The sequence below is a fragment of the Abramis brama genome (genome assembly GCF_963993115.1).
Source record: "Abramis brama genome assembly, chromosome: 7".
In the NCBI taxonomy this organism is placed as follows: Eukaryota; Metazoa; Chordata; class Actinopteri; order Cypriniformes; family Leuciscidae; genus Abramis; species Abramis brama.
In genome coordinates this window covers 6,719,966-6,839,774 of record NC_139969.1, presented here as the reverse complement: position 1 = coordinate 6,839,774, position 119,809 = coordinate 6,719,966, and the positions used below count along the sequence as shown (strand labels likewise).

The 119,809-nt window shown below is 39.2% G+C and overlaps 5 protein-coding genes across 12 annotated transcripts; 4 read left to right on the top strand and 1 right to left on the bottom strand.

Annotated features, from left to right (window-relative positions):
- Positions 1-9,714: 9,714 nt before the first annotated feature.
- LOC311086762 (uncharacterized protein) lies at positions 9,715-20,998 on the top strand. Of its 2 annotated transcripts, none has more exons than XM_084119815.1 (3): positions 9,715-9,817; positions 15,669-15,725; positions 19,899-20,998. In XM_084119815.1, exons 2-3 carry the CDS (start codon positions 15,678-15,680, stop codon positions 20,523-20,525), a joined length of 675 nt encoding a protein of 224 aa, XP_083975941.1. In that variant the 5' UTR covers positions 9,715-9,817; positions 15,669-15,677; the 3' UTR covers positions 20,526-20,998. The 2 variants fall into 2 exon arrangements, with proteins under 2 accessions (XP_083975941.1, XP_083975940.1); XM_084119814.1 differs by lacking the exon at positions 9,715-9,817 and adding an exon at positions 12,389-12,650.
- Positions 20,999-21,056: 58 nt separating this feature from the next.
- On the bottom strand, positions 21,057-30,231 carry LOC311086748 (uncharacterized protein). 4 transcript variants are annotated; one of them, XM_084119795.1, is made up of 5 exons: positions 30,157-30,231; positions 23,921-24,092; positions 23,632-23,797; positions 22,156-22,274; positions 21,057-22,003 (listed from the first exon to the last, which is right to left on the bottom strand). In XM_084119795.1, the coding sequence occupies exons 2-5, from the start codon at positions 24,077-24,079 to the stop codon at positions 21,194-21,196; spliced, it is 1,254 nt and encodes a 417-aa protein (XP_083975921.1). In that variant the 5' UTR covers positions 24,080-24,092; positions 30,157-30,231; the 3' UTR covers positions 21,057-21,193. The 4 variants fall into 4 exon arrangements, with proteins under 4 accessions (XP_083975921.1, XP_083975923.1, XP_083975922.1 ...); XM_084119797.1 differs by having other exon boundaries at positions 22,174-22,274; XM_084119796.1 differs by having other exon boundaries at positions 23,921-24,095; positions 30,157-30,175.
- LOC311086759 (uncharacterized protein) lies at positions 28,841-49,703 on the top strand. 2 transcript variants are annotated; one of them, XR_014607112.1, is made up of 6 exons: positions 28,841-28,988; positions 43,476-43,784; positions 44,038-44,301; positions 44,467-44,584; positions 44,743-44,834; positions 46,981-49,703. XR_014607112.1 is itself a non-coding variant. In XM_084119811.1 (5 exons), the coding sequence occupies exons 1-4, from the start codon at positions 28,934-28,936 to the stop codon at positions 44,559-44,561; spliced, it is 723 nt and encodes a 240-aa protein (XP_083975937.1). In that variant the 5' UTR covers positions 28,842-28,933; the 3' UTR covers positions 44,562-44,584; positions 44,743-45,089. The 2 variants fall into 2 exon arrangements, 1 of the variants encoding a protein (XP_083975937.1); XM_084119811.1 differs by lacking the exon at positions 46,981-49,703 and having other exon boundaries at positions 28,842-28,988; positions 44,743-45,089.
- Positions 49,704-50,003: 300 nt separating this feature from the next.
- On the top strand, positions 50,004-88,566 carry LOC311086747 (CD48 antigen-like). Of its 3 annotated transcripts, XM_084119793.1 has the most exons (7): positions 50,004-50,130; positions 82,637-82,945; positions 83,205-83,462; positions 83,636-83,764; positions 84,461-84,501; positions 86,090-86,149; positions 86,324-88,566. In XM_084119793.1, exons 1-7 carry the CDS (start codon positions 50,076-50,078, stop codon positions 86,495-86,497), a joined length of 1,026 nt encoding a protein of 341 aa, XP_083975919.1. In that variant the 5' UTR covers positions 50,004-50,075; the 3' UTR covers positions 86,498-88,566. The 3 variants fall into 3 exon arrangements, with proteins under 3 accessions (XP_083975919.1, XP_083975920.1, XP_083975918.1); XM_084119794.1 differs by lacking the exons at positions 86,090-86,149; positions 86,324-88,566 and adding an exon at positions 85,912-86,082; XM_084119792.1 differs by lacking the exons at positions 83,205-83,462; positions 83,636-83,764; positions 84,461-84,501; positions 86,090-86,149; positions 86,324-88,566 and adding an exon at positions 73,776-75,681 and having other exon boundaries at positions 50,024-50,130; positions 82,637-82,774.
- Positions 88,567-100,565: 11,999 nt separating this feature from the next.
- Positions 100,566-108,541, top strand: LOC311086749 (uncharacterized protein). Its single transcript, XM_084119799.1, has 7 exons — positions 100,566-102,375; positions 102,817-103,125; positions 103,278-103,538; positions 104,126-104,245; positions 106,212-106,267; positions 106,385-106,531; positions 106,676-108,541. Exons 1-7 carry the CDS (start codon positions 102,327-102,329, stop codon positions 106,829-106,831), a joined length of 1,098 nt encoding a protein of 365 aa, XP_083975925.1. The 5' UTR covers positions 100,566-102,326; the 3' UTR covers positions 106,832-108,541.
- Positions 108,542-119,809: the final 11,268 nt, after the last annotated feature.

Sequence of the window (119,809 nt, the reverse complement as noted above, 5' to 3'; positions counted from 1 at the left end):
TCCTTTGTCAGCTAACACACTTTCGGAATCATCCACTATTCCACTGTACGTTACCGCTACCTGACAGAACCTCTCAGTATATTCACTCACAGTTTCTTCTTTCTCTTGTACACAGCTAGTAACTCTCGACCAATCGATTTTGGGTCCTAAGATATTCTTTAGGATTTTCAAAACACCTTCTCTCAAATCGCCTTTACTGACATGTTGCAGTTCGGAAGTAACAGCAGACTCAAAATTGTTGAATTCAGATTCAGTTAGAATTTGTGACATCAGCTGTGTGACTTCTGGCAACGACATGTCATAGAGATGCATTTTGCTGAACAATGCTCTTCTAAATTCAGAAAAATTTGTACGTGCTGAGGGTAAACTCTGGGAGAGTCTATCTATATCCTTAGGACCTAAAGATGTTTTGGCAACCGTTTGTATTTGGACAACAGAAGAGTTCGGAGTAACACTTTCAGTTCCCTGAGATCTTCTCCTAGCCCCACAAACCTGCACTGAATCTACAGGCTGATCAGTTGCTGATTGGATGGCTACATTTGTTTCAACGAAAGCTTTTAAGTCAGGATAATTGTTATCAGGCTGACTAACTTCTTCCACATCAGTTTTTTCTGCATCTTTGTTGCGGTTTACTTTCTTAGTCAACGAAGATATTCTAGCACGGAGCTCTTTGATCTGTTTCTCTAGCTCAGAGTTGCGCTTAGACTGTTCTGTAGCTAGGGTTAAAACGAATTCTCTGTGACAGAAGATAATGCCTTTGACACTGTTCTTGCGAATACTTTCTCCTAGTACCTTCTTACAATCTTCGATTGACCAAACTCTGCCTGGATCAATGCTAAATTTCTTTGTTAAATTCAATCTGACTTTCTCAGTCACGATTGAGTCCATGTGCTCTGATAACAAAGACTTGAATTCACTATCTGTCCAAAAAGGTGTAATCTGTCTAGTACTTTTCCTAAACATTTTGTGAATTTTTGTTACCACAAACAAACACTAAAAAAACTTCTCTCTACTGTCTTGCAAACAGAGGGTACAATCTTATTAGCACATGAGGCTAAATCTAATTCTAAAGCTAATTCTCTAGCTTACAGATAGGTCTTCTCTAGCAAGAGCATACACACAATATTAACATGTAACTGTTAATCTTCCCTGTCAACAACAGAGGGTAAATTTCATCTCTAAAAGAAAAACTTTTTAGAGGCTCATCTTTAGTTAACCAAACTCTACAGCTGTTTAACTACTTCTCTGAACGGCGCAGAGGAAAACATTTGTACTGGTCTGCATTGGTTCTTTGAATGGAGTGTAAACTCACCGAATCGTTGGTTGTACAGAAAAATTTCGTCTGGAACTCAGTCAGCTTTGTTGAGATCTTTGAGCTTGAAGTTTCAAGATTCAGTCTGGAACTCAGTCAGCTTTGTTGAAATCTTTGAGCTTGAAGTTTTCAATCTGGAGGAAGCTGGAAAGATTCAGTCTGGCAATCTTTGTCAAATCTTTTGTTGAGCTTGAAGTTTCAAGATTCAGTTCATTGAGCTTAAAATTCTTTGAGTTTCCTTCTCCATCCGGGTCACAAGGCACCATCTGTTGAAAACTTTTTCTTCGTCGAAGCAAGAGACCAGGAGACGTTGGGGATCACGTTCAAACAAAGTTATTCTTTATTGAGGACTTCGCGTTGACGCGGCTGCAGTTCTTCCCAAATCAGTCTAACTAATGTAACTTTACATGGTTTCTTTATAGGCATTTCAGTGGGCTGTCCCTTAAGGTTCTGAACTTACACACAGCCTTTAGGGATGACTACTGCTAAAGACAATAGAGGCAATTACCCCCAACTGTGCTCCCCAAATGGTATAAACACAAATGGTCACGAGAACTAAGACTAGTAACATTCACACACAGTTCAACTCTTAGTTGGAAGATCAAAGGCTAACAAAACCCCTGACTATTACAATGTTTAGACAGCTGACTTAAAGCTAACTTCTGATCAGTAAATTGATGCCATCATGTTCACCTTGAATGCCCAATACAGTGTAATTCACCTTAGTTTTTCATGTGATGTTATGTAAGGAAGTAAGATCAGCAGATCTTAAACATTCTTAAATTTGGATCCTTCAGAGGTTGGTTAATTCTCAGACGGGAAGCAGGCAGGTCTGCCATTTTAGGTACAATGGGCTTGCTACGCCATTTCCTACACTCAGCGCATTGTCTCTGGTACTTTTTTACCACCTGGCGGCCTCTGAGAACCCAATAGGTTCGTCTTAGCTCTGCGAAGACTCTTTCTGGACCTGCATGCATCAGGCGGTTATCAAAGTCTTGGATTAGCAGTTTCGTTATGGGGTGTTCTGGTGCCAACACAATAGGGTGAAGTGCATCCTCTGGCAGTGTTGCAGCTTTGCGTAATCTACCACGCACTCTAATCAGATTAAGGTGAGGATCAAAAGTTGGAGCAAGGGAGTGTAATCGACTGTTTGAATGCACAGACTTATTGGCTTTAAGGGCATGTACTTCCTTAGGGAAACTTTCAGTTTGTGCACGTCTGAGTACAGCAGTTTCAGTCTCTATGCGTTCTGTGGCAGACATAGGGGGTGCTGCCGCCCCATGCAGAGACTGATATGTGGTCATGATGAGGTCTTCCCATGATTTGCAGTTATCTACATCAGGTAAAGAGGCATCACTGATTGTGACATTACCACAGAATGTGGATTTACGGAGTTCTTCTGAATCTTCTACTGGCACTGATGGGTGGATTGGCCAGTGGTCTGGAGATTGATGCAGAAATTCTGGACCTTGCTTCCATCTGCAGGTGTGGGACAGATCTATGAGGGTTTTGCCCCGAGTTATATCGTCGGCAGGGTTGTTATTTGAGTCCACATATTTCCAGATCTCATATCCAATGAGGTCTTGAATCTCTGCGATTCGCGTACCAACAAACACTTTATAGTTGCATGACTCAGACTGTATCCAGTGTAATACGGTTGTTGAATCGGTCCACATGATTGTCTGTCTGAGGTTGAGTGTAAGTTCTGTGTTCAATGTTTTGGCTAGCTGAGCTCCAGACAATGCTGCACAGAATTCAAGGCGTGGGATGGAGAGTTGCTTTTTGGGTGCCACCCGTGACCTCGCCATGATGAATGCAATTTGGATGTCATCATCTATTTCTACCCGTAAATAGGCTACAGAGCCATATGCCTTCTCCGAGGCATCACAGAAGACATGCATATTGATAATGGAGGAGGTGTTGTTGCATGCTGGTGTGTAACACCTAGGCAAGTGTTATTCTCTGTAGGTTTGGAAGCTCTTCTTCCCAAGCGTGCCATTCTGAGAAGAGGTCAACTGGCAGAGGTTCATCCCAACCTCCAACCCTCTTACATAGTGATTGCACCATGATTTTGGCCCTTGTGGTGAACGGGATGATGTAACCTAGTGGGTCATACTGGCTTGCCAGGATGCGATAGACATCTCTCATTGACGTTTCCCCACTTGTTGACACAGGCCTGTGTTTATAACCTAAAGTGTCCTGTGAACAGTGCCACACTAGGCCGAGGGTCGACTCTTGTGGGTCAGTTTTGTTTGCAGAAAGCCACCGCTCGCAGCCTACCGATTTGGCTTCGGCGGGTAGATGTGCAATCACATTGGGAACATTGCTAGCCCACTGCCTTATGTCAAAACCACCAGCTGCTAATACTGCTCTCATTTTGTCAATGAGTTTCTTAGCCTGATGCTAAGACTGAAGAGATTGTAAGCAATTGTCCACATAGAAAGACTGCTGGACAGACTTAACCACATCTTCATTGCCCTCACTGTTGTCTCTGACATGTCTCTGGAGGGCATAAGTAGCGCAGCATGGACTACAGGTGGTCCCAAATGGTAACACTCGCCATTCATAGATGTCTGGGTTGCGATCTCTTTCCATGTCTCTCCAGAGAAAGCGGAGCAGTGGCTGGTCTTCAGGTAACAGTCTGATCTGGTGGAACATGGCTCGTATGTCTCCACTTATCGCAACGGCATACTCTCTGAACCTGAGCAGGACTCCCAGTAGTGGTGGACCGGGAGTGGGACCAGGGAGTAGATTGTCATTTAGGCTCATTTGATTGTAGGTGAAAGAGCAATTGAATACTACTCTGGCTTTGTCATTGTGGAGCACAATGTGGTGAGGAACGTACCATGAATCACCGGATTTGTCAGCTTCTGGGTTGGTTATTCGAACTGCATAACCTGTCTCCTCAAGCTTGTGTATCTCTTTGTCATACACATTTGCCAGATCAGGATTATTAACAAGGCGACGTTCTGTAGCTCTTAAAAGAGCCATGACAGCATTTGGTGGTGCTTGAAGTTTAGCTGCGTCTCGCTTATGAAGTAATGGGGTAGCATAGCGGGTTACACCATCAACTGTAACATGCACCGTTTTCTCCTCCAACATTGCCAGTTCAGCTTTATCTTGTCTGGAGCGGACTACTTCTTTCTCATTCCTTAGTGGCAGTAGGTCAAGCTGCCACAACCGCTCAACATGTTGACGTAACTCTTGCGTAGGAGGAAGGAATGTGGTATGGAGGCATGAGCTTACATTTGAGGGTCGCTGGAGAAAGGTTGTTGGCCCTTGAACTGTCCAGCCAAGAAGAGTGTGTACCGCTACAGGGCTACCAAGCGGCCCCATATGGATTGGGCAGTTTGGTGTGATCAGCTGTGGAAAATCTGATCCTATGAGTAGCAAAGGCTGCACTTTAGTGAAACCTTTCAAAGGAATGTCCCTTAAGTGACCATATCTTCTTTTCAGTGAATTCACAGGACAAGACTGTTCAGCCAGGTTGAGCTCTTCAGCTGTAAATGCTCTTTGGATTTGATGTTTCACATTTGGGTGTGATATCGCAGATACCTCAAAGGAGACTGTATTTCCTCTTAGCTGAACAAGGTCTTGTCTTATTGTTCTGAGAGTCAAAGTTTCTTCTGATCCTTTTAAGCCCAGATGCTTGACTGCTGCTGGCAGAATAATTTTTCTTTCCGAACCATCATCTAACACAGCATGTGTGTCCATGAACCTTTTACCACTGCGAAGTCTTACTGGGACAACTTTCAACATCACTCTGCCTGAATGACTGGCCTGATCCAAGTAAACTTGAGAAGTGGCTGTGCTCACTGTGAGTATGCTTTGTTTTTCCGCAGCAATGGCAACTTCATGCAGAACAGGCAGGTGGAGTCCTCCACAGGTAGAGCAAGTTTTCTTGAGCGTGCAGCTGTCCTGTTTGTGACCTCGTCCACACTTCCAGCATTTATTTTGCTCTTCAATCCAGCTTCCTCTTTGTGTGTGGTTCAACTTGCAAAAGGCTGCACAAGCGTTGAGATAATGCTCATGGTTGTTGCAGTAGGGACAAAAGGGTTTAAAGCGATCCCGCTTTTTAGCTGTAGCTGCCATTTTAGTGTCTGTGAGGGAGCTGGAGGGCAAATTGATGACTTTATGTTGTTCACTGCCTGTGAGAATTGTGGCTGCCTTGGCTTTGGGATATGAAAGAGGTTTCTGCTCTCGCCGAAAGGGCTCTGCATGCGCTGGCCCTGTTACACGCCTAGATATTTGAATAGCCTGAGCCTTCCTATCCAGCCACTTAGCAAATTCTGGTAGTGTGTAAGTCCTGGAACTGCCGCTCACAATGATGTGCTTGTTGAGACAGTACTCTATGAATGAATCTCTATGGCTGACAGGCAGTTTGGTCAGTAGAGTGTCAACGTGGGAGCCACACTGCAGTTCATATCTAGAGGGTCCATCCATCGTGTTCAACATGCCCACCATTGTGTTAACAGCTGCCGCAAAGTCTTCAAATCCCTGAGCATCACCTGATCGAATAGCTGGTGCATTGAGGATAGCTCTCAGCTCGCTCTGAATTAACTGTCTTGGTTGACCGTATCTCTGTTCAAGAGCCTGCATAGCACTGGTGTAGGGAAATGGACTATTGACATATCTCTTAGCTACCTGGTAAGCAGCGGGCAGATGTAGATGATCCAAAAGCACTTGATATTTATAGTCCTCTGTTAGATGTCTGTGTGGGCCAAGGATGCTGTCCAGTCCTTTCTTGAGCATAAGAAAATCACTCTCTTTCCCTGAGGAGAAGACTGCCAGTTTTGGTTTGGGTATGCCATAGGAGGATGCAATGGTCATTTCCATCAGCCCAGGTGTCACAGGATTGACAGGATAATAATACTGTGGTTGTGGTCCAGGCCAAGGAGGTGGAGGCAGAGGCAGAGGCAGTGATTGATAAGGACGTTGAGGATGCATCGCTGGTTGCGCTGGAACAGGCTGAACTGGAGCTGGAACAATATGCTGGTACTGTGGCTGCAGTGAGGCTGGCGCAGATGGTACAGCAACTGGAGGACGTTGGGGCTGCACATAAGAATGCGCAGGCTGTACAGCAGCTGATTGATGATGCGGCTGTATGCGGGCTGGTGCAGGCTGCACTGAAATTGGCTGATACTGTGGCTGTACCTGAGAATAGGCAGGCTGAACAGGCTGAGCAGCTGTGGGGGGCCATGAGTCTGATCGTCGGAGTTCGGCAAATGGTCTCTGCGGCTGTGGCCCAGGCAGGGAAGATATACGAGCTATATAAGGTGGACGTATGCTTGGTTGCGACTGCAACTGCATGGAGGGCTCGTGATAAATCGTTTCCTCATATTGTGGGGACGATGCTATAGTAACAGAGGGTTCTAATCCAGTGTTACTGAGTCCAATGTGAGGAAGACTCTCATAGTGTCCGTAAGCAGGAGATCTAGATGCAAAAGATGCCTGTCTCGCACTGTCCATTCTGATTTGAAGCTCTCTCATCTCACTGCTTAAATCTTTCCACCGGGCCTCTAAGTGATGCAGCTTTCCACTTTCAAAGTCTCTGTCCCTGGGAGCAGGAGTCATATAGCCCTGGCTTGTATGGGAGATTCCTGCAGCGACCTCGGCTGGTGAAGAATAAACATGACGTGGAAGTGGATAATCAAGCACATAATCCTCCAAGTAGGTGGGCACCCGCCGGGTACGACTTGGACGAGGATCTGGCACTTGTTCTCCCTCGTAGTAATCTCTGGATGTAGCCATAGCGCAGCTGATGTCCCTATCCGGCTCGAAGGACCAATTTGTGGGATATTCTGCACGCAGTGGGATGGTTGGAACTCAACTGGCCTAATTCTTCTGTTAGAAAGAACTGCAGCTACTCCAGAGTTAACTTGTCCATCTTCAACGTTTATTAGGTTTACAATTGCAGGTTTTGTGTGGTTATATGTATCAAAGTGGTTTCTGTGAGAGAACAAAATAAAGATGATAAATATAAATGATAATATGACATGACAGAATATACACAGATAAGTTAAAGTTATATGAAGTAACAGCAAACCAGAGCATATTGCAATATTGTAAATGCAGCTACATTAAACAGATCGGGCTGCCGCTGCAGCTAACAAGAGGTGTCAGATTACAAATGTGTGTGCGCTGCTCTAGCACTCCCGTGCGCTCGTTATCACATTACTAATATGCCGATAACGGATAAATATTTTAATCAACATATGACAAGCAACTCCCAAATGAATAAACATCATTGACAAAATACAACAGGATGACTCGTACACGCGCGAGCACTGTGCTCGATAGCTATGTATATTGACAATAATATTTCTGAGGTAAAATATACTGAATCACGCTCTGACACTCTATGAAAAACATCTACAATGACATTAAATATTTTTACTAACATAGTTATGAACGCACAGCAATACCACACAAGGAAAATACTTTTAGAAAGAAAATAAACAATGCCAGGAAACACTGTATAACTTTGGTACTGGATGCTGCCGAATGAAACTTTCTGCGCATGCGTCAGGCAAGTCTGAACAAGTTCGACTCGCGCATGTGTGAGGCGGGGAATTTTGTACAGTTGTACTATAAAAATATCCTGTAAGTTTCAGAACTGAAAACTTCCTTGTTAGTCCTGTAGTGATCAGCAGGCAAACATGAGGGCAGACTCCCCTCATCACAACATCAGTCCCATTTCATCTGCCATGATGAAAAGGACAGGACTCTAAACTCACATCTCCAAAAGAAGTTCCACAAACAAGGAACTAGGTGGGCTAGGAGATTAGCCTGCAAAGATAATTGCCAGGTACCATTTGTGGAAGGCATTTGTGGAAGGGAAGAATGATGACATTACCATGTCATTGGTCACAGTGACCACCGCAAAGCGGTTTTCTATTATCTATCATTTCACTGTTGTGGGGAATTGGGGAATTGGCAAATTTGCGCCCCCTGCAGCTGCAGGCGCCCCTGCTTGCTGAGAAGATGTCGTGCACAGAAGCTGTTTGTTTGAGAAGGGGAAAGGGGAGGGGGCGCAGAGGCGCGGGCGCGGATGACAGTTCACCTATGTTTTCTCTGTATGATTACGGTATCCATGTCATGAATGAAGGGGCAATATTAATTGGTGGGTAGGCTATAACTCTTATTTGTTAGCCTTTTTGCTATGATTCTTGTTATGCTTAACAATAATTCGGTTTTAACTCAAACACGAGATCTAATTTCACCATAATATTGTGCTTTGCAACAAAACTGTTACAAGTTCAGTTATTACACTGCAAAAAAATGCTTTTCTTACTTAGTATTTTTGTCTTGTTTCCAGTCCAAATATCAAACATTTCTTAAATAAAGATGCATAACGTTATTTTACTAAAGTAGTAAAATGACATAAGATATTAAGTCTTGTTTTCTGGGGAAATAAATAAAAATTGAGTTTTTATTTTATAAAAAACAAGCACAACATGATCTGCCAATGGGGTAAGAAAAGGGGGGGGGGGGGGGGCGCTCGAAGGGGGTCTCGCCCAGGGTGTAATTCAATGTAGAACCGCCACTGAGTTCAACGTTCACAAGTACTTCGTGTTCAAGGCTGTAAAATGTCAGATACTGCCTCAGTGTTCTACAGAGAGTCCTACAGAAGGTCCTTTATTCCTACTGCAGTTAGGTTTTTTAATGAAGTTGTGTAATTTGTATGTACTGATTGTTTTTGTTTTTAATGTTTAATTGTCTATTTGTGGTATTTGTAATGAGTTTCCCCTTACAGGGATTAATAAAGTTTTCTAAGTTTTCTTTTTTGTGATTCGATTACAAGTGGTCAGAGTTAAATACAGGGGGAAACAAAATTTTGCCAATTAATTGAGATCAACTGCTTTGAAGCATCAGCTACAGAATGAAAACAATGTAATCTGAAAATACATGAACATAATGAATGGGACCAAATTTAAAAAACAATGCACCTGAGCAGATTTTGTTCTTTTGTGTGGCTTAGTTATATCTTTACATACTGTAGTGTAGGCAATATGACCATTACATATTACACGTGTTAGTTTCTAGAGTGTTATTTCTGTTTTGGTTGTAATCTAAATACTGTAATGAGGATATTCCAGTTTCTCATCCTTCAACACTATAATGACTATAAAATCCCGTCATTTGAGGTCTAGCATGAAGCTTACATACAGTAATAAAATGTTGGTAACTGTCTGTCATTTATTTATTTGCCAAACGATTAAAGAACTGTATTTTTCGTGTCTTTAGATAGAAAAAAGGGGGGTGTTGGCTGGTTTATGGAGGACACTCAGAAAGAATACCTAGTTAAAGTCATCACTGATCACTGCCAGAAAGTTTTTTTTTTTTTTTTTTTTTTGATGATCATGTTTCCTCTACAGATAGAGCTGAGCTGTGAATAGACATCCGTTTCCAAGCAACTTAGCAGAGTTTCCCCTTTTTAGCATGCTGTGCATTCTTAAATATCTTCAGCAGAAGAAATGCATACAGGTTTGAAACAACTTGAGGGTGAGTAAATGATGACAGAATTTTCATTTAAAAGTGAACTTACAGAAATTAACTGTTGGCATATTTGTTTTACATCAATAATGTCCAGTTTTGTCTGTTGGACATGACACACAGCAATACTGTTAAGTGTCACTTGTGCCATTGTTCTGAGCCATGTTTTCAGTGTCCTAAGAGCACTGAAACTTCTTTCAGCCTCAGCTGATGAGACTGGGTTTCAACTTCATGAAACATTCCTCTCATTTCAACAAGACCAAGCAATGTTGTGTTTTTATGTTTTATGGGGACTTTTTACAGACATAATGATTTTATACTGTACAAACAGTATATTATATCCCCCTACACTAACCCTGCCTATCACAGAAAACTTGCTGCATTTTTTTTGCTGTTTTCCAAAAATAAATAAATCCCCACAAGGACAAGTATGTCGGATATTGCCATCTTTGTGGTTTTTGCCATCTTTGTGGTGACATTTAGGCCCTATAATGTAGTGTTACACACACACACTTAATATCTCTCTCTCTCTCTCTCTCTCTTTCTCTCTCTCTCTAAATATATTTTAAGTTTTGATCGGAATTATTGCTAGGGACATATCAGTGTCACTGGATATTGGTAGGGACACGTCCCTAGCGTCCCTACTAAATTCTACGCCCCTAACAAATATTATGTTTATGTTTGATTATACAAAAATCAGGGCTGTCAAAACTTTCATCCATTGGCTGCTGCTCTATAGTATTTATCATTCATTCAATTGCTAATAAACAATTCAATCGCGATAAAAACGCAAAAATAAGAACTTAAATCTGTACTGGCGGCGAGCTGTCTGTAAATCTCCTCTCTGTGTGATACACACAAATTGACACAACACAACACACACACACACACACACACACACACACACACACACACACAGGACTCAAGCGCACAGAATGCCGCTTCAGACAGCGCGCTTCATTGAGTTCTCTTTCACGCTTGAACGGACAAAAACACACAAAAGTATGCCAAAATGTCCACTTTGTCGAGTATCCTCGTAAGGACCGTATTAAATTAGTTAAAGTGTTAAATGAACGCAAAGAGTTGTAAACAGCAGCCTAATAAACCCGCTTCAAAGAAAAAAGTCAGAGAAAATTACAGTGAAGACTGAGAGGTGTTTGATAACTTTATTCAATTTAGGCCTATGTATATTTCCTACCTAATAGATCAAATATTTAAAATATACATTATGTTGTTTCTACATTAATTTAGAGATTAAATGTGAAATTATTACAATATAAAATTATATTAAAAACTTTAATGTTAAGTGTGATTAATCGCGAATAGGCTAGTTAATTGTTTTAATCGATTGACAGTACTAAATAAAATACAATCAGACATTAAAAAACATACGTGGTGTTTTTTTAATAGTTATTTTTAATGGTTTTCATTTAAAAGATTAACCCATTTAATCCCACACTGTAAAACCTAACACTGAAAGTTACTAAACTAAATGAGTACATTTAACTTATTTTAAAAAAAAAGTTAGTTTAACTTAATAAAATATGTGATATTAACTCATAAACTGCAATGTATTAAGCAGAACTTAAACCGAATAAGTTATGAATAACCTATTTGTTATTTTAGCTTTTAAATTTTATTTTTCAAGAAATTACTTTTGTATAAGGAAATGAAATAAACACTTAAATAAATACATTTAACGTTTTCAGCTTCATTCGAAGCCTACATTTAGGTCTCTACCAGAGCCCGTCTACGGAGAGCCTTGGCTCTTCCTATTAGCCCCATTGTATCGATCTTGGTTGCAGTTCCATTAGAATTCCACTGGAGGTGATCGCGGGCGAGTGCAGACTGAATGGGAGTCTATGGGGCTATACAGCTAAATGTGTCTCTTTCACCCGATTGCCGTTGAGAAATCTCAGATTTTATTGTAGGTTTTGCAAGTTCAACATGTGTTATAGGTCGAAAGTTGAATGAACGAGTACTTATTTCTTTTCGATTTCTTACAAGTTGAGTTGTTGTTGCCCATAACACGCTAGCATTCTGCTAATGACGTCAGCATTCTGACGTCATTGACATTTTAAAAGACTTTTTAAACCAAATAAGTGACTCTAAAAAATCTAACACCCAGCAATGTGTAATTTCTTTGCATCTCCTTTCGAATACAACATTCAAATTACTAGACAAAAAATTATATCCTGAGAAAAGTGGATTTCGAGGGTTTTTCGCCATAGACCTCCATTCATTCTGCACTCGCCTGCGAGCGCCCCCGCATGGACAGAGACGTGTTACTGCAGCCAGTCCAGAAACCGGAAGTAAGCAGAGAGTGCCAATCATAGATATCATATATAAACGCTAGATGTCTTATGGCGCAGTCACTTCCGGCATCACCGTTCGGCCATCTTATGTCAGTGCTCTGTGCATTAAGGTGAGTGATCAGCATGCACACAAATCCTCATATCTCGCTGAAATATTGACGGATTTATAAACGGTTTGGTTTCTTACAAACGTTATTAACGTGGCTATAATTCCGAATGCTTGAACATGTATGTTATAATTTTTCATATGTATGCAGTGTATGTATGTAGTGTCATAACTACATCTCTGACGTTTATAACAAACCAAACCGTTTGAAAATCGGTAGAAAATTGGGCAAGTTATGGTTATTTAAAAGTATTTGCACCATTAAACGAGTGAGCGTGCATTCTCTGTCTCTACGGCGTTCTCCCTCACGCACCGGAAAACCCCGCGTATTTATTTCAATCTGCCCATCCCATCCCCCACAGCTCACACACGAAGTAACTCGGAGTCGGAACAGAATGGCGGCCATGGAGAGATTTAACAGGTAAGCACGGCAAAATGCTTCGTCCTCTTTAGAGCACTTGTATACGTTTAACGTTGTATTGTCGTGACTCTTCATCTTAAGAAGACCGACTAGCTAAAGTAACGTACTAACTACTGTAGTAAGACTAAGTTATGCCATTTGTGTCACGTCACAGAAACGACAAGCCAACGCGACATTGCATTTAGCACTAACTTACTCAGAGATTTTTTTTAATCAGCGGCAGTAGTTGTACTGTGAGTACACGACAGTTTTGTCACTGGAACAGTAATTTATATGTGTGTGCGTTTTGTCACATTTTTACAGACAAGCGTGTCCCGCGCAATTTTGGATATTTATCAGTGAGGACGAAACTGACTGACTCCACTAGTGCTAACCGTTAGGGGTGTGACGAGATCTCGTGTTACGAGATCTCGCGAGATTAAAACGCGACGAGACTTCTCGTCGAGGTGAAACTTTGTCTCGTGAGTTGTTGTGATGTCAGCGTGATGGAGCGTGAGGGTGAAATTAGTATTGAAGATGCCCCTGCCACTTTTAAATCATTTGTGTGCCGGGCCAATCACACACACACTCCGCGCACACACACACAATCACTGTCCCTCGCTCACTCACTCACTCGCGCGCACACACGCACACTCACTGTTGCTCGCACTCTCACTCACTCGCGCACACTCACTCTCGCACACACTCAACCCGTCGTGGAGGACCGTTAAAATTAAACATGCTAGTCTTTCTGTCGTGATGTCCTGAAGCATCGCAGACGCGTAGGTTGTCGCCCACTATGACACACTATACGAAATGAAACGATCGAATCTTGCTGCCCGACGCCCGTTGTCCTTTACGAATCTCCACGAAACGGATCGTGCCAAAATCGCGCTAAAATAGTGTAATCCGAACCAGGCAGGTAATAAACATTTGACCTATCACGCAAAGAACCTATTAAAGCACTAAGACATGGGAACAGTATAGCTAACATTCATATATCACAAGTCATATCGACATCGCAATATTAAACAATGTTATCGCACATCGCATCTTTTCCTCATATCGTGCAGCCCTAGCCCAAAGGTCTCAACTGCTGCCAGAAATCGTTGACATGCTTAAATTCTTGAAAAAGAACATGACCATATCTTAGGTTGTTCTGTGTAGTTAATTTATCTCTTTTTCATGCTTGAAGAAATGCTTGTTTCTGTTTGAACTTGTAGTTTTGAGAGAGCAGTTCTTTGAGTATGGATACACACTTACTGTTTGCATTTAAAGTGTTATTTCAGTTATTTATATTTATTTTATTTATACTGTTTTATTTTTTTTATGTTCGATTTGTGGAAAGGAGTTAGATTTCTCATATGAAATAGTACAGGGGAGAAGCCAGACGGTAGAGTTTATAGCAAAACATTTTGCAGTGTTTGCATGTCCTTTACTGCATAAAATTAATTATAATAGAAGTAAAATAACATTCATTACAAGTTGATTTCAAAATGCACCTAAATTGTTTTGCATTTTGTGATTTTCAGTTGAATAAAAGACTATTTTCCATTCATATATTTCATCATTGAGGATTTCTTAAAAATTGTGTAAAAATCTCGTCTTGTCTCGTTCTCGTGAACCCAATCTCGTGTCTCGTCTCGTCTCGTGGAGTAAGCGTCTCGTCACACCCCTACAACATACCGAAATGTATATTCCTCATACATAATATCGACCAATCAATCAAACAAATGGGTCAATAAAACAGCTGGAGAACAATTATGTCACATAACATTTACCTCAGGAAAGCCATTTGATGAGCAATCATTAAAATCGCTAAGGAGCATTTTCTGGTGTGCGGACTCATTGTTTACCTTTGCAACTACTTGTCTGCCCAGCACCCAGTTTTATTGTTTTGGATGTGCGTGCTGTACCTTTGAACTCTTATCTTGTGTAGCCTACCTAATATTTATTTCAATATTAAATCAATCACAATAATTGAATTGAATTGAAAACCAGAAATTGTACCATGTAGCCTAAACATTGTAAGATGTTGTCACTAAGCCTAATAAAATTCAGTTTAGTTACTAAAATGTTTTGACAATCACAATACACTTATTGTGATGCAATAATTTTTTTACATCCCCCCCAATCCACACACACACACAAAAACACACACACACAAAAACACACTGCACACAGGTCAAATAGACCTATATTCAGTCTGTCCAATGGTTGATACAACACACACACACACACACACACACAGGTCAAATAGACCTATATTCAGTCTGTCCAATGGTTGATACAACACACACACACACACACACACACACAGGTCAAATAGACCTATATTCAGTCTGTCCAATGGTTGATACAACACACACACACACACAAAAACACACACACAAACACACACACACAAACACACTGCACACAGGTCAAATAGACCTATATTCAGTCTGTCCAATGGTTGATACAACACACACAAACACACACACACACACTGCACAGGTCAAATAGACCTATATTCAGTCTGTCCAATGGTTGATACAACACACACAAACAAACAAACACACGCACAGAAACACACTGCACAGGTCAAATAGACTTATATTCAGTCTGTCCAATGGTTGATACAACACACACAAACAAACAAACACACGCACAGAAACACGCGCACAGAAACACACGCACAGAAACACACTGCACAGGTCAAATAGACTTATATTCAGTCTGTCCAATGGTTGATACAACACAGTATCCCACCGGTCACAATTGTGACCGATCATAAAACACACTTTTTCACACACTTTTCCATGAAAATTTCTAAAAATTATGATTGATTGTTTCATTGATTGTTGCACCAGTGCAACCAGTGGAAAAGTTTGTCTGGAGCCCTGCAAACTGAACAAAATAGTCAATAAAACTCACTTTTGATAAATAAAGCAGATGTTTAATAATAATTTTTGATCATGATTGTTTTGAAGTTGTATGGTAACACTGATACTTTTAATAGAACATTATCAACAACATTTTTCATTTAAAAAATTTCAGGCTCAAGAAATGCAGAAAAACAACAGTGATGGTCATACATATGATGTTCCAGATCAGGTGAGAATAATTTAAAAAGTTAACAGGCTAAAGTTATGAAAAAGGTTTTTATGAAATGCTTGTTATATACTGTACTGTAGGTGTGAATGTTTTATTAAACTGTCTTTCTTTAGTAATTGTTAAGCTAAGCATGATTATTCAGGGGACATTTTAGAAATACAACTTTTTATGTATTTCATAAGATTCAAGACCAGAAACAAAAGGAAACGGGAGATAATCGACCCAACACAACCTACTGCACATTAAGACAACACCAAAATCCAGCAGGCCCTGTCGAAACAAACCTTACAATTTATTCAACAGTGTGCAAACAATCAACCAAGAAACCACCCACCATTTCATCTGAAGACGCATAACATGAAACTGTGTTTGTCACATGGGGAAGTTTCACAAGGGCTGATCTCAAAATGGCATTCAACTCTTACTATCTCTGTATGGTAGAAAAGATAAAAACAATATGCTAGTAGCCTAGGCTATTCGGAAATTTAGACAAGGCTTTTTGTCCAATTAAAACGTGTTTTCTCTTGGTTTTATAGTATTGGTTTCAAACATCCAGACCAGGGCTGCATTTCCCAAAAGCATCGTAAGCCCATCATAAGTTGATCGTAGAACAATTGCCACCAATAGTCTATACGTTCAACTTAGGTTTACAATACTTTTGGGAAACGCAGCCCTGAACTTCCAAAACTAGACGGTGATTCCTTTACATTCTACATGGTAGTGGTTTCACTGTGCGTTGAAATCATTCTGTGGACATGGTGTCCATTCACATCCAGCACATGAGCAATATCCAAAACCGATTGACCAGATTTAGCCATTTTAACAAAATCATCCTTGGTTGCAGATGACAGCTTCTTCCACCTGGTCATTTTCACTAAAACCCTCAAAATAACATTGAATAATATAGCTAATACCCGCCAGACAGTGATTTATTGAATTATAGGCTGGGGATAAAGAGTGCAAGCTTGGTATGACCACTATGGCCAAAAATGTAAGTGTAAGGACCACCCATCTGCCCAACAATGGAATCCGACGGCTTGGGCGAAGGTATAATACGTGTAGTACTTCATTTAGTAGAATTTAGTTTCAATTTTACTTCAGCTCTGTGCTTAATCTGACTCCATCTTCAAATGATTATTAATTTTAGACTTTTTCCAATTAGGAACTAATCACAAATATTGGTTATGTATTAATTTAGATATTTGATTATTCTGGGTATCCCATACTTTCAATTATTCGTTCGTTGGGGACCCTCACCTCGGCTGGTCATGTTCTCACGGACACAAAGGCCCTGTCCCAAATGGCACACTCCGGACTTGTGGACTTCCTCAGAGTCCACACTTTGGTGACGCCATGTAGTGCAGACCTATAGGGCCCTTGGCGCGAGTCCACGAGGGCGCATTGAGAGGTATTTTTGGGACAGACTCGATCGGCACGCCGGAAATAACGGCCTGGTTGTTGGAGAGGAGAAATCACATTTTTGCGCTCCGACGTCTTATCTGCATGTCAACTACACATCCTAATTTTACAGTTCTATATTTTGATATTGTGCATATCACCTGGGCATTAAACAATAGATACATCATGCTTATTTAAATGATACAGTTGTACATAATAATAGGCTACATAATGTTCCATTTGAACTAAGATTACAATTTTAAAACATAATTTAAACATATTTTTTTCAATTTACAGGTTCCAATATTCATACTATGTTTACATATGACTCAGTAAAGCCCTGACATTCGGTTCTATTTATTTAATGAATCATAATGCGATCGTATTATTAAACGCGCTATTATTATGTTTGAGACATCAACCACTGGTCGATGACCATAATGTTTGTATAAATTGTAGGTAACAACTGGTAAAATGTACATTTAGGTCATAAAAACCGTAATATTTTCTTCTCAGCCATGTCAACAATTATCCGTGAGTGAAATCTCCTCCCATCTGTTGTCTGATTGGCCTTTCGCAAGGATTCCTGGGTAGTTAAAGTGCGTGGAGCCTGCTTCTATGCGGGCTTCGCGGAAGACCGCTTCAAGGGTACAAAGGGGGCGCTGCTGAGCACACTTCAGAGCGGTAAAATGCTGAATGGGACGGCCTACGGACTCGTAGACTCAGAGAGCACGTGCAATTCAAGTCCACGAGACCGAAAGTCCGCATGAAGTGCGCCATTTGGGACAGGCCCAAACTCGCCAGTTCTGATCTTAGTCAGAGTGTGCAGGGTGAACTAACACATTTGAGTCAAATTGCTTATTAAGCGATTATTGTTAAATCATACTTATTCATACAAAAAATTTAGTTTATGAGTGTTCTGAGTGCAGGACTCAAGACACTCACACAGCACTGGGGGGGGGGGGGGGGGGTTACAGATTCTCCATGACTTTTCTGCCAGTTTCCCCTAAATACCCAGACCAGAACAAAAGAGTTGTAGCCTAAATATTAACTAAACAAATATTTTTGGATTTGTTGAACTTACTCTCCTGCCCCAAAGGGTCACACCTGGATTTGGGGATAAAAAGCAATAATTATCAAAGATTTTTATTATATACAAACAACGACACTCAAAACAATGCAACATTGCAGTAGGCTATCTTTAAATATATTAAAGACCATTTGGCCTTGTTTACATGGTATTAAGATTCATTTTTATCTATCAAACTGCAAGTGGTCAGTGCTACATACAGATGGAAACAGGGCCAAAACAAACAACATTTTGCAAATGAACTGAGATCATCTGTTTTGACGCATCAGCTACAGAATGAAAACAGTGTAATCTAAAAATACATAAACAATGTATCTGACCAAATGTTAAACAATGTATCTGAACACATGAGATGATCTATGCTTGATACACGTCAGCCTTACTTAAAGTAACTTTTAAGTGACACTTGATGTCACTGCATTAGATTTTAAATAAAAATAAAAAATCTAAACAAGGGACAGTTTTTTAAAAGAAAATGGAACTAACACACTTCAAGCAAAACATTTTACAAATGTTTCAATATTTATAAAATTGATACACAGCATTCCTATAGCTCAGACATACTCTACATGCAGGTCATAGGTTCGATTGGAATGCATAATCTTATAAAATGTACAGTATACCTTCAATACAATTTAAGTCATTTCGGACTTTCATTTCTGTATTCTATAGTAGATATGTATCTTTTCTTGTATTATGTACCCTCGAATATTCACTGTGAAACACTTGTTCATAATTTCAACACAGCATTTAAAATTATACCCTTTCAAGACATTTAGTTCAAACTATTGTTCTCATCATATAATGATATAGATTCATAACCCCCATATACAGTCATGTGAAAAAGTTTGGTCATCCCATTAAATAGTCAACTCTTTATTAAGAAATGTTCACATAAACAATGTCTAATTTGATTTTTTTCATTCCTGGAAAATAAAGTGATTTATTGTAATTAAACAATATAAATTAACATATTTTTACTCCTCAAACAAAAAATATGCATAAAAATGCCTATTTTAATGGAGGAAAAAATTAGGACCCCTAATAACTAGTGATACCCCCCTTTGTTGAAATTACTTCAGTGAGGTAAAATGGTGGAATGGCTGATGTCAAAGTCCTTTGATATCTTTTTAAATCCTTTTCCACACTCATAAGCAGTGTGGGGGAAATATATGGGGGGTGTCCTAATTTATTCCTCCTCAAAAATTGCATTCTTTTAAAATTACATTTCACAGTCTTAAAAAGGCCTTCCTTATTTTTAAATAGTTTAGTTAAATCACTGGGTCCTTCAGTATTGTTAAAATTGTTATTACATGTCCGTATGTTGAAAAATAGACAGGCTTTCATAGTGTCCCCAAATGTGTGAAGGAGAGATATCGCAGGTCCTTCCTTCCTGCTGCAGTCAGACTGTTTCACACTAGCACTGCTCCTTGTAGACCACACACACACCAAGGACTCAGTTTAATATTGTTCATATATTGTTTATTTATTGTTTATATTATTATTATAATTATTTATTCTTTTTTTAACTATCCACTGTGCTGCTGCAACACTGAGAATTTCCACATTGTGGGAATGTAAGGTCTATCTTATCTTATCTTATATACCACCACTGTAGGCCTACCTTCAGAAATATTTTGGATCATGCAACATAATGTGATACATGTTGATATCTTGCCCAACAGATTGACGACAATGACACAGACACACAGGGGACAGTGGCTGATGACGAAGTGTCCTCTCCTGGGGAAAATTCTTTGGAGATTGCGCCTAGGGCATCTACACCAGGACCATCAAGGTCCTCAAGCCCACCATCATCGGCGCCCAGAGGCCGCCGGCCATTAAACAAAAAGGCAAGACGTCCCAGTGACAGTGACATTGAGCTTGAGAAGCTTGAAGTCCTGAAAGAAATGTCCAACACTGTGAAATTTGGTTTAAACCCGGAAAAGCAAGATAGAATAGAAGATGAGTCTGGCTTTGGACGACAAGTTGCAGTCGAGGTCAGTCACATCAAAGACCCAATTTTGAAAACAAGAGCCAAAAAGAGAATTATGACAATACTGTATGAATTTCAAGAAGCAGATCAGGATTTGACAGGCAGGGCACAACAGTGGGCAAAATCTAATGATCAGTTTAACATTTGGTCACAGCAAACACCACCACAATACATACCCAGAGAGCTACAACATAATCAAATACAGCCTCACATTCAGCCTCAGACCTCACACCCAACATCTCACCATCACGCATACACTCTTCCCCACGGGCAACCAAGTTACGTGCAACTCCTTGAAGACAGTGAGGATAATTAAAATAGTTTGAGTGTCACATTGTTAGTATTGTTAACATTTAACATTGGGGCGGTAGGTCTATCACTTGATAATTTGTTAGTTCCGTGAATTACAGTGTACTGAAACATGTTTAAATGTTGCTGCTGTTCAAGCACTTTCATATTGAAACGAGTTTCCACGTGTTTTGTTTTATTTATTTATTTTACTTTTTGCACTTTTTCTCAGCTCTTGTGGCTGAATTAGCTGATATTTGCAGGTTAATATGCTTTTGTAAAAAATATGAGGATGTCATATTGTTTTGATTTTAAGGGGTGTTGCCTGTTAGCCCAAGCACTGCAAATTGAAACGCATTGAGTTTCCACTTCATTTTTTGTTTTTTATTTGCACTTTACCTCAGCTCTTGTGGCTGAATTAGCTAGTATTTACAGCTAATTAATGTGCTTTTGTAAAAAAATGTGGAAGTGTTTTTTCTACTTGGAATAAAAGAAGAGTACACACTGTTTTGAATGTATTTCTTTATTTATTCAATTGATTTAACCAGTACAGTGCAGCAGTACAGTTTTCGCCAGTAAAACAGAAATGTTCCTTGTTTAAATGAAAATGCAGACTTGAACAGGATTTACATTTTTATATATATATATTTATATATTATACACATCATACATGTGGTGTAAGGGAAAGTGCACACATTAAATGTGGTGCTCCTGCCATGGTACTTGGCCCTCCGGTGAGTTGAAGTACTTCTTCATCAGGTCCCTCAGGTCTTTAGCCCTTTGTGTAGGATTGCGTGCGTGGCTGGTTGGCAGATCATGGAATGCTCCCTGGCCTTCTTGTCTCCAGGATCCAGGGATCCATTCGTGGTCATCAGTCTCCTGGTCTGTCAAGGTTGGTGGCACATACTCTGATCTGCGTTCTCGCAAGAAATTGTGAATCAAACATGAGGCTAGTGTTATTTTCACAACCTTGTCAGGATGTAGACAGATGGTTGTTCTGAAGACCCGAAACCTGTTGGCGAGAATGCCAAAGGCATTCTCCACGACCCGTCTTGCTCTTGACAACCTGTAATTGTAGATTCTTTGGTCATGGTCTAGCTGTCGGTGGGGAAATGGCTTCTGCAGGTCCGTGCGAAGGGGGAATGCATCGTCAGCAACAAACATATATGGCATGACAGTGGTGGTGTTAGGCAGGGGTTCTGGTGGGGGTAAATTCAGGCGGCCTGTTTCCATTGCTCTGTGGAGGTCACTGTGGGCAAATAAACCACCATCTGACAGTCTGCCCTGGGCTCCTACATTTACATAAACAAATTTGTAATTGGCATCTACTACTGCCATTAAAACAACAGAGAAGTGGCCTTTATAGTTCCGGAATGTGCTGCCTGAGTGACCGGGGGGCTGAATGGAGATATGTTTTCCGTCAAGCGCACCCAGGCAATTTGGGTACTGCCACTTGTCCTTGAAGTCTGCGGAGACAGCTCTCCAGGCAGCCTCTGATGTTGGTGTCTACAATAAAATGGCAAACAAACACATCCAGATAACAATAAGTGATCATGTTTGACTTTAACTTGCTATGGGCACCACATAATGTAAGATTACAGATAGACCCCTATTCTGTTAAAATGTTAGTTTTTCCACCTTGAGGTGGAACTTCATACACAAGTTTGATTTTCCACCTTCATAACTTCATACAGAGCCTCACACGTTGAGATGACGATCTGTGAAACCGTTGTGCTCCCCATGCGGTATTGGAATCCCAGGGATTTAAAGGTCTCACCTTGAATGGAAGCAGTAAAGAAATAGAAGTATCACCATCTAACTGTAACAGAACAGGTGGAAACTTGCACAATTACAATTGTGTGTGACAGCTTGTACCCTTGTACCCTAAACAGCTACGGTCAACTTTTTATTGAAAAGACGAGTATGTCTCTTGCAGATAAAGAATAGTGTACAGTTACATTTAATTTATTAAATGGAACATACAAAAAAATGGAAAGATCATTTTGGCATTTGAAAAAGTTTATGCATCCTAAGATGAGATGAAATTGTTTTTTTTTTTTTTTTTTTTTAATTCATGAACAAGGTAACAGTAACTATGCATGTGTAATGGAGGTTAGCGTGTCCGCCTCTCACACCAGAGACACAAGTTCGAGACCCACTCGTGGGAGCTGTCTCAGGGAGCCGGCTGGATGTGATGGTGATTACACATTGTTTCCTGATATTGACTTTTTTCCTTACCAGAAAAAGTTTTTATATCTACTAGGGCTGGGCGATATGGAGAAAAAAATATAGCTCGATATATTTTGCAAAATCTCGATATACGATGTATATCTCGATATCTTTACAGGAAAAATAACCCCCCAAAAACTACTGCAAAAACAAATATGCCAAATACCACAAAGTCTTTTTTATTGAAGTGCAAATAGGTAGGCAGTTCATGTAGGAACAAAGTGCTTCTGCAACATTTAAAAAAAAAAAATGTCCTGTATACTAAAATAATAATTTAACTGTAAAATAAAGGAATAAATAATACATATTGCACTATTTTTAATAAACCAAATATCATTACCAGATCAAATATCATTACTAATTGTGTCTAGACCTATTTTTTTTACAGTCTATGGTCTAGACCTGGCGCGAGCTGCCAGGCCCGTTTCTACAGGGGAGCATGTTAAGTGTGAGTGTGTCAAGCGCCCTCAAACAAAAGCAATGCCGCGAGAGGCGACGCTACACAACAAATTGCCAACAACTGATCGCGCGCGCGCTGTTTCTGACGGACTTCAAGCACTCGCTGGGCGGGGGAAGATTGATGTGCCTGACCGGGGGGACTTGGTTGAATGAGACAACACGCGAGGAGGCGGAGGCGGGCGGGAGCGAGCACAGCAAAGAGAAGGCAAACAAGCAAAGTGAGAATTTCAGAATTTAATATAAACAATATCTCGATATGTCAAAATCCACATCGTGTTTAAAAAATATATCGATATATTTTAAATATCGAGATATCGCCCACCCCTAATATCTACCAAGTAAATTTCTATAATTTCATCACCAGGCCAACATGAGTTGTTTGGGAGGATGGGGTACAACTAGGAAGGTGTTTCTACAACAGCAGTGATAATGTCCCTCATACAAACCTGTGGCCAAAAATCTCAGTGTCACTGAGAGTCGATCTTTTGCACTGATGGCCATTCGAAACTTTGTGTTTGCTTTCCAGATGAGTGGCTCCACTTTTTGTAATATATATTCGAAGTCCTCAGAGGTCATCCGGAGTAACTCTCTGAATCCACGTCTGTCTTTTATCTGGTTAAAAAAGGGTGGTTTTACCTGGGTGGTCAAGCTAGCACAAGGTATTCTGCATAGCATTAGCATAGTTAGCAGTACATGATTGCAATAGTAGGCTATAGCAGTATTGACATAACTCACCTCCAGTTCCCTTTGAAGGACAGACAGACCTTGCTGTCCCCGTCCATGCAGCCAAGGCCGTGCCCATATCCTCTGACGCTTTCTCTTCTTCTTTCTTTCACTGCAAATGACTGCAATGGCAAAAGCCACAGTAGCTAACTGTAGCTGCTTCTCCTCCATTTTTGTTAAATCACTGCTGAGCATGATGGGAGGAATTTGGTGGGAATAAAAAGCTAAAATTATCTAGTTGTAGTCTTGTAAATAGTGTCACTACAAGATTCAGTGTTTGTAAAATCTTTAGTCTGAGACTAAAAACTGTGAACCCAAGTCTTTAGATGTGAGCTGATAATCTTATAAAGTCTTTTCTAAATCTTTTCAAAGTCTTTAGGTGTACAGAAAGCATTACTTAGAATAACTTCTTATGTCACACTTGCTGTCAACAGGGTTCGTACGTTTTGAAAAAACCTGGAAAAGTTATGGAATTTGAAAAATGCAAATTCCAGGCCTGGAAAGGTTTTGAAAAAATAAAAAGACCCAGAAAGTTTTGGAAAAGTCATGGAATTTTTTTTTTTTTTTTTTAACACAGCATAATATGTGATTAATACAAAAACTGTTTAATAACAAAAATATTTTGCGTTGTCTTAACGTCCTTATATTCGGGCGGCATAACGTTCAGTTCACTTCCGATTCACTCACTTGTTGCAATGTTGCCTGAGGCGAAGTCGGTGCTGACAGAAATTTAATTGAAATGCCAGGAAAGTGGCACGAGCATGCTAAAGTTTTGCATGCACCGGTGGGTCGAGAATGTAGCGGAAAGAGGATTGCAGCTCTGGCCACATGTGAAACGATACGCAGCATATTAGCCTACGTCTGTCTCCTGCACGCGAGAGGAGAGAAGAAAACGAGTAAATGTCAGTTCAATTGTAAGTTCATTCTTTATGTGCTTAGGAGTGTGCAATATTGTCTATGAACTATGATGATATTGTAATCATTGTTTTAACTATACGAGGCACTGCGAGTGCGAGCTGACATCGCGTTTCTCTCATGTTTGCTTTCACTGCGTGATGTGTCAGTTTATAGATGTCCCCAAATTAGTTTTTGTCTTATATTTATATCATATTATGTTGTCATATTAGAATATCACATGAGCAAGAGTGCCTTTTTCCTGTGCATAATTGCAAATGTGATATTTATTTTATACAACAGTTAAATTAACAATAAAGTTAACATTGTGAGTTACTTTTTGGACACAATATTGTAAATTTTCACTTTATATCGCCGACGAGAATTTCATAATGAAGTCGTAGTCCAACAGACATCGATGATTTTTTTATTTATTTAATGAAATCCGCGTTTTGAACGAATCATTTTAACGATTCAATGAACAATCACTTGTTTTTCTGAATGAATCAGCCGTCTGAACAAATCGGTTGAAATTACTCTAACAACTCGCTTATTAAGACAGTGACTTGCCGCCTCCTACTGGTGGTTTTAGTTTCATATTTAAAGTATCTTGTAATTAAAACGTTAAAATTATAAATCATTTCATTTAAATATTGAATAGCTTTATTTATGCAATTGTAAATGAAGTGTAAATATAGTAGTCTAATGCCAGTTTTGATGCCGCTTCTATGTCAGCTCATGTCGACTGACATTTTCAGGAATACATAGTCATGGAAATGTGCCGAAAAGTCATGGAAAGGTCATGGAAAAGTCATGGAAAAGTATTGGTTAAAATGTGTATGAACCCTGTGTCAATGCATTAGATAAAAAAAATAATAATAATAATCTAAACAAGGGACAGTTTTTTAAAAGAAAATGGAACTTACAAACTTAAAGCAAAACATTTTACAAATTTTTTTTTTTTAAATATTTATAAAATTGATACACAGCATTCCTATAGCTCAGACATACTCTACATGCAGGTCATAAGTTCGATTGGAATGCATAATCTTATAAAATGTACAGTATACCTTCAATACAATTTAAGTCATTTCGGATAAAAGCTTCTGCCAAATTCATAAATGTAAATATATTGTTCAAAATACAAGACAACATGTTTTGCCACTTTGTTGTGGTTATGAAATGTTATAACGTATAGTGGGAAGGACAACTGACTTCCACCCTCTAAAACCACTAAATTGTTTTTTTTATTTTCTGTTTCTGTTCACATCTAAATAAGGTTGCTGATATTACAATTTCTCATCCTTTATACATTCTGATCAAATTTTGTTTCATTAGTGTAATAGTGCACTTACACACACTGCTGAGTAGGAAGTGTTTTTTGCTGAAGCTTCAGCTGACTGAGCAGTGGAAAGTTTGCTTATTTTTTTAATGCTCATGTTTCTTGCACAGACCATGCTGTAGTTCTTTTGTGTTGCACATCTCACCATTTCCATGCATCTCACTATTTCCATGCATCTCACTATTTCCATGCATCTTGATGCAAGTAGCAGGATGTGCTGCTAAACGTGTAAAAATGTATCAGAAAGTATATTTGGCTGAATTCATAAGTGGTTTATTGCAACGCTGTATAGCATGAGAAAAGGAAGGAAGTGGTGTAACTTTTAAGGTTTTTTGTTAAAAACTATTAAAAACCCTTTGAACAACACACACTGTGTTTTCATGTTATATGGGGACTTTCCATTGACTTAAAGGGGACCTATTATGCCCATTTTCACAAGATGTAAAATAAGTCTCTGATGTCCCCAGAGTGTGTATGTGAAGTTTTAGTTCAAAATACCCAACAGAATTTTATTTACAGCACGTTTAAATCATCATTTTTTAGGTCTGTGAAAAACGCACTGTTTTAGTGCTTCCCCTTTAATGCTAATGAGCTGCTGGTTCACGGCACAGGGGGCGGAGCCTAAGCAGCCGCGATCAGAGCCAGAACATGGAGGATGATAATAATAAAACAGACAGTCACAGTAATGGTGTTCATTTCGACCATAAAAATGCCTACAGAGTCAGAGAATATATGCTGTATGGAGTTGGAACAGGTATAGTTTAGTTTAATTACGATTATAACCTATTTGGCATTGCTTGTATACACTATTAATTAGGGCTGGGTATTGACACAAATTTCACAATTCGATTCGATTTCGATTCACAAGCTTACAATTCGATTCGATTTCGATTACGATTCGATTCGATTCAATATCGATTATTTTGGATATCAGGTACAATACATTGCAAATTTTCTCAAGGAAAACAAATCTCTTAACTATTATTGTAAACTATGGGAGTCAGTTGTAGCCTATAGGCTTCATTAGCCTACTATAATATTGAAGGTAAAAATTAACTGATTTGTATACAAACACTTAAAATACACTTTTATTTATTTTTATAATAATAAAGTTATATGAAATTATATAAAAATTGAAATGGTGGCTGTCATAAAAAACTTTCCAGATTTATTCAAACATGCATTAAATATTGAAGAACATAAAAAATTATAATGAATATGTAATATGGTGCATATATTTAACAAAATGCTCCTCTCTAGAGTTAATTTTTCTTGCAGACTAACGAGTTTATGGTCACTGGATATTTTTTTCTGAGGTAAATGTTACATGACATTGTTTACTAACGTCTTTCCATGGTTGAAACACTGATTGAGCGATTCCATGTAACATGATACGGACTTCGATAAGTTGTACTCTATCTTTTAATACACTTTCAGACGCTCATTCATGTTTATTTCGCGCTGTAACTGGTGTTATTAAGGCGGAAGAGAAGGAATGTGCGCTCCGCGCTGCTGCTTCTCTTGAACTGAGCCAGAGCGATCTCACGCCACAGCGCCAAAACGGTAATTATGTTTTTGAATTTCGTAAGAAAATGGACGTAATTTGAAATCTGAGACTTCGTTTCATATCAATAATAACAAAGCACAAAGATTATTGTGATTTATTGGATGGGATGCGCGCAACAATATTCATCAACTGAAAACAGGATGACTAATCGATTCTTGGGATTTAAGAATCGATATCGTTTCGTAAAAATGAGAATCGATTAAAATCGAGAAATCGATATTTTTTACCCAGCCCTACTATTAATGCAAGCCTGCTGTAGGACTCCGTCTGACGATCTGAATGATGACACAAAATATACTGATGAGTTTAATAAAGTTTACTGTATGTCACACAAAAGATGAAGCATCAGTTTTTCTTCAGAAAATCACTGTTAGAGCTGAGTAAACAGTATAAGAAGTGCATAAGTAACTTACATAAATTTCTGTAGAGTTGAGGGAGCATTTTCTTTGAAAACAAAATGAATCCACCTCGTCTTCAGTGGCTGGCAGATTTCAAGAGTAAATAGAGAGAGCTATGTGAATGAATACATCCAGCTACAACACCTTCAACGCTTGGGAGATGCTTCGACGCTTCTCGTGAGTGCATTGCTGCAGCAATGGCGGATGTGTAAACTCGCAGTGAACTCGATCGGGGCGGGTCTAAGTTATAACGGCAGTGTCAGTCAACACTCGTGGGCGGGGCCTGTGGCTTTAGTGATGTCTCTAAAGCCACATTCTGAAAACAGGTCGTTTGGAGAGACTGCTTATGATTTATGGGGATTAAAAAAAAAGGAGTGAGTGGATTTTTATCACTGTAGAGTGGTTGTGTACACACACTGCCAACACATATTTATGTCCAAACACCATACAAAAGTGAATTTTGCATAATAGGTCCCCTTTAATGATTTTTATTATGTACAAACTATAAATTCTATCCCCTAACATTATAGCCTACACAGAAACCGTATGCATTTTCAAAAAAACAATTTAGAAGGACTAGGTTTTCACTATAATCATGAGGTTTTCCTCATGGGGACCAATGTTTTCCTCATGGGGGCATCACTAGGTTTTCTGGGCCCCTGTAGAACTCGGCCCCAATGCCCTGCACACAGCACCCTTTCATCTCAGCACCACGCCTGACTCTTGGGGCGGAAGAGAAACTTTCGTTCTACAGCTTCCGCTTTTACACATAGGAAGCCACAGCATTCTTTTCGAGTTTCATTTTATCTTTTTAGTTTGTTACAATGGGAGTAAATCATCTACTTGTATTATTTCTTTTTCTTCTGACCTTCAAAACAGGTAAAAAAGAGACATGTTTGTTATATAACTGTTGATTAATAATGATTATTGTGACAGTGATGATTGCACAGGGCAAGGCTCAGATCACCATATTTATTAACATCCTAGGCTACCTCTTTATATATTTGTTTTATAAAATTATAAAATTTACACTTATTTTGTTTAATCTGTGTTTTTTATTATTCATTTGTAAAACATAGTCTGAAAGAAACTTATCACACTTTAGTTCTTATTTTAGACCTCTATTAATCATTTTGTATTTTTTTAATCATAAATCATAGACGTGAAGAGTGTTGTGTAGGGGAGAGATTGTTAGTCGCAAAATGTTTTGCAGTTCTGATCAGCAGAGATGGGCACAAATACATCAAAAAGTTTTTAATTACAAATACTTACTCATCAAATGTATTTAAATAAAATACTACTGTGAAAAAAGTATTTAATTAAAATACAAGTAATTTGTAAAACAAAATTTACAGTCTTCTGTAGTGTGAGAGTAAGTGTGGCGTTAGATACATGTAAGAGTCTAGAATATTGCAATATCATTGTTTAGTGCAGAAGATGCGCTTTTAACGTACATGTTGCCACATACTGTCATAAAAGATAATTACGCATATAACACTATATTTGTATTATATTACACAAAAACTAATTAATGCTGCTGTGAGGGTGTTTCTAATAGCGTGGCTGTGACAAAGTTGACAACTTTCTCTCTTCCGACTGCAATTATCTATTTTTTTACTCTTTTTGAAAGTTGTGAAAATGCTGTTGTGGCGTTTTTCTTTTGCTATCTGAATAAATTGGAACACAAAAAATATATTTAATGTAGTCTTTCGTTCACTGCTATAGAAGTTTACCCAACTATGACGCCTTCCACTTCTGAGAAACCCAGAAATGTGAACGCAGCAAACATTCAGTGTAAAAGTAAAAAAAAAATGACATAACATTATTTAATATTTGAATCAAAGCTTATATAGTGTTTTGACATCGACAACCACAACCAAAAAGTGCATTTTACCTCAAACTTGCGACTAGTTAACTTTCTAAAAAAGGCGCAAACGCTTCTCGGGTTGACATTAACACACTGACAAAATTATATTCAGAATTTAAAATATTTTATACCACTTTTTAATGTGTGATTGTAAGGTGTTCACGAGATAGAGATACTAACCTTTAGCGAACTTGCTTTCAACGTCGAACGAACACTCGTTCTCATGGAGACGCGGTGTGCACGGAGGGGAGGGGCTGTCTGTGTGTGTGTGTGTGCGCGCACGCGCGCGCCATGTGAGAGACGCGTGAGTGACAGAGAGACAGAGGGAGAGCAGGGAAAGGAAATGCAGCTGAACGAATACGCTGCGTGTTTTAAACATAGACTGTAAAAAATATGTATTTGGGGGAATACATTGGGGTAAATTGTGCCAGTGATTTCTGAAGTAAAACAGAACATTTTAATGTTATGAACTGTAATGCTATATGAAAGCAAGACTAATTCAATACAAAATTACTCATTTAAGGTTTATTTAGAAATTGTCACCCTGGAATACCATAGCATGCGTTTTTCCTACTATGTATTGAACATAACTCTGGATCACAGTGTCATAGAGACAAGGGGGCGGGCTCATTTTACTCAGACGACCAATCAGTCTCTCAGGATCATTGTGAAGCTATCAAGCTACGCCCTAGCAACCATTTAGAGCACCATAGCAACACAATATATGATATTTGTGACTCATTTCAGGCAAAAAGGCTTTGGCAATAGATGTCTGTTGACATAGCGCTGTCTGTCAATTATGTAACATATAAGAATAAAGTGACTAGGCTAATTTCTAAACATACTATTGTGACATAGGCCACTTAAAAACGGAATAAAACTTCTCTTTAATAACATAGTGCAAACTCAAAACTGAAATCAGTGTTAGCTAAATTAAACAAATAGCTAAAACAAGTCAAACAATGATGAGGCATGCCCATCTCATCACTTCTCAAGATTATCCCCTGTGAGTATGTAGGTCTAGGTGGTCTGGATCTGGCACAACTTAACCCAGGCCCTTTGGCACAAATCACCCCAGACCCACAAGTTTGAAAAACTAGCATGATCCAGCAGTTAAGAGCTAACATCATGCTAACTGTATAGACTCATTGTGTAGCCTACTAAAGCACTAAAACATGTGTGAAATGTTTTCAAACTGGTCTATAATTGTTCAGACACTACAATCAAAAAACCTTAATCATAGAAATTTTACTTTGAAAGGGTAAAAACAGTTTTTTGCAGTAAAATGTGCTTAACTCTCATGCCATGTGTCTCTCTTCTTTGGAAGATGAGTAAAAGTGATTGCTTTTCAAAATTATGTGGTCACATGACCAATTTCTTCTATGGTTTTCTAGAAACAAGGGGTGGAACTACTTCCCCCCCCCCTGGCACAAATCACCCCACTCTCCCCATAGGGTAAATTTAGTATAGGGTGTGAAAATTGTACAGCTGTGGTATTTGTATAGGGTGTGAATTCTGTATAGAAGATGTGTAGATTTTTGGTACAGCGTGTGGATTTTGTAAGAGGTAAAGGAATTTCAATGGGGTGTGAATTTGTTTCTAAAATTGTATTATGTTTTTATTATTACACAATACTTTTTCTGACTTTTTTTAATCTTGCCCCTGACAAATAAACCCAAATTACAAAAAAAGACTAAAACTAAGTCAAGTCAAGTCAAGTCAACTTTATTTATATAGCGCTTTTCACAATACAGATTGCATCAAAGCAGCTTCACAGTATTAGATAAAATAGTACATCAGTTGCTGATCAATAGTATTGTTGATTGATTAATTAAATTAAGTATCCCCAACTGAGCAAGCCAAAGGCAACAGTGGCAAGGAACCGAAAAACTCCATCAGGTGACCTAATGGAGAAAAAAAAACCTTGGGAGAACCCAGGCTCAGTCGGGGGCCAGTTCTCCTCTGGCGTTTATGAAGTAGAGACCGGATTTAACTGTAAGATTAAAAATATTATATAAATGCCTGGCTGAAGAGATGCGTCTTTAATCTAGTTTTAAACTGGGAGAGCGAGTCTGAGCAACGAACAGTATCAGGAAGGCTATTCCAGAGTTTTGGAGCTAAATGTGAAAATGATCTCCCTCCTTTGGTTGATCTGGATATCCTAGGTATGACCAAAAGCCTTGAATTTAGTGATCTTAAAGAGCGCGATGGATTATAGGGCGAAAGAAGATCCGTTAAATAGACTGGAGCTAGGCCGTTTAGGGCTTTATAAGTCAGTAGCAATACCTTGTAATTAATACGGAACTTTATAGGTAACCAATGTAGTGATAAAATTGGTGTTATATGGTCAAATTTTCTTGATCTAGTAAGAACTCTAGCGGCGGCATTTTGGACTAACTGTAGCTTGTTTATTGAGGATGCAGGACAACCGGCTAATAAAGCATTACAGTAATCTAGTCTCGAGGTCATGAATGCATGAACTAACTTTTCTGCATCAGAAACTGATAGCATATTACGTAGCTTAGCAATGTTTCTAAGGTGGAAAAAGGCTGTTTTTGTAACATGAAATATGATTTTCAAAAGACAGGTTACAATCTAATATAACACCCAGGTCTTTTACTGTAGAGGATAAAGTAACAGGACACCCTACTATGTTAAAGTTGTATTGTAAGAGGTTTTGTGGGCGGTTTTTTGAACCGATAAGTATTACCTCTGTCTTGTCTGGATTTAATAAAAGAAAATTGCGCGTCATCCAATCTTTTATATCTTTAACACACTCTGTCAATTTGGATAATTTAGCGTTTTCATCCGGCCGTGATGAAATATATATTTGAGTGTCATCAGCATAACAATGGAAACTAATTCCATGTTTCCTTATAATATTTCCAAGTGGCAGCATATATATTGAGAATAATAGAGGGCCTAACACAGATCCCTGCTGCACTCCATAGTTTACTGGAGTTATGATCGATTTTTCTCCATTCAAATAGACAAAATGGTATCGGTCAGATAGGTATGATCTGAACCAGCTTAATGCTTGTCCTTGAACACCAGTATAATTTTGTAGTCGATCTAAGAGTATTGTGTGATCTATAGTATCGAACGCAGCACTAAGATCAAGTAAAACTAGTATTGAGATACAGCCTTGGTCAGAAGCTAAGAGTAAATCATTTGTGATTTTAACGAGCGCAGTTTCAGTGCTGTGATGCGGCCAGAATCCTGACTGAAACTTTTCATAGGTGTCATTTTCTTGTAAGAAAGAGCCTAGTTGGGCGGACACAACTTTTTCTAGTATTTTGGACATAAAAGGAAGATTTTGAAATGGGTCTATAATTTGCTAGATTATTTGGGTCTAATTGTGGTTTCTTAATGAGTGGTTTTATAACTGCCAGTTTAAATGTTCTTGGAACATGACCTAAAGATAAAGATGAGTTAATAATACTGAGGAGAGGCTCTTCCATTACAGGTAACACTTCCTTCAGTAGTTTAGTTGGTATAGGATCTAATAAACATGTTGTTGTTTTAGAGGAAGTGATAAGTTTATTTAACTCTATTTGTTCTATAGTTGTAAAGCACTGTAATTGTTCTTGCGGGGTAATCGAGGCTAAATTATAAGGCGCGATTGAGGATTGAACGTTTACAATTGTGGTTCTGATGTTTTCTATTTTCTCAGTGAAAAAATTCATGAAATCATTACTACTAAACTGTAACGGAATATTTTGTTCAGGTGACGCTTGTTTATTTGTTAGTCTAGCCACGGTGTTAAATAAAAACCTAGGATTGTTTTGGTTATTTTCTATTAGTTTGCGGAGGTGCTCAGCCCTGGCTACTTTTAGGGCCTTTTTATAACGTAATGTACTGTCTTTCCAAGCGATTCTAAAAACCTCTAAATTAGTTTGTTTCCATTTACGCTCTAAATTACGTGTTTCTCTCTTTAGAACACGCGTAGTATTGTTGTACCATGGTGCTTTAATTTTCTCTCTGACCTTTTTTAGTCTCATAGGTGCAACAATATCCAATTTCCCAGAGAGAATGGTGCTCATAGTGCTGGTTAGTTCCTCTAGTTCATCTGTTTGTTTAGGTTCAGGCAGCAGATGAGACAGATCCGACAAGCAATTTGAAAAATTATCTATGGTGGATGGAAGGATTGTTCTGCCTAATCGATAACGCGGCGCAGCATGATATATTACAGGGGTACGTAATATGCAAGTTACCATGTAATGGTCAGTTACATCATCACTTTGTGGAATGATATCTATATCGGTTGGATCGGTTCCATGTGATATAATTAAATCGAGTGTATGATTAAAACGATGAGTTGGTCCGGAAACGTTTTGCTTAACCCCAAAGGAGTTTAATAAATCTATAAACGCAGCCCCTAACGCATCATTTGGATTATCTACGTGTATGTTAAAATCTCCAACAATTAATGCTTTATCGACATTGACCAATAGGTCTGAGAGAAAATCTGCAAATTCTTTTAGGAAATCAGCGTAAGGCCCTGGCGGTCTATATACGGTAGCCAAGGCTAGAGATAATAGGGATGTTTTTCTAGCATCTAAGAGCTTAACATTTAGTACAAGTACTTCAAATGAAATAAACTTGTAACCCGTTTTCTGAGTAACACTAAGCGGTCCTGACACAATGATCGTTATATCAGGCGATGTGCTGCGTACCGTATCGATCAGATTCCTGAAGTCTTTCTTCAGAACCTCTGTCTGGCGCAGCCTGATGTCGGCCCCTCCCGCGTGTAAGCCTGGAACACACCAAGCCGACGCCGACGAACTAGCGCTGATGAAAGCCGACTGTGTTGTCGCCTCGCGTCGGGTTAAAAAGTGCACTTGAACACACCTTGAGAACTACAGCCGACTGTTAGCTAGAAAGCGCGTTCTGCGCCTGCGTGTAAATGAGACAACCGTCTATTTCTGCAGATATATCATCTATATTCGTCATTCAAAAAGGGAAACCGACGCTGCCGGCTGCAGATACACAAACCGTAAACAAAGCAGTGCGTGCTTACCGTTTTGAACATCAATCCTGCTAAACACTTTCTTTATTCCACTCCTCTTGTGTTAATATTGAAATATGCGCCAAGGAACACTCAGGTAAGATGACATATCATTAGAACAGCCTTCTATCTGTACCGTTTTGACTTTGCTCGCTGTTTTGCTATTATTCTCGTGCACTGCCTCCTTCACTAAGCTGAACAGCCAATCAGAGTTCCCTCTTTCACCGACGGCCCGACGCCGATTCAACATGTCGAATCGGCCGTTACAAAGCCGACGAGGACCAATTTCAGCCGACGGTGCGGAACACACTGAGAAGATTTAGTCGGCCGACGCACGGAAACTGCCCGACGGCCGACCGTCGGCTTGGTGTGTTCCAGGCTTTAATTCATTTAAGACCACAGTTCCGACGCGCTCGTTATCGTTCAGAATCTCGGGAACGTGAGCAGCGATTTCAGAGACACGAGCACCAGGAAAGCAGTGACTGTGCACCTTATTTTTACCTAATGTAGCGTGTACGTGCCGAACGATGGAATCACCGATGATCACAGCATCGCGTTCTGTTTCGCGAAGAGGGGAGAAGCGGTTTTGTGTGGATAACTCGAAAACCGGGAGGGTCGGAGAGGGTCTAGGTCTAGACCTGACTCGTGTGTCTTCCGCTGCGGAAATATCCAGGCTTCGTGGTGGCATGTTGGAGCTGGAGTGAACGAGACCGTGGCTGATCGCGACCTCGGCACTCGGGACCGATGCTGACTAACGCACGGAGTAGACGAGGTCGGAGTCAGCGGGTTAGTAACATTAATCTCTGATTTGAGAGCATCAGCGCGTGATGTTTCAAGAGCTAACCGCCGGTCTATTAGCTCGGCTTGTCTCACTAAAAGGTCGTGGATCTGTTTCTCAACAGCTTCCAGCTCAGACTGCACCGCGTGCAGCTCAAATGTGTCCTCACCTTCACCAAAAGGTAGACTACTTACATCTGATATATTCGCCATTTTAACAGATGGACAGTAAGTTAGCAACGACGCTACCAGTGATGCTATCAATACTAATTTCTGACTAACGTCTTAGATATAATCCGTCTTTTAGTGGTACGGGTGTAGAGTAGACGCACGATAGGCGAAGAAATGTTTGTAAAAAGTGAGAGAAGAACGCGTTCAGCCGTGATCCCCGGGAGTAATCTATAAGAGTATCCAGCGTTGGATCACTAAAACTAACACTAAAACTAATAAAAACTAAACTAAAACTAAGCATTTTCAAAAAATAAAAACTAAACTAAACTAGCAAACCCACTTTAAAAACTAATTAAAACTAAACTGAATTTGAAAACAAAAAGTCAAAACGAAATAAAAATTAAAACTAATGAAAAATGCAAAACTATAATAACCCTGGTCTATCCATCATAAAAGTGCATTTATCCGTCATAAAAGTGCATTTATCCGTCATAAAAGTGCCTCTATCCATCATAAAAGTGCATCTATCCGTCATAAAAGTGCGTCTATCCATCATAAAAGTGCATCTATCCATCATAAAAGTGTTCCACAGGCTCTGGGGGGTTAATAAAGGCCTTCTGAAGGGAAGCATAATTTTGTGGAATTCTGATTTTGTGTAAGAAAAATATCCATATTTAAAACTTTATCGACTAAAATAACTAGCTTCCGGCAGACGGCCAACGCAAGTTGACTTGCGCCACAAGAGTAACACTTGACGATGTATGACGAAGGATGTAGGAGTGGCGTTAAGCTTTGACGCCTCTCGCGGTTCAAACAAACAGGACTGGCCAACAAACTCAAGCTCCTCACACATTTCTCTTTAAAAAAAATTGTTTTAGACTTCTAATTCGTGAATGGTGTTTTGTTTTGCTCTATCCTCTGCGCTTCTGTGTTCATCATTGCGTCATGCGTCGGGTCAAGTGATACTCTTTCGCCGTAAATCGATGTGTACAGTCATCTGCCGGAAGCTAGTTATTTTAGTAATTAAAGTTTTAAATATGGATATTTTTCTTACACGAACGCATCGCTTCGCTTCAGAAGGCCTTTATTAACCCCCCAGAGCCTGTGGAGCACTTTCATGATGGATAGATGCACTTTTATGATGGATAGATTTGCTTTGATGGACTTCAAAACAGAAACGGCCATTCACTGCCATTATAAAGCTTGGAAGAGCCAGGACATTTTTTAATATAACTCTGATTGTATTCGTCTGAAAGAAGAAAGTCATATACACCTAGGATGGCTTCAGGGCAGGATGAGTAAATCATGGGAAAATTTTCATTTTTGGGTGAACTATCCCTTTAAGCCTGGTGATGAAAATTAATATATGCAAAATAAAATTATATATTTAAAAAGGTATTTTAGTATTTTAAATATAAATTACAGTCTCTCGAAGTATTTAATTACAAATTACATTTCATTTATTTTTGTTAAACGTACAGTATGGGATTTTTTCTCCACTAGGGGTCGCTAACCTATTTACAATAACAAAGGCGTAGTTTGATGACGCAACATTTGCTAAGAATTATGGATCTTGTCGTCAACGTCAAGCCGGCCGATCTAATAATGTTTATGGATGAGTGAATACATCGATGCTTTTATCATGACTGTGATATGAAGCAGTTCGGGGTTGCTAAGAGACAGCTATCAGCTCCACACGCGACGCGAGTCCCGCGGATATAAAAGGAATATGGACATTTCATTCTACCGAACTACACGCAGAATTACTACTCACAGGTCAGTTTATTAGACAAATTAAACTTGTGAGCTAACACAGCGCTTTCACTTGGTCTAACATTACACTATCACACTAAACTGCATTTAAATGTGTTGAAATGTATGTGTTAGTCTGTCTGTATGAGACTAGCAGTAAACTAGATCAACATTAGAATAACATACAGATCATATTCTGACATTTTATCATTGTTGAACTATATAACATTGATTAGTTTTATGTAAATGTGCTCACCTGTTTAATAAAGTAAGTTACATGTAGAAGCGGTCGAAGTCTCGGACGTGGAGCTCTCGTTTATATACTGTCTATGGGAGCTCTCGGCATCTCGAAAACACCGCGCTGATATTGATTCTCGTTTTAGTTCTCCTTTTTTATCCAAAGTCTGCTTGCCATGGTCCGTAATGTTTGAACGAAACAACAACAGCGTGCAAATAGACATTGCGAACTACAGTGGTCCACGTCTGTCGTCTTGGTTACTATCAGAGGGCTCTGGTTCATAGCTCTGGTTACCATGGCAGCACGAGCGGAAACCAGGGACAACGCGGATATGACGCCATTGACTGCGACAAAACGGAAATAAAGAAACGTGCCGTGTCTTCGAATTAAATTAAAATTTCTCCTGGTTTGAAAGTTGTTGGAAACAGTCGGGATAATGTAAGTACACAGCTAAAAAAATATATATAACATAAATATAGTGATTTTTGCTATTTTTAAAGCAAAAAAGTTACATATTGTGCCTTTAAGGAAAATACAAATTACAAAATACTCAAAAGTAATTAAATACGTATTTCAAATACATGTAATTGACAAGCAATTCCCGCACACTATCGTAACTTGCAAAGAAGTAATATTTATTCACACAACGTTTCGGTCACACGACCTTCATCAGGAGTATACAAATGTTCAAATTCATCTCTTTTAAGATAAACACATGACTAACTAACAAAGTTCCATCTGTAAACAATTAAGCTCATTAGTATAAAATTAGCATCACATCATAAACAGTTACAGACTATGATAGTTACAACAATCAATAAAGATCTCCCTGTAAGTTAACAAGATCATCTAAAACACATGATCAACACATCGTCATCAAACAGCATCAAAATGTTACAACAATCAGTCAGGCTCCACAGCCACTTAAACTCTTTGTGAATACATAGTAGAAACAGCACATCATTCAAATTGTTACAACAAACAGTCAGGCTCCATGGCCACTCGAACTCATTGTGAATACATAGTAGAGACAACATCACATCATTCAAAACAAATACATCACTATAACATTACATGAAATGGTGCTTCATCGTTCATACCCATAGGTGATAAAGTCTGAAGGGTGTAAATCCAGAACAGTTCGCGTCTCTGTAGAAGTAATTCAATATCTCCACCTCTAGGTGGCAAAGTTACTTTCTCGATCCCACAGAAACGTAAAGAGGTAACATCGTGATTCAAATTTAAAAAGTGTACCGCAACTGGATAATTCATATCTTTTCTTCTGATCGAACTCTTATGTTCACTAATCCTTTGTTTCAATTGACGTGACGTTTTTCCCACATAGCCTATACCACAAGGACAACGTATCAAGTACACAACATGAGTGGAAACACAAGTAATCACAGATTTGATGCTATATTTTTTACCAGTTCTAGGATGACAAAAAAATGATGTTTTAAAAGTATTATTACATTGAGCACAATTCCCACAACGATAATTGCCCTTCTGTATAGGACTGAGTAAACTCTGAGATGCACGAGGACTAACACTTTGAAAACGAGCTTGTACCAAGCTATCTTTTAAATTCCTGGCACGTTTATATACAATCAAAGGAGGATGTCTAAAAATATCGTTCAACTCCGGATCAGAAGACAATAAATGCCAGTATTTTTTAAAAATTGATTTTATCATGTAGGATTTAGGTGAATGTGTTGTAATACAAGCAAAAGAATACTTTCTTGTTTTCTTTGTCTTCTTTTTTAGCAATTCGGACCGTGTCTTTTTAAAAGCTGTATCGTATCCTTCTTCGACCCAATCCAAAGGATAACCTCTGTTCAAAAATTTATTTTTCATGATTTTCGATTTCTCAATAAAGTCGGAATCAGAATGACAAATCCTCCTCAATCTGTAGAACTGACTCTTAGGTAGCCCTTTTTTTAAAAAAGATAATCTAAAAAAGTTTAGATGATCTTGTTAACTTACAGGGAGATCTTTATTGATTGTTGTAACTATCATAGTCTGTAACTGTTTATGATGTGATGCTAATTTTATACTAATGAGCTTAATTGTTTACAGATGGAACTTTGTTAGTTAGTCATGTGTTTATCTTAAAAGAGATGAATTTGAACATTTGTATACTCCTGATGAAGGTCGTGTGACCGAAACGTTGTGTGAATAAATATTACTTCTTTGCAAGTTACGATAGTGTGCGGGAATTGCTTGTCTATTGAAACGATCCACCTGGTCTTATTATCCTACGCACCTATTACCTGCAGGTGTGCGATGGAGCTTGTTTACAAATACATGTAATTAAAATACTGCCCATCTCTGCTGATCAGTAAGGTTTACACGTACAGCTCTTACTAGCTTGTCTCCATTACACAAAGAGAGTGGGAACCTGAAAAAAAAGGTCATAGCTTCCTTATGTCAGGGGTAAGGGTAGACATTCATAAAGTTGATATGGTGCTTGGAAAATGAGTTCTGACCTTTTAAAAAAAGTTTACTTAATGTATTATAACAGTCCACTGAAGGAGGTGGAAATACTATAAGGTATGGCTAAAACCTAAATGTGACTAAGGTAAATGGAAACAGATTGAGGGAAAAAAAAATGGTGACACAGAAATCAGCTGATTTAAATGTGACTTAAGCTTTAAACGCCCTCTCATAAACATCTCTCACATCCCTCACGCTTGCCATATTCTGTTGGTATAATATGACAAACATGTTTTAATAAATGCTGCAACACACAGAAAGTCACCACATTAGCAGCAGGACAAAAGAAACGCTTGTTTTCACTATAGCGGGACAAAAGTAACAAGTGTTACTTTCATCCCGACAGGAACTCCTGACATTTAAACCCAATTTACTTTTATATTGAAAAACTCTGACAAGGCAAACTTCAGCATGTGTTACAGCACTTAATAACCTGTAGATTGATCATTACTGTGTGACACATGAAATGAAAAACACAACAAAAAAGTACCGCTTCAGTAATTTACTTATCGTACTCGAAAACTGCTTTCCGGACATAACCGCGGGAAACGATGATGAAATCACGTGGTATTTGGCAGCTCCGTCAAGGATTGTACTGAACGTTTTTTTTTTTTTTTTTTTTTAAATGAAAATAATTACAAACATACAAGGCATTAAACAGTTAAGCATATTCTCATATACTACAATAAAGATTGAGCAAAATCAGCAATAACAATACACTATAAAACATACCTGAGATTATAGATACAGCAGATTGTACTGAACGTGCTGTCATAGCTTGAAATGCTAATATAGTCAGGGCTCTGAGAAAATCGATTTGTTACTTTCGTCCCGCGTTACTTTCGCCCCGGTTCTCCCCTAATATATTGCTGATATATTTACGCATGCATTATAAACACATATATAGAGAAATACTTAATGTAATGTATTTCTTGTATTTTATAATAATTTACAATATAAATGTTCCACATTTTAGCTTGGTAACAAAAGCACAAGTACACATGCATGCAAGTATCAATACATTCAGCAGAAAGACTAATCACTGTGCTAAAAAGGGCACCTCGATTATTTTTAAAATGAAGTAATTAGCCTACGTTTATTGTGGAATTTGGCCATTCGTCACCCGAACCACACACTCTACTCTTCAGCACAATGGTAACCCCAAAAACTCAGACATAGCAGAAAACCTTTTTAAATCCAAAATAATGGAACATTAAAAACTAACAGATCTCCCTCCTATATTAATATTGAGGAAAAACACACCAAATAACACTTTTTATTTTATAATTTTTTATAATTTTCTCTCCTTTAACAGTCAGAAGCAAAGCATGCTGGGAACTGGAAATCTGTTGTAACTCGTTCCGTGAATGTATATGTATAATATACACATACACACACACACACACAATACTGCACATACATGTCCCCATATAAATGTGAATGTATGTACACAATAAAGGATACAACTTTGTGAATATTACATGTAATGCTATTTTTGTCTTAATTTATAAATATTTTATGTATTAATATATTGCCATACATGGTCAATATTGCAGTACATTGAAAAATATAAGCAGTAGTTTCCCGTATATGGAAATATATTATGTAATGTATCGCATTATATTTTGCAGTATATTGCCATATATTTTTGTACCGTAAGGGTGTCCTCCCTCTCTCCCAGTCTACTCATAATAAACAGGAAAAACTACAAACAAAATATTCCCAAACAAAAACACAGAACGAAAAGAGCTACTTCGAATATAAATTGTTTTATTAACAAAGTTCGGGAGGAGCACGTTCAGGTAATCAAACCTAATTAGACACGAGTGGAGCACACTCTGTTAATCAACCCAATCAACGAGTCAAGAGGTGTATATACAGCAAACTTGCCTCCGTTCGTTGACAGTTTAACAGCATCCCTCCACCACCCCATCTCCTCACTTCTAGTCCTAAATACTCTTACAACAACAGGGGAGTACTCTAGGTTCGGGCAAAGATCCCGACCTCGGAGCCCTCCCCCCAGACAGCACGCCAAATATGCATAATATTTACTCTGTTTAATTGATGCAAGTGTGAACTCGTGAACTGAAATATCGGAAAACAATAAAAGCACATGGTTGACTTTCTGTCAAGAAACATTTCAACACATTATCTCGAGACGACTTACCTACTCCAAAGACAACACAAATACTGAATCAACAAATGATTCTGGAAGGCAGGAGAATGAACCCTTTATAGTAAAAGGAGTCTCTCTCCAACATCACAGATCCAATGCTGCTTATATATCTATGCTCCTCCCCTTCACCATCAGTCATCTCAGGCACAAGCTAATCAACCGCAGCTGATAACAATCTGAGTTCCTGCATTATGGTGGAAAAGAGAATGTGCTGAAAACAAACCAAAATAGCACAATATATAAAAATATAATCAAGCACAATACATGATATAATACACCAACATATGTCTTGGACATACCACTACTTTAACACAAATAAAATAATTTATGTCGTCTCAACTCAAATGGATTAAGTAAACTGAATGAACAATTAATTTGTTTGATTAATTAAAGTAAACCGAACAAATTTCTTTTTGAGTGCCCTTTTTGATCCAGATATTTCAAAATGAAAACATTGAGTTACAGTAAGACAAAGAGCAACAGTTTCAGGTCAGTTTAACATTATGCAATCATGTTTGAATGAGAAATCTGTTACAATGCTGTTAAATCAACATTATTTAAATAAAGTGAACAGCATAAAAAAAATAACGTTTTGAGTGTTGTAATACACATATAATATTTAATTTTCATAATTATGTCACCTCCTCCCTATTTTGATTATGTGAGTCAGCAGTGACAAATAGCTCCAGATATGTGCATTATACCTGTATTACATTTTTTTAATATGCTATTCTCTATTTAAAAAGAAAAAGTTTTGAAAGGAGTATTTTTAAATGTAAAACATTTGATTTATTTGAGCATGCTCATTTCAGAAAAATGTGTACAATGGGCCTATAGTGAATTCACCAGCTGTACTCAGAAACTCTTTCTCTCTCTCTCCTCAGGGTTCAGTGCTGAGATCTCTGAGTTTGTGAAGACGGGAGATTCTGTTCATCTGGATATACAGACACAAGATCTACCAGAGTTTTATATTTTATCCTGGACAAATGATAAATCAGAGAATATAGTTATGTATATAAGTGGAACTAAAGAAGTAAAACCTCATAATTCCTACAAGGACAGAGTGGATTTCAATGATGAAACCTTCTCTCTCACACTGAAGAACACGCAGAAGACAGACACTGGACTCTATACAGCAAAGACAATTGGACAATCAGAGAACAATATTGTTACATACAGAGTATCTGTTATAGGTGAGTGTGATTTTGCTTGCTGTTTTCAGATCATAAGACTCATTTATGTTCAGTCTTTTATTCTTTTGACTTGTACAATACAAGTAGTGAAATTAAATAAAAAAAATAAAAAATATTAAACATAAAAATTTGTTTTTATTCATAATTTATCTGCCAACGTTTCAGTCAGTGCATTCTGTAAACAGCTATAGGAATTTTACAGCTTACAATAGAGTGATCTATGATATTGTTAAAAAATAAATGTGTGTTTCAGACGCTGTTGATGCTCCTGTTCTAACTGTAAACTCACACTGGTTCAGCGGTAACTTCTGTACTGTGAACTTCACATGCAGAGCTCATGACCTCATGATAAACTCTAGCTATCAGAACAACACATGCTCTCCACAGGAAGTGACATCACAAATCAACACTCTCATCCTGCACTGCACTGGGGAATCCATCATCTGTAACCATAGCAACACTGTCAGCTGGAAAAAAGACAGAATAAACATTACACAGCTCTGTGTCAATAATAAAGGTATATTGCCAAACACACACAAACAATACATTTAGAGTGCAAATGAACATCTCTCAAATCAAATATCTTTGTTTGGTCACTTAATAGTCTAACTGCTGCATTGCTGAGTGACCTCAGAATACCTGAACTGACAACTACAGTAATGAAGTGCGTCTCACTTTTCAGAAAACAACTCAAGTGGCACCAAGACTGAGCATTCTCTCCAGTTGTGGACATATATTTTGGGGGCACTGTGCTTTTTTTGGGGAACTGCATTATAATATTTATTGCAAGTGTAAAAAAGGTACGTCCATGTTGACTCATACATATTTTCTATGAAAAACTGTTCTCTGTTCATCAGTTTGATCTTTTGTGCTAAAATAGTAATTGAAAAGTATGTTGAAAATAGATTATATAAAATAGTTTTCTTTCTTTCTATTTTGGTCAATTTTAATTCTGTAGAAAAGAGAGAGCAGTGGGAGATGGCGATCTGCAGGTACCAACCGACGGCCACCAACTGCCAACTGCAAAGCCCCAACATTCCCAAACTGGCAGTTAGTCAACTTTTTGGACCTTTTTGGATTTTTTTTTTTTTTAAGTTAATTTGCTTTGTTTTGTTTACTTCAAAAGTAAAGCTATTTTCAATTACTTCAGGTTCAGGACTTAGTTTTTTTTTTCTGCTGTTTTTGATCATAGATGGTCAAGATGTTGTAAAATAACAAATAACAATTTCCCTGGGTCAGAATTGTATGGACAAATGTGTCCATTTGTCTCTGTGAGTTGTTTACATTAAAAGTTATGGCACTTTATGTCACATTAGATTTTTCGGGTTTGGTGCAAAGGGTTAAAAATAGGGGTGTGACGAGATCTCGTGTTACGAGATCTCGCGAGATTAAAACGCGACGAGACTTCTCGTCGAGGTGAAACTTTGTCTCGTGAGTTGTTGTGATGTCAGCGTGATGGAGCGTGAGGGTGAAATTAGTATTGAAGATGCCCCTGCCACTTTTAAATCATTTGTGTGCCGGGCCAATCACACACACACTCCGCGCACACACACACAATCACTGTCCCTCGCTCACTCACTCACTCGCGCGCACACACGCACACTCACTGTTGCTCGCACTCTCACTCACTCGCGCACACTCACTCTCGCACACACTCAACCCGTCGTGGAGGACCGTTAAAATTAAACATGCTAGTCTTTCTGTCGTGATGTCCTGAAGCATCGCAGACGCGTAGGTTGTCGCCCACTATGACACACTATACGAAATGAAACGATCGAATCTTGCTGCCCGACGCCCGTTGTCCTTTACGAATCTCCACGAAACGGATCGTGCCAAAATCGCGCTAAAATAGTGTAATCTGAACCAGGCAGGTAATAATCATTTGACCTATCACGCAAAGAAACTATTAAAGCACTAAGACATGGGAACAGTATAGCTAACATTCATATATCACAAGTCATATCGGCATCGCAATATTAAACAATGTTATCGCACATCGCAGCTTTTCCTCATATCGTGCAGCCCTGCCCAAAGGTCTCAACTGCTGCCAGAAATCGTTGACATGCTTAAATTCTTGAAAAAGAACATGACCATATCTTAGGTTGTTCTGTGTAGTTAATTTATCTCTTTTTCATGCTTGAAGAAAAAAATTGTTTCTGTTTGAACTTGTAGTTTTGAGAGAGCAGTACTTTGAGTATGGATACACACTTACTGTTTGCATTTAAAGTGTTATTTCAGTTATTTATATTTATTTTATTTATACTGTTTTATTTTTTTTATGTTCGATTTGTGGAAAGGAGTTAGATTTCTCATATGAAATCGTACAGGGGAGAAGCCAGACGGTAGAGTTTATAGCAAAACATTTTGCAGTGTTTGCATGTCCTTTACTGCATAAAATTAATTATAATAGAAGTAAAATAACATTCATTACAAGTTGATTTCAAAATGCACCTAAATTGTTTTGCATTTTGTGATTTTCAGTTGAATAAAAGACTATTTTCCATTCATATATTTCATCATTGAGGATTTCTTAAAAATTGTGTAAAAATCTCGTCTTGTCTCGTTCTCGTGAACCCAATCTCGTGTCTCGTCTCGTGGAGTAAGCGTCTCGTCACACCCCTAGTTAAAAATAAAGCATTTTGGACATTATTTCAGCTTGGTTCCCAATTTAATCTTAAAATAGACACTTGAATCATAAAGAAATAACAGGTTGTGAAAAAAAAAAAAAAATCACCCTATGCGCTTGAGAAAACGAAAATATAGTTGATCCTCTACACATCTTTGGCCATGTTTTGCTATTTTTGTCCAGAAATAGGGTCAATATGTTGTCAAATATCAAAAATAACCATTCCATTAAATTCCTGGGGTCAGAATTGTATGGGAAAATGTGTTAATTTGTCTCGGTATGTTGTTTACTTCAAATGTTATGCCACTTTCACATCATTTTTTGATTTTTCGGGTTCCGGTCGGGTGCAGCAAAGGGTTAAAAATGAAGCCTTTGGGACATTATTTCAGCTTGGTACCCGGCCGATTCTGAAAATAGACACTTTAAAGATTTAAAAAAATCAGATGGCATAAAAAAGCCGGGGGGTGAGCATGGACTCCTATTTCCATCTAGGCTATAGTAATTGTTAAGCTAAGCATGATTATTCAGGGGACATTTTAAAAATACAACTTTTTATATGTATTTCATAAGATTCAAGACCAGAAACAACAGGAAACGGGAGATAATCGACCCAACACAACCTACTGCACAGTAAGACAACACCAAAATCCAGCAGGCCCTGTCGAAACAAACCTTACAATTTATTCAACAGTGTGCAAACAATCAACCAAGAAACCACCCACCATTTCATCTGAAGACGCATAACATGAAACTGTGTTTGTCACATGGGGAAGTTTCACAAGGGCTGATCTCAAAATGGCATTCAACTCTTACTATCTCTGTATCGTAGAAAATAATATAGCTAATACCTGCCACATATTGAATTATAGGCTGGGGATAAAGAGTGCAAGCTTGGTATGACAACTTTGGCCAAAAATGACCTTTGCACATACAATAGGTAGCCTATGTTTCATTGCGTCATGACAAATTAAACAATTGAAACATGGAACGCGTACATTAGTTTTACACTCACATCATGCATAAAAAATATTCAATAAATATTTAAATCAAAAGCTTAAAGTGCAAAGAAGCCACTTTTCCTAAGAGGGACATCACTTTTGGCCACTACTGTATGTAAGGACCACCCATCGGCCCAACAATGGAATCCAACGGCTTGGGCAAAGGTATAATATGTGTAGTAATATTTAATTTAGTAGAATTTAGTTTCAGTTTTACTTCCGCTCTGTGCTTACTCTGACTCCAACTTCAGATGATTATTAAATGTAGACTTTTTCCAATTAGGAACTGATCACAAATATTGGTTATGTATTAATTTAGATATTTGATTATTCTGGTTATCCCATACTTTCAATTATTCGTTCGTTGGGGACCCTCACCTCGGCTGGTCATGTTCTCACAGACACAAACTCGACAGCTCTGATCTTAGTCAGAGTGTGCAGGGTGAACTAACACATTTGAGTCGAACCGCTCCATACTTGTTCATACAAAAAAAGTAGTTTATGAGTGTTCTGAGTGCAGGACTCAAGACACTCACACTTTCTAGTTATTCTCCATGACTTGTCTGCCAGTTTCCCCTAAATACCCAGACCAGAACAAAAGAGTTGTAGCCTAAATATTTACTAAACAAATATTTTTGGATTTGTTAAACCTACTCTCCTGCCCCAAAGGGTCACACCTGGTTTTGGGGATAAAAAGCAATGATTATCAAAGATTTTTATTATATACAAACAACAATGCAACCTTTGCATCCATTTTCAGGCTTTCCTGGGTCTCTCCAGCGCTGGAAAGCTTTTTTAATATAAATGTCAATTGTGTGTCCTTATACCTATATATTACTATATTATTTCTTATTTCAGTATATTTTGTCATACATTATTTCAGTATGACAAAATGGCTGTATAGTTGGCCACCAGATTGAGACATTGCAGTAGGCAATCTTTAAATATATTAAAGACCATTTGGCCTTGTTTACATGGTATTAAGATTTGTTTTTATCTATCAAACTGCAAGTGGTCAGTGCTACATACAGATGGAAACAGGGCCAAAACAAACAACAAATTTTGCAAATGAACTGAGATCATCTGTTTTGACGCATCAGCTACAGAATGTAATCAGAATGTAATGTAAACAGTGTAATCTAAAAATACATAAACAATGTATCTGACCAAATGTTAAACAATGTATCTGAACACATGAGATGATCTATGCTTGATACACGTCAGCCTTACTTAAAGTAACTTTTAAGTGACACTTGATGTCACTGCATTAGATTTTAAATAAAAATAAAAAATCTAAACAAGGGACAGTTTTTTAAAAGAAAATGGAACTAACACACTTCAAGCAAAACATTTTACAAATGTTTCAATATTTATAAAATTGATACACAGCATTCCTATAGCTCAGACATACTCTACATGCAGGTCATAGGTTCGATTGGAATGCATAATCTTATAAAATGTACAGTATACCTTCAATACAATTTAAGTCATTTCGGATAAAAGCTTCTGCCAAATGCATAAATGTAAATATATTGACATGTTTTCAGTTCAGACAAACATGTTTTGCCCCTTTGTTGTGGTTATGAAACGTTATAACGTATAGTGGGAAGGGCAACTGACTTCCACCCTCTAAAACCACTAAATCATCTGACTGAAGTCACTGCACAAAAAAGGTCCAGAGAATTAAAGTTAGTTCTGAGAAAAGATCTAGCATCATTTTGCTTGCATACAGTATGCTGCTTGGTTTAACATTTCGTTATTTTGTGTGGCTTAAGTGTGTGAATCTTTCCATACTGTAAGTAAGCAATATGAAAATGACATGTCACGTGTTTTTTCCAGTGTTATTTTCTGTTTCTGTTCACATCTAAATAAGGTTGCTGATATTACCATTTCTCATCCTCTATACCTTCTGATAAAATTTTGTTTCATTAGTGTAATAGTGCACTTACACACACTGCTGAGTAGGAAGTGTTTTTTGCTGAAGCTTCAGCTGACTGAGCACCGGAAAGTTTGCTTCTTTTTTTTTAATGCTCGTGTATCCTGCACAGACCATTCTGTAGTTCTTTCGTGTTGCACATCTCACTATTTCCATGCATCTTGATGCAAGTAGCAGGATGTGCTGCTAAACGTGTAAAAATGTATCAGAAAGTATATTTGGCTGAATTCATAAGTGGTTTATTGCAACGCTGTATAGCATGAGAAAGGAAGGAAGTGGTGTAACTTGTTATATGTAAGGTTTTTTTGTTAAAAACTATTAAAAACCATTTGAACAACACACACTTTGTGTTTTCATGTTATATGGGGACTTTCCATTGACTTAATGGTTTTTATTATGTACAAACTGTAAATTCTATCCCCTAACATTATACTCTACACAGAAACCATTTTTACATTTTTACATTTTCAAAAAAACATAATTTAGAATGACATAAGCGTTTTTCCTCATGGGGACCAATGTTTTCCTCATGGGGGCATCACTAGGTTTTCTGGGCCCCTGTAGAACTCGGCCCCAATGGCCTGCACACAGCACCCTTTCATCTCAGCACCACATCTGACTCTAAGGCGGAAGAGGAACTTCTATGCTCTACACGCTTCATGTTTCCGCTTTACACATAGGAAGCCACAGCATTCTTTTTGAGCTTCATTTTATCTTTTTAGTTTGTTACAATGGGAGTAAATCATCTACTTGTATTATTTCTTTTTCTTCTGACCTTCCAAACAGGTAAAAAAGAGACATGTTTGTTATATAACTGTTGAACTGTTAATAATGATTATTGTGACAGTGATGATTGCACAGGGCAAGGCTCAGATCACCATATTTATTAGTATATCCTCTAGGCTACCTCTTTATATATATTTTTTAATAAAATTATCAAATTTACACTTATTTTTTTTATTCATTTGTAAAAACATATTCTGAAAGAAACTTACCACACTTTAGTTCTTATTTTAGACCTCTATTAATCATTTTGTATTTTTTTTAATCATAAATCATAGACGTGAAGAGTGTTATGTAAGGGAGAGATTGTTAGTCGCTAAATGTTTTGCAGTTCTGATCAGTAAGGTTTACACGCACAGCTCTTACTAGCTTGCCTCCATTACACAAAGAGAGTGGGAACCTGAAAAAAAAGGTCATAGCTTCCTTAGGTCAGGGGTAAGGGTAGACATTCATAAAGTTGATATGGTGCTTAAAAAGTTTACTTAATGTGTTATAACAGTCCACTGAACTGGGGAACAGGACCCTGGTAACTTACAGTAGGACCCTTTTCATGTGTTCGTTGTGTACCACAGTAAATATGGGGAACATAGGACCCTGGTAAATATGCTCCCTTAGAAAGTACACGGATTTATACAACTCTAGCCTAAAATATTATAAAGATGTGTATATGAGTTATATCTCTTGGATGCGTTGTCTGCCTGTGTACATGTACACATCTAATGGAGTATCTTTTGAAAGGCTATAGATGCGTCTCATTCAGCTACCCAGCTCTCTAGGTCGTGAATCGGTATATCGTAATTCAGGCACTGCTGAGGACTCTCACAACACACAGACACATGACTATTTCTGGTGACATGACAACAACCTTGTTATTAGCTACTGGTATTTATGCACAACAGCAGTGCAAATATCATTCTGACATTATTTGTTTATGTTATTGAAAAGTACATTTTGTGTATCACAAAATAAACTATATAATGCTCGGACACTCTCGGTCTCTCTCGCGCACTGTCGAGCGTGCTCTCGGACACACTCGGTCTCTCTCGCGCACTGTCAAGCTATGGAGCTCATAATATGACAAAACGATTTGAATTGTGTAAATTTGAATTATTTGCAAGTGTAATCTAACAAAATTGAATTTTAGGTGGTAGTTTAAATAGTTCTGAATTTGATTTTTTTTAAACGAATACTGAACATTTGAAATTTAACAAATTGAAATGTTTTTATGGCTTAATTTTATAGACGTATTTTCAAACAGCTAGTTTTTTTGTTCTGAATTCGTATACTGCAAATATTCAGTTTAAAAAAATACAGATTCAAGTTTTCAAGATGAAGAAATTCGGAACTTCAAATTCAGTTTTCTAAAATTCAAGTTCAAAAATTCAATCTCAAAAATTCAGATCTTACAGAAAGTAGGTCACAGGTCATCCACAGGGAAGAGTAAAGGATCTCAGATAAGTCGAACAGAGCATTTTGGCTGCGCTGCAGTAGTTTTCTGCCGCAAACTCGGTGGTGGTTCAAGAGAATCTGTGTATCTTTCGTTCAGTCGTTTTTTATTTAATATTAAGAGTAGAAAAATGAGAAAACAGCTTGAGTATTAGATTTCTAATATTCTAGTAATAATAGTCAGCTGCAGCAGTTGCACGGAGCTTACAAAACGCGTGTATTTCAACTATAGGCTACATTTAATTTTCTCATCAAACAACTAGACTAACGAATGGCTCGGTACAACAGAAGAGCCTAGAAAGTTTTATCATGAAACACGCTGTGATTTATTCCAAAGTGACTCAGGCATATATAATGCAACGTTATAACGTTAAATAATCTAAATGTTGACTTTCAAAAGTAGGCGCACCAAGAAGGCTATTCTCTGTATTTTGGTTCATTTTTGGTGAGCGCCATAAAGATCTAAAGAGACCGAGACGCGCTAAAGCAGCTCACCATGTTGTTTTATTTATTTTTCAATGACATGATATTTTGTAGTCATTTTGAATGTACACAAATAAAAATATACATTTTACTGTTTCGAATGATGTCATATTATCTGTATGACTATAAATAACAGAGACTCTGTTATTTATAGTCATACAGATAATATGACATCATTCATATTTTCATATCATTCATATTACACTGCTGGGAAATAACTTAATACTCTGTTACAGAGTATTAAGTTATTTCCCAGCAGTGGAACAAATCCAAGAGATGGCGCTCGCGCATCGCGCTCTCACACAACATAGTATCAGTTCTGGCGTTGCTTCATATCGCAGACTGTTCATTATAAAAATGAAACACAATCAACCAAACATATAAAAAGTTATTCTGCCTAATTTAATTGGTCTGTTGTACAATATAAAGGGCAAGCTGTGCCGCACACAGTCCTACTTGTTATTCCAAACATTTACCTTGCTGTGAAGACGCTGATTTGGAGACCTGCTGCGGATATGGGTACGGCCAGGAAGGGTCAGGGGGTGAAGGTGGCTCGGGTCGCATCGCGCTCTCACACAACATAGTATCAGTTCTGGCGAGACGGGTGTGGCTAACCTCTATAAAAGGAGCTCGAAAAGGCTGATTCACTTGATTTTCATAGCCGAAGCGAACCAGAGTGAACCGTACGCACGGCAGAGAACGCAGTACTCGTTCCCTCTTCTAGAGAGAACCGAGGTTACATTAGTAACCGAGTACGTTCTCTTACGAGAGTTCTCTCGTACTGCGTTTTTGTAAAAACGCTGCGGGAACCCCTTGTAAAACGCTGTGCGTGCTGGGATAAAACACCGATCACTGGAAGCTAACCTAGGTATACAGTGCATAATCACCAGATAGACTCACAGAGAGTCTGGGAATAAGGGGGGGGGGACCTTAATTCCCTATATTGTAGCGTCCGCAGACGCAAAACATGACCTCACAGAGAGAGTCTAGAGACAAAAGGGGAATCCCTCTGTCCTTATATGGTCGCGTCCGCAGACGCGAATATGACATCAGACAGACAGGGTGGGGAACCTGAACTAATGTGGGAAATGTGGGTCTTACACAATTCTGCCCATAAGACAGTCGGTAGCGCGCTGCGCATGCGATTTCAGTGTTCTAGTTAGACAGCTGATTCGACTACACCGATAGTAGCTTAGCCTGCAAGGCGGGAACCTCTAGGTTGTAAAACCTAATAAATGTAGACGGCGAGGCCCAGCCTGCCGCCATACATATGTCCTGTAAGGAAATCCCGCTAGACCAAGCCCACGAAGAGGCGACGCCTCTCGTGGAGTGCGCTCTAACGCCCAACGGGCACTGGAGTCCCTTGACAGTGTAAGCCAGCGCTATGGCGTCAACTATCCATCTGGATAGGCTCTGTTTCGAAACAGCCATTCCCTTGGAACGTCCACTGAACGAGACAAAGAGCTGCTCAGTCTGTCTGAAGACAGCAGAGCGGGACACGTAAGCTCTTAAAGCCCTAATGGGGCAAAGAAAACTTGAGTCCCCTTCCTCACTTGATCCCGGCAGGGCAGACAGGGAGATAACCTGAGCCCGAAACGGCGTGTTGAGGGATTTTGGCACATAACCATGCCTAGGTTTGAGTATGACTTTAGAGTCATTAGGTCCAAACTCTAAGCACGCTGGGCTCACGGAGAGCGCGTGCAGGTCGCCTATGCGCTTCACCGAAGCGAGAGCCATCAAAAACACTGTTTTAAAAGACAAATGTTTGAGGCTAATAGATTGGATAGGCTCGAAAGGGGCACCTTTCATGGCCGCCAAAACCGTAGAAAGGTCCCACATAGGGACTGAAGGAGGTCTGGGAGGATTCAGCCTCCTAGCTCCCCTGAGGAAGCGGATGACTAAATCGTTCCTTCCTAGTGACTGACCTAGCGTTGTTCCAGAGAACGCTGCAATAGCCGCCACATAAACTTTGAGCGTGGAAGGGGATCTGCCCTTATCCAACAGCTCCTGTAGGAAGGAGAGAACCTCCATCACCTCACAATCGAGGGGTGATAGGCCCCGAGCTGTACACCAGCCGGAGAAAACCGACCACTTCGAGGCATAAAGCCGCCTAGTCGACGGTGCTCTAGCCCCCTAAAAGAGCGGTATTCATCACTCCCTCTGCGAGATCAACGGATATCCGTTGAGCGCCCACACATGAAGGGACCACAACTCCGGGTGTGGGTGCCAAATCGAGCCCCTGGCCTGCGAGAGGAGATCTTTCCTCAATGGCACTGGCCATGGAGCGATGTCTGCTAACTGCATCAGGACTGGAAACCATGCTTGGTTCTTCCAGAACGGTGCTACAAGCAGTACTGAGCATTTTGTTTCCCTGACCCGTTCTAACACCTGAGGCAGGAGGGAGACGGGGGGAAAAGCGTATAGCAGTCTCCTCGGCGAATATGCGCAAGGATTTTCCTGGTCGTGAGCATTTTGAAACTGCGTTTCACTAATGCTCTGTTCAGCCGTCTTAGATCCAGTATGGGTCTGATACCACCGTCCTTTTTGGGGACCAGAAAGTATCTGCTGTATAGCCCCCCTTCGCTTTGAGCTTGGGATACACGCTCTATCGCCCCTTTGCTCATCAGTTTTGATATTTCGGCGCGAAGTAGGTGTGCTACTTCTAAAGTCACCGTAGTTTCGACGCGCGCTGTGAAGCGGGGAGGGCGTCGACAAAACTGTAGCGAGAAGCCTCTCTTTATAATGTCTAGCACCCAGACCGAAACCCCTGGAAGCGCTGCCCATGCCTCTGCATGGCTGGCTAAGGGTTGGATGCGAAGCGCGCTCTGTTCGCCGTGCGACAGAGGTGCTTCGGGGCGCAATAACATAGGCGTTACGCCTGTGACATTTGAGGAGAGGAGCGCGCTTAATACAGCGGGCAGAACGCTCGTCCTCGACCCTACTACAGTGCTTAACAGAGTGAGGGAGGGCTGAGAAAGTCTCGTGGGACTCATGCTGTCTGCTAGTAAATGTGGGCGGGAAACGGGCACATTCACTGCTTTGGACGCGCTGCCTGCCTGAGCAGAGCGAGCGCGCACAGGTCTCGTTTTTACAGAGAGTGGGACATAGTGTTCGTGGGCACTGGGAAGTGGGCACTTTTACTATGTTGGAAGCGCAATCGACCTGAGTCGATTTTATGTGCGCGAGCCCTAAGTGTAGGGCTGTGCTTGTGTGTATGGATGGGCACTGAGGAGTGGGCATCGACATTACATTTATAGCACCATCGGCCGTGGCCGGGACACCAGAAAATACACTCTTTTCGGGATATATCTGGGTAGCCGTAAAAACGGCTTTTGTGTGCAGGCAAGCGGGCAGCTGTGCGGGCTTGCGCTTTGCAGAAAACGCTGGAACAGTCGCAAATCTTGGGGCTGAAACAGCGGCGCGCTTGGGTGAGAGACCGGCCGCAACGGGGCTCACACACCTGCGCTTTCCTAGGCATGCTAGGACTTCTTAGGGGCTTCCGGCTTCACTGTAATCCTCGGCCGCGGCCCGCGCTGAGCGGGGCGTCGGTTGCTAGAGCGAGAGCGGGGCCGAGAGCTGCGCTGCTGTCGCTGCTGTGAAGAGGCGGCCGAAGGCGGGGGCTGAGGCTGAGAGCTCCGCGGGGTCTGTTTTTCACGACTCGCTGCAGAACCAGAGCGCTTCGGGAGGAAGTGCTTGAAGGCTTGAGACGCTTTCTGAGCTTCGGTAAATCTCTCTACGAACTCGGAGAGAGAAGATCCGAAGAGGCCAGCGGAAGACAGCGGGGCGTCGAGAAACGCGGTGCGCTCGGAATCAGCCATCTCCGTGAGCGTCAGCCATAAATGCCTCTCAGCAACAGTGGCGGAAGCCATACACCGTCCCATGGCTTGTGCAGCAGACTTGGTAGCGCGGAGGGAGAGATCCGAAGCGCTTCTCAAATCCGCGATGCAGATAGCTTCAGGCCCCATCTCGTCCAGCTTACGGAGGAGATCACCCTGGAATATCTGCAGCGTAGCCATGGTGTGTAGTGCCGACGCAGCCTGCCCAGTGGCGGAGAAAATTCGCGCGAGCAGCGTCGACGTCATGCGGCAGGCTTTGGAAGGCAACACCGGTTTAGTCCGCCGTCCAGCAGAGGGCGGGCAAAGGTGGGTCGTTATCGCCTGTTCCACCGGCGGAAGTGAAAGGTAGCCTCGGTCTTTAGCATTATCCAAGGAGGAAAATGCTGGCGACACAGACGAACATGTTCGTGCTGAATAGGGAGCGTTCCAGGCCTTCGCAACTTCTTCGTGAAGCTCAGGAAGAAAAGGAGCGGGCTTTGATTCCGGAGAGGTGCGCTCACCAGGGAGGAAACTACCATCCAGCCGGGTGCGAGAAGGGAGCTCCGGTGCAGACCACTCGAGGCCGAGGCTCGCCGCGGCCAACGCGAGTACTCGCATGAGCTCCTTCTCGATGCTAGCTCTTGTCGAAGGCCTACGGGCAGGAGGCGCGAGATCCTCGGAGCTCGCCCAGTCCTCGCTGCCTGAAGCTAGCAGAGAGCAGGAATCTTTCTCCTCCGACGCGGCTTCGGAAACAACTTCCTCTGATGAAGCGGCGGCAGACTGCGGGCGCTGAGCGTCAGGAAGTGATTCAGGGGAAGCCGGTGAAGCAGGCGGGCGAACCGGCGAGCTTGGTCGGGTTGGAGCGGGTTCCGGGGCCCGCTGCGAGCGGCGCTTCTTACGGCACGGCAGCGCGGCGGGGAGTGCAGGCTCTGAGAAAAAAGCCAGGCGAGTCCTCAGAGTCACCATCGGCAGAAGCTCGCAGTGAGGGCAGCCGCCGTCAGCGAGCGCGAGCGCTGCATGATCCTCACCCAAACAGGAGACACAGATGACATGACGGTCTCCCTCGGTGAGTGGGGCTCGGCACGAGCCGCAGGAAGGCATCTTTAGAAAGACGCAGCTCTTTTAGGGGGTGAGTGTTGCAAGGCGAACACACACACACACACACACAAGAACAATAAGTAAAGGATATGGCGTTGGAAAACGCAGCAGGTACGGCGGTAGAAGGCGGCGTTGGCCAGCGGCTTCGAGGGCTCGTCCCGCTGAAATGCTTGCCTCAGACGACGCGTGCTTCCTCGTGATCCAGCGATGCGTGAGCTTCGCTGAAGAGATGAAAATCAAGTGAATCAGCCTTTTCGAGCTCCTTTTATAGAGGTTAGCCACACCCGTCTCGGCGGGTAGTGACAAGGAGGGCGCGAAGCGCCCTCATTGGCCTGACGTCACTTCAGGCCTCGCTCGATAGGCTTATGCAGTTGCCGCAGAACAGCCAATGAGCGAGCAAGCTGTCTCGCCATAGCTGTGTACTGCTGCAACGCGCTTTACATATATGGAAAATGTAGGAACATTTTTTGCTTCAGTATTCGTGAAAAAAATAGTTTTTCCCGCAGCGTTTTTACAAAAACGCAGTACGAGAGAACTCTCGTAAGAGAACTTGTAACTTCTCAGTAATGATTTCATGTTTAAGTGTTTAACTCCATAATTTGAATGGCATATTTAATCTAAATGTTTATATCAGAAGTAAAACAGTTTAAATCATTATTTTATTTATTTAAACTGCGTCAGTTTCACTAAACGGCCCAACGCGCTCGCTGGCGCGGACATTTAAGAAGGGATGGATATTTGCTTCAAGTGACAGGCTTGGTGAGTGAAATTATATTTGTATTATCTTTCTGTAGATGTTTAATTTTCTTTAGATTTTCTGTCTAAAAGTGACCAAAAAGACACTTAACTCCAGCTCACCATCGGTGTCGCCAAAATGCTCCATCTCTAAAACGTTCGTACGCATGGGTCAGAGTTTGCGTGCAGGTGCGCAAATTTTCCCGTCAAGTTTGTTTTTATAAATCACAACTTATGCGTCGGAAGTGTTTTGTGCATACGCAACGGTGTGTTTTGTGCGTCGGTTGTGTTTTGTGCATACGCAACGGTTATAAATGAGGCGACCAGGGGCCCCATTTATAACCATTGCGTACGCACAAAACAGGCCCTGAAAGAGGCGTACGCCACTTCCGACGCATAAGTTGTGATTTATAAAAACAAACTTGACGGGAAAATTTGCGCACCTGAATGCAAACTCTGACCCATGCGTACGAACGTTTTGGAGATGGAGCAATTTGGCGACACCGATGGTGAGCTGGAGTTAAGCGTCTTTTTGTTCACTTTTAGACAGAAAATCTAAAGAAAAAATACAAGATAATACAAATATAATTTCACTCACCAAGCCTGTCACTTGAAGCAAATCCCTTCTTAAATGTCCGCGCCAGCGACCGCGTTGAGCCAACTGACGCAAATAACAGTTTAAATAAATAAAATAATGATTTAAACTATGTTTTACCTCTGATATAAACATTTAGATTAAATATGCCATTCAAATTAATGGAGAACACTTAAACATGAAATCATTACTGAGAAGTTACAACATTTTTTATATTCGAATTCAATCAATAGAAATATTTGTTGCGGGTGCGATGTTTTTGAACACTTTTTCCTGTGGCGTGCTGTGTTTTAATGTTTTAACCACAGAGATAATTGCTTATCAAGATAATACAAGATTGTCTGAGAAAATAGTTTCGTGCAAATAATGCCCAAGGCCTATCTGTTTCCAAAAATATAAATCAATTAAAAATACTATTCGGCCAGTGGAAAAGATGAAATGTATTTTACACTATTTGATTTATGTATTCAAAAACAAGACAAGGATAGGCAAGTACATGATTTTTATTAATGTAATGTGTCTTGTACCATTAAACGTTATCACGTGGATGAATGACCATATGCAAATGAGGATATGCATAGTAAAACTAGGCGTTGTAAGCTCCATATATGGTTATTTCAGGGAGGAGACGCATGTGCGCACAATCTTCCGCTGACTGGGATTTATAAAGTGAATTCTGCGCAGGTGCTGGCGTACGAACGGTTTTATGAATATTTATGAATAGTCTGAATATTTTTTTGCGTAGGTCATTTTTGGCTTTCGGGCGCACGTACACTTTTAGTACGGTTCCTACGCACAGTTTTATAAATGAGACCCCTGTGCAGTAGTGAGCAGGAAGTAAAGCCGCGAAATCAACGCTCCGCCCTCACTCTCGCAGAATGCACTCAGGGAGAGTGCATTTTGCACACTTTTTTAAAAATTGATTGCAGTACGACAAGAGGCTTGTTAAAATAAAGTAAATACAATCTCCTCAGTCCTCCGAAGATCCCGAAAAAAATGTCCGTTGGTGCTTCAGTGACTACTTCGCTGAGAGAACCTGTCAATCACAGCTGTCAATCATGACGTTACACCACCGCATCACGTAACTAACTAAAAACCAACTTATTTTTGAAACAGACACTTGAACTTACATCAGCGTGATAAAAACGACAGCAAATGAAAGAAACCACCTTTGGAAAAAAGATATTTGAAGTGTAATTTAATTGTTTAGTTGGTCTCACTAAAATTCTCAATAAATTTATTATTTATTTTTGGTACATTATTCAGTATTATATTGAGAGCATTTCTTGTTGAATAACACGGGGAGGCGGGGCTTATGACCTATACTAGGACCAGTCACCGGAGGGCGATCGAGACGTTTTGGCTTCACTTTTCAGGGCTTGTGCGGCACGCTTGATCTCCACCCCCTGATCACCCCCTGATTTTTTAAACCCACCCCTAAACCTACCAATCTCCACCCCTTAGATCTGGATCCAACTCCACCCCCTGGATCTCGTGTACTGCAGTGAGGTGCTACTGCACTGTTGAGCGCTTACAGACGCTCTCGGTCTCTCTCGTGCACTGTTTAGCGCTCTCGCTGCGTTCGCCTCTGTCACACACACCAGACAAAAAAAACTTTGCAGGTCCTATTGCTGAGAGAGAGAGAGTCTACTCGGATGAAAACCACTTCAGTGAGCTCAAATATAGTATGGCAGCATTTTATTGTCAGTGACGGTAACGGCGTTGTAACTGGGGAAACAGGAATTCGTTTGATTGCTTATTACTGAAAAAGATAACGCCGTTTATTTCTAACGCCGTTATTCCCATAACTGTTTATGTGTTGCCCCCTAGTGGGGCGATGACAGTGGTGACTACGCCACCCCTTGAACAAAACTGGTGAGAGCAAGGGGACTCTTTTATAAAGAAACACACACAGGCTTGGTTTAGCAAAGTAAAAAAAAGATACAATCTTTATTTCATCTTAGTTAAAAATGAGTCGCTTTAGGTAGTCAATAAATAACACACAAATTAATCATTTAACATAGGGATAAGCCATAGTTGGGTGAGCCACCAGAATATAAGCTTAACCAGGCCTAGGTTTCGATACCACACGTGAGCTAAGGCACACCACTTTAGAATAGAACAAACACTACAAACTCAGCTTACACATCACGGCAACATTGCTCGTTGAGCTGTTACAACAGATGCACACTTCACAGCATTACACTGCACAAATCGGTTCCAACTGGGTGAAACACTCTAAGGAAACCAGACTAGAACCCGGTAGGCTAATCTATCCTCTGGGCCCAATCCACACAGAGGCTATTAATAGGGAATGGGGGAAGACAAACAAAGAGAAGAAACCGCTAGCCGGTGGCCACCATCAGTTCACTAACACAAATCAGAGCATCAGATCATTATACCAAACGCTCAAACATGCCTAAACCTTCTAAAAGTAAACCAGATGCCCCAGACCCAGCACCTGTTGAAGATTGCGGGGCTCTGACTTTGGCGTCCATCGCCAAACTTCTCAAAGAAAACCGAGAAGCACTAACTTTGGATTTTAAAGAAACGCTTGCAAAGCTTGAGCATAAACTGGATCGAATTCATGATACTGTTGCAGCGCATTCAGTGACGATCGGCGAACTCGAGAAAAATGCAACTCAACAAGATTCACGCTTGGCAACACTGGAAGCAAACTGTGTCAAATTAAGTGACAGCAACACCAAGCTACTTGCGAAAGTAAGTGACTTGGAATCCCGGTATCGTCGACATCATATCAGGGTGGTTGGCCTACCTGAATCCACCGAAACACAGCAACAGCCGATAGTCTTCTACTCCAAAATGCTAACCAAGGTGTTTGGACACATTCTGGACTCCCCACCTGAGTGCGAATGGGCCCATCGAACCCCATCTGCCAAACCCCAACCAGGTCAGAGACCGCGGTCGGTCATCATTCGGCTTCACAAGTACCTCGTAAAGGAGAAAATCATCCGTGAAGCTCGGGCCAAAAGAGGCCAGTTGAAGTTCCAATCCCATCCCATCTCAGTTTACGAGGATTATCCACCTGAAATTGTGGCGCAACGGAAGGAATATAGAGAGGTGATGTCGAAGCTGTACAAACGCGGACTTAGACCAACGCTTCTATTCCCTGCCAAACTTTTTATCAAACTTAAGGAGGGAGGTAGGATGCACTTTTCTTCGGTTTCAGAAGCAAAGCAATACGTTAAGACATTGCCTTAAACTGGCTGGCTGGTGACCTGTGTGGTTATTTGAATAGGCTTAGTCCTTGTGTAAAACGGCTTTGAGAACTGTCAACTGTATTTTCTCACTGTGGGATTTGATCTTTAACCTTAAGATGCTTTAAAGGACCTTGGTCTGGTTGACTCTTATAATTTGTACCTGTGCAGTTTATTTTTTAATTTTTTTATTTTTTTATTTTTTTTCATATCCAAAACTGCTTTGATATCTTGAATAGGTGAAAAGACCTTATATGTTCACTGAGACTAACTTTTTGATTCTTCTTTTTTTTTTTTTTTAAACCTAATTTAGCCTATTTTGGCTTCTCATTTGAACAAAAATTATTTATGCATACCCAGTGATTGACTAATTAATTATACTCATAAATATGGGTGTTGAGATCACCATCAAATGGTACAAATGTGTCAGTTTGTGCCCTACATAAATCAACTTGTGGTTGTGAGTGGGTGTGGATGTGAGGGTGTGTGTGGGTGTGGGTGTAAATGGAGCAAGGTGCAAAAGAGAGTGCACCTAGGCAAGTGTGTATGTACTTCTTTTGATTTTTTGTTGTACTTAGGAATGAATGCTTTATGTGTATATGCTTTATCATGGATGTTGGATGTAGGACTAGGTCTACCGCTTTTGGATGGGTTTGGATGATTTGGATGATCTAGATGGGGAGGTTCGGCACTGCAGTGACATTGGTACATATATCACTTGCAAGCAATATGACCTAGAAAATCTAAAATACTTAAGTATGAATAATAACTTTTCAGTGGTCCATATCAATATCAGAAGCCTAACCAAACATTACGATCAATTAGTGTCAATGCTGTCTGCATCAGGTTGTAGCTTTGATGTAATTGCTTGCAGTGAAACCTGGTTAAATGATAGGTCATACGGTGATTCTCTTAACCTTAAGGGCTATAAACTTTATTACAAGAACAGATAAGGTAGAATGGGTGGAGGTGTGTGTCTTTATGTTAAATCAAGATTCCAGGCCAATGTCTGTGACAATTTGGCCTTGGATGATGAACAAACAGATTCATTGTTTGTTGACATAAGCATCAATGCAACCAGTAATCTCATTGTTGGCATAGTGTATCGCCCCCCTGATGTGAATCCTATTACTTTTATTAGTAAATTTGAGGAAGCTCTTTTTGATATCAATAGGAAAAATCGCAACTGTATAATCCTCGGGGATTTTAATATTGACATCTCTAGGGATGGTCCTATTAAAAATGATTTCATGAACACTCTTCACTCCTCCTCCTTTATATCGACCATTAATAGATATACTAGAGTAACTCACTCATCCAAGTCTATCATTGATAATATTACTACAAACATCCAAAATTCGAGGTTGGAGTCAGGTGTGGTTGTGACTGATATATCTGATCACTACCCAATTGTGCTATCTTTAAACCTGGCATCTAAACCTCCACTTAAACGCTGTAAGATAAAGATCACAGAGAACACTACAGCAGCTCCGTGATAACTTGGAGAGTAAGGTTTGGACTAGTGTGTATGAAACCCGTGATCCAGAGACTGCCTATGACAGTCTAATTCACAAATTAACGGAGTCCATCCACAATACCATTCCAGTGAAGACTGTCATATGCAGAAATGATGATCATCACCCTTGGCTCACTAAAGGGATTCTCAACTCTATCAAACGTAAAAATAAACTTTATAAGCTCTACAGGAAAAATCCCAATGATGAAAACAAAAGCAAATATTTTAAGTTTAGAAACAAACTCACTCATATTATGAGGAAGAGTAAACAAATTTACTACACCGAACATATAAATGCAGCCCAAGGTGACTCCAAAAGGACCTGGGCTGTGTTGAACAAAGTTCTAAACAGGGGCCAGAAGTCAGTTGTGTTACCTGAATGTTCGAATGACAATTCACCTTTATTAGCTGATAGTTTTAATGATTACTTTGTCTCATTAGGTGAAGATCTTGCCAAAAAAAATCAGACCTCCCAATGGATCTTCTTTTAGACATTATCTCTATGGAAATTACATGCAATCTTTCTTCATGAAACCTACTGACAAAACTGAAATTCATAAAATTATTACAAATTTGAAGAGCTCTCATACAGGAGGGGTTGATGGAATATGTAGTAAAATTCTGATAGCTGTTGCAGACATAATAGCACAGCCACTTACACATTGCATTAACCTATCACTTCTGTATGGTATAGTGCCAAGTATGAAAAAAATAGCCAGAATTATAAATCAGGTGACAAAAATAATATGGGCAATTACAGTCCAATTTCTGTTCTACCATCTCTGTCTAAGGTATTAGAGAGAGTGGTACACATTAGGTTAAGTCATTATTTGGATAAGCTTCATATTCTAGTAAGATCACAGTATGGTTTCAGGAAAGAGAACTCTACCTTTATGGCTGTTTTAGACCTTATTGAAAAAAATCAATGATTCTTTAGACCAGGGTGACTGTGGAGTTGGTGTTTTCCTTGACCTATCTAAGGCATTTGACACTATTGATTTTTAATATTCTTCTAGAGAAATTACATCACTATGGCATTAGAGGAGTAGCACTTGACTGGTTTAAAAGTTACCTACATGGTCGTAAACAATATGTGATGCTTAATAACCATATATCTCTAAAGAAAGAAATTAAATACGGGGTTCCCCAAGGCTCAATATTAGGTCCATTACTATTCAACATATATATAAATGACTTTGTGAATTCCTCTCAAGTATTTCAAAAGGTGATGTTTGCAGACGACACCAATTTGTTTTTGTCACATAAAAATTCAAGTGACTTACAAATTATTTTAAATGAAGAACTACAAAAAAATGTTGTCTGGTTCAAGTGCAATAAATTATCTCTCAACATTAAAAAAACTAACTATATAGTGTTCCAATCAAATATAAGGGCATCAGCCACAAAACAGTTTTGCCTCAATGTAAATGATGAGGAGATACTACCAGCCACTTCTACAAAGTTCTTGGGGGTTCACATTGATAAATGTCTAAATTTTAAATGCCACATTGATCACTTGATACAGAAGCTTTCAAAATATGTTGGTCTGTTCTTCAGAATACGGCACTATCTTACATTACCTGCTCTTCTTACCCTGTACAAAACTCTGTTTGAACCTCACATTAGTTATTGTAACGTAATTTGGTGTAATACCTACCCGAGTCACTTAAATAAATTAGTCTACAAAAGAAGATAATACGAGCCATATCGTGGTCTTGGTACAACACTCCCACAAGACCCCTCTTTCACTGCTTTGGTCTCCTCCGGCTTACTGAGTTGAATATATACCACAATGCGTGCATTATGCACCAAGTAGTTAATGTGACAAACAGCAGGCTATCTCAGCTCATTCCAATTAGTAGTCCGCTTCACGCTCATGCCACCAGGAACAAACACCTGATCACCGGTAAAACCAGAAGACTTAAAAGTGCAAGTTTGAGCATTACAAGTAGAGGCCAAAAGATTTGGAATGAGCTAGATGGCAAGCTGAAGGTGTTGAAATCTGTATCCATCTTTAAGAAAACACTAAAAAAGGAACTTTTACGCTTATATCTATAACCTTTCCAGTAGCCTACCTAGACTACAGTAGGCTAGATCCTAAAAGCATTGTCCTGATTCCCTTTTGTGTGTCTTATGTTGTATTGTGTATTTTTGTATGATATCACTGTTGTGTGATTGGTGTTTTTTTGTTTTGTTTTGTTTTAGTTTAAGTATTTGTTCTTAATGTATTATTTCAATATGTCCTCAGGCTCCCTATTATAAGCTTTGGATAGCTTCTCTGGGAGACCTGATTCACACATGACTATATGTGCCATTTGGTCTGTGCCATTTGTCTTGATTTTATGTGTGGGTGAATTAATAAAGTAAAGTAAAGTAAAGTAAAGTAAAGTAAAGTAAAGTAAAGTAAAGTAAAGTAAAGTTTTGGAAACGCGTGCACACACACAAAACAGTAGCGCCGTTGGCAATCACTCGGTAACACCTTAGCCCATCAAGAAAACATTAAAACCTCCCTTAGTGCACTGAACCCAAATAACCATTATAGTCATACAACAACAGATAGTTTGGACATACCTTGCACTACAAACAGCACCCAGGAACACTGCTGCACTCCAATGCGTCAGTAGCTAGCTACCGTGAATGGCTACCGGCATGAGGACCCCAGGTGCCTATACACCTGCCTGCGCTTAATTGCCAACCTCTCCCACCCACATTAGGTGACGTAGCAATACGGGAAAGAGTGAAAGTGAGCGAGAGGCGGAGAAAGAGGGAGAAGAGAGAGGGAAAAGAGAGCACCTCAAATCCACAGGCTACATATGTATGCAATTTTATATTCAGTAATACACTTAATAATATATAGATATTGTATATGTGATCAGATATGGTAGGCTACTGCATGTGTAATATATTGCTGATGTATTTACTCATGCATTATAAACACATATATAGACTAGAGATATACATAATGTATTTCTTGTATTTTATAATTATTCACAATATTAATGTTCCACATTTTTGGCTAGGTGGCAAAAGTATCCATGCATGCAAATACCAAAAATATTCATCAGAAAGACTATCACTGTGTTTTGAAAAGGACTTTAAATATAGAGTACCTTTACAGATCATCTTCGTTGTATTAAAATTTTAAATGACAAAACTCAACCCAGTCTCTTTTTTCACTTTTATCAATATTAGCCATTATAAAAGTATAAGTAAAAGGTACAAGAAGCTATACAAATAAAGCAAACAATTCAGTCAAACATACAAAGTCAGCGCTCTAGTCTAACCATACAACGGTAAAGTTAAATAGCTTATAAAGTTATGAAACTTCCCCACAGCCAAAACGATTGGCCAGGGAACAAATTATAGATTCACAAGACCAAAAATCGCCCATTAGATATAGACAAGACGAATTATATCTCATGTTTAACCACTACAGAGACGCCAGAGTCCGCGGCAAACGCCAGAACGACTGCCGAGGAAAAGCTGTTCCAGGCGGGGTACATGAGCGCCCGGTCATCGCTGGATCTCACAACTGGATCAAATTTTCATAAATCTTTAAATAAACCACAGATTTGAGCTTTAAACAACTACATTCTCGCCTGAAAAACTCTTAAAACTACATTTCATGATACAGAAACAGTAGTATTATATTTCAACTGTGTTAAAAAATGGCGCTTCTTATGTTGTCATTCTCCTTGGCGCAGCCTAAGCTGTCAATCAAGCTGTCAATCAAAGTTAACCACGCCCTTATTTGTCATTCATTTTATATCTAAATACGATCTAAACTAACGAGTCAGAAAAAAATTCACCCCCCTCACAGTTGTCAGGCACTCGGAAGCTATCGAAAAATACAATAAAAGTCCATGGGACCAACCTGTAAAAACATGAATTTATTCTGTGAAAACGGACATTTTAACATGGGGTCTATGGACATTTGCTCCCTTTTGGGACCTCCCTCTAGCGGATTTTCGATGTATTGCAGTTTTTCGCACTTCCGGGTAGGCTTCATTTTACAGATCAGAATGTTGCCGCTTGATTCTGACACAAACACTCTGTCAGCTACACTGTTTACTTCTGAATATTATAGTTTGGTTCCAGAACGTGATAAATCCATTTTGATTAATTTGAGTAAAAATGTGTTTTCTTTACCAAGAAAGTGGCAAGATGAAAATGACTATTTTCTGTTTCAAACTTTCACATAGCATCTTTAGGTTATAATAACATAAAAAATTCAAATCCAGATTTTGATTTTCAAAGATCTATTATAAAAACGGATTATTTTCCCCCAAAAATGCAATAAATTCATGACACTTTTTTTTTCAAAATGCAATTAATCCATTGAATCAATATAAAAGTTATTTTTTATCATATTGAAACTGTTGAAATCAGCCATCGCTAAGAAATATCTCCTGAACTTTTTTGACGGCGATCAGCTCACAAAAACTGATTTTGCACGGGCACTTTCCACTGCTCCCTGAATCCACGCACTTATTCATTTGTGGATGTAAACTGAATCTGTAAGTCAGCTATGCTGTTTACTTCTGAATATTATATCCCTTTCTACCATGCACAAATAAAAATGTCACTGAACTTTTGCTGTGTAATTGTAACAATGAGCACTCAAATACACCAAACCAACAATTACTAAAAACACACACAAAAACTGATTTTGCACGGGCATTTTGCACTAGTCTATCTATAAATTACAGAAACGTCTGTCTGTCTGTCTGTATGTCTGTCTGTGTGTCTGTTAACCGCTGTAACGCCACGCCAACAGAGGGAGCCCTCTCCTGAATTCTGACTGTGTGCCACTCCCTCTGCTCACTCTATGGTTACTTCCTGTTTGGCGGCCATTAAAAGCATGGCATGACCAAACAAGCCTTGCGAAGTATTGCCAGTTCTACTGCCTTACCAAGCATTCTCTATTCATTGTCTGATTACTTTGTGTATGATCTTTGCCTGCCTTCATTGATATCTGTCTCTAGGATTACCCTTTGGATTTTGACTGCCTGTTTGGATTGTTTCTGGAGTTTGACCCTTGCCTGCCTTCATTGATATCTGTCTCTAGGATTACCCTTTGGATTTTGACTGCCTGTTTGGATTGTTTCTGGAGTTTGATCTTCTCGCTTGCCTGCTCTTCTTCTGCCTTTGGATTCCCCTTGGTTTGGTTGCCCTTTGGACATTTACCAGTGTTTTTACACATTGCCTATTTCTACTCAGTCTGCTGCCTACACTTAATAAACTTCAGCACATGGATTCTAATACTGCCTCCGCCTCCTCCTTACAACCGCATATCTCTCGAACCGTTAGTCCGATGGATTTCAAACTTGACAGGTGTCTTGCTACGGGCGGATGAGAAATGCTAAAGATATCGTTAAATATATCATTTTTAAAAGGTTGTGGTTTAAAAATAAACATTCTGACATTAGAGGGTTGTATCGTTCAAAGAAGCCCCAAGAAGGTTGTGGTTTAAAAATAAACATTCTGACATAAACACTCTGTCAGCTACACTGTTTACTTCTGAATATTATAGTTTGGTTCCAGAACGTGATAAATCCATTTTGATTAATTTGAGTAAAAATGTGTTTTCTTTACCAAGAAAGTGGCAAGATGAAAACGACTATTTTCTGTTTCAAACTTTCACATAGCGTCTTTAGGTTATAATAACATAAATTCAAATCCAGATTTTGATTTTCAAAGATCTATTATAAAAACGGATTATTTTTCCCCAAAAATGCAATAAATTCATGACACTTTTTTTTTCAAAATGCAATTAATCCATTGAATCAATATAAAAGTTATTTTTTTATCATATTGAAACTGTTGAAATCAGCCATCGCTAAGAAATATCTCCTGAACTTTTTTGACGGCGATCAGCTCACAAAAACTGATTTTGCACGGGCACTTTGCACTGCTCCCTGAATCGACGTGCTTATTCATTTGTGGATGTTAACTGAATCTGTAAGTCAGCTATGCTGTTTACTTCTGAATATTATATCCCTTTCTACCATGCACAAATAAAAATGTCACTGAACTTTTGCTGTGTAATTGTAACAATGAGCACTCAAATACACCAAACCAACAATTACTAAAAAACTGATTTTGCACAGGCATTTTGCACTATCTATCTATAAATTACAGAAACGTCTGTCTGTCTGTCTGTATGTCTGTCTGTGTGTCTGTTAACCACATATCTCTCGAACCGTTAGTCCGATGGATTTCAAAATTCGGGCACGAGTAAGTGCAGTGCCAAGTTTGACGTTGTTTGGATGAGAAATGCTAAAGATATCGTTAAATATATCATTTTTAAAAGGTTGTGGTTTAAAAATAAACATTCTGACATTAGAGGGTTGTATCGTTCAAAGAAGCCCCAAGAAGGTTGTGGTTTAAAAATAAACATTCTGACATAAACACTCTGTCAGCTACACTGTTTACTTCTGAATATTATAGTTTGGTTCCAGAACGTGATAAATCCATCTCTATAAATTACAGGAACGTCTGTCTGTCTGTCTGTCTGTCTGTGTGTCTGTATGTCTGTCTGTGTGTCTGTTAACCACATATCTCTCGAACCGTTAGTCCGATGGATTTCAAACTTGACAGGTGTCTCGCTATGGGCACGAGTAAGTGCAGTGCCAAGTTTGACGTTGTTTGGATGAGAAATGCAAAAGATATTGTTAAATATATCATTTTTAGAAGGTTGTGGTTTAAAAATAAACATTCTGACATTAGAGGGATGTTTCGGTCAAAGAAGCCCCAAGAAGGTTGTGGTTTAAAAATAAACACTCAGTCAGCTACACTGTTTACTTCTGAATATTAGTTTGGTTCCAGAACGTGATAAATCCATTTTGATTAATTTGAGTAAAAATGTGTTTTCTTTACCAAGAAAGTGGCAAGATGAAAACCACTATTTTCTGTTTCAAACTTTCACATAGCATCTTTAGGTTATAATAACATAAAAAATTCAAATCCAGATTTTGATTTTCAAAGATTTATTATAAAAACGGATTATTTTTTCCCAAAAATGCAATGAATTCATGACACTTTTTTCCCTAAAATGCAATTAATCCATTGAATCAATATAAAAGTTATTTTTTATCATATTGAAACTGTTGAAATCAGCCATCGCTAAGAAATATCTCCTGAACTTTTTTGACAGCGATCAGCTCACAAAAACTGATTTTGCACAGGCACTTTGCACTGCTCACTGAATCAACGCGCTTATTCATTTGTGGATGTAAATTGAATCTATAAGCAGGCTATGCTGTTTACTTCTGAATATTATATTTCATTCTGGTGCGCTTAACGTTATCGCTGCTGTGTAATAGTAGCCTATGTTATTCACCAACTAAACATATCCTATTCAATGCGTTCACAGTCTCTTTCACGGGCATCATTTGTAGTAGCTCTCGAACCGTTAGTCCGATTGATTTCAAACTCGACAGGTGTCTCGCTACGGGCACGAGTAAGTGCAGTGCCAAGTTTGACGTTGTTTGGATGAGAAATGCTAAAGATATTGTTAAAAATAGGGCTGCACGATTTGGGGAAAATGTCATATTGCGATAATTGAGGTCAATATTGTGATTGCGATATAATTAACAAATGGTTTCATGTGTCAACTTGCTTGGTTCTCAAGGAAAATAAATGCACACACAGAGTAGTGATAATCTGCCTAAAGAAAAAAGTTCGTTAGTCAAGAGCAGTGAGTGTCTCTGTTCCCTTTGTTCAGATATAATTAGTGGCTACTGTGTACTGTCCCTTTAAGACCAGCCGCTGCTGTCAGAGACGCGGATCTCACGCGCCTCATTCTCTCACGAGTCATCACAACTCTTCACGTTCATCATAAGACTACTCTTATGTTATAAAGATACTCGACAAAAAGACATTTTGGCATAATTGTGTGTGTTATTGTTCGTTCAAGCTCGAAAGAGAACTGTATTCTGGCATGCTGTTTTGTGCGCACGCACGATATTAGCGCGAGTCTTTCTGTGTGTCACAGTCAGGACATTCACAGGCGTTCATTTTGGCATATATGTGTGTTGTTCGTTCTACCGCGAAAGAGAACTTGATACTGGCGCGCGTCTATCCGTGGGTGGAGGACAGGCAGCGCGTTCTTTTTTGTCTTATCGCGCATGAATGGTTTAAAAGCATTTGCATGAATAAGAGCGGGATCGTAACACTAGCCAAAGGATGACAAAAATTAACAGATGCTGCGTTAATTGCATTAACAGTGCTAATTTGTTTATTTAATATAAAATCGCAGCATTTTGCGTCATATAATCGCGTAGGATTGACATCGCGATTGCGATTGCGATACGATTAATCGTGCAGCACTAGTTAAAAATATCAGTAAAAGAAGCACTTAGAAGGTTGTGGTTTAAAAATAAACATTCTGACATTAGAGGGTTGTATCATTCAAAGAAGCTCCAAGAAGGTTGTGGTTTAAAAATAAACATTCTGATATAAACACGATGAAAACCATATTTTCTGTTTCAAACTTTCACATAACATCTTTAGGTTATAATAACATAACAATTCAAATCCAGATTTTGATTTTCAAAGATTTTTTACAAAAACTGATTATTTTTTTCCCAAAAATGCAATAAATTCATGACACTTTTCAAAATGCAGTTAATCCATTGAATCAATATAAAAGTTATTTTTTATCATATTGAAACTGTTGAAATCAGCCATCGCTAATATCTCCTGAACTTTTTTGACGGCGATCAGCTGCTCACAAAAACTGATTTTGCACAGGCACTTTGCACTGCTCTCTGAATCAACGCGCTTATTCATTTGTGGATGTAAACTGAATCTGTAAGTCAGCTATGCTGTTTACTTCTGAATATTATATTTCATTCTGGTGCGCTTAAGGTTATCGCTGCTGTGTAATAGTAGCCTATGTTATTCACCAACTAAACATAAGTTATCCTATTCAATGCGTTCACAGTCTCTTTCACGGGCATCATTTGTAGTAGCCTATTCACAAACTGTTTGCTCAAGCGTTTTCTCGGAGAGTTCACTGTGTGCTTTCTACCATGCACAAATAAAAATGTCACAGAACTTTTGCTGTGTAATTGTAACAATGTGCACTCAAACACCAAACCAACAATTACTAAAAACACACTTAAAAACTGATTTTGCACGGGCATTTTGCGTGTCTGTCTGTCTGTCTGTCTGTTAACCACATATCTCTCGAACCGTTAGTCCGATGGATTTCAAACTCGACAGGTGTCTTGCCACGGGCACGAGTAAGTGCAGTGCCGAGTTTGACGTTGTTTGGATGAGAAATGCTAAAGATATCGTTAAATATATCATTTTTAAAAGGTTGTGGTTTAAAAATAAACATTCTGACACAAACACTCAGTCAGCTACACTGTTTACTTCTGAATATTATAGTTTGGTTCCAGAACGTGATAAATCCATTTTGATTAATTTGAGTAAAAATGTGTTTTCTTTACCAAGAAAGTGGCAAGATGAAAACGACTATTTTCTGTTTCAAACTTTCACATAGCATCTTTAGGTTATAATAACATAAAAAATTCAAATCCAGATTTTGATTTTCAAAGATCTATTATAAAAACGGATTTTTCCCCAAAAATGCAATAAATTCATGACACTTTTTTTTCAAAATGCTATCATATTGAAACTGTTGAAATCAGCCATCACTAAGAAATATCTCCTGAACTTTTTTGACGGTGATCAGCTCACAAAAACTGATTTTGCACGGGCACTTTGCACTTCTCCTTCTGGTGCGCTTAAAGTTATCGCTACTGTGTAATAGTAGCCTATGCTATTCACCAACTAAACATATCCTATTCAATGTGTTCACAGTCTCTTTCACGAGCATCATTTGTTGTAGCCTATTCACAAACTGTTTGCTCAAGCATAGCGTTTTCTCAGAGTTCACTGTGTGCTTTCTACCATGCACAAATAAAAATGTCACTGAACTTTTGCTGTGTAAATAACGTTGTTTGGATGAGAAATGCTAAAGATATCGTTAAATATATCATTTTTAAAAGGTTTTGGTTTAAAAATAAACATTCTGACATAATGGGTTGTGGTTTAAAAATAAACAATAAACACACTCTCTGGATGTTAACTGAATCTGTAAGTCACACTGTTTACTTCTTAATAATGTTTACTTCTTTATTACTGTGTCATGCGCGCTGAAGTTAGCCTGTGACTATGTGATGTTTAATATGTTAAATAGTAGTAATAGTAGTAATAGTAGTAGCAGGGCCGTTTCTAGGCATAGGCAAACTAGGCGGTCGCCTAGGGCGCAAAGTCGCAAACAGCTGGGGGGCGCCATTGAGAGCCCCCACCACACCAAGAGATTTTTTTCTCGCCCAAGCGAGTGGAAGAAAAATCCTTATTTTTTTACATTTCCGATAATGGAGCGTGTAACTGATTGCTAATTTGCTTGAATATAAGGTCTGTACCGATTTATATGTTTAGTTATTTTGAAGGACTTTTATTATGATACGGCCTTAACGTGCACCAACACGTGTATAAAGCACGCTGTGTTTCCGCCTTGTGCAGTGCGCACACTTTCGTGAAGGATGCAGCTTAATGCATGACGGTTTTCTTCCCCCCCATGAAGTTTTGTGCATCCCATTTGAGGGTTATAAGGTAAACGAAGTGTAATGTTTATCATTTTTGTAACTGTATCGTTTTATTGTGATGTTGGTTAATGTGTTGGAGTGACAGTGTTTGTTTGTTTTATTGTTTTTGTTTTGCTGTAGCTCTTACGGTGTCTACATGAGTGTCACGAATAAAACGCTAATGGAAACATCAGTTTAAGGAGTAATTTGACCATCATTCAAGTGGGGTAGCTACAGTAAGAGCTTGGCCATTCGTCGTTCGACTCTGCTGCGTTAATGACTGGTGTCCATGCCGACGGGTCTTTAAGAAGTGGATGTTCACGGGCAGCAGGTCGATTTCCGATGGTCAAATGTGGTTCGTTTATGGATAACTACGGCTGAAATCAAGGATTAAACGATATACTACGGATTGCGAAAGACTGTGTTCTTCTTCAGGTGACATTTATCCCTCCACGCACTTCTACAGCAGTAAAAGGATATTAAGGTGAAACATTTAACCAACTATAGACATTTTCTTCAAGTTTAATACAAGGGTTGAAATGTTTAAAGCCTTTTGAAAGACCAAATCCTTTGTTGTGTTTGAAGAAGGGATATTTATACGAGTTTTAAAGGAAATATCTGTCTTTAAAAAGGGTTATTTAAAACACTTGATATTAATGTTTGAGGCTACATGATTACTGTTTTGTAATTTAAATGACTTTTTAACTGTGCTGGACATCTTATATTATTGTGTGTGTTAATCTGGTAATTTTAAAATGACTGAGTCAAATAATTGTGTTGATATTGTTGAATGTGAAGGGCTGATTAATAGTCTCCAACATGATATTGAAACCCTTAATCATGAATATCAAACATCAACAGAGAGTTTAAAGAGACAACAGATAATAGAGACAATTGAGACTAAAGAACAAACTTTGAGTGAACTTAAAAGTAAACTTCAAGAAGATTTAGCAGAATCTCAAGGTCCTCGACGTTCTGTTCGTCCACGAAATCCTACAGAAAAAATGCTTGCATTTCAAAAAGATGAAATTCAGAAGAGAGAAAGAAAGCTTATTTCCATGTACGAACAATGGAAAATGTCTGCACGTAAGGCTAGAAATCAACTCAAGTCTGATATTACTGAGAGCCAGCTAGCAACTCTAATTGACACCTTGGAAGAGGAAAAGGAGAAAGTTATGCATATCTATGTTGAAGTTAGAAATTATGTCACGCCATCTACTGAACTGAGACGTCGTATTGATGCTTGTGAGGCTGTGACAACAGAAATAATAAAAGTTGCTTATGAAAGAATATCAGGCATTGATGAATTTGATGTAGAACAAGTAAAACATCGCTTGAAGGATTTGCTTGAATCTAGCCATGCTCGTTCTATCTATGGCTCTACTGTTTCTCGAATTAGCCATAAGTCTAGTGCTCGGTCAAGTCATCGTTCTGCATCTTCATGTGTAGCATCAAAACATGCCGAAGCAGCTGCAGAATTGGCGGCAAAGGAAGTGGAGTACAAAATGCTGATGGAGGAAAATAAACGGAAGGAGAAAATTCACGAGTTGCAAGAGAGACAAGAAAGAGACCTAGATGCTCAAAAACGTGAACTAGAGCAGTTACAGGCGGAAAAGGATTTAAAAGTAGCACAGGCAAGGTTCGAGGTCTATAATCGGATAGCAGTGCAGGAAGTTGATAATCCTTCAATAAACCGGGTTATCAGAGAACAACATTGCCTGCCTCCAAGCTTTTCTAGCCAACCTGCTAATGACATATCTCCATCTCAAAATGAACTGCCTTTTCTTGTTCAAGCCCTACAAGACAGCATAAATTTGAACAGATTGCCAGCTCCAGAGCCCTTTGTGTTTAATGGTGATCCCATTCAGTATGTTGAGTGGAAGGCTTCCTTTATGTCATTGATTGATCGAAAGAGTATATCTGCTGCTGACAAACTTTATTATCTAAAAAGGTATGTGGGTGGATCGGCACGCAAAATCTTGGATGGTACCTTCTACAGGAGTGACGACGAAGCTTATAAGGATGCCTGGAGCAAATTAGATCAAAGGTATGGTCAATCATTTGTTATTCAACGTGCTTTTCGCCAGAAGCTTGCAAATTGGCCAAAAATTCAATCAAAGGATGCTATTGGACTTAGAGAATTTTCGGATTTTCTTAACGCCTGTCAAGATGCCATACCTCATGTTGCAAGTTTACAAATCTTAAATGACTGTGACGAAAACCAAAAGTTAGTTCAAAAACTACCTGAATGGGCTGCTTCGCGTTGGAATCGACAAGTTACACAAACCTTGAGAGACAATAAGGATTTTCCTGACTTTAAGACCTTTGCAGCATTTGTTTCGTTAGAAGCAGAGATTGGTTGTAATCCAGTCACATCATCTTACGCTCTCAGCTTAACATCTGTTAACAAACAAACTTTCAGAGAGTCCAAAGGAAATAAGGCTAATGTCTTAAATACTCAGACTGATTTGGGACTTAACAGACCAAAGATCATCAAGAAAAATGTCAAACCTCCCTGCGTGTTTTGTCAAGATCCTCAACATCAGCTCTATGATTGTTCCAAATTGATGACCAAGACACTAGCAGAACGACGGACATATGTGAAGGAAAACAATCTTTGTTATGGATGTTTGAAAACTGGCCATAGTGTAAGAGACTGTCGTCATCGCCACTCCTGTAACTCATGTAAAGGGAAACATCCTACTTGCCTTCATGATGATAACTTCACCAAAAGAGAAAGGCTAGTTCCATTAACTGCATCTGCTCCAAGGTTAGAAGATGAGTCGACAGCCGTTCTGTCTCTGAGTGTGGCCGGAAAGGGATCATCTTATACATCGATGGTTGTGCCAGTATGGTTATCATCAAGCAACAATGTGAGTACAGAAAAACTTGTTTATGCCTTGCTCGATTCACAGAGTGATACAACCTTTATCGACCAAGAAGTGAGCAATGTCTTGCAGGCAGATAAATTTCCTGTCAAGTTAAAACTGACCACTATGACTGGAAAGGACACCATAGTGAAGAGTGAAAGGATTTCAGGACTTCGTGTAAGGGGTTATAGTTCTGCTACTTATATTGAACTCCCCCCTGTTTATACTAAAGATTGTATTCCAGTCAACCATGCACATATACCTACGTGTGAAACAGCCAAACTTTGGAATCATCTTTCTGCAATTGCTGAGGAGATACCCTCTTTAAAGGACTGTGAAGCTGGTCTTTTGATTGGCTATAATTGTGCTAGAGCGCTGGCACCAAGACAAGCGATTTTAGGAGAGAATGATGAACCTTATGCTGTCAAAACTGATTTGGGTTGGAGCATTGTTGGACCTTCATTACCCAGGCTTGACTCTTCAGGTATCACTAGTCTTTGTCATAGACTTTCTGTTAAGGAAATTCCTTCATTGACTCCAGCAGATGCTATACGCATTTTAGAATCTGATTTTAAAGATGCTAATGATGATGAAAAAACTCTTTCTCAAGATGACATCATCTTTTTGAACAAATTAAGTGATGGTATAAAGAAAAATAGCTCTGGACACTATGAAATGCCTCTACCCTTTAAAGAGAGACCTAATTTGCCAGACAACAGACAACTTGCTCTTGTGAGACTTAACCATCTAAAGAGAAAATTGTTAAAGGACCAAAGGTACAAAGAGCATTATGTGAAATTTATGGAGGAGGTCATTGACAGAGGAGAGGCAGAGGAAGTTAAAGATGGAGGGAGTCAAGGTGAAAAATGGTATGTTCCTCATCACGGTGTTTATCACCCGAAGAAACCAGACAAGCTGAGAGTTGTTTTTGATTGTTCTGCGAGGTATGATGGAATAAGTTTAAATGATCATCTTTTACAAGGACCTGACTTGATGAACAATTTGACCGGTGTTCTTCTCAGATTTCGCCAGCACCCTGTTGCTTTAATATGTGATATTGAGAAAATGTTTCATCAGTTCCATGTGCCTGAAGCAGACAGAGACTTTCTGCGTTTCTTGTGGTGGAGAAATGGAGATTTAAAAGAACAACCTCGAGAGTACAGAATGACAGTTCATCTCTTTGGAGCGTCTTCATCTCCAGGATGTGTGAACTATGGATTGAAGCATTTGGCTGAAGGTAACAAAGATCAGTACCCTTTGGGATTTCAGTTTGTAATGAATGATTTCTATGTAGATGATGGTGTTACAAGTGTACAAACAACAGAGGATGCAATTCAACTTGCTCAAGAAGCCCGAGACCTTTGTGCCATTGGTGGCCTTAGACTTCACAAATTTGTGTCCAATTATAATGCTGTGCTGGAAAGTATTCCTCCCTCAGAACGAGCAATCAATGTAAAGGAACCTGATCTCTCATTTGATTCCTTGACAGAGCGAACATTGGGGATTCAGTGGAACATTGAACGTGATTGTTTCAAGTTTGATATTTCTCTCAAGGAACAGCCAGCAACTCGACGTGGAATCTTATCTACGATTGCATCATTGTATGACCCATTAGGGTTCTTAGCTCCATTCATTTTTCATGGAAAGAAAATACTTCAGGAAGTATGCAGACATGGTACAGGTTGGGATGACACACTGAAAAATGAGTTGCAGCCAAGTTGGGAGTGCTGGAGAAGAGATTTGGGCAACTTGAAGAAAGTGAATATTCCCCGCACATATGCTCCTCCTGGGTTTGGAAAGGTAACAGAAGTAGAGCTGCATCATTTTTCAGATGCTAGTACTAGTGGCTATGGACAGTGCTCATATCTGAGGTTGAAGAATGAAAGTAAAGATGTCCATGTTGCTCTAGCCATGGGGAAGTCTCGTGTATCTCCTTTAAAGATTACAACTATTCCAAGGTTGGAGTTGACTGCTGCAGTCGTTTCAGTAAATGTTAGTAAAATCCTTAAGCAAGAACTTCGGTATCCTGACATCACAGAGTTTTTCTGGACTGACTCCAAGGTTGTTCTGGGATATATCAATAATGAGGCCAGACGATTTCATACATTTGTTGCTAACAGAGTACAAAGGATTCATTTAAGTACAGTTCCGCAGCAATGGCGGTATGTTCCAACAAGGGACAATCCTGCAGATCATGTCTCAAGAGGTCTCACTGTTGATGAAATGATTTCATCTGACTGGTTCACAGGGCCGAGGTTTTTATGGAATAAGGATATGGTTCTTCCCGCCAACGAGATTTCAGAATTACAACTAGGTGACTCTGAAGTCAGATGTTCTCAAACGCTTAACACAAAAGCAGTGGAACAGGAAACTATTGTAATTCGCCTGTCAAAGTTCTCGTCTTGGTCTCAGGTAATACGAGCAATTGCACGTATTCAACGATGGATTCGCAAGGATAAGTCAAACAGACTTTCTACAGTTGAGGAAAGAGAAAAGGCTGAGTGCCTCATAATCAAACTTCTGCAAAAACATGTGTTTGAAATTGAATTGAAAACATTAAGTAAAGGTATCCAATTGTCATCTCACAATGAATTGTGCAACCTTGATCCATTTCTTGATAGTGATGGTGTGCTTAAGGTGGGAGGAAGACTTCGCAATTCTTCTATTTGTAGTCTACTCAAACATCCTACAATTATCCCCAAAGACCATCACATTACAAAATTGATCATAGCTGACTGCCATGAAAGAGTTAAACATCAAGGCAAAGGATTTACCATCAATGAGATTCGTTCAAGGGGGTTTTGGATTCCAGGCATCAATCGTGTTGTAGCATCTCATGTGCGTAATTGTGTTACCTGTAGAAAACACAGGCGTCCAACAGAAGAGCAAAAGATGGCTGACTTGCCTTCAGAGAGAGTGAATCCTTCTCCACCATTCACTTACTGTGGTATGGATTGTTTTGGTCCATTTTCTGTGAAACTAGGACGAAAGGTGCACAAAAGATATGGATTGATCTTTACTTGTCTGTCTTCTCGTGCAAACAACCATAGATTCGGATGGACTTGTGAGGAGAGTTAGGGTTCATCTTGGTGACAAAGATCTTGGAAAGAAGGGAAAACGTCTAGGGAAGCTTTCTGTAATTGAACGTCCTGTTCAGAAATTGGTTTTACTGTTGGAGACTTGTTAAAGTTTTTTTTTTTGTTATTATTACTATTATTATTATTTTTTTTATTGTTTGAAGTGTCATTGTAATTTTGAAATCATTTGTTTATTATAACTCATGATTTGGTGGGAGTGTAACTGATTGCTAATTTGCTTGAATATAAGGTCTGTACCGATTTATATGTTTAGTTATTTTGAAGGACTTTTATTATGATACGGCCTTAACGTGCACCAACACGTGTATAAAGCACGCTGTGTTTCCGCCTTGTGCAGTGCGCACACTTTCGTGAAGGATGCAGCTTAATGCATGACGGTTTTCTTCCCCCCCATGAAGTTTTGTGCATCCCATTTGAGGGTTATAAGGTAAACGAAGTGTAATGTTTATCATTTTTGTAACTGTATCGTTTTATTGTGATGTTGGTTAATGTGTTGGAGTGACAGTGTTTGTTTGTTTTATTGTTTTTGTTTTGCTGTAGCTCTTACGGTGTCTACATGAGTGTCACGAATAAAACGCTAATGGAAACATCAGTTTAAGGAGTAATTTGACCATCATTCAAGTGGGGTAGCTACAGAGCGTATATTTGCACTGAGTGCCTGTCTTCTTGGCAAAAAGACGCCCATCTCTATATATCTATATATCTGCATAGGTCGTAAGGCGTGAGGTGCTTGAAAGTAGCTTTTGATGCATTCGACCCGAGTTCGAATCCGCCTTTTGCCGAACTCGCTCTTCTTCTCCCTTTTCCCAACAAATGAGATGTAAAATTTATAGCCTAACATAAAGGTCTCTAGCATTATATTTTGTCAACGAACTAAAATCGAAATCGTGATATGGCTTTGTGCCTTTATAAAACAGCACAAGACTTTAAGTAGGCTAGCCTTTATAGGCATTCTGTTTGTGCTGCGTGATTTAGAGAAAAGTGCGCACTTTGCTCACGCGATCAGCATGGTGATCTGGTGTTTTCTCCAAAATAAAAGCTCAAGGGTTTATTTCTTGCAAGTGAAGAAATTAGGACCTAAGTATTGTAATTTTCCTATACTACTGTAGTGTAATGTAAAATATACTTTTGAAATATTCATTTTAATTTATACAGTAGGCTACATATTGGCTATATGGATTTTACGTCATAGGAATACTTATATAAATCATAAACACCAGTGATAATGTAATGTAGACTGAGACTCTATATCATAACTAAGATGTTTGAGCCCTCTTTAGTGTCCAGGTACAAGTCAATGGTTTTTCTTTGTTCAATGTGCACAGTTCATGGGTTGAAGCTCTTAATTTTTAGCTCTCAAAGTGCACCAGATTGATGCATTAATTTAACCTTAAAATGTAAAAAAATTTCATGCCCCCGAAACCCCCTAGAGGGACAGAGGTCCACCCAACATAGTTTCACAAAATCCTATGGGAGAGAACGATCATTTATTAACTTTACTCCAGCATAGTGCAACAAAGTCCCTTTAAGTGAGGGGGGGGGGGATCTTAGGACTCAATAGGAATCTTGCCTAGGGTGCCAAAAAGGCTAGAAACGGCCCTGAGTAGTAGGCTTAAACGAGGTTAACTATCCTCTTACCGATCGAACGGCAAATCTCCATCAGCTCAGCCGATCGAACGGCAAATCTCCATCATCTCAGCTGCGTGGCGTGTCCGTTTTTATTTCGGCTCCCATGTGAGAGTTTGCACACTGCTGCGTGAGACGTCTCAGACGCGACTCGACACAGATGTAGATATAAATGAAATGTAATTAAAAAAAAAAAGATCGATTTTCAAAATATTGCACCTGTCAATACAGAACGAATATTATATTCGTATATATATAATATAATATTCTGTAGACTATTTTGCCGACGTTGTCTTTGCTGCTATAGCCTATATTTATGTTTAACATGAAGTATAGGCCTTCCACAATTCTCTACCCATATGTCGAATATATCACCAATGAGGTTTATCACGTCAGACACGTTTCTGGTGTGCAAAGACAGAAAACGCCACGCTCTGGTGTGCAAAGCCAGTCAGTCGCCGGCCTGGCGTGTCCGTTTTTATTTAGGTTCCCATGTTAACAGGTTAGAGCTTGCACACTGCCTGCATGTCTCGCCGAAAACGCGTGCATGCTAGAAATAGAACCGACGCCTATTTTTCACGCGACATGCAAGCGTATTGGAAGCGTTTCCAGATAAAATAGAAAAGAAAAATATGTTTAGATGTCATTTTGACACGATAAATAATAATAATATATAATATTATAGAATTAATAAATTACATTTTAATTTTTGGAGGTTCTGACAAATGCAGATATAGTTGTAATTTAAAAAAACATATAATAATAATTATCGATATTCAAATATTGCACCTGTCAATACAGAATTAAATATTCTGTAGCCTATTTTGTCAATACTGCCGATGTAGTCTTTGCTGTATCAGTAGGCTATATATTTATGTTTAACATGAATTATAGGCCTCCACAACTCTCTCCCCATGTTTCGACCAAATCCCGAAATAGCCCTCATTGTACGTCACCTAGCAGCAGCAGCATCAGACATGCTTCTGTGCAAAGACATAGAAAACGCCACGCAGACGCCATACTCACGCCACGCAGCCTTATTGTTCATGATCACTCTCTTCCGTCTCTGTGGATGTGCATAAATTATTATAATTCAAATGAACTATTAGTTATGAACAGCAGCCAAATTAATTATACTAGTAATATTTAATTTTCATAATTATGTCACCTCCTCCCTATTTTGATTATGTGGGTCAGCAGTGACAAATAGCTCCAGATATGTGCATTATACCTGTATTATATTTTTTAATATGCTATTCTCTATTTAAAAAGAAAAAGTTTTGAAAGGAGTATTTTTAAATGTAAAACATTTGATTTATTTGAGCATGCTCATTTCAGAAAAATGTGTACAATGGGCCTATAGTGAATTCACCAGCTGTACTCAGAAACTCTTTCTCTCTCTCCTCAGGGTTCAGTGCTGAGATCTCTGAGTTTGTGAAGACGGGAGATTCTGTTCATCTGGATATACAGACACAAGATCTACCAGAGTTTTATATTTTATCCTGGACAAATGATAAATCAGAGAATATAATTATTTATATAAGTGGAACTAAAGAAGTAAAACCTCATAATTCCTACAAGGACAGAGTGGATTTCAATGATGAAACCTTCTCTCTCACACTGAAGAACATGCAGAAGACAGACACTGGACTCTATACAGCAAAGGCAAGAGGACAATCTGAGAACAATATTGTTGCATACAGAGTATCTGTTATAGGTGAGTGTAATTTTGCTTGCTGTTTTCAGATCATAAGACTCATTTATGTTCAGTCTTTTATTCTTTTGACTTGTACAATACAAGTAGTGAAATTAAATGCAAAAAAATAAATATTGTTTTATGTTTTATAAAAAAATGTTTTTATTCATAATTTATCTGCCAACATTTCAGTCCGTATATTCTGTAAACAGCTATAGGAATTTTACAGCTTACAATAGAGTGATCTATGATATTGTTAAAAAATAAATGTGTGTTTCAGACGCTGTTGATGCTCCTGTTCTGACTGTAAACTCACACTGGTTCACCGGTAACTTCTGTACTGTGAACTTCACATGCAGAGCTCATGACCTCATGATAAACTCTAGCTATCAGAACAACAGATGCTCTCCACAGGAAGTGACATCACAAATCAACACTCTCATCCTGAACTGCAGTGAGGAATCCATCATCTGTAACCATAGCAACACTGTCAGCTGGAAAAAAGACAGAATAAACATCAAACAGCTCTGTGTCAAAGGTATCCGGTCAAACACACACACACACACACACACACACACACAGACACACACACACACACACACACACACACACACACACACACACACACACACACACACAGCATTTATATTTAGTATCATAACTGCTTAACTGACAACTACAGTTCTTAATTATATGTTTCTCTTTTTCCAGAGAAGGACGATACTGAGCCACCGCTCCAGTCTTGGCAATATATTGTGGTGCCAGTGGCAGTGGCAGTGGGGGCAGTGTGTCTTTTGGCAATTGTAATTATAGTCCTTCTCTACCAGAAGCGTAAAAAAGGTATGCCAATATATCCTCATACACATTTTTAATGGAAACATTCATCAATTTGATCAAGTACTTTTGTACTAAAATAAGTCATTGAAAATTGAGTTAAAAATAGGTTTACACCATTTTTTTTCTCTTTTGGTCAATTTTAATAATGCAGAATACTGTTTTCTCCTACCTTTAATTCAGTAAAGACTCTCGTATCATCGTTTAAATATCATAAGTTAGCGACCAACTAAAAAAAAATCTGTTCATCTTAAACTATTCTGCTTTTTCCCCGTTAAATTAATATTCACCTCAAGACAATGCAACCTTTTCAGGTTTAAATATGACAATATTTTGCACATACAGAAATGTATTTGTTCTTTGCTGGTGCCAAAAAAGAAGGAAAGGAAAACAACAAATTCAAGAATATTCAAAATATTTAGCAAAATATTAAATGCAATACAAAGGGTTACTATAAAGACTAATGCAATTATTATCTTTATTTATAACTGAAATGATTTACACTACACCTGTTGTTTATACCGTGCACTCGGTGTAAGAAACCTTTCCTGTAAAAAAAAAAAAAACTTTTCTATCCAGTCAGATGCAGAAGGTCCACAAATTAGAAGACACACTGATTAGAGCAGTTTGACAGTTTGAGAAATTAATACATTCCCTTTTATTTTGATGTTGATATATTATTATACATTCTAAACCTCATAGGTGCCCAAGTGGCTGATAATACAGTCTATGCTCAAGTTGAGGTAAGATTCACATTACTATTCATTATTTTGTTTGCAGACTTTATGGATATGTTGTCATGCTGTTATTTTTATTCAAGTTATGTTTTCTATCCATGTTATCAACATGAATAATTGGTTTCATATTTCCTTGTTATTTTTGATGTCAAATTTGTCTAACAAACGTATTACTATGCAGTATAATCTAAACAAGATGCATAACCACATTATTTAACCCATTAAAACATTATTTACCTGAAGGCAATGTTTGACTTTGCAAAGTAGAAAGTGTTTAGACACATTTTGGTTATAAATAATAACTATTATTGCTGCTTACTTTATAATTGCACCTTCTCAAGAAACCATTGATATGCCCAAATCCTGAATTAATCCTCCTGCAACTAAAATCAATTATTTAGGGCTGAACGATTAATCGCACTTTCCATGTAATCGCACTTAAATCGAGATGGCTTATCGAGATTTTAAAATCGCAAAGGCTGCGATTATTTTTTATGCGCAGCTTGTCATTGATTTACGGCTCTGTAAACGCTGCTCCATCTGAAAGCACTGTGAGTTTGAGTCACTTATAACGTGCATTTGAAAAAGCAACACTCGTCAAACATCCTTCCAAAACATGAGAAGCATTTATGAAACTCTTGTCCAACAACAGACAACATCTAATAACATGCATTTACTCCAAACTCACTTCATAACGACAGTTGAGCATCCTTCTGTGAGATGATGTGCCTTCTTACACAGAATAAGGCAGTCGTGTATTTATAAGTCATGTTTAATCAAAGCGTTTCAATCTTCTGTTTATTCAGCTACAGCGATAGGGATTTCCTGGAATGATGCGCATTATTGTACTTTCCATTCATCATTTTATCATTATCATGTGACCCACCAGCATCAGTTGCGTCGCTTTACTGCCATTCACATATCTTCTCCCGTGGCCTCATGGGATAGTAAAGTCAGCATTGTGTGCGCACTTCAGAATCTCGCCAGAAGTATTAAGTCATCATACTTTTTATCTACTCTTTTATGAGTTCGGACATCTACTCATCACATACTGTTTTTCGCCCCCTATATATTGAGAAGAATGACCATTCGCTTCTCTTGTCCTGCCTCCTTGTTTCCTTTTGCCACGTCCACTCGTTTAGTCCTTTTCTGAATTCGGAACAGCATACTACACTTATTGCTGCCATAGAAAAATATGGTAAGAATAGTAAGAGTAGCTTGTATACAGTTCCGAATTCCGAATCTGTCTAGTCTTCGTTTGACTAATTGTGCTCGCCTGTTCCTCATGTGCTTTTCACCCTATATATATTGTGCTTCCTTTCCTCAAATGTCCTCTGGATTTTTCTGAGCTTTTCACTTTTTTAGTCCTTGCTAAAATCTCTGTCTTAGTCTTGTTGTGTCTCCATATTGTTTCAGCTAACTGCCTTATTCAGTGGAGTCCAACCAGAGACTTGCTTCTCAGCTGGTGTTGCTCTCATTTCAAGCTGCCTATCACAGAGTGGCAAGCCTAAGCCAGTGTCCATGAACTCCATATACACGTACTATTAGTTTTTGATAGAACATTATAAATAAAGTTTTTGTTTGAAAATTTCAGACTCAAGAAATGCAGAAAACCAACAATGACAATGGTCATGTATATGATGTTCCAGAACGGGTGAGAATAATCTAAAAAGTTAACAGGCTAAGATTATGAAAAATGCTTCTATTAAATACTTATTTTGTAAACTGTAGGATAGTGAATGTTTGATTATATTGTCTGTCTTTATTTTAGTAATTTTTCATCTAAGCATGATTATTAAGGGGACATTTTTTATATGTAATTCATAAGGTTCAAGATCAGACACAGGAGGAAATGGGAGATAATCGACCCAACACAACCTACTGCACAGTAGGACAACACCAAAAACCTGCAGTCCCCGTCGAAACAGACCATACAATTTATGCAGCGGTGTGCAAACCGCCAACCACAAAACCACCCACCATTTTATCTAAAGACGCATAACATGGAACTGTGTTTGTCACATGGGGAAGTTTCACAAGGGCTGATCTCAAAATGGCATCCTACTCTTACTATCTCTGTCATATCGGCATATGGTAGAAATAATAAGAACAGTATTCTAGTATGCTATTCTGAAATTATCAGAATCAAAATCAGTATAAAACTGCAGCTAGATATAATATTGGCCTCACTTGCATGTTATATTTAATAATTAATCATTTAAACGGGTATAAAGACAGACAAGTTAATGCAGTACAAATGCAAATCCAATATTACTTACCTACAGTGATTAGCATAAGTGAACACACCCATGCTAAAGTTGACTAAAAAGAAGAATAAAAAAATTATCTTTTGGAAATTGATTTTAATGCCTTAATTAAAAAAATGAGGAAAACTCCAACATTTAAAGACACCAGTTTTCTTTGTGAATGAATAATGTATCTTAAATAAATAAATGTTATTTCTTAAAATACAGGGTGCGTAAGTCAGGACACCCCTATGTTAAATTGCCCCACATCATCACAAACCCTTCACCATACGATTGGCATGGTTTTATTTCAGTTAGCCTAATAGCTGGTTTGATTTGGAAAGTACCCCATGCCAATCTCTAGGTATGGTGAAGGCTATGTGATGATGTGGGGCTATTTTAATTCCAAAGGCCAAGGGAACTTTATCAGGATGCATAGTATCCTGGATCCATGAAATAACTGGCCGTTAAAAATAAAAATCTGCCTGCCTCTATTGGTGTCCTCAAAGGTTGGAGTTTTCCTCGTTTTTTTAATTAAGGCATTAAGATCAATTTCTAAAAGATGATTTTTTTTATTAATCTTTTTAGTCAACTTTGGCATGGGTGTGTTCACTTATGCCTAGTAGCAAAATCACAAGTCTTCATAGTGCATTTTGACAGATATCCACTAGATGGAGACATCGTATTCCTGGAGCTGCACAGTTTAGCTTCTACCTTAATTAAATACGCCTGATCCAGCAAATCTAGTCCTTTAGGCTTGGTATATGTTAAAGCAGGGTTGGGACTAAAAACTGTTGGACTGTGGCCCTCCAGGGACTGAGTCTGACACCCCTGTTAAACTTATATCTTATTTAAATTTAAATTCTTATTTAAATCAACGTTTGTTGATTCTTGAATTTGATTTTATCTTTATTAACCTCTCAAATCCTAGCTCTCAACACTGGATATGTTGAGAAAATATGCCACAACAACAAAAAAAAAGAAAAGGAAATTCTGATCAGAGTGGCTTGTGTCTGGATCTTTTCTATGATTTTAATTAATTAACTGCCCTGAACAACTTTTTGTTCAAATCACATACTCTCATAGGTACTTATTTTGAATACATTTTATAGTATGAATGTGTGTTTTGTATGAATATAATTTGGATGTTCTACATTCGTCATCAGCGTGAGTTGCTTTCCTTCACTGTCATTCACAAATCCTCTAACTTCAGAATCTCGCCGGAAGTAGAGTAGGTTGTTAGTACGGTGGCCGAGAGGTGCAAAACAAATCACAATTATAAAAACAAAATAACAAATCCAAAAACAAAGCAACAAATTATAAACATAATGGCCAATCAGCGATAAGTATTCCATTCTCAAAATATACCTAGGCTACCTTTTCCGTTTTTGTATGAATTGTCGTTGTGTTTTCTGAATTGCCGTTGTGTTTTCTGAATTGTTATTTTGTTTTTTGAATTATTTTGTCTTCTGAATTGCTTTTTTGTTTTCTAAATTTTAAATGTGTTTTCTAACTTGATATTTTGTTTTTAGACTTGTGATTTGTTTTTCACCTCTCGGCCACCGTACTACTTTTTGTCTACTCTTCCTACTGTGAATTCATTCATAGGCTTACTTCTTTTGTCACATAGCTTACTGATTTTCACCTGGGCTACTATAGGGATAAATGTGGTTGCAGACACAGCCAACAAACCGAGTGAAATTATAATACTGGTAGTGAAGTAGAGTAGCCTATTGGTAGAGTATGGTTAATCAGTCACTTTAATAGCCGAATAGAGGTTTTACGATGGTTAGTTTTAATAAATGGAATTTTATTATGAAATGTTTATATTTTATTTATTTTCACAGTTTTCAATGAATATACATAGGCCTATTTGCATGAATATGGCTTTATTTGAATGTTTTGAAGTAGGGCCAATGTAATAGAGCAGCACTGGTTTCTGAAGTATGCACTCATTATTCCCATAGGGATTTTTTAAAAGTCTTTATTGAAGAGTTACCAGCTACGAGGTGAATAACAACATTACAAACTTTTATTTAAAGCAAAAAACCAAAGTATTTGAAAATCGGACAATTTTCTTTCCAAAAGTTTTCTTTATAAATTCTGCTGTTAAATAAGATCATTTTAAAAATAGTCAAGTCATCACCTTTATTTATATAGCACTTTTTACAATAGGCTACAGATTGTTTCAAAGCAGCTTTACAGTAGCCTAGAAATCTAGACGCACCCTAGCGGCAGCAAAATTTATTTTGTTCCTTTGCAAGGACGTTTTTGCTGTTTTGCCGACTGTATAGGGTAAGAGTATAATCTACCAGTTAGCTCCGCTGGTAGCTAAGCGTATGGGGTTTATTGTTGTGATTGGTCGTAGTGTTATCCAGTTGCATGCAGTGAGATTTACAAATGCATGCTTGGTGCCGCCCCTCGAGCTGGCCGATTTTCATTAGTCGACGCCAGACCGTTAATCTTTTAGATTTAGGTCTGGATTTCCAGGCTAGGTTAGTCTAGCAACTCTCCGTTGACTTTTGAGCTGGAAAAACCAAACTCTAGTCAGGCCAATCAAATCGTGTATAGAGTCGGTGGGCGGGCTTAATATAATGACAAAAGAGTTTTTCTTTGAGAAAAGAACGAAGAACGGCACTTAAGTCATTCTTAAAAAAGGAAGATGTGTTCGTAGTTTTGCCGACCAGATACAGCAAACTTTAATCTATCAACTAGCTCCGCTGGTCGGAAAACGCTCTGATTGGTTGTAGCGCTGTCCTATTGCGTGCAGAAGGAATTTGAAAGACAACCGTTTATCCCGCCCCTCGGATTGAGCCGTGCCAAATGGTGAGTTGCCAGACCTAACATCTTGAGGTCTGTCTTGCCAGGCTAGCTTTACAGTGATAACAAGAAAATAATGCTACAGAGTTTGTTTCTGCTGTTTCTAAGAAGAAAATAGTTATAGTGTCATAGTCCAGCTTAAGTAAGTTCAGTGTTGATTAATTTCTGTAAAAAAGTTATTAATTTAGTTCATTTATTTATAAATACAGCCGCTCTGGAGAAAACTGTGATGTCATAGTCCAGCTCAGTTCAGTTCTCATATAATGGTGGCAATGCAGGCAGATCAATAATATTGTTGAATATTAAATGTCCTCAACTAAGCAAATATGCGAGTCAAGCACTGCCATGTTAGGAGGCTGTTGTTTTTCATTTGATTGGACTTTATTTTCATTAGTTAAACTGTTGGAAACTATTGGAAATAAGAATGGCAATGTTCTGGAGTGAAGATTTTATTTTTGAGGTAAGATAACCTCTATGTTATTTTTCTATTTTTTTTATTATTTGTTTAGATTATATAGCTCATTTAATTTGTGAGCGCTGTTGCGACTACGAGCAGCCTGTCTCAGCTTTTCAGAAATGTTGTTTTACTGTGGTTGTGACAATAAACATTTAAACTAACTGTCTGTGTGATATACTTTAAGTTTTTTATATCTATGGATTTTATAGCCAAGTAAAGTCTTGATTTGAGAGGCTAAATTGATCAAACATGTTTAACTCGCTGTTGACTGCTTGGTCGTAATTTAAAAAAAAATTTGCTCTGAACAATTGTCTAAATTAACTTAATAAAGAAATGAAAAGAAACATACCTACTTTGCCATTGAAAACTGACCTGTTTTAATGGCTGCAACATGAAGGCTGTGTAATGGAAAAAAAACGTCTCCAGTCGGACTCGGGCTGAGAATTGATGAGCTGTCGGGCTAGGGCCTGAGCGTCTCGTGCCAGGGCCGGGATAGGGGCTAGATTTGAAAAGGCGACATTGGCAAGGAACCATAACTCATCAGGTGACAGAATGGAGAAAAAACATTGGGAGAAACCAGGCTCAGTCTGGGGGCAAGTTCTCCTCTGGCCAGCCCAAGTTAAAATAATGTGAACATGACTTCAACAAAAGTTATAAGCCTACCATAGATTAACAACCTAGCTCATAACAGCTCTGTCTTTAAATGTTTATAAGTTATTGTTACAAATCGTTTTTTTGTTTTGTTTTTTTTTGTTTTGTTTTTTTAGCCTATACATGCTTGAACAAAGCACAAGTGAATACAAATAAAGTATTTTCGAATCTAGACTAATCTGATTTATAATTTAAGGCTTAATGCCCCTTTAATACCATGCCCATGTGCAGGTATTAAAATCTATTTTTGATATAATTGTTGAAATAATGTAATTTCTGTATTAGCTACTGTAAATTTAATTTGTAGATAGGCTGAAATTTGCAACATGGTAACAACGTTTTGAGTACACATTATTCATTTTCAATGTGTTAAATGTGGGTTTCAGCTTCTGTCTTGTACTATGTACAGTGCCCTTTGGTCAACTGTTGTTTGTAAATGCGCTCTAGAAATAAACTAAACTTGAAACTTGTCTTTATTAAAAAAAAAAGTTCAATTAATTCAATATCTTCTCAGATTCATTTGAAATGTGTGTGTGTGTGTGTGTGTGTGTGTGTTTTTATTATTATTATTGAAAATCATGACACTGTACATTCCAAAAATAAATAAATTGTGTAAAAGTCATGAGTCAGAGGGATTTTTTAAAACAAAAGGAAAAGAAGTTGTGTTTACCCTTCTGTAAGCAGCCGTTTTAGATAGTAGAAATCCATTGCTAAAAGTAGCATTATGCATGTTGGCAGTACAAGGTACACACACTAGGGTTCACATTTAAAATAATGATAGATTAATTATTGTCACGTAATGATGAGGTGTGGATCTAAATGCAAGCTGTTTGTTGATTTATTAGAGAAAACAACACTGAAACACAAAAGAAACCACAGAAATCACTAAATCAGAACACAGTCCAAAGGATAATCCACAACATAAAGACAAACTTAACAGTTTTATAAATTAAATCAAGAGATGACCAAGAAGAAGGAAAACCAAAAAGTTACACACACAAAGGTAAATGAAGAGCTAAAAAAGAATTGTAATATAAATGATTAACTAAAGGGAACTAACTACAGGAAGTAAACACATGAAGTGATGCTGGAAAGCAGGAAGACAAAGGCAAACTAAGAGTCTAAGATAAGATAAAACGAAAGCAAAGACAGGTTTGACACAATAATTATGTATATTTATATAGCTATAATTCAGTTGCTCATAATGTGAAAATATTTAGGTCTGATAGGTTGTGAATGAACATTCAAGCTTCTCACTTTTATGTTGCAGTTTTTTATATCTGCATAATCATAAACTGTGCCTGTTATGACTTGAGTTCATATTGTGTGTATTTTTGGTCCTTAACCAAACGTGCAAACAGGATGTGTGTAGGTGTAAAGAAGTGAGACGTGGGGGGACAGTGAAGTGGAACACTGAAGAAAGACCCCTCATGAATTTAAAAAGAAAGTCAGATCGAACCATATTGACCACAAAACCAGTCACATGGGTCAATTTTTTGAAATTGAGATTTATACATACCATTAACTGAATAAATAAGCTTTCCATTAATGTATGGTTTGTTAGGATAGGACAATATTTGGCCCAGATACAACTATTTGTAAATCTGAAATCTAAGGGTGCAAAAAAATCGAAACATTGAGAAAATCGCCTTTAAAGTTGCCGATTTATGTTCACGATTGTGCTGCATTCACTCACAAAAATAAATTGACTAAATATCTTCATGGAACATGATCTTTACTTAATATCCTAATAATTTTTTTGGTGAAGAAAAATCAATAATTTTGACCCATGAACCAAATGGACCCATATTGACCCATATAATTTTGTATGGTTGGCTATTGTCACAAATATACCCGTGCTACTTGTGACTGGTTTTGTGATCCAGGGTCACATATAACTCTTCAATCAAACGAAATTTACAGACTTTAGGAAAAGCTTTAGACCCTGTAGAAGAAAAACAATGTTCATTTATCTAAAATACTAACAGTAGTTTTGTGTTGTTTGGCTTTGCTGTGTAGTTCTGGGCCATCTTTGACTTTCTGACTCTTTAGGGGTGAATTTCTTCTCACATGAACTCAAAGGATGCAAAGTGTTTTTTATAGCTAAAGTCAGGTATCATTTTTGCACTTTGTCATATTCCCTTACGGTCATGAGCACATGTGATGCCCAGTAAATTGTTATCACATTTGTGGTAGTTTTAGTAATTTTATAAAAGAAATGTTTTTGAACTTTGTTCAGGGGTATTTAACCTGTTTCTACCATTTATTTGCGCTAATATATTTTATATAGAAATCAGGAGTAATTGTGGAGTTCGTCAGCAGGGGGCAGTGTGGCGCTTATTGTGCTCCCGGGGCGTTACGTCAGTTTGTCCCGCTTTGCGGTCTTTCTCTTTCTGCTGAGCGAGATGAGAAACGGACGCAGACTTTGCACTGTCTCATTTATTTCTCCTGTTTCAGGTTGGTAGATTTGTAAATTAAGTTAATTAACTGAAATGTAATATGTTTACATGTCGCTGAATGTTTCAAGGTCCCTGTAACAAGGCTGTTTTATGAAAATGTCGACATATATGTATATATAGCAGCAGTTGTATTTTCGCGCCCGGTGACGTCATCTGTGATTACCAAAGTCACGTCGAACAGAGTTTTATTTTTAGTTCTTTGAACATTTTTGTAAGGTTAAATAGTTTTGAAATGTATGATATTGTGTAATATGTGAAAAGCTAGTGTTAAAACCAAATGTTATAAATTCTAAAAGTGGTTTAAAAACAAGTTAGAAGTCTGTCAGCTCATGCATTGTGGAAGAGTAAAAAAAAAGATTGCTAATTGAAAATGGAAAATGCATTTAGGAATTATATGCAAGTGACAACATAAGCTAGGTTTTATATTAAGTTGAAAAGAAACAACTTACAAGGTAACAGTGGATATTATCATTTTGATTTATTTGATCATATACAATTTATATCTCAGTAATTGCTGAAAGTTGAAAAAAAGACAAATTGTATTTTATTTCACGAGAAGACATTGTGTGTTTGTAACCAAGTAGGATTTTAATTGTGATTGTGTAATAAATCCTCTTGGCTCTCTTTCTGTTGAGCGAGATGAGAAACGGACGCAGACTTTGCACTGTCTCATTTATTTCTCCTGTTTCAGAGCGAGAGCATATAAGCCGTTTACATGATACCAGCCGGTACCTGTAACAGTTTATTGGGGGCTCGTCCGGGATCACTCCCACCTTGTGGCCGGAAGCTGATCCAGTGATACTGCAAACTCAGACCAAAAGTGACCTGATACAACCAGCGAGCTGCAGCCAGTGAAAGAAATCAACAAATGACACCGATCCTGTCTACTAATGAAGAGGTTACCGTTAATGAACAACGAATGATGACTGTGCAGTACTGAAATCACCACTCGTCAAGAACAGCGCGTGAATTGTAATCCTGGACTTTGGTGACCAAGTGCGTGGAATTGGGAAGCAGTTATGGCGGATAGTGAGAGGAAAAGGTTGGTGTGGGACATCAAAAAGACCCTGCTCACTCTTTCCGTAGATGAACTGTTCCAGATTGCCAAGTCAGTGGGTGCAGTGCCAGGAACGGATGAGTCTCGCGTCAATTCTACAGATGAGGAGGGTTGTACATTTGCAGTTTCATGTCCAGTGGACCTTTACTAGAGTTAGAGGATTCTGGGATGGCACATCTATTAAACCTAAGGGAGGTAATCGACACAGTTAGTCAGGGTCGTACTTCACAAGTTGCAGTAGCAATTGATGTATCGGGCAGTGGGGATGATGTAAGTCATGTTAATGATAATGTTAACCCAGCTGATGAAAGTGATGCTACTGATGTTGGGATTGCTAGTGCAACCCACATGACACCCTCTACGGCTAGTGACGCACATGATACAGAGCTGCAGAAAATGCTTACTAGTTATGATGAGCTGAGTAAGAAAATTATGCAGTACAAACACACACCCTCTCCACAGTCTGTACCTCAGTCATCTGTAAAGATAGGACTCACCACACAGAGTAGTAATGTAGCAGGTACCAGAGGTTCAAGTGAACACTCGACACCATTAACACATGACAAGTTGCTCTCCTTAAGAGAGTTGTCTTACCTTCATCGCAGGGAACTGAAGATCCAGGGGGGTCAGATTGGGGACCAGGGGTCAGATCTCAGCTATAACAGTGTCTGTCGGCAGATGGAAGACAGTTTAAGGGAACAGTTCAGTGATGCAGAGGTTGTAAGAGCCGTCCTCAAAGTCATCAAGCCAGGAACTTTTAAAGACATGTTGATGAGTAAGGATGATCTGACTGTAGAAGAGCTAAAAGCCTTCCTTCACTCCCACCTGGGTGAGCAAAGTAACACCGAGCTGTTCCAGGAGCTCATGTGCACCAAACAAAAAGACAATGAGACACCCCAACAGTTCCTGTACAGAGCTATAGGACTTAGGCAGAAGATCATGCTGTCCTCCAAACATGCTGACACAGATGTGAAGTACAGTGCAAGCACAGTGCAGGATGTGTTTCTCCACACCGTGTATCAGGGCCTAGGTCATAAACATGATGATGTTCGCAGAGAGCTGAAGCCATTGCTTGTGGACACTAGAGTATCGGATGAGGCAATCTTAAAACAGATGAAGAAAGTGATGTGTGATGAAAGTGAAAGGCAGCGAAGGCTAGGTCCCGCCACCCGCCAAAAACTAACAAATGTGCACAGTGCTCAGTCTGAAGTCAACGCTGCACAGTGTCCTAGTGTAAAAGAGAAGGTGCCAAAAACAGATGTGATCCAGCAGTTAACGGAAAAACTTGAACAGCTTACAAGTACGGTTGAGTTCATGAGACAATCAATGCAGACACAGGTGGCAGGACAGTTCAACCACAATGGGAAAGGCAGAGGAGACCGCAGGAGAGAGAAACCATATGGCTGTGACAAGTGTGTGGAGCAAAATCGTCCCGACTGCCCTCACTGTTTCCTCTGTGGTGAAGAAGGCCACCGGGCAGTGGGCTGTTTAAAGAGACCACAACGTCAGGGAAACTGGAGCCGGTCCCTGCCGAGGGACAAACAGTGACCGGGTCTCAGCAACCGTCCCAACCTGACACTTGTCATACTGATCCACCAAAAGACTCAAACACTCAAACAAACGACAAAATAACGGAAAAGAGACAGAAACAACCAAACAAGACAACCAATCCATTCACTCATGACTTACCTCACAGCAAAAGGGAACGCCTAGCCAAACTCATTGGAAGGAGAGCTCTCACCCATTGTAACCTAAATGGATTAGCAGTCAGTGCTCTGCTAGACACTGGGGCTCAAGTCAGTATGATTGATAGAGACTGGAAGAGTAAATATCTACCTGACACTCCTGTTAGACCACTCAGTGACATAATTGGTGACGAAGACGAGTTGCGGGTGTATGCAGTGAACGGTGAAGTCCTCCCGTTTGATGGCTGGGTTGCTCTTACAGTCAATTTGATGGGGAATGAAGACCCTAATCTGTCAATCACTGTGCCTTTTCTTGTCAGCAGTCTCGCTCTGGAGAGACCACTGCTAGGTTTCAACGTGCTGGAAGAGATGATACAAGAACAACCTGAAAAGCTGATTTCAACCCTCGTCGTCCTACTCTGTAATGCCTTGTGTATACCAGCAGAGAAGGCAGAGCTAATGGTGAGCTTCATCCAAGCCAGAAAACCTTCTGTGCAGTGCGGGCGCCTACGGACAGGTAGACAGGACATTGTTATCCCAGCAGGTCGGGTAGCCTGGGTCAAGTGCCAACTTCCTCCTCACATGAGTACATCTGACACAGTCTTCCTATTTGAGCCTGATGACAACAATGTGCAAGTGACAGAACTGGACGTGGGTGAAGGTCTGTTGGAGGTACAAAATCCAAGAAAACCCTATGTAGCTGTACCCGTGGGTAACAACACTAAACATACAGTAACTCTGCCGAGAAAGACAGCACTTGGTAGCATCCACTGCGTTGAAAAAGTGACCGCAATAGACTCACCTGAAACACCCAAGCCCACAGTGACTGTCAACAGTGCTGTATCAACACCTGTGGACGCCCGTCCATCATCATGGCAACCTTCCATCGACCTCAGTCACCTTGATGAGACACAAAGGGAAAAAGTCAACAAAATGCTGTGTGAAGAAGCCGGAGCTTTCGCACGTGACAGCAGCGATATTGGATGTTTACCAAGCCTACAAATGTCGATCACCCTCACAGATGAAATCCCTGTACAGAGAGCATACTCAGCAGTCCTGAAGCCACTGTTTAAAGAGGTAAAGGAATATGTGCAGGAGTTGCTGATGAAAGGATGGATAGTCAAGTCCAAGTCCCCATATGCTGCCCCAGTTGTCTGTGTTAGGAAGAAAGATGGCAGCCTACGGCTTTGTATTGATTATCGCCTCCTGAACAAAAAGACTGTACCTGATCGACATCCGCTGCCCAGAATACAAGACCTGACAGATACACTGGGGGGCTATAACTGGTTTAGCATCCTCGACCAGGGAAAAGCTTACCATCAGGGTTTCATCGCTGAGGGTTCACGTCACTTGACTGCCTTCATCACCCCGTGGGGCCTCTACGAATGGGTCCGTATCCCATTCGGACTCTCAAACGCCCCAGCAGCATTCCAGCGGAGCATGGAGGAGGTGCTAGGCACACTCAGGGATGAATGCTGCATCCCATATCTGGATGACGTGCTCTGTTATGCCAAAACATTCGATGAGCATGTGGAGGCTCTCCGTAAAATACTTCAGACTCTTCAACAACACGGAGTAAAACTGAGGCCTGAAAAATGTGAACTGTTCAGACAAGAAGTCAGGTACGTCGGGCGCCTTGTGTCAGCTGATGGTGTCAAGATAGACCCAAGGGACTTTGAAGCAGTCAAAACCTTGACAAGCAAGACACCACAGACAGTTGGTGAGGTAAGGAAACTGACGGGTTTCTTAGGATATTATCGCTCATACATCCAGGATTTTTCCAGGATCGCAAAGCCAATCTATGAGTTGCTCCAAATCAAGCCAGGGAAAGCCCAGATTCCAAAACGTGGGAAAACCACCAAACGCCCACAGCTGCCTTCCCGAGAGCCTGTTGACTGGACTCCTCAACATCAGGAAGCCCTAGAGCAACTGGTAGATCTCCTTATAACTCCACCTGTTTTAGCCTATCCTGACTTCAACCTACCTTTCACGCTGCATACAGACGCCTCAGACCAGGGCCTGGGGGCTGTCCTCTATCAGCGCCAGAATGGAAAGCTGAGAGTCATTGGCTATGGCTCGAGGACTTTGACACCGGCTGAACGAAACTATCACCTGCACAGTGGAAAACTGGAGTTCCTCGCACTGAAATGGGCTGTGTGTGAAAAGTTCCGGGACTACCTGTACTACGCTCCCCATTTCACTGTGTACACGGACAACAACCCCCTGACCTATATCATGAGTACAGCAAAACTCAACGCTGTTGGTCATCGGTGGGTGGGAGAACTATCAGACTTCCGGTTCGACATAAGGTATAGGCCTGGAAAATCAAATGGAGATGCAGACACACTGTCTCGGCTCCCGTTGGACATGGGGAAATATGAGGTGGTTTGTACAGAGGAGCTCTCGAACGAGGCAGTACGTGCTACATGGGATGGGAGTCAGGCAGCAGAACGGAAGGATGTGGCCTGGGTTGCAGCACTTAACATGCATTCCCCGGATCCTCCGCAACCTCATTGTCACCTGCCAACTATCAGCCATGATGATCTTGTTAAAGCTCAAAGAGAGGATCAAGCAATAGGCAAGATTATTGAATTAAAGGAGTCAAACACTAAACTGACGGATGACATAAGCCAAACTGTAAATGGAGCCACCCAAAAGCTGCTGCATGAGTGGAGTAAGTTGCACCTTGAAGACGGTCTCCTGTTCAGAAGGACGACCCAGCACAAGCAGTTAGTCCTCCCTCTGAAACACAGGTCAATAGCTCTGAAGTACCTACACAATGAGATGGGTCATGTAGGCACAGAAAGAGTACTCCATCTTGCTCGGGAAAGGTTTTACTGGCCCTTTATGGTGAAAGAAATTGAAGACCATGTCACCCGAAGATGTTCCTGTATCAGATCTAAGAAACCCACAACACACACTCGAGCTCCTATGGGCAGTATCACATCTAATTTCCCTTTAGAGCTTGTGTGTATTGATTACTTGCATCTGGAAACCAGTTGTGGAGGATATGAATATATCCTAGTAGTAATTGACCACTTCACTAGATTTGCTCAGGCATACCCCACGAAGAACAAGAGCGGGAAAACAGCTGCTGAGCGCATCTTCAATGATTTCATACCCCGGTTGGGATATCCCTCCAAACTACATCATGACCAGGGTCGTGAATTTGAGAACAAACTGTTCCAATCATTGCAGCGTTTATCAGGGGTTGGCCACTCGCGGACCTCGCCCTACCACCCACAAGGCAACCCAGCTGAGCGGTTGAACCGCACCATTCTCCAGATGTTAAGAACATTGACTGATAGTGAGAAACTACGGTGGAAGGATCACCTCCCGCATGTTATACACGCATACAATTGCACCAGACATGAGTCAACCGGCTACTCACCGTTTTTCCTCCTCTACGGCCGTCACCCACATCTCCCAGTCGACTTGCTGTTTGGATTGGTTGGAGAAAGGGAACCATACTCACCTAGAGGATTTGCAGAGAAATGGGCTGAAAAGATGACAGAAGCCTACCGCATTGTTAGTGAGAATAGTAGAAAGTCCAGTGCAAGGGGAAAAGTGACATATGACAAGAAGACAAGAGGGGTGGTACTGCAACCAGGGGACAGAGTTCTGGTCCGGAACCTTAGTGAACGTGGAGGACCAGGGAAACTAAGAGCGTACTGGGAGAAGACTATATACATAGTCGAACGTCAACTTGGCGAGAATCCAGTGTACGTTGTCTGCCCTGAAACTGGAAACAAACAGAAAAGCAGGACACTGCACCGTAATCTCCTGTTGCTGGTGAACGACTTACCGGTTGAGGTTACTCCATCTGACACCAGACCTATCCCTGAGAAGAAAACACATAACAGACAAAACCAAGACAGAATGACAGACACTCAAAGACAAGCAGACACGAGTGAGGATAGTGAAAATGATTCAGATGCTGATTCTGGCTCGGGATACTGGCTAAGGAGACCAATCGTAAGGACAGAGGAAAGACCTGTTATCTACCAGGAGCAACGCACCAGGTATCCAGAGATTCGGGGGTCAGGACCGACATCTGTAAGAAGAGAAAGTCATACTGTACCTGAACACTTACCAAAACCCTACTGAGACAAGACACAACGGTGATGAAAACCTACCTTTATGCACTGAACCTGTGGAAGAAGAAAACAATGGATACCAAGACTCTGACTCAGAACTTCGACCTTTGACCCCTCCTGTAGAAAACACTCAGTCAGACGTTAGAAGGTCCGCTCGTGAGAGAAGGCCACGCCATTTCCTCACATATGAAACATTAGGTGAACCATCAGTTCAGGCACACGCCACAGTTAATTCAATGACTGGTTACACAGCACCTTATGTACCTATCATAGAAGCATCTCATCACACTACACCTGCGCACTCACTCTTTCCATACATACCGCCTTATTGTATGACATATCCGTATCCACTCCATTACCCTCAGACACCATACTTACCATATCCTTACCAAGCTCAAGCCACATACATTCCACCTACTATGCTTGTTCATTGAATAGAGATTGGAGAATCAAAGTCAAGAGGTAAAAGGGTTAAACAGTTTTGAGATAAAGATTTTTGGAAATGTCAGAAGCCATTTTTTTTTTTTTTTTTGTCAGGGAGTGTGTGATGCCCAGTAAATTGTTATCACATTTGTGGTAGTTTTAGTAATTTTATAAAATAAATGTTTTTGAACTTTGTTCAGGGGTATTTAACCTGTTTCTACCATTTATTTGCGCTAATATATTTTATATAGAAATCAGGAGTAATTGTGGAGTTCGTCAGCAGGGGGCAGTGTGGCGCTTATTGTGCTCCCGGGGCGTTACGTCAGTTTGTCCCGCTTTGCGGTCTTTCCAGGCGGGAAGGAAGTCGACCGGAAGTTGAAGCCGGCCGCGTGCCACCATCTTGTAGCAGAACTTCACCTGCAGTTAGCATCCCATTGACTCCCATTCATTTTGGCGTCACTTTGACAGCGAATAACTTTACATCTGAGGTGTTTGAAGACTCCATTTGTCCATTATTTATTTCTAAAGAAACACGACAATGTATAAAATGCTCCATTACCTTGTAGCTTATGTTATGGCCCCGTAGAAGCAGTTTTTGTAAAAGTAGGCTTACGATTGCGTCATAACCACGCGACTCTCTGTCGCACAGTAGAGAGATTACCGTATGGACGGGAGGAGAAGCTCGCGGGCAATCGGGGGGACGTGGAGGCAAAATGACAATATAATTAATCAGAATACCTAGCAAAAGTTGCTCTTGCTCCAAGCTCATGAACAGCTCCCACTCACACTCTCCGTCTCTGCAAGATTCGGAAGGGAATGATTCAGATTTCTCTTGGCACAGCTACTAGAAGACAGACGGGTTGCTCACGTGGTCCGTGTAACGCTTTGCTCGGTTTGAGTCTGCGCGTCAGGAAAGGAAGTGCTAAGAAATCGCTAAAAATGGGCTTCACTTGTCTCAATTGAGATCCAATGAGATGGCTCTGTCCACTTCTTATACTGTCTATGGGTCTTTCTGCTGAGCGAGATGAGAAACGGACGCAGACTTTGCACTGTCTCATTTATTTCTCCTGTTTCAGGTTGGTAGATTTGTAAATTAAGTTAATTAACTGAAATGTAATATGTTTACATGTCGCTGAATGTTTCAAGGTCCCTGTAACAAGGCTGTTTTATGAAAATGTCGACATATATGTATATATAGCAGCAGTTGTATTTTCGCGCCCGGTGACGTCATCTGTGATTACCAAAGTCACGTCGAACAGAGTTTTATTTTTAGTTCTTTGAACATTTTTGTAAGGTTAAATAGTTTTGAAATGTATGATATTGTGTAATATGTGAAAAGCTAGTGTTAAAACCAAATGTTATAAATTCTAAAAGTGGTTTAAAAACAAGTTAGAAGTCTGTCAGCTCATGCATTGTGGAAGAGTAAAAAAAAAGATTGCTAATTGAAAATGGAAAATGCATTTAGGAATTATATGCAAGTGACAACATAAGCTAGGTTTTATATTAAGTTGAAAAGAAACAACTTACAAGGTAACAGTGGATATTATCATTTTGATTTATTTGATCATATACAATTTATATCTCAGTAATTGCTGAAAGTTGAAAAAAAGACAAATTGTATTTTATTTCACGAGAAGACATTGTGTGTTTGTAACCAAGTAGGATTTTAATTGTGATTGTGTAATAAATCCTCTTGGCTCTCTTTCTGTTGAGCGAGATGAGAAACGGACGCAGACTTTGCACTGTCTCATTTATTTCTCCTGTTTCAGAGCGAGAGCATATAAGCCGTTTACATGATACCAGCCGGTACCTGTAACACACAGAGCAAAGCGGAAATGACGTTTCTTCCTATCTGTGGTCCTGAGGTTGAAGTCACATTACTTCTCAAACTTCCTCATTGAAAAACCCGCACTGAAACGCATTTTTGTTTGCCACGATGGCTTTTATGCTGCTCCTGTTAACTTCTCTTCTGATTTACAACACAGGTACAAAATCCAATTATTTTACTCAGATAAATAAATCTTTGATTAATGTTTTTTGTTGTTGTTGTTGTTTGATAATGACTGAATTGAAGGACATATTTAAGATTCTCTCAAAAATTACTTTTAATTAGATCTATTAATGTTTATTTGCCTTATGCTTAGTTTAATGTCAAAAATGTTTTAAACTAAAATTTTGTCGAGATTTAAATGATTTGTTACAGTAGTTTGTCTTGAACTTGGCTTTCAGTTCATCTTTACAGAGAAAGATCTTGTTTTTTCCCCTATTAGAGGAAGCCTACTGCATGCTAAAATACCCATTAACTAAATTAAATTCCAACTAGAACCTTTAGCTTGTGGAAACTGTTACTGTACATGAAAACAGCAGTAAGCAAACAGTTACTAAACAGTGTCCTTTAAACAAAGTCTTATTTTCTCTCTCCTCAGGGTTCAGTGCTGAGATCTCTGTGTTTGTGAAGACGGGAGATTCTGTTCAACTGGATATACAGACACAAGAACTACCAGAGTTTGATATTTTATCCTGGACAAATGATAAATCAGAGATTATAGTTAGATATATACATGAATCTAGAACAGTAAAACTCCACTCTTCCTACAAGCACAGAGTGGATTTCAATGATAAAACCTTCTCTCTCACACTGAAGAACATGCAGAAGACAGACACTGGACTCTATACAGCAAGAGCATATGGAGAATCAGAGAACAATATTGTTACATACAGAGTATCTGTTATAGGTGAGTGATATGTACTGCTCAATCTATGATGTAACTCCATATAAGACAATGTCAATTATGTTTTGTCCTGGTTTACTCAAGTTTTGAATAGGCAAGTTCTAGCATCACTGAATCTGTGTATGTGGCCTTAAATGTTTTACTGTGTGTTTCAGATGCAGTGGAAACTCCGGTCTTGACTGTAAACTCAAACTGGTCCAGCTCTGACTCCTGTAGCTTTACATGTAAAGGAAGTAACATTATCATCAGCTCCATCTATAATAGTAGCAGCTGTTCTCCAGAAGAAGCGACATCATCAAATAACTACTCTCTAAATCTGAACTGCAGTGATGACTACATCATGTGTATCCATAGCAACTCAGTGAGCTCGAAGACTGCCAGAAAGAAGGTTAATGAACTCTGCACTGTTGATCAAGGTACATACCTGTACTGTATCCATACACTCAAATATGTGACCCTGGATCACAAAACCAGTCATAAGTCGCACGGGTATATTTGTGGCAATAGCCAACACTACATTGTATGGGTCAAAATGATCGATTTTTCTTTTATGCCAAAAATCATTAGGATATTAAGTAAAGATCTTGATCCATGAAGATATTTTGTAAATTTCCTACCTTAAATACATCAAAAATGTATTTTTGTGAGTGAATGCAGCACAACCGTGAACATAAATGGACAACTTTAAAGATGATTTTCTCAATGTTTAGATTTTTTTGCACCGCAGATTCCAGATTTACAAATAGTTGTATCTCGGCCAAATATTGTCCTATCCTAACAAACCATACATCAATGGAAAGCTTATTTATTCAGCTTTCAGATGATCTATAAATGATCAGATGATCAATTTTAAAAAATGTACCCATTGTGTGGCCCAGGGTCACATAATGAAGAAACAGAAAATTAATGAGAGAATGTAACTATAAGCACTGGTCTGAAATGCCTGTTTGTTTAAAATTCAGTCTGGGAAAACTGATTGTTTTTGTTCTTATCTTTCATGTAGAAACACCACAAGCTATAAAAAATTCACCGTACCCCACATGGTTTATCCTCCTTATGTGCCTATTTACAACATGTTTGTTGGCATCAGTGATCGGCTGGTGTCTCTACAAGAGAAAAAAAGGTACAAAGCATCTAATCTTACATTCAGTTTAAAGACACATTAAAGAGAATTTAATCAATGCTAGGCACTATTTCATATTGAGTGTTAAACATACTAAGAGTATGTTTCTCTGAAAATAAAAGACTGTACTGTGTGTGCATGTCAAATGTCTTTTATTAATGTTAAGAAACAAATATAATCATATTTACAGTATTTGCACAAAGCTTATGATCTTGTGCCTCATCCATTAAGCTTTTCAGCAGTTAGAACAACACAGTTAAAGTTTGACATCAAAATCTAATGCAAACCTACTTTTTTTGTAGAGTGATTTTTGAAAGAGTATATGACTTGATTTTTTTGTTTTTTGTTTTTGGACCCAAAAGTAGTTTTGCCAGTCTTTGGAACTGAAATAACTTCACTATTCTTCACAGAGCAGTTCAGGTTATATGTAAGGAATAATTGACGACAGGCCGTTGAATTATTAGAAAAATAATGCACACCCGAGGTGGTAATGCGGTCACGACGCGAAGCGGAGTGGCCGTTCACCTCGGTGTGCATTATTTTTCTAATAATTCAACGGCCTGAAGTCAATTATTCCGCTTATACTACAGTTACCACACCTCGAAACATTGTTCAGATTATGTATTTCAAGACGTTTGTAAAGTTTTTGTCATTAAAACGCTCTTGTATGTAGGACTAATTTCTTACGCATCTAATCCAATGCCTCCGTTGCTAATTCCAAAACGTCATTTTAGAGTTAGTAACGGAGGTTTGAGCCACTGATAGCAGACTAATGCTGGGACACACGACTAGCTGACACATTCTCTGACTGTTTTCATCGACTGCAGCAGATTTTAAACACCGACTTTGAACACAGACTGAACGCGCTGAACGCGCGTTTGGGCATGATCAGTCATAAGTATCAAATTGCATTCATAACCGGCCTTAAAGTGTGTCCCCGGCTTTATGCAGTTATTAATGCAGTTATTAGAGAGAGATGTTGCAATAATGAGACAGAAAAGCATGTGCGTCAGTATTATTAGCCTATTTATTTATTAATTTAATTCGTTTTAATTAATTCGTTCATTCTTTTTTTTTTTTTTTTTTTTTTCATTGACAGATGACAGTAGACTATAGCCAAATAAATGAAACACAAAGCCCTTTTAACAAGTGGGCCTATAAATAATTATTTATTTATTATTATCTGCAATAAAAATCCGTACTGCAGGACTATCCATTTATTTAGCCTATATTCAGTTTAATTTTCTATTGATTATAATATAGACAGGACTATATACTTTATTTATTAAAATTAAACTGCATGTTTCCGTTGATTGTGAAGCTAGACATTGAAAATTGCAGATCAAGCGCATGGGGCTAAATGCTTTTTCTTGTTATGAATTGTATCCTATTTTCCGTTATTACCGTTAACTACGCGAAGTGATATGGAACTGTAATGCGGTCAAGACCTGCCTGGAACTACTTTAGCCGTGCGTTTCCCTGAAAATAATGCACACCTTAGAACGTTCGTCAACCAATCAGATTCAAGCATTCAACGGCCCTGTAGTATAAATATATATATATATATATATATATATATATATATATATATATATATATATAATTTTTTTTTTTTTTTTTTAGTAGCATATAGACCACATGCAGATTTAACCACTGACTAAATGTGTGTAAAAATTAAATATTTGGCTGAATTAAATATGAAACTGACCATTTAACCTAGTACAGTATAAAGTTGAACTTGTTCTAAACTTCATAGTGGCATCATTTTTAATAAAGCTACTAATTTATAACAATTATATAACAATTCTTGCATTTAAAATTAGCATTTTTATTTGTACATTGATGTCTTATTAAAGTTCTAAATGCCAGAATTAAAATTCTAGAATGATGTTTCTTAATAGTTCAGTTGTTGTGCTTTTAAAAACAACATTTTTTTTATGTCTGATGAGATTTATGATGTTTTCAGATCATTCCTACACCCCTGACATGCAGAATGAACTTACAGTCTATGAAAAAGTTGACGTAAGTTTCATATTACTATCCTTCATTAACCACTGATGATAAATGCGGTTTATATCTTTTTGAAACAAGTTTTGCATCACTGAGTCTGATGTTGATTGAATTTGTCTGAATATTAAGAATATTAAGCCACCACAAAGTCCACTGGAGACATTGGAGAAAACAACGAATCCCTGCACACTGTACGATACTGTAAGAGAACATGGACCTCCTGATGTTACGATGGAAACCGACCAGATCTCACCCAGTCATGACTCTGTGAATCAGGTGAAGATGAAGCTCTTACTCTAATTTTACAAAAAATACATTTGGATTAAAGGCACGTTCAGGCACTTGAGAACCTGTAGATGTTTATATGATGTGTTGGGAAAATGTTTTAATTAATGCAAATGATTTTGTTCTTTATTTCAGAGTGCAACACTAACAGAGAACAGCCAACCAAATGCACCAGCCACTATCTACTGTACCATTCAGAATCAACAAAAATCTGAAACTGATCACACCATTTATGCTGAAGTCAATAAACAGCCAGCCAAGGATAAATCTGTACATCCAAAACCAGAATAAAATATAATAAAGGTGAACTTTTAATAAAGCTGAACCCTTACAGGGATTCAAATAACAGTGAGGCTAAATAAGCAACAAGTACATTGTAGTTTCAAATTATTCATGGTGAATATGTAAATTAATGTAAACTAGTTTTTTTTGTTTTTTGTTTTGTTTTTATAAAAGCAGAAGTATTTTTGATGTAAATATCTTGCACATGTAGCTCAGACAGGAAAGCAAAATCTCACATATTTTCTGTTAGAGATTCCTTACCGCCTTTGCATTCAACACCTGAAAACCACTTCCAGGAATGTGTGTTGGTCTATAACAGTAAGTCCTGTATTGCTTTAACTATTTTTCCCCCACTTGTCTTACATTTCTTCCCCACTTAATCTGTTCTTGTTCAGTTTCTTTGTTTTTGTCTCTTTTTTGTAGTCTGTCATGTACTTGTGTTTAACTGTTCTTGCACCTTTTACCAGACAATATTTAAGTTATTTTGTTCATTTGTGCAGCTACAGTATGCTAAGACATACAATAATGCTCAATTGCGAGTGTATATTACAAGAAATTGAAGTCCTGTACAGATATTTTGATAAATGTAAACCTAAAGCAGTATTGACTGTGAATAAAAAATATTTTCATGACCTAAAATGAATATGTATGCAATGCATGTATGTATGTATGTATGTATGTATGTATGTATGTGTGTACGCTTATGGGACTGTGCAATACATTGACTGTTTATACAATACAATACAATATTTATTTATAAAGCACATTTAAAAACAACCAAGGCTGACCAAAGTGCTGTACAGAACAGAATAAAATAAAAATTATACAACCAATAAAGGAACACACAACAATAGATTAGCAATAATCGTACCTAAATCAAGGAGTATTAAAAGCCAAAGAGAATAAATAGGTCTTTAAAGAAGATCTGAAGGTGGAAACAGAGGGAGCTAATCTGATGTAAAGAGGTAGACTGTTCCCAAGTTTTGGGCCTGCAGTCGCAAAAGCTTGATCGCCTCGTTTTTATTAAGTAAAGATCTAGGCACAATGAGTGATCGCTGGATCTCAGAGTTCTAGAAGGAGTGTACGGACAGAGAAGATCGGTTCTGAGGGGCCAATTTGTTGAGAGCTTTTTAAACAAATAATAACATTTTAAAATCAATTCTAAATTTGACAGGTAGTGTAGTGTGGATAAAATAGGGGTGACCGACTCCTGTAAAATCTAATTAGTTGGGCTTACTTCAAAAAAGCATGCAAACCGATTGCCTTAAAAAACAAGAAAAGTGAAATAGGAATAGTATGTGGTACTGACAAATGCTTAGTTAGTATAGTTCACTTACACAAGAGTTCCAGTAAGCACTAGCTGTAGACGGGAGAGGGAAGACTGAGAGACACAAAAATAAAGTGAACTACAATAGTCTAGACGAGTTAGTCTAGTTACGAAAGCATGAATCACTGTTTGGAAGTAACTCTGGGATAAAAAGGGTTGCACTTTAGAGAGTTTGTGAAGATGAAAAAAGCATGATTTTACAACAGTACTGGGACAGTAAATACACATGGGATTGTCCAATATACCTTCTACTGCTCATTTTATTTCTTGCCGCTATGTTGAGTTGTATGTTACATTTACTCAGTGTTTTGTATTGTGCTTGTGTGTTAATTTTACCACAAGGAGTTTTGTTGTACATCTAAGTGCAATGACAATAAAGACATTCAAATGTATGTATGTATTTATTTATTTAGGCCACACATAAGCCTCAATGTGAAATTAAACTACACTGGCAACAGCAGATCCTGAATCCATGGCAGGAAAGTAGTTTTACTTTAAAGAGGGTATTCTGGACAATCCCTGTCTTTTACCTACTTATTTACACACTTGTTACGCTAAACTGTACTATAAAATCAATATCACACAAGCTTTATCACAAATACAAGGATAGCACAATGCTGTGTAAAATATAGCTTATAGAGTCTAGCATGTCACAACAGGAATTACCACTTCCTGTGAACTACAAGCGTAACACTTCTGCTTTTAAATCTTCTGACTGTGCATTTAATGTAATCATTTCTCAGTCTTGCCACAGATCCTGATCACTGTAAAGTTAAACATAACACTGAATATTCTTTTGGAAAGTTCCAGATTGAAATAAGAAACATTTTCATCAGTTTTAGTTGTACATGAGATATACGCTACAAAGTTCTTATATGTTCTATTCTTGAACACCAAAAATTGTGGTTTTGAAAATGTATATTCCATGTTAAACATCATAGTTGCCCAGCAGAATGATCAAACAGTCCATGCAGAAGTTGGACGTGAGTTTCTGTCATGGTCATGTTTAGTTTCACTTTCTTGTTTAGTTTCGAGTCATGGTTTTCTTTGTCACTGTTGTCATAATTACCGTAATTTTAAGATGACATGTGATGTTCTGTTTTGAGCTGCTGAGGGGAAACCAGTTCCCAAATTCATGAATGATCATATTTAAGCCCTCAGTTTTTCACAGTTCATGTTTCTCTTGTTATTGTAATGTCAATGTTAAGTTGTGTAGTTTAGAAAAGAGACCAAGGCACTTCTTCTGGTTCAAAAAAAAAGTTTAAAAGCCTTTATTCACATCAAGGTTTTTTAACTTTTTTTTGGACTGAAATAACCGCTTTGGACTCTTTTCTGAAGTGCAAGTAAGCTAGCCTAGAAATCTAGACGCACCCTAGCGGCAGCAACATTTATTTTCCAGCCAGGGTAGTCTAGCAACTCTCCGTTGACTTTCGAGCTGGAAAAAACAAACTCTAGTCAGGCCAATCAAATCGTGTATAGAGTCGGTGGTCGGGCTTAATATAATGACGACAGAGTTGTGACGGTGTGAAACCAAACACACTTCACCAAATCCTGACTCTGTGAATAAGGTGAAGATTAAACAATGACTGTACTCTCACTGAATTGCATTTCATTTAAAAATGTGATTAATTTGGATTAAATGTGTTAATTTGGAATAAAGATTAAGAAAAGCTTAACTGAACAACTTTAGTTGAATATGATAAATGTATGATAATGAACAACCTAAATGCACCAGCCACTATCTAGTGTACCATTCAGAAGCAACCAAAACTTCCTAAATCTGAAACTGAAACCATTTATGCTGTGGTCAGTAAACTGCCAGCCAAGTATGAATAATATATAATGAAATCGAGCTTTCAGTAAAGCTGAACTACTACAGTAATTCGAAGTGATACAGTACATCATGTGTTCAGGATGTCATTGTTTTTCTCAATTGTAAATAAAAAAAGCAGCATATATGTGCAATGTGCTAGCTAATTTATGGTGTGTTTGAAATATTTTGAATGTGTAAGTTCTGTTTTTTTTAAATAAATAAAAGCAGTGGTAAATTAATTTTTTTATGTAAAATTTCAGAACTGCTGTACTTGTGACTCAGACAGGAATGCAAAATCTCACATGGTTTCTGTAGATTTCTGTTAGAGATTTGACTCTGCCTTTGCAGGCAACACTCACAAAACCACTTCCTGGAAAGACTAAGTCATTTTGAAGGGACGCTGGGGCTTTCACTTACTCATCCGCTCCCATCCACCTGTTTAGTGTATTGAAAGTAATTTTAAGGAGAATTTAAACAAAAATGTGCAATTAAGGAAGTATAAATTACAGTATATAAAAAATATATGTAATAAACCAGTAAAATAAATGTATCTTTGTTCTGTTTCTTCATGTAATTATTATTTTTTTTTTTTTTTTTTTTACATTTGTGCAGCTAGATGCAACTTAGCATTCATTTATGCCCTATAGGCTATAGCAAGTGTATATTACACTAAATCATATCAATGGAAGAACCTCTGTATGTCACACCACGGTCTGTCCAGCAGAGGGAAACTGAGAGCACAAGGCCTTCCACATCTTCCTCCTAATTCTCTGCTCATTATTGGTTCAATGAAATCACCTGTGCCTAGCTAGTTAGTGTTAACCTGTGTATATTTAAAGACTAGCATTTGCTTGTATCTTAGCTCAGTCTTGAAGGTCTCTTGCCTAGCATGCTTTTGTGTTTTCCTGTTTAGTCTACCCTGAAAGACTTTTTGTCAGACCTTTTTGAACAGCTTCTCGGGTAAACATTGTTTTATGTTTTTTGACTCTTTTTGCCTGCATCATCCAGTGTGGATTTTGTACCTTGCTCAACCAAGCTCTTATGCTGGATCCTTTGTGTTGGCTCTGGAAGAATACTAGTAAAGACTATCTTTTTTTCCTTCTAACCTGCCTCTTGTGATCTGCCTCAATTATCTGCCAATTGAGTCCACACTGTCCCATAGAACAGTGGTTAAGACCTTGGGTTACCAGCAACATACTCTGGGTTCGAATCCCGGACCTGACAGCAAGACTGAGCCAAACAAGATATGGACCTGGCAGATACTGAACAGATTCACGGAGCCATTAGCAAACAGGGAGCTTTGCTTGGAACACATGAGACACAGCTCCAGAGACTGACAGACGCTGTGAACCAGATTGGGGAGTCGCTGCAACAACTACAAACATGCTTGCCTCGAGAACCTGTGGTACTACCATCACCAGAAACCCCACCATTAACTGCACCAATGCCCCAAGAACCAAAGATTCCAACCCCTCAGCGCTACGGTGGGAAGCCTGGTACCTGCTAGGGCTTCCTAACTCAAGTGTCACTCATTTTTGAACTCCAACCAGCCACCTTTGCTTCAGAGAGGGCTAAGATTGCATACATTATCTCCTTGTTGTGTGATCGTGCACTGGATTGGGCCTCAACCCTCTGGAGACAACAGTCCCCCATCTGCTCTGATCTAAAGCTGTTCACAGAGACTATTCAACAAGTGTTTGACCATCCAGTCAGTGGCCGTGAGGCGGCAAGGAGACTATTAGACCTACATCAGGGGCATCAATCTGTGGCCGACTACGCAATTGAGTTTCGTACTCTGGCTTCTGAGAGTAAGTGGGATACAGAGGCGCTTATTTCAACCTTCTATCGTGGTCTCTCTGAGGGGGTTAAGGATGAATTAGCCAGTAGAGATTGGGGTACAAGCTTGGAGGAACTCATAACTTTGGCTGTCCGAATTGATAACCGTATTCGTGAAAGAAGAGAACGCTGTACTCCCCGAGAAATGCCCATGTTATCATCTCTCAGCGTCCCAGAAGTTTCTCATTTAACTCAACAGACAGAGGAAGAGCCTATGCAGCTGGGTAGGACCCGCATTTCACCTAAGGAGAGAGAGAGACGCATGAGAGAAGGTCTGTGCTCCTATTGTGGTGGCTCAAACCACTTGCGCTCTTCTTGCCCTGAGTTAGCGTTAAAAGCCAAAGCTCGCTAAGGGAAGTGGGGACCTTAGCGAGTGGAACTTCTCAGTTTGACACTCCTCACTCCCGTTTACTGTTGCCAGCTATGCTTACTTGGGGGGATACCAGGGAGAAGACCGTGACTTTGAAAGCATTTGTGGATTCAAGTGCAGCAGATAACTTTTTGGACATTAATTTGGCTAAGAAAATGTGTATCCCCTATGAGACTTGCTCTTCGTTCTGGAAGGTTGAAGCCCTAGATGGCAGACCGATAGGGTCTGGAATAATCAAGTTCAGAACAGTTCCTTTATGCTTAACCATTGATACTAACCATCATGAAACAATCTCTTTTTATCTGATCAAGTCTACCAGAGAACCCCTTATTCTAGGTTACCCCTGGCTGCGGCTTCACGACCCTCAATTCTCCTGGACCTCTGGAACTCTCCTTCGTTGGGGCTCTGCGTGCGAGGATTCTTGTACCTTTCCTGCTTCCACTGTGATTGGGAGTAAAGAAATTCTGGCAGCTATTGAGGTGAGTGCCAGTTCCTTGAATAAGCCACAAGATCTAACACTCATGCCCCCTGATTACTATGACTTGAGAGAAGTTTTTAGCAAACAACGTGCTACTAAGCTACCCCCTCATAGACCATATGATTGTGCTATTGACCTTCTTCCTGGCGCACTCCCACCTAGAGGTCACATATATTCCCTCTCTGCCCCAGAGACTAAGGCCATGAACGAATATATCCAGGATGCTTTGAGTACTGGTTTTATTCGCCCATCATCTTCACCAGCTAGTGCTGGTTTCTTTTTCGTCCCTAAGAAAGACGGTAGTCTTAGGCCCTGTATTGACTATCGTGGGCTCAATAAGGTGACTGTTAAGAATCGTTACCCTCTCCCACTAATGTCATCGGCTTTTGAACTGCTCCAGAAAGCTAAGATCTTTTCGAAGTTAGATCTGCGAAGTGCGTACAACTTGGTACGCATAAAGGAGGGAGGCGAATGGAAAACAGCCTTCAGTACCCCAACTGGCCACTGGGAATATCAAGTCATGCCTTTTGGGTTAGCTAATGCCCCAGCTGTGTTTCAGGCCTTCATCAATGACGTCTTGAGGGAGATGTTGAATCATTTTGTTTTTGTCTATCTAGATGACATACTGATTTTCTCAGACTCTCTACAGGAACACATTCACCATGTCCAACAGGTCCTGAGGAGGCTTCTTGAGAATCACCTTTTCGTTAAGCTTGAAAAATGTGATTTCCATGTGCCCCAAGTCTCATTCCTAGGCTATGTTGTCTCACAAGAAGGCATCCAGATGGAACCAACGAAGGTATCTGCCATCACCACCTGGCCCCAGCCCAAATCACTAAAGCAGGTACAAAGATTTCTTGGTTTTGCCAACTTCTACAGGAAGTTTATTCGCAATTTCAGCACTATTGCAGCACCCATCTCCTCACTTACTAAGGGGTCACCCGCTCGTATCCACTGGACTACTGAGGCTCAGCAGGCGTTCGACAGATTAAAGGGACTGTTCTCTTCTGCCCCAATCCTGGTACACCCAGACCCCGAATTGCCATTTATCGTGGAGGTGGATGCATCAGAAGAGGGAGTTGGAGCAGTGCTCTCCCAAAGGTCTATCACAGATAACAGACTCCATCCGTGTTCTTTCTTTTCCAAACGACTGTCGCCAGCTGAGAGAAATTATGATGTGGGTAACCGAGAGCTCCTTGCTGTGAAACTTGCACTGGAGGAGTGGCGCCACTGGCTGGAGGGGGCCAAGCATCCTTTTATTGTGTGGACGGACCACAAAAACCTGTCCTACCTACAGCAGGCAAAGCGCCTTAACCCTCGGCAGGCCAGGTGGGCTCTGTTTTTTACCTGTTTTAATTTTGTGATCTCTTACAGACCTGGATCCAAGAATGTTAAGGCTGATGCCTTGTCACGCCAGTATGATTGTTCCCAGAGGGACCGTTCCCCAGAGTTCATCGTCCCCAGAGACTGCATTCTTGCACCAGTTCGTCGGTCCGTTGAGGATACGGTGCGTGAGGCTCTACGGGGTGTACACATTCCTGATGAAGTCCCAGCAGGATGCTTTTTTGTGCCCAAGGAAGCAAGATCCGAGGTCCTCCAATGGGGTCATGCTTCTGCCCTTGCTGGACATTCAGGAACTGAGAGGACGTTGGATTTTATTCAGAGACGCTTCTGGTGGCCAGAGATGACAAGAGCGGTCCGATCTTTTGTACAAGCCTGCCCAGTCTGTGCTCAACAGAAATCCTCTAATCAGCGTCCTGCCGGCCTTCTACATCCTTTGCCTATCCCACAACGCCCCTGGTCTCACATCTCCATGGATTTTATCACTGGTTTACCAGCATCTGAAGGTAACACTGTTGTACTTGTGGTAGTGGACCGCTTCTCTAAGTCCGCACACTTCATTCCGTTACCTAAACTCCCTTCTGCCAAAGAGACTGCTGACCTTATTCTTCAGAATGTGGTAAGAATCCATGGAATTCCAGTGGACATTGTTTCTGTTGTCTCGTTACTGGAAAGCATTCTGGTCCCTGTTAGGCTCTACCATGACTGATTTTGAATACTGTATAAATGACGTCCTGTATCCGCTGTGTTCCAATATTCCTGCCTGTATGTTGCTTTATGATGGTTTTAACCTCTACTCTACATATTGGTATCCGCACATCTACTGTTTCATGCTTTATAGAGTTTTTTGCTAGCATATCTACAGCTTCATTTCCTTCCACCCCTACATGAGCAGGAACCCAAAGGAAGGAGACAGCTATTCTTTTATTATGAAGTGTAAGAAGCAAGTGAAGTATTTGATGAATGAGGTCCTGTCTACATGATGCTCTCCCAGATTGAATGCTTAATAATGCTGATAAACTGTCTGAGGTTATAACGACACCTTGGTCCTGACTATTTTCTTCCACCCACCCTAACGCCAGTAAAATTGCTACTAACTCCACAGTGTAAACTGACAGGTAATCTGTTGTCCTCTTTTTGACTGCTACTTCATACCGAGGAATAAAAAAAGCTGCACCAGTGCGGCATGTTTCTGGCTGCTTTGATCCATCTGTAAATATAAATAATTCCTCTTGATACTGTTTTACATAGTTTTGAACTATGATCCACTCTGGCATTATTTTTGAGTTTTCTTTTAGTATTTGGTGTAAGCTTATATTCACAGATGGTTTTATAAATTTCCAGGGTGGTATCGTTGATATTCCCACAGTGGGTCCTATTTGCAACTGATTGAGGCCTTTGCATTCCCCACCCATCCGAAACTGTAAAAATTGCTTTTACTATGCTCTGCGCATTCTTGCAAGACAGTTTTTGTGGGGTGCACCATACTATGTCCTTGTAAATTAGTCCAATACGCCAACATGATCTTGACCCTCCTAATACGTAGCGGCATCTCTCCTGCCTCTACCTGTATTGCATTTACTGGTGATGTTTTAAATGCTCTAGTACAAATCTGAAGTGCCTGTGCCTGTTCCACATCAAGCTTTTTAAGGTTAGTTTCCGATGCTGACATATAGCCTACGCTAAGCAGCCATAATCAGAGGCGGTTCTCATGAGAGCCTGATAAATGTTTATTAGCGATGCTCTACTCGCTCCACAGTCACGCCCTGATAGACATCTCAACACGTTATTGATCTTCTTACATTTATTTCTGACCTTATCAATATGTTGACACCAAGTCAGCCTCTCATCAAAGAGAATTCCTAAAAACTTCACCACCTTAACCTGTTCCAAATCTTGTCCATACAATTTCAGTGGCACTATTTTGTGGCGCTTAGAGAAACATATAACTTGAGTTTTTAAGATTGAGAGTTTAAATCCCCATTTATAAGTCCATTGTTCAACTTTCTCTATTGCATTTTTTTCCTTAGATATTCTACATTTCGACCCCTAACCCAGAGTGCTCCATCGTCTGCATAAAGTGACTTACCTACACTTCCGCTTACCTGATCAAAAATGTCATTTATCATAATATTAAATAGTATAGGGCTGCAAACACTACCTTGTGGTGTACCATTTTCCACAATATGCCTACTTGAATACTCTGTACCAACCTTAACTTCTATTCTGCCGCACTAAGGCAAAAGGTCGTAACTTCAATTTTTGGCGAAAATGAGTTATTGTAATTTTTAGGACAATAAACATAAGTTTTATCATGTAGACAAACATCAAGTTTCAATTCGATTGTTTTTTGGGTGGAATAAGATTATGTTTTTGCCGTAACTTCAAAAAGCCAAGGGGAAACTATGGTAGAAGCCCGTAACGTCAGTTACGGCTTTATGCCTTCGTTTCTCGCTGCTCCTGAACACTCGAATGAAGTTACGGGTGCGCTGCTGTGAAGTTACGGCACTCTGCCTTCTAACCGACCATCAAAGTATTGCCGCGCTGGAGTTACGGGGTTATGATGTAGCAATTAAATCACCTCAGACACACACGTACATTTTTCACAGTGATTGCTTTTGTTAGGTTTGAAGAATGGCATACTCTCGGGGGAAAATGATGGTGGAGATGGCTTTGAATCTTTAACATCCAATAATAGCTAGCGGTAGCCTTAAGCTAGCGATACTACTTCACAAACTAGACACAAACACTTTTCGAGCCATAATCAACAATTTATCCAGTAACAAGCGCTGAATAGAGCAGGCTTGTATGATATCTTAATTCACAGCCCGTAATACAAAGCTACATGTACAACTGAAATAAAATATGCTTCTCATAGCTAGCTCTTGCCTGCCAATGACAGTCCACTGACTGAAAACTATGCGAGTTGGTTGGTTGGAGCCGCAACGACACACCCATTATACACCAGCAACAGGAATAATTTAGAGCCTACCTTTTGTTGAACCTTGGTTAAAATCCATGTCAAACAACCGACGAGAAGGCAAATCCATTACATCCACCACGAGTTTTTAAAACTTGCTACCGGCTCTAAAACTGAAGTGTGTGTGTGTGTGTGCGCGTGCGTGCGTGCGTGCGTGAGAAAGAGAGAGAGAGAGGCGCGGACGCGATCCCACTGTTCGATCGCGCCCGCACCTCTCTCTCTCTCACACACACACCGACACACACACACACACACACACACACACACTCTTCAGTTTTAGAGTCAGTTTTTCAAAAAAAACTTTAAATGTTCCACATCTTTTATACTTTAGTGATGTTAATCAACTTTGTTTTATGAAATTCATGTTAATTAAAACCATTCATACTTTTCCAACTATTCTCACTACTTTAACTTCTTGTTGATACATGTAAAGCCATTTTTATCATAGTGAGTCCAATTTTAATATTGCTTACATTTTAAGCATAACATTGGCTATAAAATAGAAGTTAAGGTCTTTTGCCTTGGTATGACCGATTGTCATTTTGTGGGCAATGCTAAGGCAGAATACAGTAACTTCCGAAAAAGGGTCAAAGGTCAAATTTGAGTTCAACATTTTTTTGTAGATGGGTTAATAAAGGTATACACTACAACATGTGAAAATTACAATATTATACCTATAACTCAATTGTCAGGACATTAAGATAACTTTAAAGTCATTTTTCTCAGTTTCACACTCTGGTGAGTTAAGGTCTTTTGCCTTAGTAGGGCAGTATTGTTCTTCTGTCTAGGAAGTCTAATACCCACCCGAATAATTTACCTTTTATTCCTAATCTGTCAAGTTTTATAAGTAGTCCATCCTTCCACAGCATATCATACGCTTTTTCAACGTCAAAGAACACAGCAATTACACTCCTTATTAGTTTGTGCTTTCCTAACTTCTGCTTCTAAGCACAAAATAGAGTCCATTGTCCCCCTACCCTTACGAAATCCAGACTGATACGCTGAAAAAAGACCCTTACTTTCCATATAATAACTTAACCTATCTGTTATCATCCTTTCCATACTTTTCCCTAATTGTGATGTTAACGCAATAGGTCTATAACTTGACGGGTCTACCGCATTTTTACCGGGTTTGAGTATTGGGACTATCACTGCCTGTTTCCATTCAAGTGGAATTCTACCTGCATTCCATATCATATTGATCAGCCTTAATACTACCTCCAGTGAAACATCTTTCATATGCCCTAGCATGCTATAACATACAGCATCTTTCCCTGGTGTTGTTTGTTGTGCATTTAAGATAGCCCTTTTTAATTCAAACATAGTAAAAGGCAGGTCCATATCTCCTCCTGATGCAGTTCTACTTTCTTTTATTCCAGAGTTTTCCAACAGCATCTGGTTCCTATGCTGTTTATCTACTGTGGATAAATTTCCAGAACTGTGGATTTTCACAAAACTTTCTACCAAAAGCTCTGCTTTTTCTACATTACTAACTGCATTCTTATTACTGCTACATAACACTGGTATTCCCACCTTTCTACCTATTCCACTCATTCTTCTAATTGTTCTCCATATATCTGACAACTGAGTTTCACTTCCAATTTTATAGCAATACTGTCTCCAATACATGCGTTTGGCTGATCTAATCGTTTTCCTAACTACTGCTTGTGCTCTTTTGTAGCTAATTAAAGTTTCTAGTGTGTGGTGAGCTTTAAGCTGTCTAAATGCTTTATTTCTTCTTTTAACTGCTATTCTACAGCTCTCATACCACAGCACACTTTTTCCCGGTTTATTTCCTGTACTTTTAGGAATTGTTTCTTCTGCTGCTTGTATGGCTGCAACTACTGCACTATTAATTTCCTCCACATCTGTTATATCTCTACTCAGTATTTCTACACACTTAGTCTCATTAATTTCTTGAAATGTCTGCCAATCAGCTTTATCTAATTTCCACCTAGGTATTTCCACTTCCTCATCCTGTTGCACCTCTATGCCAGTCCTAGATATTATCGGATAGTGATCACTACCCACTGTCGATCTACTTATTACTTCCCATGCACTAACTCCTGCAATTCCAATTGACACTAGTGTTAGATCAATAGCACTTTCTGTATTACTTGAAATATTATACCGTGTGCCCTTTCCATTGCTCTCTTGCTAACTTCACATCCACGTTAGGCTGCACTGTGCTCCCCTCCACAGTTACAGCATATCAGCTTTACTCCTTATCCACATTTCCCATACTCATGCTCGCCTGAACACCTACCACATCTTTGTTTACCCTTACACACTGCTGCTACATGGCCATATTTCTGGCACTTAAAACATCTCAATGGGGGAGGGATGTATGGCCTGATCTCGTAGCTCATGTAACCTATGTATATCTTACTTGGAAGTCTTGCTTCATCAACTTTAATCATAACAGACAGGCTATCCCATTTCTCGACATTTCTGGTTGTTTTAAGGAGTTTTACCTCCAACACTTTTTCCCCTGTTATATTGTCTCTGATTTGATCTTCAGTAACATTTACCGGTATTCCTGTAATAACTCCTTGAACCAACGCCTTGCTTCCAGTCGAGACACACTTTATTCTCTTGCCATCTATTCTATTCAGTTCTATGGCTTTCTCTTGTTGCGTTTTATTCCTACAGAAAATCAGCAGTGCTCCACTTCTTAATACTTTTGCATTTTTGACCTCACCTATAGCAATTTGTTTATCGACTTTGTTAGTTGAATCGGATTCCACTCACCAAATGACGACCCCTCCTGAGATAGTTTCATGATCACAAAGGCAAATTAAGAGTCTAAAGATAAGATAAAACAAAAGCAAAGACAGGTTTG

Bases quoted from the DNA above. Each gene is read 5' to 3' on its own strand.
- LOC311086762 (XM_084119815.1), top strand. From the start codon at position 15,678: ATGCAGAAAAACAACAGTGATGGTCATACATATGATGTTCCAGATCAG. The intron at 15,726-19,898 runs GTGAGAATAATT...CTTGCCCAACAG, and splicing joins CATATGATGTTCCAGATCAG to ATTGACGACAATGACACAGA.
- LOC311086748 (XM_084119795.1), bottom strand. From the start codon at position 24,079: ATGGAGGAGAAGCAGCTACAGTTAGCTACTGTGGCTTTTGCCATTGCA. The intron at 22,275-23,631 runs GTTTGTATGAGG...CTTCCATTCAAG, and splicing joins ACTGAGATTTTTGGCCACAG to GTGAGACCTTTAAATCCCTG. The intron at 22,004-22,155 runs GTATGAAGTTCC...ATTTTATTGTAG, and splicing joins AGGTGGAAAATCAAACTTGT to ACACCAACATCAGAGGCTGC.
- LOC311086759 (XM_084119811.1), top strand. From the start codon at position 28,934: ATGGGAGTAAATCATCTACTTGTATTATTTCTTTTTCTTCTGACCTTC. The intron at 43,785-44,037 runs GTGAGTGTGATT...TGTGTGTTTCAG, and splicing joins ATACAGAGTATCTGTTATAG to ACGCTGTTGATGCTCCTGTT. The intron at 44,302-44,466 runs GTATATTGCCAA...CTCACTTTTCAG, and splicing joins GCTCTGTGTCAATAATAAAG to AAAACAACTCAAGTGGCACC.
- LOC311086747 (XM_084119792.1), top strand. From the start codon at position 74,390: ATGACTGAGTCAAATAATTGTGTTGATATTGTTGAATGTGAAGGGCTG.
- LOC311086749 (XM_084119799.1), top strand. From the start codon at position 102,327: ATGGCTTTTATGCTGCTCCTGTTAACTTCTCTTCTGATTTACAACACA. The intron at 106,268-106,384 runs GTAAGTTTCATA...CTGAATATTAAG, and splicing joins CAGTCTATGAAAAAGTTGAC to AATATTAAGCCACCACAAAG. The intron at 106,532-106,675 runs GTGAAGATGAAG...TCTTTATTTCAG, and splicing joins GTCATGACTCTGTGAATCAG to AGTGCAACACTAACAGAGAA.